The sequence below is a fragment of the Phaethon aethereus genome (assembly GCF_964289735.1).
Source record: "Phaethon aethereus genome assembly, chromosome: 1".
In the NCBI taxonomy this organism is placed as follows: Eukaryota; Metazoa; Chordata; class Aves; order Phaethontiformes; family Phaethontidae; genus Phaethon; species Phaethon aethereus.
In genome coordinates, this window is record NC_138575.1 from 115,105,843 (window position 1) to 115,250,021 (window position 144,179).

Sequence of the window (144,179 nt, forward strand, 5' to 3'; positions counted from 1 at the left end):
GTCAGAGGTGGGTATACTTTCTTTGGCCTTCCTTTTCTGGCTGACATACTTGTAGAAGCTCTCCTTATTCTTTGCATCCCTTGCCCAGTTCAGGTCAAACTGGGGTCTCCTCAGCCTTCCTGATCCCATCCCTACACAATCAGGCAACATCCATGTACTCATCCCAGGCTACCTGTCACTGCTTCCACCCCCTGTGCATTTCCTTCTTGCCCTTGAGTTTGACCACCAGGTCTCAACTCATCAATGCTGGTCTATTGCCTTCCTTTCCTGATTTCTTACACCTGGGGATCAGGTGTAAAAGCTCTTGCTCTTATCTGGGGAGGGGATGATTGTGCATCTCAAGAGAAGAATGTCTCAAAACAGTATTAAATACACTTACATGCATATGGACCAATGGAACCCATCAATCTACAGGACCTACCAGCTGGAACTATGTCCAGGTTGGAGGGACCAGGAGCAACTGCTGAGCTCTAGGTTTGGATACACACCCCACATGTTCATCATGCGTGTTAGACTTCAGTGTAGATCACTGAGAAGAGTCCAGTGTGTTCATGAGGACAAGGAAAACCACCTCTTTGTGCTCCTTCACCTTCCTTCAACTCCCCATTTTGCTTGGACAGTAAGGCTTGAGGGTGAGCTGCAGAGCACAGCTTTACCACCACATCAACATAGTCTTAATTTGCCTCTAGTTAAAAATATATTAACACATCAAACTCCTACTATCAAGGTTGATCAAAATAAAATAAGAAAGGTCACAGTGGTGGACAGACAGAACCAAATTCTTGCATACACTAAGAATATCCTAAATGGATTAACATGAAATAGATTTAATATAGCACTGTAATACACAGAATGAAAGAGAAAGCAAATCAGCCATTAATTAGGCATCTTTTATTATTCCTAAAGACAGCATCTAGCATCAGTCAATGCCTGAGGTAACAGCTCAATAGTATATAAAAATAAACTTCACATATGCTATGCTAAATTTCAGCCCCATTTGCTCAGTGCTTTAACTCAGAATACAGATGTTACAACAGCAAGCTTCACCATCTCCTTTCCAGCAACAGAAAGCTTGGCAGCAAATAAAATACTAGCATTCATTCCTGAGTGAAGAGTTACACCGAGGTTAAGGGATACGATCACAATGTTGCCAAAGCTTGATCTTGGGAGTATTCAAAGGCAAACTGTTATCTCTAGAAATATATCTGTCCTCCAAGATGGACTCAGATTGTCTAAATTAAACTCCTGCTTTTAATCTGCTTCTGGAAGATCCAGCCTCCAAGATTATTTTGAGCAATTTCTTATCTTGGATGTAATGTGTCATTTTCTTTAATGACTATCCTACTAGAGGATTGGATAGGGAAATGTCTTGGTGGTTGGAGGGGAAGAAAAATTAGGGAAACCTTCCACAGTGCCAGGTCAACATGCAAGCATATACTTTAAGTAGATGCTTCTCTCTATATAGATAATGGCTCAGAATATTTCCCAGCAAAGTCCCTCGAACCAGCATACTGGCTGCTTATCTTCCGCTTCCAAGACAAGATGTCAGGAGGTACAGCAGCCCTGGGAGGGGCAGGGGAGGCAGCCAAAGGAGAAAGCCTGCAGGACCCGAGTCACACTTCTGGCTGCTTCTCCAGCAAGCAGCAGGGGCGACTTGAAACAGGGCTCCAGTGGGCAAGAGCACCTCCGTAGGGGCTGCCACCCTCCTCCTCAGTCCACAAGACCATGACCCTGCACCTCTGCACTTCAGGCCACTGGCAGCACTATGACAGTAATAAGACAGATACTCTTGGCTGCTCGCACACTTTCCGGAACAGCCACTGATTCCCGACCAGTACAGGAAACTCAATAAGCATGAACTTCATGTCTCTGGAAGATTTATCTTCTGTTAATACAAGCAATATCCCAAACTCATGTATTCCAGCAGCCATTTAGAAGAACTGTCTGGACAAACAGCTTTTTGTCAAGAATGAGAGGAAAGATACGGTCTTAAAATGCACTGTAGCACAGTGTGGTACTTTTGAGGTGTTTTAGCAACGAGAGGTTTGGCTAGTTATAAGACAACTTATATTGAGAACATCTGTCATCTCTAATGAAATACTTGGTATTTCTCATAACTGATTTTATAACTAGATCTCATTCTTACATGAAATAAAATACAAACCACGGGTAAACATAAATGAAACCGGTGTTGATGAGTGGCAGTTGACGCAAGGATATCTCCTATTTACCTTCCAGGTGATGCCCCAAAATACACCAACAATTATTGTATTGCTCTTTTTTTTATTCATGGGTAAGCCTCCCAGCGGAATAGCAATGTTTCTTCCCCTGAGCAGGTGAATAAAATTATCATCCACATCTTTTCTACTTGAATTAACATGCTATTGCCTCTAGAATAAGGTTGAAAGGTTAAACCCAAGTAGTCATTGTTCCTCTTAACCCAATATACACACCAAACATATGACACCAAAGTGTCAGTCACCATGCAATAACTGGCTTCCTGAAACATGGCAGATTCGAAATCTTTACACCAGCTCCTGGCTGATCAGAAGAATGAGTGGAAAAGGCAAGGGTTCTCTCATTGCTGTTGTTAATAAACATCTTCGGAGACCTGTTCATGTCTCATTCCTGAAACCCGAACAACTCCATTTACTACAGAGAGATCAGGCATTCAAGAAATGTGAAGTGCCAGGAAATGAATCCAGAGTTTATTTTTAATAGATTCATTGTTACCTGCAGGCACAGACTAAGCAAACACTCCCTTCAGCAATAAAGTCAATAGCAGCCTTCCCAGCTGCTGTAATGACTGCCTTTTTTGACATCTCAGTTGATAGTTGTCTGCTCCATATTAGTTTGTTGAACCAACACCTACACAACAACAGAGAAAACTGAGACAGTTTTAATTTTAACCTCCACACTCTAAACAGATGAGCAGTTTCCTCACATATTCATGGTATAATTAAGAAGTTATATCAAACAAAATGCAATTATCAGACAGGGAGCTGAATTACCCAGCACTTCAGAGCTCCCCAAGGCAGAAGCTGGTGACAGCTGAGGACTCGTCCCTATTTAGGCACACAGCCCCCTGCTGCAGCCCATGGGGCTGGCTGCAATGGGGCACATCACTGAAGCTGCTGAGGGTGTCAGAGCTGCGCCATATGGTAGATACTTACAAAAAAACGAGCTGTGAGCGTATTAAGGATATTTGGGAGCAATACTAGGCAGTTGAAGAATCAAGGAAGGAAGGGGAGGAAGGCTTACAAAAGAAGGAAGGTGTATGCTGTGAAAGACGTTACTGGATTTGTTCCCTCCAATTCTGTCTACTCTCATTTATATCACTAGCATTGTTAACATCAGAAATGCAGAAGCATGAAAAAAGTTATAGAAAATAGTACTGACAACAAAAAAAACTTTAATTTTCCCTATTCCTTGAGCTTTTTCTTCCCCATGGGCACTGGGGAGGGAGCAGACTTCATGTCACCTCCTGGGTCCTACATGCTGAGGAGTGTGCTGGCAAGTGATCCACCTCCCAGCTGTAGGCATTTTCCTGTCCATTTGAATTACTGTGCTGCTGTGATGGGAATCATTTATTCCCCTCCTTCCCACCATTCTCCCTATAGGATTTTTACACCCTCGTACGCAAAGGTACATGCGTGCTCACATGCATATGTAAATAAATGCTCACACACAAAGCATGTCTCATTTCTGTGGCATTAAAGCAAAAGATTCTGTTGCACATTAGAAAACAAAACACGGCAAGCAATGATAGGTCTAAAGTTAAATTAATTACTTGCTATACTAGTGGGTAAATAATACTAAATTAATAAGCCTTAACAGATACCTCAGCCAAAGTGTATATAGCTGATGAACTCCAGAAACAAAAGTGTTATCAGCAGGATACTACTGGTGTCACCACCCCAGCAAAGGGTCAGACTTAAAAACTACTTCTTGTTTTCTTGAAACAGGAAACTCAAGAACTTCACAAGCCTGGAGTTCTCGTAGTTACAGTGGTGCCAGAGAACCACCACAATTTATAGATACATACACTCCCCCACCCCACTTCAGCTGATTTCATTGCTGTCTCAGCAGTAGAGCTCAGTGGATGTTACAGGTCACGCTAAGGACAATTCCTGGAGTTGCTGTAATTCCTTGTGGCTTAAAGCTTATTTTTATCACGTACTTAATGATAGCCTTTTCTCTGCATTGAAACAGCCAGAAGAGATTTACATTACTTTTCTTATCTTTCACTTGAAACTTCAACAACTGCAGATCTCTTATCAAGGCATATTCCCCAATAATATGCAGGGAGACACCGGAGGAATACTCCCCTTTGCTAACCGCAGCATTCTAGGTATAAATCAATAACAAAGCCACAAACACCCAGTATCATGTGGGGACCCTCAGCCTACCCTACCTGCTACTTCAGGTGTATGGATCCATCAGTCCCAAGTCACCTCCACCAAACCCACACTACCCTTCCAAGGAACCTGAAGAAGCTGAAATCATATGAGGACTAATATTTAAGCAACTGAATCCCACCCCAGGTGTTTAGACTACACATTTTATCTAGGATCCAGCTGCAGGCAATGAAGAGAACAAGGTGTCTGCAGCAGGTGATTTATCTAATTTAACAGCTATCTAACAGCTATCCTGTAATGGGTAGTTTTTTCTTCAGGAGCTCAGAGTCTCAGATAGCCTAAACAAGGCATATTGTAAAAGAGATGTGCCAATACTTACTATTGCTATGAAAGTCAGTAAATTTCATGTTTCTCTACCTTAAAGACAGGAGAGAAAAAAAAAAAAAGAAGAAAAAAGCCTAAGTCTAAGACCCTCAAAAAGCAGGGCATACTTCCTTTTTCAGATAATCTTCTTTTTTATAGGCAGTATTGTCCTTTTTCTAGCAAAGTATTTAAGTCAGAGAACAATGACAGCATAGGCTGTCAGATACCTGGTACACATAATCACTTCTATGGTCTGGTTTCCCTTCTCTTCAATATAATTTAGGCAACATGACAGATGTAGCTTTTATTTGTTTTCTTATTTACTTTAATGGCATCAGGGTGACTTGCTGCCTGCATGAAGGCCATTTCATTGGCCTTAAAAAAAAAAGGTGGCAAATTGACAGTGCCCTGAACAAAAGGTAGGAACCAATTATTCTGCTACCAAGTATGAAATTATGTTTTTGCTATCATGCATCCCTGGGTATGTAAACCTCAAATTTTGTGGAGAATTTCAAACAAAGAAACAAAAATCCCTGTTTGCTTGGTGCATATATATACCAGAGAAAGGACCTGCTATAGACCCAAAATCACAGAATCACAGAATCATTAAGGTTGGAAAAGACCTTTAAGATCATAAAGTCCAAGCGTTAACCCAACACCACCATGCCCACTAAACCATGTCCCAAAGAGCCACATCCACACGTTTTTTGAATACTAGTGATGGTGACTCCACCACCTCCCTGGGCAGCCTGTTCCAATGTTTGACCACTCTCTCCGTAAAGAAATTTTTCCTCATATCTAATCTAAACCTCCCCCGGCGCAACTTGAGGCCATTTCCTCTCCACAGTACTTTTTGAAAGCAAAGCCAATACACACAGGTTGGAGGTGTATTAGTAAATCAAACCTACCCATGACTGTCCCCCTGCGCTGGGGCCAGGAGCCATGGAGCACCCTGAGCCCCCTGAGCCCCGGCTCCCCTGTGTAGCCTGGCTGTGGGCAGGCTGTCGAAGGGCTCCCTGGTCCTGCTAACTCCCATGGTCATACCCAGGAACCGTTCACTGGGGCTGGTGTGAAGCTCTATGCCCTTCTGGCCACTGCCTTGATGGAAAGGCTGAGGCGGCGAAGAGGACCCAAACTGCCGGTGTTGAGCCCTGGTGCTGGCAGGGCTGCTCCCCACGAGAGCCAGGCATCCGCAACAGAAGTAAGGGAGCTGTTGCAGGAGCATCTAGAAATAGAGCAGTGAGATTTTCCTAAGGAAGATGAAGATCCAGTTGTGCAAACGGTAGAGAGCTGTATGCTGGGGAAACAGGAGGTTCTTCACACCCTGAGACTCAGCCAGGTGCTACCCAAAATCTGCATCAGTATTCAGACATTCAGTATTGGCTACAACTGAAGGGCAGCCAGCAAAAAAGATACTGGCTGTGCTCAGAGATGACAAATGAGATAAAGTAAATGAAGTTTTGAATGAAATCTGTGACTGGATTGAAGAAAGACCCACATGCTTCCCTTCAATATTTTCTAGAAATGCCAGTATCTCAAGAACACCTTGGATTGTTTTAAGCCTTTTCATGAGTCTTTCTATAGCTGCTTCTCCAGTTTAACGTTAACAATCCCAAGGATGTTCAACTTTTGCTATATGTGAACGCTACGATACTAACCAAAGCCCACAAAATATTTTCATATGTGTGAGCTGTACTGACTGATCTTTTTCACACTGAGACTGGGATTTGGGGGCAAATACTGACTATCAGACTAAAGAAGTGCTGTAAGTGTTTAGCAGAGATGATGTTTTATTTAACCAAGAAATGGCTAAGAAAAAGCCAATGTTATTTTACAATACTTCCTCCCAGAATTCACAGAAACTTTGTCGTCTTTACTTCCAAATCATCAATCAATTCTGCAGCGTCCCATGAAGAGGATGCCTTCTTCTGCTATAAATGTGAAATCTTATTGAGAAAAGAGGCCCAATTATTTATTTTAGAGAGATGATACAAAGCAAAGGATCGCCATAAGAGCTCCTGGTTCCTTGGGCTGCTTATTTAAAACAAGGCTTACAGTATAAAGCAAGAATATAAAAATACCTATGTTTGGAGTACAACTTCAGGGAGGACAGGGAACAGCAGGATCATTTCTAACAGTCTTCCCTCTTTATACGTGCCTTTGAAAACGTAGTAAAGATATCCTGTGTCCTCCGTCTTTCTTGAGCTGCTGAGGGAACCATTTTGGGTCATAGCTTCTTAGATTTTTGACATCCCTTATTAAGTAAATTGAGACACGGAGAGATATTTACAATGATACCACTCTTTTCTGTTCCAGATGATTTGTTTATCACATAATCATTTCTGCCTAAAAGAAAATAGATGTTGAAATTAAATCATTTTGTATATAGCATTGTGAATATAAATGGACACTTTGATCACTAGCTGACATAATGGATTGTCTCCCTGAGAATAATTTGGGTATTAGACTTATGTGTGCTTGCGCACCATCATGCCTATAATAAGTTAAGCTACTTAATATGATTAGCTTCAGAAATGGAATTTACTGAATCAGAGAAGATGGGAGAAAATGAGGAAATAAAGTTTTCCTTACTGTTGAGTACTACAAATACTGCGTGTCATTTTGGCTATGGGAAACTGAGTTTTGTCTGGTTTTAATTTATGGTACAGAACAGAAGTCACACAAACACTGTCTTCTCTTCAGATGACAGTTTAAGTGATAGGGTATAAAAAGCTCAAATTCAGATTTGGTTTATGAGAAAATAATTCACACAGTACGTTAGCTCTACCAGAGGTATCGTACAGAGATCGAGGACTGTCGGAGTCAAGGTTGCCGCATTGTTCCAACAAGGTGCGTGTCCTCTGGATCCACAGAGATAAATCTGAGACCTGGCTTTTGTCTCTGGTTTAGTATGAACTAGGATCTTGTTGTCTGCCTTTCTTTCTGTAGAGAGGTCAACAGCCATGGCTGTCCCTGTTTCCCCAAAGAAGCAACCTTCTTTTCATGAAAAGACAGACAAGTCATAGTGCAGGGGTGATCTTGATGCAATTTCGGAGAGTCCAGACATAAAATTTCTGTAATGGAAAGAAAAATGAAAGACTTCCAGGTTTGATAATCAGAAAAAACAGGAGGAACATTATTAACTACAGCCACTTCCACTGGCAGCAGTAGTATTAATTAACGCTGCCAAAACAAGAAATTGACCTTATGGTCATTGAAAGGTTGCAAAAGTAGCTTCAGTGTAAGCAATGTCCTAGTCAGCTGAGTTTTTAGTGGTTTAACTTTCACGCAGCATAAACATAAAAATAAGCCATGAAGTGATGTTCAGGTTAGTGGGGACCTAGAAGAGGAGGGAGAAGTTGGCTTCTTCCCTGGTGTCACCTGGAAGGTAGCCTTTGGCATGGGAAGGATGGGGCAGGTCTGTACTGGGAAGGCACTGAGCTGCGGGGACTCAGCTGAGCTGTGCCTGCTTGTGCAGGTCAGACGCTGGTTCCTGCAGTCGGGAACGAGGAAGCACATTTCTTTCTTTTGAAGGAAAGCAGTTCTGAGAAAAAGCATAAAACTAGCAGGATCACAAACTTGTTGAATCCTAGGAAAGAAAGTTTTATGCAAATATAAGTCAGGTTTTACTTAGAATCAAGCTTCAGGAGCTATTCACTCCCTGATTAAGCTGTGTGAAGAATTACACCAATTAAATGGGATATACTGTAAGAGAGAACTTTCACAGTGTTTTATCTGGGGGCTGCTTGTGGCAGGAGCGTTTCAAGCAGTTGCAAACTTTTTAAAAATTTGTGTTTATTTATTCATTCCTTCAGTCTCAACAGTCTTCAGCTGAAGGCAAATGCGAGGTCAGGGATACATGGATGCATAATAATCAAAAGCTGCTAGGAAAGCGCCGAGTTTATCCCTTCTTCCAGGAAAGGCAGAGAGCAACCCATTATTTTTACCAAGACAGATACAATTATTGCAGTTCTGTTTGTTCAATTTTATTGGAGATTCTTTTGAAAATCTTAATAGGAGGGAGAAGAAAAGATGGCCTTTCACCAAAAGCTAGGAGAACCTGAAAAATCTCTCACTTATCGCTGCGTAAAAGGAATACACTGTTGAAGAGATATCTGCAAGCTGGCCTCCCACTGCTTTGAGCCTAATTTGGTTCGAAAGAAACAGAAAAATAGTGGCCCTTGAAAACTCAAAATTGCACTGCAAAAATCTAGTTTAATGTTAACATGGACCTTCAGCTGCCACTGCCACAGTCAGATGTTTTAGAAGTGTTGATTTTCTTGTACTGATGATAAAATGTTATGAGAGTATTTGTCCAGTGAGTGCTTAGTGGCTTTTTTTTCAAAGTTAAGTACATTATCTCATCTGTTTCAGAACATTTTTCTTTCAGAGAAACGCTGTGACATTAGACTGCTGTGACTATGACTGCCTGCCAAGTCTCCTTTCTCTTCAATATTTAATTACAAGTCCAAAGAATGACACAAATGTAGGGAACTGTAGTCTGAAACGCTGTGCTTACTGCAACCCATTTTTCTCAACAAGGAGAACAACAAAGTCAGAGCAAGGTTTTTGGCTAAGCTGACCAATGAAAACATTTTTGCATGAATATTCATTCATATTTTCTAAGACTTCAGCTGGTTACAGCGGTTCTGCCTGCCTTCCACAAATTTCAGATTTCTTGTTGACAACATTGATCTTGGAAATGAGGTCCCATGGGACTCATGCCAACCTGCATAGCCAAGTGACCCATGTGGCATAGCTGCGGGTGTAACTCCACCTCTGCAGCGTTACCTCACTCTGATCTCTCCTCTCCACCAAGCTGCTGAGATCTGCTCCTGGAGCAGCCTCACACTTGCTACCTCTTTGGCCATGCTCTTGACAGGAGTTTGGAGCATATTCACTGTGCCGATCCAACGGATTTGCATGAGTTCAGACACATCCTGGTCTTCCCTACAATAATCCCTGTATGGTGTGGTATAGCTCAAAGAATTGTTTTGAAAACCAGGATCAACCCACTTCGATATATGGAGAAAGGACTTGAGAACAAACCATCCACATGAATCACTCACAGTTAGAAGCTCATCATCAGGTGACACACCAGTCTGGTCCCTTCCATGAAGGAAGACGAATCTTTAGCAACTGTCAGAGCCCTCATATTCTTCCCTGTTTCTGTTCTGTGGACCATCAAGGAATGAGTTCCTGCAGGTTCAAAGGGAGACTGAACCAGAATCTAGAGGCCTTTTTCCCCCCTTTCTGCCTGTTTCCTCAGACTCTTTGGGTGATTTAAGCCAACAGAGTCAAATGGCAAACCATCTTACAGAGCTAATACACAGTTACAGAGCAATCCCCAGCTCACTAGGGTGTATGTCCCACAAAATACAGCTTTATTATTACCTATCTATCTGCCCTGCCATCACTTATGCAGAATGCTTTGGTTCTGAAGGAAAATTAAGGACAATAAGAAAATTAATGACAAAGAGCTAAATAAAGGAGGAAAAAAATTGCCCCAGTAGGATTCTTAAGGTCAAGCAAAACAAGGATATCTCTGGTTACCCTCCAAGCAATGCTCACAAAAGGCCCACTAAGCTGTACCATCTCTTGTTAAACCACCTATGTTTGTCCTTTTTGTAGTCCTGAACAGTAATTTATTCCTGGATTGGCTGAAATATTAAGTCCCTGGTGTTGCCACTATGATGTTTTGGCAGAACATACTGCAAATGTGCAGTCATGTGTGTCAGAAGTGTTGAGAAGAGAAAGGCATTTTGAGAAGGTGCATGACCGTATCGATCTCATGTGAAGCAGGGGACAACTCACCATGACAGGGACTTACCTGGCCCAGGGATCTGTCCCATGAATCAGCCTTGCTGGTGATGGGTTTCCTTAGGCTACGATCACAACTCAGTTTTCCACTGGGGAGAGCCTCAGTTATTTCTTCCAACACTGATACTCAAGTCTTTCATTTTACTTTCCACATGGGCAGCCTAGGCAAGCCTTTTTAGACCCAGGCCCTCCTGGCCTTTGGAGGAGAAATGTCCATCCTAGAGGGAGTGCCTTGAGGCAAGAGAAGGCTTCTAGGGGCCTTCCAGGGAGCTTGCAGAGTGTCGTTCAGTTTTTGCTGGGGGATATTATTTTGTCTGCAAAACTCCTCCACCATCCATAAGCCGGGGCTGGGAAATTCACAATTATTTTTCTGTCAAAAGCAATTTTTTAAAGTTAGAATCATTCTGTCTTCATCTGTACCGACAGGCAGATTTCTACAGAGGCTTATCCACCGCTGTGCTTAAAGACACAGATCTTTCCCACTTTGCAAAGCCCTCGCTATGGTCTTTCATGAACACGCACGCACGCATACAAACCGCCACAGCCCCGTTTCCCTGCTTGTTACAGGCAGCGCAGATGATCTGAGTGGCCGTCTCTGAAAAGCTTTTGGCTAGCAGGCGGGGGCACACCACTCCATTAGCCTATTCAAGCTGGTTAATTGCCTCACCAGAGCCATACCTGAACCCCCCGACGCCTTCGCGGGGCTCTGCTCGACAGTGCCCCCGTGTTACAGAGAAACGCCGCTGCCGCAGGGACGGGGAACCGAAGCACGGCAAAGATTAGGTGTCGAAAAATCACAGCCGCGGCAGAGTTATGGGCAAAAGCAAAGTGCATCCCAGGTGAGCGTCCCATTCGTTCAACAATCCTATTAACAGTTACACATTTGGAAAGGAAAATGAGCGTAAAATAATGAGGGAAGGAGACGTTCATAGAAAGAAAGGAACTACAGGAAAGAAAGATTTATCATCAGCTGATTTTGCTGCGTAATCAGGCAATTGCTCTCCGTTTGGACTGCTGGAGAGTGTCCCCTGTCGCATAACTAAAATGGCATTTGGGGTAAGTTTTTGTATTTCATTTAGTGCTGCTGCGAGTGTGGCGTGTGCGGGAACGAGAAGGGCCGCTGGACGAGGGAGCAGTATCTGCTTTGAACCAGGACCCCAGGGGAAAGCAGAAAAGAGGAAAGCAGGACAGCAAGAAGGAAACCTGTGGCCAGTGGTTTGAGGACGCGTCCGGCAAATAGGTTAAACACTGATCACCGGCCGGCTGCTTCCCGACGCTGCAAGCGTATGCAGCGCTGGGCACTGCTTATTCAAACTGAGAGGCTTGGAGTTGGATTTTTGTTCTGGGGAAACGGCTCAGAGCTTCAGCCACGCAAGTTTCAGAATGTCGGGCCAAATTCAATCCGAACAGAAAAAAACACCAAACAGAAAAGAAAAGGAAAACCAGCCATTCTGCAAAGTGAGCTGGAGCCACTGTCCCTTGGATATCTCATAAACAGGATTACCAGCAGATACCTTCGGGAAGCTGTTTGAAACTCGAACAAAGGCTGTATTTAAATAATTATATAAGCTATAGTTTTCTAGACTACTGCTGCTCCCATTTTAATCAAGTTTTCTTTTGCAATAAAAACAAAAATGTAGACATTTAACTACCATCTCCCAAGACAATGCTACTATTATAAAAGAAAAGCAGATTTAGCGAGTTAATAATAAAGTATAGATGATGTTTTCTTGAGCAAAAAGAATCACTTCATAATATATTGCTCGCAATAAAGTATAAGCCTCAGATTTCGTGCAGCAATATTAATTACTAAGGAGAGAGAATGAAAGAAATCACATCAGATTAAGATCCTTCTGAATCACAGCGGAGAAGATAGAGCGCATCTTCTGAATAAACAGATTATGTTACAGGGAGTAAAATTAGCAGGCAATCTTCAGCGATGCCTGCCTCGAACGGTTCTCTATACGACTTCTTGTGGGCAGGCCCAGGGGAGAACAACTGATGGCAGAATGATTATTTCAGCTTCCCATGTTATTATTCTGCAGCCTTCCTCAGAGCAAGGGGATATTAACTATTCCACCTTTCCTCTGCGCTGCGGAGAAATTACGCTTCGCATCAGCATGTAATGCGCGTGTAACAAATAATTGCTTATCACAAAAGCGTTTTGATCTGAAAGTATGAGAAATGGCACGCAGAAGAGAAAGGACTTCGTGTGTTACCGCTGGAGGAATGATACATTTCAAATAATTGATGTAAAATACGATTGCCATCAAGAAAGCGGTGTAATAACCACAGGTTCTCATACATGAAAGACCAAGGTACGTGCCTGACATGCTGCAGCGAGAATGTTTCCACTGGTTTTGGCGGACCCAGCCATTCTCCTGTGCAGACCAGGACAGTGCCCTCGGCAGCGCAGCCCCCCCGGGCAGCACAAGCCCCGATACCAGGGCTGGGCTGCTCTCCCGCTCTTCGGCTGATGCCGCCTTTTAGGAGCCGTTCTTTAATTAACGAGTACACAGTCCATCCCTTGTGGAAACAAGGTTTGTGAATTCCCTGGGCTCTGGAAGAATTCGTTGCAGGCTGCCTCTGAAGAAAGCTCTCTTTCCTGCTGAGGTGACAAGAAAACTAATCATGTTTGTGGTGCCGGCGCCTGCGCGCACCTTCCCAAGCTCCTCCTGAAGTCACCAGCAACCCAGTAGTCGCTCAGCTTGGTGCCTCGGAACGCCTCAACCTTGACTTAATTACTATTCTCCAGCCTGCTGAGGAGAGCGAGGAAGAGATCGGAAATCCTCCACGTTGCTGAGACGTGCCCTCCGTCGGCTGGGGCACCCGAGGGACTGCTGGTGCTGGGGCGGCGGGCGGGCTGCTGCCAGAGGACGGGGTGCCGGCGTGGGGAGCGGGGGCACCGGCAGCAGCCCGAGCAGGCAGGCAGCCCCCCTTGTAAAGCCAGCTCGGCGGCAGGGAGCAGAAACGTTTGCCCCAGAGCTATCGTGTACCGGCTGGGGAGAGGAGTTATCACACTACCAACCCACCCTGGGTGCCAAAAAGCTCTTGCCCATGTGTGCTGAGTCAAGGAAACCTGTCAGTAGCAGTTTACGTGTAAGAATCTCTCCTATCCTAGAAACCCTGTGGGAAATCCATATTACAAAAAAAACAAAAACAAAAACAAAACAAAAGGATTCTGAAATACTAACCTTCTCCTTAAAATGCAGTGAGGTTACGTCACCTCATGCCTATGTGGCGTTCACGGAAATGTTTCTCCCTTTTGTTAGCTGAGAAGCTCTTTGCCTTGCCGAGCTCTGCAGAGATCTTGAAATGCACCATTTGGTGACGAGATTTGGTGACGAGAACGGGGTCGAGCATGAGAGAAGCTCGTCGTCCTCTAAACTTTGGAGGTGCTTCTTTAAAGGCATGGAGTTAACTGTCCCTCCTAGAAAGATGACTAAAATAAATGTACTAGGTGTTGATTCAGAGCTGGTGGGTAGACTACGCAGCACACTGTTCTCTGCCCTGCAAAAGGCACTCTTTCCCTGCCCTGGTGGTGGGCCAGGCTTGCCCGTGCCCATTTACGACAGCGTTTCTGTTACGAACTCCTGTTTACCCTAGGTGTTTCTCCAAAGTTTCATACAACAGAGAAACAGCAGCTGCCTGGAGAAAATGACAGAGCATCTTGCCCTTTGGGAAATACCACCTAATAAGAATTTACCCACTCTTTGAAAAATGGGTAAGAAAGAGAACTCTTTAAAAAAAAAAAAAAAATTCATGTTTAAACCCTTACTAAGGAAGAGGCTGACATACTGTGCTTGTAGTGGTGCCCTACCTCGTATTTGGGGGCGAGATCTCATCTGGCGTGCATCAACCCAAAGCCACTGGAGGCTGAGCTGCCCCTGGAAGAAGAGATAACCATGTGTATTTGAACTCCAAGCAAGGCGAGCACCTCTTTGGAGGAACGGAGGAGTTCTGCCTACTCCACTACTCGACTTTTCCCCCAGGACCCCCGTGCCTGACCAAACTTCTCTCACAGCACTCTCTGGAAATGGGGAGCTTCCAGAAAAAAAAAATCCACAATAAGTTGCTATTAGTGATAACAAAGGCAGTCCGTTATTTCTGAAATCCTGTGACAGTTTCTAGTTATTTCTTTGCTGTTTTCACTAGAAGAGTCAAACAACCTTTAAGGCAATGAGATGGCTTTTGTGCTAGGTTGGGGTTTTTTAGGTTTCTGTCTGCAAGGTCCCCAGAAGGGGAAAGGGCTCTGCCTTGGAGAGTAACTTAAGAGGGATGTACAGAGAGTTTCCTTGCCTTTTTGAGAAGCATTTACAACTATATGGTAGACGGTGCACGTGAAGCAGTGCAACTTTCCTTTGTTGTAAGTGTGGTATAAGGTTCTTAATTCCCATATAGTTACTCCCACCCAGGAAGAACAGTGCAATGTAGCCAAATGAAGCATCCTCATGCCAATAGAAACCCCAATCATATGTTGGAGAGTGGAGAAAAGGGGGGAAAAAAACTAAAGCAGTTATTAAAATAAAACAGCAACGGTTCAGCTCAAGAAGCATGAAGTCAGAAAGATCTTTGATGGCATGGAGAACTGAACGCTGGATGACGGGTAGCCCCCAAATCACAGACCGATGGTCCCTGCTCCCCAGGAAAGGAGAGCTCTTTGCCAGGGCGAATGTGTGTCGGCGATTGTCGCGGTTGCCACAGTTTGGCCTTGGGCACCCATGAGCAGACTGCCCTGTGACAGCAAATGAGCACAGGTCTCACTGTATAATATTTCTACCTGCAAGGTTTTTTTAGTATTTTCTTGTGTTTGGTTTGATGTGACACCACGAAGGACCGAATCTGTGGATGATCCAGTCATCTTGTGCTGGGATTTCACCTGTCAGTGCATTCACTGGCCTCTCTTTCAAAAAAGAGGAACAAAGGGCTCAAAGCTGCTCACCCTACTGAGTGGAGGAGTTGCACTCAGATCAGAAGAGTTGTGGCCAAGGGACTTACACGCTCATGCTTTCGCTCAACAGGCAGCTTTCAGAGGAAAGGGAGAGGGAACTGATGTGTGAAAATCAGCTACGGACATAAAAAGATAATTTGCCAAACTACCTGCTGACTCCAGTCTCATTAAACTCACATTTCCAGCAATGTTTCATGCAGAAGCTGGCACATCCCAGCTGGGTATGAGGTGCCAGCCGCCATGGGACGGAGCCAGTCCGAAGAGAGGGGCTGGCAGGGGCAGCCAGCCCGCCCCGCGGCTGTGCGACGGCGGTGCAGAGCAGCTCCGCTCTCTCCCCCTGCCCCAGCGTCCCCACCGCACAGGGTCCCCATCAAATGCATCCTCCCTATGTGAAAGATGGGCATTTGCTTATTTGTATTTTTTTTGGAAGCTGTGAGATAGCTAATTATCTCACTGAAAAATTGTGTGTGGGGAGTTGACTCCTGTTGTTTGCAGAGTGTGGTTGAGGAAAGGAAAGTTGCTGTCAATATTAAAACAAAAAACTCTGACTTTTATTTCCACTTGATTTTGCAATACGATAACTAGGACTGGTTATTAGCTTCGCCTGTGGTAAAACATCTTTTTTTTTCTTCCTTTTTTTCAGCAACCTTTATTAAACCTGGAGATTTCCTGTACAGAAATATGAATGCATGCACAATAAATCTGAATTTTCTGGAAAGCTCTGCAAAGACACAGTAAATATCTTTCAAAGATAAAATTAATTTACCACAAGGAGCAGGCAATCGGCAGCATCTGAGCTGAAGACCTCTCTGCCCCTTCCCTGACCCATCAGGCCTGCGGGGAGTGCGGGCAGCCGTGCGGCAGGCAGCAATGTTTCTTCCCAACAGCGGCAGCCTTCCTGCCTGTAACTCCTGTGTGGTGGCCCCAATGGGTCTGCTCTGTATTCCCAACAAAAGTCTGGAAAGTCCTCAAAATCTGCCAAGGAACCCTCTGGGTGGGTAAGGAAGACACAGAAGAACCCGTGAAAACTTGGAGACAAGGTCATCTTAGCCCAAGCGGGCTACAAACCCAGAGCAGGTGGGAAGCTTTCCTGTGTAACAGTGATTTCATTACTTTTGCCTCCAGGTCGTGAAAGTTTATTCAGCATTCAACAATAGTGGAAAACAAAGGGGGAAAAACCCCCTCTTCTTTTCCCCAAACCACAAGCCAGCTGCTCATTTCAGGGTAAACAAACCAAATTAAAGAAAAGCGTCCTATCCAACTCGTATTCACCCTTCATTTACCGTAAGACAACCTTCTTGTAAGCTGTCTGTTGCAAAGCAAATTATAACCTACAACATCAGGAATGAGGTTTAAAAAAGGGATGCCTCCCAGCCCACTTAGATCGTTCTAAATTCTTTCTGGTCTTGACGACACCCCTGCAGCATGCACAAGGGTAATGGTGCGTCCTTCCACCAAGGGGCTTAGGGCAGGCTTGGTGGCTTGCAGTCATCACGAGAACTGATGTCAGCGTCATGGTCTCAGAAAAAGGTTTAAGTCTCTGTATCACACACTCCAGCTCAGGAAAAATTAAATTTCAAGATCAGTGAGGAAAGCCAATGATGAGCCTTAGCCCAGGTCAGCAATACCACAGGGAATAGAAAATATACAAATCACCAGTGAAGCCAAATACACCGTGGGAGCTTCATCTTCCATGTAAATGGATCCTCAGATGAAAAGGAGGAGGCATCAAACGGCATTTGATGGCATTACTTCTCCTGCCGCACTCTGTTCTCACACCGCCTTTGCGGGATATCACATCTCACTCAACTCAACACACCCAACACAAATTTACCGGTAACGATACGAGTAACGGCAGCAGCAAAGATGTGGGGGTTACAGCAGCGGTCTGGGAGCGTGGTGCAGTCTCTCCCAGGGCCCCTGCATACCTCCCCATTGCGGGTCTGCATGTTGTGTCCTCTCTGCTGCCCTCCTCGGTGTGCTACAACGTGTGACAGTCGCTTGTATGTTGCCACGCGGATCTGACCCGAAGTCCTGCCGGCACCTTTCAATGAACGACGCTAGCAAGACAACTTTAACTGTCGACCTTGTGTTCGGTATTTCTGTGGGCAAAACTGAATATTTCGTCGTGCCCGATTACATTTCTAAGTTCAGGTCTTCACTCAGACCCTTACTAGATGATGAGTAATTGTCTTCCTGAATTACAGAGAGACTAGCAAATCGTACGTAAAGGAATCAACAACAACAAAGCGATTTTGTGATTGCATTGTCTCTAACAGAGACTCTGGAAAGGTATTATGTTCAGTATCAATTATTCATATTTCCAACAAGTAACTGACACATCCTCAAGTTACGACTTCCATCCACACTGGCTATAAAATATCGTTTTCACTATGATTGGAATGGCTGTTACTGGCTGTCAATTAAAATATACATCATGTACCAGGCAATAGAAGCTGACAGCACCAGGAAGAAATAACACTTGACAGCCACTTGGGAAATATGTAGGCAAGAGAAGACTGAAAAATGCTGAAGATTTTTGTCTACAGCTTCTTACTTTTAAACACTGACCTCCAAGATACAAAGAACAGAAAGATTTATCTGCACTTGAAAACTTCCCTTACCTCCTGTTGTTCTGTTTCTTTTTCATAACCAGGATAAATGAAATACTTCTGATTTACAGACTGCATTACACAAATTTTAAAGCAGCAGCATCAAAGTCACTCCCACTGCCCAGCATGAGAAATTCCTCTCAGCAGAAATCCTTGGCTGTCGTTTTCCAACCCTTGTACCCAAGGTGGACTGGAGCTAATTACCTGAAGTGAGGAAGTCTTCAGGTGAAGCCCAGGGAAGATTTATCATTTTGTTTGTTTAGCCCTTAGATCCACTGGAATTGGCCTTTCATAGTAATATATAATTTATACAGGAAGATGATTTTTTTTTCAGAAGCTGGAAGTTCAAACAAAATATTCTCAACCCTCAGGTAGGCACCCAGATATGAAGACAACTTACACAAAAAAAAACCCCTATACTGTCTCAAAATTAATGGTCTGGAGATTGCAGAGTTGGCCATGTAATTGCCTAACAGCTCCCAAGGCTGGATGCAGATGCTCAGAGCTGTGCCCGTTCCCTTGTCCGCCTGTCACTGGGCTCTGCAGAAGGGCAAGGATAAGCAGAGCTACTGCCAGAGGTCAGGGTGTCCCCTGCTTTCTTACTCATGGGGCATGGAAGAAGCAAATGGCAGAGACTTAATTGCCCTTTTTCAATTGCAAAGGTCGAAAATAGCAGCTCATCAAATTGATATAAAATGAGTGTTTCCGGATGTAGATCCCACTTCGCTTAATCCAACTTCATCATGCAAGTTTTGAGAGGGTCATGGTGAACAGGGCAGTTGGTGAACCAGATACTTTGCTCTGTCTAGACCAAAATGATTCTTCTGTCATAGACAGAACTGATCACTGTTGCCCTATCTCATTTATGAAAACTCTTATCAGATACCTTGACTATCATGATCAAAATAAGTCTATTGTCCATGGATGGAGAAGTGCTTTAAAACTTCAGTGAATCTTGAGCTCCAGCTAGTGGGATGCTTTGTTTTCCCTCACTTCCCACAAGCCAAGATCTAAGATCTGAATCAATCCCTTTTATTATCTCTACTGGTGCAGAGCAGAAGGCTCACTGTCCAAGCTTACCAGTGAGCCGATCAGGCTTGAAAAGGAAATTCTCTGCACTCATCAGCTAGAGGAAGGACCTATGTTGGGCTCCTGATCTTTTTTTAAATGAATATGACAGGGGTGGCAGGGACAGGAACATCAAGATGCTACTCTTCTGGCTTTAAAGACAAGCATCAATAAACCTACATGTTTATGTTGTGACTTCTCCCAGGCTTCTTGATTATCAGTCAACCTTACCTTTCTGCAGGACCTCACCCCTCAAGACACACAGCATCCCTCTCTGTACCACGTCGCTAGTCACAGCTTGTCCTCAATTTCACTCACTGAGGCTGACCAGAAATTATAATCAGCAATAAACACTAGCAGCCAGAAGGATTTTAATGATAGATTTTTCGATGAAACCAAGTAGTGGCTCTTGCCAAGCTGACTTACTGCCATGTCCCCCATTCATTTTGCCACCCTGCAGGTGCCGCACACCAGCCCCTGCAGAACCAGGGAGCAGCCACTTGTACAGTGGGGTGTAAGGACGCACGGCTGGGGAGCAGGAGCCCTCCCCAGTATGGGAGGATTATTAACCTGCCCTAGTTTGATTGTAATCACATAGTGAGAGCTGGTGGGAACTCTGTTTTACTCTACCAGTCTCTCAGATGTGTCAGGGACCATTTACACCTCGCTATAGTCTCTTGTAGATTATGAAGATGGATATACAGCGGTAGCACAGCGAGGGCTGTGGCAGACCTCTTAAACATAACTTCACAGTTTGTCGGCAAGGAGCCCAAATCTATCACCCAGCTGGGATGGTTCATCTCCAAGTTCACGGGCATACACACGCATCTGCTGATTTCCCAGTTCTGAATCAGGTGGCTGATCCCCCCGCCTCCACCTCAGAGGAAGCGCACCACCAAATGAGGAACAGTGCATACGTATATACATACATATGTATTTATTACCATTCCTAAATCCCAAGAATCTACCTGATGAGGTCTCAGCTGAGGCACAGTAGTGGAGACTGCGCTACCACAGCAATTCTTTGATGAATGCCCACAAGAACTCTGCCTTGTTTTTTAAACGCAGAAATGATGATGATGATAATTGACAAGGGCAGCCTCAGATGATTTCATAAATCCTTGTTATGTGAGGTAGCAGGTACAGAAGCAACCTTGTCTCTTAGCTGTCAACAAATGGCAGGTACCCTCGTACCCCTTTATGCCTTGGCAAGCATAAAACCACCCCAAGCCCGTTGCCAGAACAAAGCGGCTCACTGCTACGATACCCAGCCTCAAACAAGGGCCAGTCACAAGTATACAGATTTATTCCATTGTGGATGTTCTGCATAACCCGCCGTACAACCTCTATCACCTGTAGCTGTCGATTATTGTTCAAGTTTCAGGGTATAATGAAAGAGTTTGAGTCCCACTACATGGGTTCACTGGATTCCCAGCCACAGATCAACGTTTTGTTTCATCAAGCACAGCCTAGTCACCAACAAGTTACCGCCTGTATATGACCAAGGGACAGTAGATACCTAAAAATTAAGCCAGGAAGTGTATTATACTTCAACAAAAAGGATAAAAAAATTTCCCAATTGAGTGATCGTTCACAAAGGTCCAGACGCAAAGCAGGAGGCTATAGGTACGGAAATCGCAAAGCAGCCCCTGGGAACATTTGGGCTTTGCAGCTGCAAACGTGCCCAGAGCACACCCTCCCCTCCTGTTAAAGATGCTCTACAGCAAAGGCAAACAGAAACCGAGAAGAGGAGACGTGCTATCAACTCGATAGCTGGCAATGGACAGGGAAAAAGACATCCCCCACAGCCGGGCTACCCCAGAAAGCAGATGCGGGCATGACTTCTATTTCCATTTCCCTTTCCTCTTTCTGAATTCACTGACCACATTTGGATTTTTGGAAACAGAGAGAGTGGAGTTTCACTGCAATCAAAGCTTGGGCTGAGGGTGATCTCGGGACAGCTGCCTAACAGCTGGCCTTCCTCCCCTGCAGAGGAGGCGATGTTTAAAACCAGGGTGCGATACCTTGCAGAGCCCAGCCTGCCCAGGCAGCTCCCGGCGGCGGCGATGCGGGGCGCCGGGGAAGGGTCTGCTTGGAAAACGTTCTCCTGTGAGCAACGCTCTGCGGAAAAGCTCCTTGGCAAGCAGCGGTAAAATAAGGAGGCAGCCCTGAGGGATCTTGAAGGAGCATGTAAAATAAGGGCAACGAGATGAGCCGCTGGTAAATGTGCTAGAATATAAAAAAGACGGGGCAGTTTGGGTAAAGCGGTGAAAGGTGGTACCAGCCTCCAGATGAGTTCCTGCAGCGGAGGACTTCCCGTCAGTACAACACGGGATCTATTGAGAGAAATCTAGGGATTGCTTACCGGCCATGAAAAAATGGTTTTGCCCGCGTTCCTGAAAATGTATGTACCATCGATGTGTTGCGAAGGTTACGGGCGCGGGTGGCCAGCCTGCCGTTAACGCAAGAAAGAACTGCCTCGAAGCCTCCCCCAGCATGTTTCCTGCGAGTGAGCAGAGGGCTCAGGTGAAGACTCGGGCCTGGGGAAAACCAGCATTGCACAGTTCCCACTTCAGTCCCCCTCCCACAGGCTTCAGCTGTTTAAAATCAGCTGCCCTCGCTGGCAGGCGGCCAGCTCGCCTCCGTGAAGGAACCGGCTCCATATGCTATGCTGACAAAAAAACCCCAAAAAAACCCACCACTTTCTTCAGAAACACCGAAGTCCTTGCCTTTCCTTTTGTTTCTGTTGGCTTCAGTCCATTCTTAGTCATCGCTGTGAAGAAATGGCACCCAAAGGCTGCCCTTTCCTAGCCTCCACCAAGGATGCAGAATACTAATGGTGCGTAACAAAAATACTTAACATTTTCCACTTCCAGTGCTGTGTGAATACTGACCATCTAATCTTCACAGCAAACTGGACAAATGTTACTGCTCCAGCACCTCGAGTTACATGATCCCCGAGCCGGAGCTCCCCGGTTCCCTCTCCGGGCTGTTCTCCCGATCGCGTGGCAGCTCCTCAGCACGCTCCGTGCTCATCGCTTTCTCTCTTCCTGGAGCGACCGCCACCGGCAATAGCACCGGCGAGCCGTCCTCTGCAGGTCACGCCGAACCAAAAAGTCGTGAGCATTTTGTTCTTCCCCATCTCTTTCTCAGTTTTGTGAATTGAGGGACCATCACCCCTCCATTCTTTAGTCCTCTGCTCATGTCTTCCTGCGGCACACCAACATCGTGACGGGGCGGGAGGTGCGTTTTTACAATGGGTGCACGACAATCCAAGCTTGGACCGGGGCTCTGCTTTTTGGACCTCAGATGTTGCTGCAATATAAAAACCACCACTAGGCCAACCCTAACCCTAACTGGAAAGTAATAGTTGGCATCACTTTATAAAAGGTCTTGGTCGTTATTTTCTCAAGGTGTTTTGTCCAAGCACTGACGTTTTAGTGAAACTGAAGAAATATGTTGAATTTCCCTTAATTCTTTTGTGCAGTTTCTGCCTTAGGGTATTACATACTACTACTGCGTGCCGTTAAATACTTGTTGCGTTTTATTCCAAGGTGACTAAAATAATTATTTTTTCCAGTTACTAAAGCATTTGAAGAGCTTTCAGGATGAAAGTGAATACAGAAATGCCAAACATTTACTGTTCTAATAGAAAGCCATCAGTGCTTTATGGACTAGCCCATTACCTCCAAAAAAAAAATCATCGTGGTTTCACAAAGGGTCTTGAGAACATTTGCTTTAAAATGAAAGACTCTATTTCTGCTATACCAAGAACAGTGTTAATATCGATCCAGGTGCTCTATGGAGCAATCTAATCTTTTCATTGTAGCACTACTGAAAATCTGGTCTAGTACACGGGTAAAACTGCATCTTTCACAGTCACCAACATTAAAAAAGCAAATCGTTACATTTTTCATTAATTAAAAAAGGCTTATAATAGCATTAATGATCCTTTCATGGGAGTGTATCATTTAGGTAATGGCAGCCTAGCACATTAACTTCCCTTGGCTTTGCCTTGGCCTTTTAACTCCTCCAACTGATTATTACCTAATTTGTGAAGTCTCCCAAATGGGTCATTAGCTCTTAAATGCATTTCTCCTGCTGTTCGGTATATACCCTAGAAACCGTGAGAGAGTTAACTGGTTTGGAAGTAGCTCTTTCTGAGAAAAAAAAGTTAAAGAAACACCAGATTAAATTTGCGAAATGAATCATGGCTTGAAATACGCCCGCTACAACTAAGACATCCCACAGCATTTATGTTTTTTGCACACAAGAGGACTGGCATTGGAGCGTATGCAAGTACCTGTGCCCTTGTATGCACCTGCAACTCCTGCTGCTTCCCATCCGTAACAGCGCGTGTGCCAACGTGCTAAGCTCGGACAGCAAGGAGAAAGGCTCATGGGGACCAGGTCCTGTGCTCCCGACACGGTGACCTTCCCTCTCTGCCTCTCCAGCTCAAACTAGAAGTTGTGAGCCAAAGGCAGAGCAACCCGAGACCACAAGAAAATCAAGTAGCATCTGGTCCAAGTATATGAACTGCCCAGGGCAACGCTACATCCACCAACCAGATCAGTAATATCGTCCACTGCCAAGCGAGAAAAGCAAGATTGTTTGGCCTTTCCCAGCCATAGATTGCACTTTTGTATTTCTTTCTTACTTTACAATATGATGTAGGGCATGAGACTGAAACAAATTGGTGTGACTAAGTAAAAACTCTTTGTACTAACCCACTCATCTGCCAGCTATTCATGTGAAACAGAATAAATGACTACTGGCCGGCAGTATCCGCACTGCAGGAGCTTTGAATATGGAGGTGGTGAACAAACTACATGTTTCCACACAAAGAAAATAACACTTAAGGTATAACACCACTTCAAGTTTTTCAACTAAACTCAACTAATAAAACCTTAGTACTAGCAAATGCTCCCATTTGTTTATGGAGCAACTTCTTCGTTCTATTCCTTTACTTTTATAAATCTTTCTGACTCTCGCCTCCTCTTTGGCTGTCTTGGTTTGATTGCTTATTTTCAATGCAATCATCACCTCTTTCTGAAAATACGCTGCTCTGTACTAGTTTCTCCTGGTTTGCTGGAAGGGCAACACCTTGGTAAGGGCCCTTACCAAGGACAAGAGACGTGGTGTCCTTTGAGATTAAAATCGTTGCCTGGTATGGCCCAGTATATATGGATCTGCAGAATATTAATTAACATACTAAAATCAACATCCCCATTAGTGTTTCTGTATCAAACAACTAGCTCGCTATCACTATGAAATTCTCAAATTGCTATTTCCATAATTTTTATAAAGCCATTGTAGGTACTTCAGTCACCGTGACCTTTACGCAACATCATCAGAGGCAACACGCAGTCGCAAAGCTGAAAAACAGAGGACTCTGTGATCAAAGACTTTTAGTTATTTTCCAGAAATGCCTTTTTATTTAAGAAACTTGCTTTATAACTTGTTCTGACAAATGTCACGGCCGGAGAAATTCTTCCTCTGAGGGAAGATTTACAATCTATAGGATAGTTTTCTTTCTCTGTATTTTTCAGGAGACTGGATTCATCAAATACAACCTGCTCTCTGATTTGTGTGTCTGCATGTTCAGCACAAAGAAATGAAATACAGGAATGGGAAAAATGACAATACTCTTTATCTATAGGTAACTTTTTGACACAGAAATATCATCCTGTGTGATCAACTGGAAAGTGCTGAGGTACTAGTGTAGAATGATGCGGCAGAAACAGGATTTCCTGCAGAGAAAACTATGCTTAGTCTATTCTTCATGCTGGCCACCATGTTGGCAGGCACATCAATACCCCAGCAGACGAGTTTGAGTGGCAACTGCCAAAACAGCACACGCAGAAGGCTGCCCTTCATGGGAGGACTTCAGCTGAGGAACTTCCATCTCTTGAGAGGTCATGGTACCAGCTGAAACGTCACAGGGCATAGGCCAGAGCAGGAGGAATTGTAAAGATGACATGTTTAGGACAGAAATGAGAATACAGCTCTCCTTCCTTAGAGAAGACGCCAAGGAACCAGCAGCAACCAAAACCCGTGACACAGCTCGGTTTTCCCCTGACCAGGTTACAGATGCCTAGGTAGCTAATGGGCCTGTGACTCATGGCTCAGTTTGGCCAAGGGCCACAACACAGACCTTCTGAACTCACAGTGGCGAGGACTGAGGCCATTTGCGCTTTCAAGTGGGGTTTCAAGAGGCTAAGCTTAGTCAGCCTGGAACGGACAAATTCGATTACAAAATCTGACCAAGAACAGTCATGAAGATCTTGTTTACACGAAAGTCTCTGAATAACTTTTGTGGGCAAAGTTAAGAGGTTGCTTGAGTTCTTCCCTGAATCAGGACTGAATGCCAAAAATACCAGACTTGGGGGGTGACGAGAGGTTGTCAGCTGACTTCACCAGGATATGGTACCACCTTTAGCAAGCCGGTTTTTTATTCATTAACACACTGATACACCTGAAAAGGAGGGCTACGCTGGAAAACATGCAAATGTGCTCTGATCTCCAGGAATCAGTGGTCACCTGCCGTCTCTCCCTCGGAAACGGACCTGACCCTGTGGCTGTCCCGAACTCTAGGTGCTAGAGTTTTGTCACCTTCCGCTATTTTGGCTGCAGCATTCTCAAACTACCCAGCCACTCAACTCAAACCAAGAGCACTTTTAAATCCCCAAAGAGAAGCACTGTCTCTGTGGTTCGCACATAAAACCGAGAAAGGTGTCAGTCTTGCCAGTGAAGGATGATGCTTTACGTAACCGGAGACTCTACTCTGAAGTCGAATAGCTGCTGCTGAATTACAGTGAGCGTCGTAAGTATGTGGAACTTTTCCAATCATAAAGGTCTGCCCTTTACACAGCACACATTAAGTAATTTTGCACAATGTGCGTGACAAATGCAAAAAGTATTATTTGGTGACTTACAGTTTTAAAATGCCCAAGACAACATTCAAAAGTACTCCGATGCTCACAGTTTCTCTGCTCAGCTCTTTGGTTAGGCTGACTACCATTATTACTGGTAAAAAATATGATTTTTTGTTTTAAAAAAGGTCCTTACACAATCCAATTGAAAGAAAAAACTATGATGTTTTAATGCTTGGTTTGTATTTCTTCTCCCACTTGTAAGTTTTCCTGATTCAGTATTCTTTAAAAAAATCAAAGTATCATTTGCTGATAAAAAAGACATTGTAGCATATGTCCAACGTATACAGAATTTAAGTCCAGGTAAAAGTAAATCAGCTATAAATTAGTGTAATTCACACATAAAAATGGTCTTTATGTTTACATTTTAGGACACAAACTAGTCTCAAACTATTTGAAAGTAGGCACTTAAAACAACCTGCACTTGGCCAAAAATAATATCCATAATTTTTTGGTTATTGAATAACTCCAACAGCACTTCTCTTTGTAATACACTTATCAGACCAACATGCACAGCTGAGCATTGGGTATTATCAGCTTGAAGTAGAAACTGAAAATAGCTTCGCTCTTCCTTGTTCTTCCTTATTCCCCTCGTTTCAAGGAAAGGTGTAAACACATACTTGAAGACAACAGTTGGAGTTTTCCCCCAGAATAAGCCCCAGCAGCTGTGCTTTGTGCTTTCGAAACAGCTCGTCAAACCATTTGCACCACTAGCACTTTCTTACATGGGAGAACCTCCGCTCCCACGTGCTGTAACGGGCTGCAGCCGACGCTGAGCACTGATGCTAATAAGCACTACTCATCAGGCAGTAACTTACAGGAACCGTTTCTTCATTTAATCATGAAACGTGATGGTCCAGAGTGGACAGTATGGCTTCATCCTGAGCCATGGCAACCCTCCCAGGTTTTTTCAACACCTGGCCATATGTGTTGATGCAGACCCCATCCTATTTGTCCCTGAGTCGATAATATTTTTCCCAACGGTGCTGGCTGTTTCAACAGGCAGTTAATATCCAGTGAAGCCGTGTAATTATTTCCCTGAATTCCCAGGGTATGGAGGGGGTGGGGGATACTGTATTGAAGTCTGTGGGGTTGGAGTATAAGGTGGAGGTAGGTCAGCTGGGTACTCCATTTCGTATTCGTAACTGTATGGTGGTGGAGCCACTGAAATGGGAGAAAAAAGAAGACATAATTAAAAATCTTTTTTTGAGATGCAGGCCCCCAAGTATTTTCTAGTTGACATTCAGACTTCCATACAACAGATGTAAAATCTCCTGGCAGTGCGCTCACTTTTTTTTCAGACTGTCATTATACAGTCACTTTATGTCAATGCAAGTCTTGCTTATTGTCCTTTCCTTCACTGCTTAGCCGTGTGCCCCCTGACATGTTGTGCTGGTCACAGTGTTTGAGTGGCCACATGACAGATGATACCAGGGTGATGTGGCAGAACTAAACTTTTTCAGGGGAGGAAGGTTGGGTTTTTATTAGATCCATTCCCTTCCACCCTCTTCAGCAGCAACATGGATTTATGTTGTCTCAAAATGATGGGGCAGCCAGGGCTTTTGCTGATCTCCAAAGACCTCTCAAACACCTTTTGGATCCTCAGGAGATGTGTGCCATGCCATGCCATGCCAAACACAGCAGCATCACACATCCCAGGGCAAACGGTGGACATCTTCCCAGGTTGTTCCCAGGGCTCGGGCTGAGGAAGAACAAAGCTTTCGCCTTGGTGACCCCAACAGAGACACCTGAGGAGAGCCCAGTGTTTGTAAACTGGGTCAGGCATTTAGGCAACAACAAAAATATTCACAAACAGCTGAAAACATTTTCTCAACTACTTCTACCAACCTTAGAGAAGATGGATTAATTCAGTGATCATAAAGACAGTAAATGCTGCAGAATGATAACATGGTAGGAACTGAAGGCTCCATAGCAAGGCCCCATTAGAGTAGTCTCTACAAATTTTAAGGTCCAGAGTCCGCTCATGTCACCGTGTCACTGTTAAGGTCCAGAGTCTGCTCATGTCTCTGTTTACGTGACCACGGATGCTCATAGTAAAGCATCCCCCTCCCTAGATGTCTCAAGCAGACAGGCAGTGAAATAGCACTCGAACAGAGAGGAAACAGAAGCCTAGGACGTTTGTGATGGGGGAAGAGACTCAAATCTCAGTGTGCCATGAAAAGCACTCCCAGCTCCCTGAAAACCCAGCTGTTGCTGTGGCAGAGGCCAAAAGAAGGGCATCCCCTTGCTTGCTGCTCCTGTCCGGAACAGGTAATGGCAGGGGGGTGGGTTGATCGCAAACCCTGCAGCCAAAGCCAGGCCAGTCTTTACTCCAGAAATGTTGATGACAGCGAGGAACACAGAAATCATTTCAGAGCTTCCCCACTCTCCAAAAACTGCTGCTGCTGAGAGAAAGAACTGCTGGAACTAACGTTTGCACCAGGAACCGGGAGTGTGCGGAGTCCAGCTGCCTGGAGGTGGGGGACAGGGGTGGGTGACTGCAGGAGCAGACTTGGGGAGGAGAAGGCTGCAGCCCCGGAGTCTTCATTTTGCTCTTGTTTTTACAGCTTGCGGCGACTATTAGATTCTGAGGTAGCTCTTCAGCATTTCATGGCTGAGAGTATTGCAGTTTTCTTTCATTACTCCTCTCTCTATGCAAAACAATATTGCAATGATAAGGCTGATTATAGATGGTTTTAGTTTAACTGAAAAGTAAGAGCATGAGGGAGAAAAGGGACGCTGGGAGCAGTGAATGCGATAAAGTAACACATAATAAATATGGCATAGCTTGTGCCCATAAGTATACATAATGCATCTGGGGTTTGCTGCAACCTTTGCAACAGGAGGGAATATAAAGGCAGGGGATCTCTAAGAGTGGGATGAGGGGACCTCACCCATGAAACACCATTGCCTTTTATTACAGTGAACTCTCATGCTATCCCAAGGCAATCACTCCTGGATTTGTAATTAAGAATGTCACTGAAGCAGAGCCATAGCTGCATTGCATAAACACTGTTATGCTGTTTCCAGGGTCAGCTTTGATCTTCAGCAATGTGGCCACCTTCACGTGGTGGGGAGTCCAGACAAACGAGCCTTGCAGACCCCAGCTGGCTCGGTGCAGAACCACCTTTGGTGCTCCTGTACCCCAATCCTAGACTGGCGCGAGTTGACACGTGCGGTGCAGAGCGTGGCTCTGCACAGAACTAGCACGGGTACAGTTCCCACCCCCTATGGGCATAACTGCACTGCAGCAGACCCATGAGGGGTCCCTACTGTCCCTGGGGTGCCCCAGAGCCTGTGACAGCTTATTAGCTCAGTGCCAGATCCGACTTAGGCTCTGTGCCTCCCCTGGTGCTGCCCTGCACCTGAAAAAGCATTGCACCAGAACGTTAACCCACAGGGAAGCCTGCGCTGAGCACGTCCACCACTCGGCTCACCTTGCCCGAGGCCCAAGGGGCATCTCCGCACCGCGCTCCACACTCCTCTGGGCGCAGGCACGGTGCCGGGCGGGGGCAGGGAGCTAGCTCGGGCCCAGCCCCGCAGGCCAGCCAGCAGCCCCTGCCGGGAGGCAGAGCCGCGACTGCCCTGCAAAGGCGCCCGCCTGCCTTTGCGGGCGTCACCTGGGACCCCGCAGCGCCCAGCAGGGCCTGTGAGCTCTGGCCGAGTACCAGCCAGCGGGGCCGCGCTGGGCTCCACAGGGCAGCGCTCGAAGCCTTTGCGCTACGATCCCCAGACCTTCTCGTCCGGGTTTTCCCCTCTCTGTGGAATGCCGGGCCCCCCTTACACCCAACAATGAAAGGGACCTGACCGTATGTGAAAAAGAGCAAATACAAGAACCAGAACGCGTCGGAAGAAGAACCGATCCGCCGCCGGACAGCCTCTGGTGCAGGGAGAAGGTCTATCCTGCACAAGGCAGCTCTGCCCTGAGCGAGGTCTCAACGTGCTACCGCAGGCACCGCAAGGCGGACGGCTGTGTGGGTATGGCACCCGGCCAGGTCTCGTTAGCCCACGGAGTAGCTGGGTTAATGAGCCCCGGCGGAGCGCCGCGCTGACGAGCGCCGCACGCCCTGAGCCGTCTCGCGTTGCTCAGCGGGGAGTCGCGCCGCTCCCCTCCGGACCGAGAAGGGCCTCCCGCTGTATTCACACCCCCCGTATTACTGCGGAGCCGTTAACCGCCCAAAGATAGACTTCTACCGCGAACGCAGGCGCGAACGCAGGGGTGTCATTCCCCTTCCTTACCTGGGTACGTGCTGATGGTGTTGATGTGCGTAGTTCGGATGACCCCTACTCGAGTCCCACGGTTGTTCTTCATGCACATACAGATACAGATGGCAATCCCGGCAATCACTCCCATTATAAATACTATACCGAAAACAATTCCAGCTATGGCTGTGCCTCTGCAAGGGGAATGGAAACACACGGTCAGTCTCAGCCAAATAATGCTTACAAAACAAAATTATTTTCTCAGGGGTGGCCCCAATTTGAGAAAAAAAGTGCATATTGATTACTGAAAATGCTGCAACTGTTGATCCATCATGGCATCTGAATAGAAGAAATGAAAGATCTCCGAGACCAAAATGAGAAACTCTTTCAAAGTCACTTTTGCAATCGTGATAGATCACTCTGCTGATTTACCGTCTATTAAATCCTCCCATACCAGGGCCTTCTGAATTTAACAACTTTTAAATATTACCAAGAATAATTTCTTCCCTTTCCCCTCATAACACAAGATTTTTTTTCCCTAAAGGCATTAGTGTGATTTTCTTTTGAAAAGAAAGAGTAACTTATCCCCAGTAACACATTCCAGAAGCATCCCAAAGCGCCTGCATGCTGTGCTTCCACAGGAATGGTTTTGTCATTGTTTTATCCTATGTCAAAAAGTCCTTCCGCCATGCTTCTGAGCCCAGAGATTAAGGAGAGCCTCCTCTTCTCGAGGATGAGCAGCAAGAAGCAAAGCAAATGCCCACTCTTTCACACATCTGCTGCTGCAGCCAGCATAAGTATTTGAGGCTTAAATGATTTCTTTTAAAATGGTCCAGAGGAAAGAATCTAGCTCAGCCTCTGAAGTAATGAATCAGACTTTCCTGGAAATTATATAGAGAAAGGAAGCCTTATTGCACTGACACATGGGAGAAAAAACCTCACCAAGAGGCACTGAGGAGCTCCCAGTAATACTGAGGACAAAATCAGCATTTCTGATGAACCCTAGTTCACTCATGTTTGTTGTCAGGCACAGGCAGCGAAGCATATGTTAGATGAAAGATGGTTATTTATAGCTTGCCCTTTTATGAAAAAAAAAAACAACAAACCAACAATAAAAAAAACCAACCCAAAAAAACCCAACCCAGTGACTTGCCAGAAATATTCTTATTCTGTGTATCTCTTCATCTTCCAGCAAAGATTTCACATAGCAACCTTGCTGGCAACTTTTTAACTGGACATTTTAATCAATCCAAATTGATAGTTTGTCAACAAGAATAAGCTCCACTAGGAATTATTGCAATGCAGGGAATAAAACAGGCACTTCAATACTACGAAGACAAATATTAAAAGGAGTCTAAAACATAGTTTGTCTTCCCCATAAAAGTGTTGGAATAAGTAGCAGGCCTGATTTTCAAAAGGCTTATTGACTTCTAAAAAAATGCTTATTGACTTCTAAAGTCAGCAAGAGTCAGGATGGACACAATACTTGAAAAATCAGACCTTCTATTTAGGAACCTAAATATAAATTTAAGAGCTTGTTTTTAGGCCCTAACTATTCAGGAACTTGGCCAAGATTTGCAGCACAATTACTGAATTATATAGCTTAAGTAAACAGAGACAATTTGCTGTCTTACTAAAATACACTGGCAGGGAGCTAAATTGCTCTCTGCTGTTAGGTAGCAATGAATGAAGAGTGTGCAGAGAGAGGAAACCTGTTAATGTTTTGCAGGATATATAAAGGCCTAATTTATGAGACCTTAACTCATGGCAGCAAGCACCTGGCTGTAAAACCAGCAGCTCAAAACACTGATGTGATTAAGTGCTTTGGTATTAACCACCATGAGTCACTGAGAAACAACCACACGCCCCTGCATCCCCAATAGCGTGCATCTAACAAAAAGATGATAGTCTGATGCTCTTGGAAGATGTGACCAAGAGACCTCCAGTTGTCCCATCCTGCTCTCTCTGGGAGCATCATCTCTACCTTACGAGAAACTGCCGTATGAGAAAAGAGTTTGATTCAGGAGGCACTTTAACACAATATTCTCTTCATTCCAGAAAGTTTTCTCATGATACCACAGTTAAAAAAATTCAGGCATAATGCGTGGTACTCCTATTATAAACAACCACGAATCGCTAGTGCTTTTGCTACGTCCACTTGGTGGATGAACCGCTGTGCCCTTCGCTGGGAGGGCTGCATGGCAGAGCGGCGGGGAACTCCCTTACGCTGAAATAATCCCTCTGCCAGCTGGAAGAAGCAGAACCAGACACTGCTGCCCGCTGGCCTCGGGTCCTGCGCTGCGCTGCTGCCTTGTATGCGGTCCACCGCTGCCCAGCTCCTGCATCCCGGGTACGCTCTGCTTGGCTGATCTGCTCGAGCCCCAGAAACCACCGCAGCTCCCTGCGCTTCTCACCAGCCGCACCCTGTGGGAAACCCAGCCTCCACCCTACAGGCTGACAGAAGTGGGTGGCACACCTAGCAGCACCTGTGGCCTTCCCCGTGCTAAATTAAAAGTTTTGGCTGACAGAACTGAGATACAAGGACTCTCTTGCAGTCCTATAGCTTTTCCCAGCGACCCCGTGCTGGTGGTGGCTGACTGGCACGACCTTGCCCCTGCAAAGGATCAGCGGCAGGGCAAGACACAGCTGTAGAAAGCCCCTCTGTATCTCCCTGCATCTGAAATTCAAAAAGGGCTGAAATCCACTGGCAAAACTTCCGAGCTTGAAAAGGCCTCTCAGTCTAAACACAACTATACTGGAAAGCAAAACCCACTTCTGACAGGCTAGCAAACCCGAGCCAGTAAGCAAAATCAGGAATATCTGCTAAAGCGTTCTTTTGCTGGTCCTCACCGTAGCTGCTGCTGGTGTAGCCATGAACCAGAAGCAAAAACAGTCACCAAAGAAAATATCCACCAGCTTAGTTCTGCTGACAAAACTGGTAAGTGCAAGTCTTGCTCACAGTTCTGAAACCAGGACAAAAAGCAGTTTAAATAGCTAGACCCACCACTGCTCATGGATTCAGGTTTTCACACCGCCGTGGTAAACTTAGACCACCTATGGAGGGTTACACAAAGACAGCCTGAGATATGGAGCAAAAGATGTAGGTCACTTTTTTAAATCCGGTTACAGCCTGACTGAGTACCAGCAGGAAGGCGCTCGCTGGTCTTGGTGGGCTTCCGATCAGCCCCACTGCCACACGCGTGAAACTGCTCCAGGAATCGAGTGTTTGCGTTGAAAAGGATCCGCTCGAGAGGACTTCAGGAGATGTGCTCTCCCAAATACCTGTAACAGAATATATATATAACACTACACCACTCTCTGACGGTGAGTCAAGGCGTAAACCCATCCCGACTCAGAGACCTGCAGCCCCGGCCACACACAACAGCCCCCACTAAAAGCAGGAGCACCCTGCCTCTAACCATCAGGCTGCACCTTCCCAGCACCAAATCCTGGCAGGACGATGGTCGTGCAGTAGCTGTTCTGGGCACATGGCACAGAAATAAATGCTTGTCCTTTTTGTGCCAAGTCTGTGGTATAATTAGAACATATGAAGAAAAATAAGCACGTATTTTTTATAAAATGGCAAGGTTTCTCTTCATGCTATTAGGGAATTTCTGAAAACGAATACCCTATAAATAAATACCCCTTATTTCATATTAAAAAATGCTTGCTTTTTCTCTCACTGATATTTTAGACTTCCGTATAGAGACACAGAGGGATACAGAGATTTTTCATGCTATCACCACTGTAGAGCTGTTCAAGGGAAACTGCCTCACAGAAAAGGGACGCTGTAAAGCAAAAGAAGGCTTAGAAACCACACGGCAGAGTCACATAGAGACTAGGAAGTTTGAAATAAAGGGAAAACTTTGAAATGGAACAATTTGAAGGAAACCATTATGGAAAGTCCTTTACAGAAGCAAAGCCAATTAAGAGAAAAAGACTGCCACAGAAAAACAATGCACAGAAAAGTAAAGATGGAGAGGGGGCAAATAATTTTAAAGCAGTGGAAGTGTCAAGAGAAATTGTGGGGGTAAAAATCAGATATTCAAAGAAATGGCTTCCCACCGTATTTACAGCGTAACATTTCTGGCCCTGCAGAGAGAGCCCTGTGCAGGGGATCAGGCCTTTAGCGGGGTGGCCCCAATGCCTTGGCAATGCTGGGGCCAGGCAGGGCTCTTGCCGCTCCCACAACCGGCATGGCTGAGGTGCCTGGGGCCGGAGAACCCGTCCCTCGGGGGAACCGGTAACTCGGGTGTTTTACACAAGTGGCAGAGGCGTCACCAGTGGCTGCTCCAGCCTGTGATGGTTAGGGTTGAGACGACTGGAGAAAAGGAGGGAGACAGAAGAGCAGCCCCGATCCTTCAGGTCTTAATGAGTGGGAATGGAGTTCATCCAGTGCCCCTTCCCCCCTCGGAAGGCTACTGATTTGGGATCTAGGCAAGCAAAGTGGATGCCAAATTTGCTCAAGACGAGTACCGCCTCCATGGTCATCTCCACTTTGGGGACAGTGGATCTCCGAGGCCTAAAAAATCTTATGGCTCAAGAGGTTACTATTTCCTGAAGGAAGACCGATTGCTAAATAGGCATCAATTTTTAGATGCAGTCAAAATTTGGGAGCGAGGTGTACATGGCCTGCACTGCAATACGACAAAGACTTTGTAGTCCATTGGCCTCTGTTTTTCGTTCTTGGGTTCTGCCCTAACTTCACACATGGTACGGCCTGGAGCATAAAACTTTGGCAGGGAGCCTGGTTTATCAGTACAAAATTGCAAAGAAAAGAAAAAAAACTTTCAGTCAGCTTTTGCAGAAAGCCCACTGTAAGGTAAAGTGTTTTAAGCCCACAGGCACCGACACTGTCCCTCCCAGCGTCTGCCCCCTCTGTCGCTGCTTCCCACCCAGGGAACCCCAGCAAAGCGCATGTCCCAAAAACTCCCCGCATCACTGTGGCCGAGGGATGCTGCGCAACATGTCCCTCTTGCCTCCGAGGTGTCCCCAGCTTCGGGGCACGCACAGGTCTGGCTCCAGTCACGGGTCAGGGCAAACCAGGTGAGGCACAGGGGGACAGATGCCCGCCAGCCCGGCCTCGCTGCACCGGAGACCTCCAACCACGTCTTCGCATCGCAGCGCTGCCGCAGCCTCCCCCGAAAAACCCTCCTGCTGAGGCTTGGGTTGCCCTCCTCCCCACACGTTTGTACCCGCACCTGCACCTCCTCAGTGTGCCAGACAGCCCTGGCTGCTGGCGCCGTTCTCCTCCGAGGATGCCGTGGGGACAGTTCCCATTTGCACGTCCTCCCGCGTCCCCATCTGGCAGCACCGCTCGCCCCTGGCCTGCCTGGGAGGGAGCGGGTGCTGCCTGGCGCTCTGCCCGCTGTCCCCGCGCCCCCGACTCTTCAGCTTTGGGTTGTGCGTCCCTCACACCCCTGCCCTTTTTGCATTTGTTGTCCTTCACAAGCAGGTGGTTTCGCTTGATTCCTGTTTCCCTTCCCGTCCTGGGAACATCTTTAAAGGCTTTCTTAAACTGGAGAAGCCGCTAGGGTCAAGGAGCCAGAAACACGCCTCGGGAAGAGCATAGGAAAAGGGAGAAAACTTTCTCTCCTGGCCTCCTTCAATGCTTTGCAGTTCAGGCGGGTTGGTTTGTTTTTTAACCCCGGTGGATTTCTCCTCTGCAAACCTGCCCAGCCTCATCTGGAGCTCATGTAAATTGTAGCGTCCACAGCCTTATGTGGCAAAGAGCTCCCCAGGTTAATTACGCACCTGAAGGACTGTCTCCCCTGGTCTATTCTGAACTGAATGCCCGGAAGTTTCACCTGAGCCCCCGAGCTCTCGGCTCGTCAGCTGCCAGCTACACCTTGATTTTACAGACCTTTAGCATCATGCCCGGCAGACAACTCTTCCCCCTCCTGCAGGACCCCGTCCTACTCGGCTGCTCTGCGTGCAGGGACTGTGTCACACCTCCCCTCCTTGCACTTTTTCTCAGCCTTTTCTGTTGTTTCCCGAGAACTGCGGCAGAAGCACCTATGACACAGAGGCACAATAATGTTTGCTGTTTTCTTCTCTATTTTCTTCTTAAATAATCCACAGTATTAGATCTGTTTTCTTCTTGACTGTCAAACAGTCAGGAGCTAAGATTTTATGTCACTGTTTACCGTAATACCAAGCCTCATTTCTGGGAGGTAATGTCAGCCCAGAGCCCATCAACTCCTGTGGGAGTTTGGGTTGTTTTTCCCTGTATGCATCACATAGCGTTTATGGGCCCTGGGTCTCCTGGCCGGACTCCTGTCCACTACTGGAGGATGCAGGCTACTGCTAGCACAGGTGAACTTAAGCCACCAGTTCTTCCAAAGCCCAGCTCATTCTGTAATACTGGATCAACTTAGAAACTCTTATTGCAGAAGTGACAGAGCTCTGCACCAGAGATGCATTTATATTGGCATGAAGGTCTTTTCATCCTGTAATAACTCACGTTAGCAATTTCACAGATATCTGACCGAGTACAGCAAGAAGTTGTTAGAAGCGTGTGAATATCAGTATTCCCACTCTGCCTTCGCTGTATTTCATTACCATATTAGTGCAAGAAAGATGTGCCATTCTCGATCTTCACTTTGCTCAGCTGATCTCTTCCATCTCATCATCTTTCCTAATTTCCAGTACTTTTTTAGCTCTCCAATTAATTTATTGCCAGCTTTCTGTATCTATGATTTGCTGGCACTGCATCTCTAGCACAATATTAATAATAATGCATGCAATACATTTTGGAATATTGCTGCTAATATTAATAAACACCCTTTAATTTTTTCCCCTTTTGGGCATTCAAAAAGAAGCTGATGAGGAATTTTTTTAAACTCGTTCTCTGAGATAAAATAAAATTAAAAAAAAAATCAATGATCTTTGATCTTCTGATCCAGCCATTGACATTTTGAAAAATATACTCTTTGGGCTCTTCATCAGACTTGATGTTACTCGGAGGGAGGGAGTGTTGGGCTATTTATTTCGTTTGGTTGGCAAACCCCGGTTCACTTGGACCGACAGCAGAAGTGCAGCAGGGTCGCCGCGCCGTTTTCTCCTGCCTCCTCCAGAGCAGGCAGACCTGTTCTGGGGGGTTTGCCCCTCTACACAGTTGTTCCTTTACTTTCATAAGGACAAAATCACAAGTGACTCTCTAAGAGACTGGCTTTGCCGTCCAGGGCATTTTGGCTTTACGGCTGGGGTACCTTGAGAACCCCATGGCGAAAGCTGATGGAGGAGCGACTGAATCAGCCAGGGTACCCCATGGCTAAGCCAGCAGCCTTCTTACCACAGAGTTTTACAGCCCTGAACAGAGACACCAGGGTAGCGTGGACAGAAAAGCCATCCAACTTGGGAATCAGTTAAATAGTGAGCTAGCTGCTGATTCTGGTTTTAAATTAAAGAATTAGTTTACAGAGTAGCAACTCAAATGGACTAGGCTTGTCTTTCAGGCTTTACTTTGCAAGTTGTACTTAGACAAAATTCCTACTAGTACTTCCTTTAAATACACGTTTTACCGCAGGGAGGAAGGAGATGAGTGTCTGCTTCCGTAAACAAATCCCGCCTGCCTGATAAAACTGGGTACAGACTGTACTTGGATGGTATTTCCCTTCTTTTGCTCCTACTCGGTTTGCATTTAAGGTGTGTTGTTAATGTTTAATTCCTTACAACTAGTTTCCTTTGTGCCGTTCCCTCTCTGCCTTGTTGTATTTGCAAGTTTATTAACTCAAGCACCAAAATATCCTGAGTAGCAGCTGTAAAATGAAAAAGGTAGCGGGTAATCATCCCAATTCCTGACCCCTCCTCCCAGCTCCCCGTAGACAGGTCATCACTTTGAGACGGCTCCATATTGTTAAGATACATAATCTTGCAAAGGGTTAAAGGATAGTACCTTCTGTCTTGCAGTATTGCCAGCGCCTGAGCAGTAGGGTACCTTCTACAGCTTGGCCGCTGAGGCACCGAAGCGTTAACTGTGGCACACTTGCAAAACCAGAGAGAAAATCATATAAACTTCAAACCAAAAGGATACATAATTACAGCTTGTTCTGGTTTGGGCTATGGTCGGACACACTTTTCAGATAATTTGCCTTTTGAGAAATATGTAGACATTTTATGCTTACTTCCTTTATGCCAAACCATACGCTTTTCTCCCCAGCACTCTGCCAGAGGTGCTCCTTGGCCAGTAGTGCTGCAAAGTGCTTCAAATAAACGATCCTGGAAAGGCCAACGTAGCTGCTACAGTAAAGGGAGAGTAGAGAAAGCAGGCTCTTCCTCTAGCTGGTTCCCAAACTGCTTCCCCTGCCTGCGAACGAGGGGCCTGAGAGCCTCCTCCTGCCCTAGACAGAGGGGGTGGAGGGAGGGTGGCTTCCACCCTGCTCAAGACCCAGCGCAGGGCTGTCTCGGCAATAGTTTTATGGACAGAGGGAACGATGCCTGCAATATTATAGCTGGGAGGTGCATGCCACAATATAGCAAGCGCAATACTTAATACACAGTGGTGATATTAACTGATCACAGCTAAGCAAATACATTTTGATCAGTCCTAGCCTGTCCAGCGTTTTCATCAGACTCATATGTGCACACAGGCAGATGTTGGTTTTGAAACACTGAGTCTATCTGTCTGGCAGTTCAAAAATTTCAGATCATTGCCAGGATGTGAAAAAAAACCCAACAGTGCACATTTAAATTAAAACAAGAGATAAAAATGTTAGAAATACAGAAGTAATTGGGGGGAGGGGAAACTTTTTTTTTTGTGCTTTTTATGTATGTGAAGGAATTGTGATTAAGACGTTGCAAGGTTTCCAGTTACCATTTTTCACCCCCATGCTCTCCTGCTGTTTCTCTGTCCTTGTTTTGCAGCAGCTCCTCTCACCCCACCTTTCCCTCTCAGACATCCTGTGCTGCTCCCTGCAGTCACGACCTTCCCTCGCTCTGTAATGTGCTTCACATGCTTCCCTGGAAAGGAAACAGAAGCCATAATGCAATTTCCACTTTCCAAAACGTTCCTCATTGTGCTGACAAATCCAAGGCCCAACCTGATGTTGACTTAAATAGAAAATTACGGCACAAGTGTACCTAATGTAGCCTTTGCTTTGATTTTGGCATTTTTATTCTTTTTATGCCTGCAGTTTGCATTGCTGGGTGACCCTGCCATTTAAAACACTTTCTGAATCAACATCAATGGAGAGGCTGAAATTGCTGCCCAGCTTCCAGCCCTTTGCGCATCAAAGCATGAGAGGCCAGGATGATATGGTGGGCTTCCAAGAAGACCACAAAGTTAGTAAACCCCAGTAACAGCTCACTTTTGGCAGCCAGGTTACTGGGTATAAACACTTAGAAGAATTCCAGGGATATTATCTTTCTGGTAATTCTTAACGTACTCTTCCTGACAGTGATTTTATGTGTACCAGCTTCTGCAAACACTTGACTTTGCACGCTCCATGAGCTCAGCGCAGGAGAATCCTGCAGCTCCCCTCCTGGGAAGCTCTTGCTGTGGGAGCCTGACTTACTACTCCGAACTCCTGGACCACTTGCCTGTCAGATCCTGAAATCACTGAGTGATCGACAGTCAAACCTGCCTAGTTTTACCCAGGCATGCATCTAGAGTGTATTTTCACCCGGCCTGAAGCCAAGCCTGTAAAGTCCTGTTTGCCAGAAAGGTTGGTGGTTCGGCACCTTTCAGCATGCCCGCTGCCTGCCTTGAGCCTGTAGCAAACCCCAAAGCCAGCCAGGCGCGATGTGATTTTGTTGTGCCAGGGCACACCCCGCACAGGGCTGTGTGCTGGCCAGTGAAACAAGTAAGCAGGAACTAAGGGAAAGGGTCAAAAGACAGGCTCTTAACCTTTGCGCCGTGAGGCAGAGGAGCACCCAGGCAGGATGGGGGTGGCCCACAGATTAATTAATTTTAAAAGAGAAAGAATTGTAATGGTTGTAACTAAAAAGCGCAGTTCCTCACAATTTCTAAGGCAATTGGCTAAACAGAGAAGTAAACACTAGACATGGAAACCGAAGGAGAGCTCTGCCACACTCCAGGATGTCTTCTGTGTCCTCTCTTGTCCTCCCTTCCTGCTGTTGGCCTTGATGTCTGCCTTCATAGTTACACACCACTCTGCCCGTTCCACTCAACTTCTCATGCAAAGTTGTGCACAGTGAAGGCTGGTCCTTACTGTATTTAATGTCCTCCACACAAGACTGTCTCCTTCTCAACAGCCTTGTGTGTGCCATCTAGCCACTACCCCGAGCACTGCGGCACGAGCTGTAGTCGCTGGCAGAGCGATGAGCTAACCACCCTCTGCTGCCGCATTTCCTTTGGCTGAAACAAATAAACCCACGTAAGAGAATGAACAGGTTGTTGGCAGAAAATCCCTGTAACATGACAACCACAAAAAAATCAGTAGTAGCACTCTCCTCTGTGTTTCATTTGGGTGGCAGGGTGCAAGAAGATAGACATCAAGGGTGACTTTCCTCAGCTCTTGAGAACCGAGACCTGATTCCTGGCCAAGGCATCCTCCAGGCTCTCCCACAAGCGCTCGCACAGGCACAGCAGGGACCAGGGCCGGGTGGCTCAGAAGGGCTGCGCGGGAAAAGACTTCCCCTGCCCGCTCCCGGTAGCCCCACAAACTCACGCCAAACTCAGCTGACCTGGCTGAAACTTGATGACTGAGTGCATAGAGGTAAAAACACGTTATCTCCCTGCCAGTTAAACCTCTTCCATGATAGTATTGTCTTTGAGAAGAAATGCCAGTGAATGTAACTCTAAGACAATGTTGTTATGTGGTTTGCTAATGAGAAACCTGTTTGTACTATGTAAACGTGGCTCTTCTAGGCTGCAATCCTGGACTTTCTGGGTTACCCTCAGGGGCTCCCAAAGAAGGCCATGGTTCAAGCATTCCGTCTCAAAATACTCAAATGGAGGCAAAAGCCTTGGTATCTTGCATTCAGTCTATGCTTCTTATAAAATTGCATGTTGCTGACTCAAGATCTCCTTCCCAATTATGGAAAAGCTGAGGCCAACAGAAACATTTTTTTCCTTCTTGGTGGTCAGCTCTGAAGACAAAAGTAACCTAGATGCCAGTCTGGTAGCTTATGTAAATTGCTAAGTAAGGCATATTTTTAATATTGAAAGATTTCTGCCTAGATGCAATGTAGTCCCTAAATAAACAGTCGGTGAATCACTGCAAGGAAGTGCGCTATCAGCTCCCGACAGAGACAGCACAAGCCAAGTATGAGCTTTCAGAGGAATGAAGACCACAGTGCAGCGGGAGAAGCCACCAAGCAAATGCCACAGACCAGATATTACAAAACCAATTGCAGCTCTTTCTTGTGCGAACTGAACTGGAAAGGCATCACAGAGGCCCTCATCCCTGAAACACTCCCCCCTCATTCAGCCCATTTTCCAGGAGTCCATCATTCTCCCTCAAGGGGGATCACGGATCTCCCTCTGGCATCCTAGGATATATCCTCATCAGCTGTTCAAAAGTTGCATGGGACCTCAGATCATCCAGAGTAACTCCTTTTCAAGAACACACCATTTCTTCATAAATTGCCTCTCTCTGTAGTAAGTACTGTCTTGGGAGAGATCAGCAGACACATGAACGCAGACACACCAGGAGACCAAACCGCATTTATCTACAACATCACTGCAAAAGCATCCGAAGAAACTGGAGGCTGTGGCTCCCCACTGTACCTCCTGGAAAGACCAGCAATGCTCCTACTCCTTTTAATGGAAGCAGCCTCTGGGATGCTGCTGGTGGAAGCTGTGTTGACACCAGCACCATCAGCGAGGGAGCACTGGGACCCACTTGCTGAAGCGGTGTCAGGGTTGGTGCCGGTTACCATGACAAGGGAACAGCTGAGCTGGTGAAAAGCCGAGCCCCCTCCAGCTCCTGCAAAGCTGAACGCACGTGACATGCAATTCACGGTCCTTTCCTAAGGAATAATACTGTTTCATTTGTACTCTTCCATCGACATTGGTGACCAATAAATTACTGCCACAGCAGAAACTTACTCTTTTTTTTTCCCTTCTTGGAGATTGAGGGAGGAAAAAGGAGAGAATTTTGCCTTTTTATGCAACAAAGAGGACGACTGTAACCAAAAATCCTTTTTCACAACAACAACAAAGTGAAAATAACAGAATAAGACAAAGCAATAAAATATCTCAAAATGAACAGATGCCTGCAAACAACACTACTTTATGCACCTGAAAAAAAGGTTTTTGACTTTTTCAGAAATCTGTTTCTCAGAACATAATCTGAATCCCCAAAATGCATTTATGATTTATTAAATTTCAACTCAGGTTGGAAGATTTTACTGCTTTCAGAATTCTGTCTGATAGACAGACAAATGAAAAAAATGTAGGATTTTTTTGGACATTGAATAATCTGTAGTGGTTCCTGGAAGATCTGGGAGAAAAAGTCTGTATTAAGAGATTAAAAATGCAGTGTCATAAATTATTTGATTCCATTTTAAAAAGAAAATAATAAATTATGTGCATTGCCTGAGTAACAGTTCAATAGCTTTATAAAAAGGCAGTGCTAGCCAGCACTGTATATTTCGAGTCTAAATAAATCTATCTGGGCTTTGAATTATCCAGCATAGGGATTTTTCCCTCATATCTTCCAATGAAAATAATAAGACACTGAGAGTTTAATTTTAGAAATTCTAGAGCAGACTGAAAGAAAAAAATGTTTTTCATCTTCTCTTTCCATCTCCTTTTTCTAATGTACTTTAATATTCAACTCTTACCCCTGTGAAAGCAATAAAAAAGCCTCTTCTGCATGAGATTTATAGCATCAATTGTATTTTTCTTTCTCATTCGCTCTTCTCAGGTGCTGTGTCAGAGCTTATAAGGACCACAAAGACCCACTGAGTCTTAAGCCAGTGGACATTCTGGCTGTAAATCACCATTTGCAAAAATCTACAATGAACTTAAAAGTACTTACATAAGTCTTTTGCAGGTTTTGAGCCTTATTATGTAGCATAAGCAAATTATGGTTTTAGTGGTTTGGAATACCCTCGTTAAGCATGCATGAAGTACCATTTGCAAATGTAATAAGTTAAGTGCTTGGGTATATGAATCACTTTATGTTTCTGGAGAAAAGGACTCTGAGTCAGAAAAATTAAAAAAAAACCCCAAAATTAAGCTGTAGTTACCAAAACATGCCATGGCTCTTTCAGGTTCTATAAAATGATGAAAGTTGCTTTATCTGAAGGCAGCTATGCTGAGGACGCAGAAGTCACCGCGTGACAGAAACGTGTGCACACGCTACATTAAGTAACGTTGAGCTAGATTTGACCTCTTCTACCTCAGGAGCTGTTTGGGGGCTGGAGAAGAGCCAGTTACTGATGAATCAGCACTAACCTCCCTTGCAAGCGCATGAAGCCCCTGCTGATCTGCCGGCTCGGCCCGGAGGAAGGACAGGGAAACCGCACCGGGCAGCGAGGGAGAGCAGACCGAGGACCCAGTCCCTTTCTCCCCTTTCCCAGGAGATGGGACACTGCTTATCCCTGTAGAGCTGTGCAGAAGAGACACCCCTTTGCCCTGGTCCCTTCCTCATAGTTTTTTGGTGCCACTTTACCTTGCTTTTTACGCTACTTGAGATGTAGCAAATTAACTGCCTTGATTGCTTTCGGCACAAAGCCGAATGCCTTTTCCCCTCCCATGCAGGGAAGATGAGAAGTGCTCTCCCCGAGGGCCTCGCTTGCACACCTCAGGAATTAACTCAAACATATGCTTAGGTTTAAATATCACACTCCCAATGAAGTCAACAGACTCCATGTGCTTTGCTGAATAAAAGCCTAAGTCCACTATCTCTCAGGCAATTAAAATATTATCCTTCCATTTTCGTTTTGCCTAAGGTAACAGCTTTGATGCTCACTCGACTATTTGAAAAGAAACGCTCCGCTCCCTCCTCTCGGACACGCAAGGAAGCCTGGCAGAAGGCTCTCCCATGCTGTGATTATCACATTTGACAGTAGTTAAACACAACTGGGAACACCAAAGCGCAGCCAACCTTCAGGTGTCCTTTGCCATACTGCATGCTCTAGTAAGTTCATGCTCTGCAGCAGGGCTGAGCATTCGTCATGGCTCTGTGAAACGACAACGGCATCCAGAAGCCAGAAGGGCTCATATCCCTGCAAGTACCTCTGGCAGCAAAAATAGAGTAATAATGTAGCGGTGATCTGAGCTATTTTGACAGAACGATCTGTAAATGTAACATTTCGTGAAGTTTTCCTTTGAGGTTTTAAGTATTGTTATGTCATGACCTGTTACTAATCTAAACTTTACACCATTTTGCAACACTGAGAGGAAGGGACAGAATGCCATTATGTGGCTTGCAAAATACTCAACATCAAAAGCATCCACAACCATCAAACCACATTTTAATACAGTTTTCATTGAGATATATGCAGCACGTGGTCATTTTTTTTCTCCAGTGCCACAGTCCATTACAGTCATTTCAGACATATATGAAACTGTTGGAAAGAGCAGACAGGTCAGCCAACAGTGCAGTGAAGCAACACTGAAAAATGTTTCCCCAGGAAAACAGACGGAATTCTGTCCCTTGGTGCAAGCAAACCATGTACCCCATCGATTAAACAAGAGTTACATTCTTGAATCAAGAAATGCACTTCAGCCTACAGAGTTAATTAATATACTGAACAGGAAAGCTGTGATACATGCATGCACATATACTCTGACACACAGCAGTTGCTCAAAACAACTCCAGTCTGGAAACAACCATCACTTAAGAAGGGATCAAAAAGGCTATTTCACAGTTCTACATCAGAATGGCGTACACAGAGTCAATTTAGAAATATATCACTAGAATTAACACAATTGTAGAGGAAGCTTGCAAAAGAAAGAGTTTTCAATGATCAGAAGAGTAGGTCTCGGAGCAGCTATCCAGAAGATGCAGCAGGGGTTAGATACTTGAGAGATGTGAATACCGTGCTTGGCACATTTATGAAAGCAATCACGTGATGGGTTGCCTGTGATAGCGGGAGCCCGGTTGCAGTGACCCGGGAATGCAACGCAAGCAAAAGTTCTGAATTCAAAGCTAAGCTGCAGTAGGTTTAAAAAAAAATATGCAAAGACATCAAAAGGACTCGCGTCTCTCTGAGTCAGTGCTAAGTCACCAAAGCCCTGGGAAAGCTCTGAGCTCAGAGATTGAGGGATCTAATTAGCATCCTGTATTCCAAACTTCTCCAAATTTTCAGTTCTTTTCTTTCTGAAGCAGCTGCATGCATCAACTGTTCCCATACAAAACATAGCAACACTCTTGTATTAAGCAAACATTTAGTCCAGCACAGATTTTTATTTTATCCTGTCAGGACAAATGGAGGTGAAATAGTACCTTCGGACAGGTCTCATCATGGCATGGGAGTGGCATTCTTGGTCACCTGCCTGATGGTACCAGAAGCATGTCATGGACCAGCCGGTCTGAACTGCCAACTCAAATTAATTGCACTGTACAGCAAATTTTCTGAGGTACAAAGTAGAATTATGCTTCCCAACTCTGGGGAAGACAAGCAGTAAATTAAAGATGAACAGAGGGATGTGAAGCAAAAAGGCAGATGGCACAACAAGGCAAAAAGAGTAAAAAATGGGAATCTAAGAGAAACTACATTGAAGAACCAAAGAGACTAATAAAAGAAAGAATTAATTGGTCCTCTCTGTGCCACTGAGGATCTCTCCTCGTGCCTTTCAAACTTCAAAAGCTAACTTGCACTCAGACAGGCTGAGTTGAATGCGAAGGTCCTGACTCAACAAAACACTTCATCACATGGAGTTGAACATATGTTTAAACACTTTGTGGCACTGGGACTCCAACACTTAAGGGGAACGAGGAAAGCAGGAACAGAAAAGTAAGTGGCAGTATGTTGGACTTGGCAGAAGCAGCAGAGCGCACTGCGTCTAATACGTGACATGAGCTGAAATGGAAGGAGGCTGGCAACAGAGTTAAGAAGTAACAGGGTTTTAAGTACCAACAGCCTAGATGAGATAATGGCCAAGAAGGTCTAATCCTGAAGTTGTGAAGCTAATGAGGCACACTGATTTCCCTGAAACGGATCAGAGTTTTAGAACCAGTGGTGTTCTACCTTTCGATTGCACCTTGCTTTTCAAACAACGCCTTGCTACTTCTCACCCTGCAAATGAAAAATGAACATTTCAACCAGACTGAAGGTTTGGGACAGGCACGTTTTAGGAACGGGTCAGCAATGGCACACACAGACGGTGGGAGCGAGCAAGGGTGAAGGCGATGGGAGGGCCCAAATTCTGGTTGCCTGACAAGAGAGCATCCAGAAGTATAAGAAATGCACCAGCAACCAGCGTCTGTTACCACCTACTCCCATCACAGAATGAGATCCTGTCATGGGAAGCCACTACGTTTTGGCCGTACGATGAAGATATACCCAGGCACAAATTGCAAAAAGGACGATGGAGAATGACAACAGCAGTTGACTAAGGTGTCAGCTGCATTAATTGTGTGGCAATTATGTGTGGCTAGTGGCAAACTAGCCACTCTCATATTTGAGAAAATTTAATCGTTGCACAAAAGCAAAGCACTACCAGGAATGCTACAGAAAAGTTTTAAGACTTCAAAAAAAGGAGGAAAGCAAAATGTTACTGTGTGTAATGAAGAAACTAGAGAAAACAGGGAAAAATACAAAGGTGTTTTATCATACGGTTCTCATTTTCAGGCTTTTGCAATGGACAGCTTACACTCCGAGTGGCTTTTTTGCAGTTTCACTATTTCATCCTTCAGCTATGTATGTCTGCCTGAACAAAAAACGTGGCTTAACAATCAGGTAAATGCATTCTTATCTGCCTGTCTTTAATGCTACCCTCTTGTCTACAGCACTGAATAGAAGGTAAAGTCAATACAATCCCCATAAAGCAAGAGAATACAATGACCGATGCATATGACTTAATGGTGTAATTTAATGGATGTATTTCCTGCCATAAAAATGCACTTGTGCCTTTCTTATGACCTGCCAGCTTGTGAGTAATGAAGTATGTGATCTTCAAGTGACTTAATTATCGCAATGTTTCTGTAGTTTGGTTTTGCTTAGGAATTATTTAATAATCCTTTTTTCCACATTGTGTTTCTACCCTGTTTTATCATAGATAATTACAAAGAAAGAGATTTACAGCTTCTTTTTTTCTGATCAAAGAACTCCTGTGGATAAAGTAACATACATGCTTGCATGTTTTATAAGACCTTAATTTCAAACATCAGGATATTTGATTTTCAGCCTTAATGTCCTGCACTCTCCAAGGATGACAAAGTTTCTAACAGGACTGCATCAATGACAAACCACCATTATTTTTAAGAAGTAATTTTCATTTTTGGAAGTGAATATAAGAATGTAAAATAATAAGTAGTCTCTCCGTATTCCCAACATGTAAGATATTTATTTCGGAACTACTGTTCAGTGCATGTCTCATAGTACAGTCACCAGAGTAAGATGTAAATACTGCAGCTGCCAAAGAAGTAGCATGAAGTAAGTATCCAAGGAATCATTTCAGTCCCACTGTGCTTTTGCTGTCCTTTATCAGCAACTTATCTTGAAAGGTGTTTCATCTATTTCAAAATGCTTTTACAACCCTCTCATTTCTTTAATGGGTTTGGGGATTATGAACAGACTCTCCCACCACAAGGGAATCAGATAATGCTCAGATAAACCTCTGTTTAGAGACTGAAGGTTGTGCTAGACCCATTACCAGATTACGAATGGTCTGGAGACCCTGTTGTAAACACTAACTTTTGGGAAACAGAGCAACAGATAAATTAAATCCTTCCATTTCAAAACAGCAATTTGATAAAGTGCGTTTTTCCTATTTTTCCCCCCTCAAAAACAGGATTCAGGAGATTTAAGAGAAAAAGATTTTCACCACTAATGAGAGGCTTAGCTGAAAGCTCATGTAATTTAAACCACAGTGTTCCTTTCTTCCCGTTTAATTGTCAAAGGGAACACCATGTTTTAATTTTGCCTTTCCCTCATTTACTAATTGCACAGAAAGCTGTTTCGTTTGGCTTATTTAGTTCCTTACAGAATTAAACTCTACAAAAACAAAATGTAAATCATGCTCAATCATTGACAGTTTAGACTACCGGCAAGCAGTTAGGTCTGATTTGAAGCAAGAGAAAGTTTAAATGCATATTCGATGCAAGGGTCATGATCAAATACTCTGCTTTTCCTAGCCTAACAGCTGTGCTGGATTTTCAGAGATGCAGGCCAAGATACGGTTTCTGACTGCCTTTGACTGGAGTTTTGCACTGCGCTTCTGGTCCCACTACTCAACCTTCAGCCTCAGGTGACCAGGCCATCTCAGGGAGAGCAGGGAGTGAGGAGAGAGAAGATCTCTTTCCCAGCTTTTTAAAGAGCCTCACCTGTTTTTAATTAATCGACACCACGCCTGTGTGACAATATTCACAATACAGAAAATAGTTTCTCCTTTCCAGAGGACAAAAGAGTTGTTTCAGATCCCCAGCTGGTGTGAGAGGATGTAGGTCTCTGAAAGCTGACAAATATTAATGTGAATATTCACCAGCTAAGGACCTAGCTCAGAGGGTTTTAGAGTAATTTCTCCTGAGTAGCATTCAAATTACTTATTTCCATACTGTACTTCCTCTGTGTAAAACTATGGTCAATGACAAAATAAACAGTTTCTCAAACTCCTGCAGCACTGTACCAAGCAGGCATCCACCGTGCAGGCCCCTGAGGAGCGCACACTGGAGCAGGGGAGAAGTGTGACGAGAAAGGAGCCGCAGAGAAGAGCTGTTATGAACACACCACATCTCCCATTCTCCATCCTCCCTGTGCCACTCAGGATAGGGAGGTAGAGGAGCTGGGTATGAAGGAGTGAAGTTGAGCCTAGGATGAAGCCCAGGGCAGGGGGTGAGCTAAGGGGGAGATGTTTTAGTTTTTGTCTTTGTTTCTCACCATTCAAGTCTATATTTAATTGGCAAAAAATGAAGTTCATTTTCCCCTGGTCAAGTCTGTTTTACCCACGACAGTAACTGATAAGTGATTTCTCTGTCCTTTTTTCGAACACAAGCTTTTTCATCTTATTTTCTTCTACCTGTCCTGTTGAAGAGTGGGAGTGAGAGAGTGGCTGGGTAGGCATCTGGCAGCCATCCAAGGCCAAACCAGCACAATCAGATAAATGGTATAGAGCCCTAAATCTAATTTTCTTCAACGATTCCAGCTCTCGGAGAGAGATGTTCCAAGACATCCAAATACCCAGCACCTATGCCAGGAGGAGTCAGATTTTTAGGTGGTTAGAAGGGAGGATCTATCTTAGAAACCCCCAGAACTGGCCCTTAGCTGCCCACTCCACGTCCTCCCCAGAGATTCCCATTGATGCTGCAGGGACCATTCAGGTTTCTGCTAATTACTTGCTCAACTGCCAAAAATTACAGCCTGATGTATTAAGAAAACACAAAACTGGAGCGAGTTTACCTTAACTGCATGAAGCTTGACTGTCATTTTAGGGCAGGGGACATACTTTTTCATTCAATGTCTGGGTTGGGGTTTTTTTTGTTGTTGTTGTTGTTTTGGTAATGTTAATGTGACCTCCAAATCAGGACAGTAGAAAGTTCTGCCTCTTCCAAAATTTTCTGCTTTGTGAGAGCAAATACAAAGCAATTCACTATAGAGATATCAGAACTGGCACAGACTGGCAAAGAATACATTATATTTAAAAATGTAACACACAGGTGCTCAGAGGTTAAGCTCACCTATTCTGGTCTCAAGCTGACACGACATAAAATCAGAGGTAGAACAGCTTTTGTGAACTGAGCTGAGGGAGCAAACCATTCATTAAAATTTCATACTGAAAAACTGGAGATAAGTGACAATAGTTTAAATAGAAAGCAAAGATAGAATGATGGGCAAAAAAATTCCCTATTTAGCAGGCCAATATCTTTTAAAAGACTTGATAGTAGCTGGCTAACCATCATTTCCAGTAAAAAACCCAAAAATCTCCATGATTTAATGTGGAAAGAGAAAAATAAAGACAACCTCAATGCTACAAAAGAAAAGGAAACACATTCTCTGTCTTTAAGGCTAAACTCAGCAAACACTTGTGCATCATCTAAATTTATTAAGTTAGAGCACACCTCTCACAAATACCTGTGTCCACCCTATTAACCTTCCGCAGAGAAACCTTAGGTGTTTTTTTTAGGATGTGTGCAGCATCCTATTATGTGGAGCTGTAAAGAAATCAGTCAGAGCCAGAAGGGCAAAGCTGGGAAATGCAGCCAAGAAAATCATAGCCTAGAAGTTACGGTGGTGGCAGAAATTAGATTTGCTGCTGTCCTGGGGCTATTGGGGAGAAGTGGATGATATTTAGTCGTTTCCCACCCTACCAGTCTCCACTCCTGGGGACGGGATCTGAGTAAGTTTGACTGAAGCAATCAAATAAAATGGAGATGTCATGCTGGAAGGGATAGCATGGCTGGACAAACTAGAGGTCGCAGGCTGGATTTTGCCTCCAGTGTCTGTCTTTTCTTCACTATCTGAAAAGACAAATAGATTCTTTATACATTCACTCCTATGTAGCAGGTTTACTTTGCCAAGATAAACCCTAGAAATCTCATTTTTTAAGTTGTGGAAGTTGATGCTGGTGTCCTTAACTGGATTTTAAAAATCTTGTTTAGGACAGCAAATTAGCTTTATAAAAGCAGTCCTGTAAGGTAAGTAAACAACAATCTTGTTTTACGAAAGAAGAGGAGATACAAGAGGTTGAACTGCAGCAGTCCCTGAAAAAGAAGCCAGGATTTCCAATCCTCACACATTTCCAATCCTGCTGCTTCCCACAGGCATCCATCTGCCTGTTGCAAAATGAAGCTTTATAATTTCCCAGGGTTTTACTGCACTGATGTGGAGATACTGAAAAGCAATGCTAGAGGCTTCCGCAACAGTCAGAGCACAAAGATCTGTACAGAAATGCAGAGTTTGATGCAGGCTGTAGGATCCCTTCCTTTCCCTTAGCATACACACTCAAAGGGTCTAACACATAAAGAACGTGCTCCAGAAACTGGTGCTGAGCTGAAGAGCCCTCCAGTGATCCAGTCTGACTCCAAGCTTGAATTTCCTTCACTATTCACAAGGAGTCCTCACCCAAGGAGGCTGGCAGTCATAAATGTAGCGGTTTTTGGCTACCAGCAAATTTCCATGATCCATTAGTTTGCATCTGGGCTAAATATGAACTGAAGCTGGAGAAGTTACAGGTCAGGGCACCGATGTATAAGCAAGGCTGGCAATAAATGGTGAAGTACAGCCCCAAAACGTACTGCAGGTAGTTTCAATCTCATCCAGGCATCTCTACTCAAAAACAGACGTTGGGTTTATTGGGTGCTTCTCCTGCTTCAGGGGATGTGGCAAACAGGACACTAACTAAAACACTAATCCTTGATGTGCTCAGGAGAGTCCTACATTGAGGACTGCAGATAAGCTGAGTGTAGCCGTTTGAAACAGTAAACTTCAGGCATTTCCCCTCTTTTGTACAGTAACCATTAGACTTTTTCTCCCACTTTGACCGGAGGATGAATGGAATGAGTGAATCCAAGGCAAAGAGTTTTGTAGGTTTGCTTGTTGTGTATAAGGGGAGGAAAGGCCTCCAGCTTTCCTGAGGTCCAGGTAAATACACAATACCTCTTTTATGTGGTACTAAGTCATGGGGCAAGAAGCTGGGTGGAATGGAGTCACTCCCCAGGAGAAAGACACAGGTCTTCTCACCTATCTGTTAACAAAAAGGAAAAAAATCTGGTAGTGCATCCCATTCTTCATTGTGTTTTCCACTTCAGTGTGGCCATTTACATTCACGTGAAGCGATAGCAAAAAGTCTGCAGATTAGAAGGGTAGGAGTTTGCGCTCGCTTTGCTCCTGTAAAAATTTGCAAGATGAAAAGCAGTGGAGGAGGGGAAAAAATTGAACCAGGCATTGATGGTAGAAGTGGTAGGAAAAAAGAGATTGTAACGGTTCCACGAAATCCTCTTGGCAGATTGTAGAAGAGCCTTTTAAGCACAAGACTGAGACCTTGCTATGCTGGGATGCCATCATGCCCTATGGGCTATGCGTAGCCCTAAGCCCCTGTCAATCTCTGTGATGCTCCTTCTTTCACATAATTGGTGCTGTAGCAGAGGGTGAGTTATTTGACAAGCAACGTGCATTTCTCAGATCATCATTACATGCTCAGACCTTAAAAACCAGGAGTGAAATGGTGGCACAAATGTAGTCCAGGAAGACACTACTCGCTCCCCTAGGAATCTTAATGGCACTGCTGTGCACTTCTGAACCAGGCAGAAAAGTCAAGAAGGAATGTAACAAAATACAAGTGAGCTTTTGTAGAACAAGTATGATCAAAATCCCCGCCAATGTGTTTCCCCCCTTCCACTTTTCAGTTCTTTTAATCTTTGTGTCAACTTCCCCATGTTTCAAATAAACCACGAACTATTAATGCATTTTCTTTCATTTCAGGAACCAGGCAGGCTCTTGGCTCAGGACTTGGTGACTGGAAACAGTTATTCTCCCTCAGCATTGAGTCCGCACGAACATAAATGCTTTGGAAGCCATGATGGCATTGGCAATGTAATTCTTTCAATGGTATCTATGCAGTGTAAATTCAACCTTTTTTGAAATTCATTGCCTGCCGGGCAATGCATAATACATATCTTGGAGTTGGACACAAGATTACTGACATTATATTACTCTCCATTTCCTTTGTCGTGGAAGCTCTGCATTCCTGGCAAACAGAAAAAAAATAACTTATATCTCTCATAAAGAAAGACCTCTCAACTATGTTTTTATTTACCATTTCTGAGCACTGACTCAAAGTTTGGCATCAGTGTAAGAGTTACTCCTGTTCCTCCTTTTCATAAAGTTTTGAATTTGCCTGCATTGTTCATATGACATTAAGACAGAGGATGCTTTACAGCAAACACAATCACAGTACAACTAACAGCATGCGTTATAAAGAAGGTACGTATCTGTCATTCCTGGGGTAATTCTAGCTGTAACAAAATAAAAAAATGAAGCAGCTCTGAGGTAAGCTTGTAATTTTCCTCTGAAAGCCATAAGTCTACATTGTGCTAATATTCTTCATGCTTTTATAAGGCAACACAGCGTCACATCTGAGCTTTGCTTTGTCATCTTTTTGAACCTAAGCTTCTCATTAACCACCTTGAAAACAAGTCTTTCTTCCCAGGAAGAACTGTGTTGCATGCATGAGGTAAGGGCAGTGCATCATGGACACAACAGGGCTGCAGATATTCAGGAAAAACAACTTCAAACCATGCCAGGTTAACTGTCTCTGTGTCAATAGTATAATGCCTGCTCATGAGGTTTGCAGACTATGGAAGTTTGGGCCTTAATGTGTGCAGTTCTTACCTCTGGGCACAGATATCAAAGTGTTCACAATGGAAATCCTCCTGGTTATGGGAAGTCCCAGGACTCAGCATCAGGTCTGCACTAAGTTGGCCCATCCCTTCCCCTCATCTCTATGAGCATGACAGAAGAATGGCCAAAGATGGCTTTGACAGATCAGAGAATCATAGAATCATAGAACAGTTTGGGTTGGAAGGGACTTTTAAAGGCCATCTAGTCCAACCCCCCTGCAATGAGCAGGGACATCTTCAACTAGACCAGGTTGCTCAGAGCCCTGTCCAACCTGACCTTGAATGTTGCCAGGGATGGGGCATCTACCACCTCCCTGGGTCACCTGTCCCAGGGTTTCACCACTCTCACTGTAAAAAATTCATTCCTTATATCTAGGCTCCATCTACCCTCTTTTAAAATCATTCAAATAATTTCTAGGGGCTAGCAGTGCATCAAATGTAAAAGAAATTTAGCCTTTGAGATAATTAAAGACAGCCTGTAACCATGTTCTTCTAAGTTGTCCCACTGGTCACTTGGGAGTATGACTATTCACCTGATCAAAGTTATTTTTAAGGTGTTTCCAGGAAGGTGTTTTTGAGGAAGGCAGTATGACTTAAATTCTTGGGTTTGTACTAGATAATAGTACAGTGAGCATGATAAATACGCAGAATTAAATTGTGGAGCAGAAGTCAAGCTGGCAACAGCGGCTGACACGGACCTACCAAACATTCAAGCCTCTGACCCAGATGTTTCAGGTTCTCCCCCATTGGTAATCACATCCAACTCAATATTTCTTTCAAGGATTATATGGAACACAATGACAGTACAAGGAGTACAATGACAACATTTGTACTAGCAAATTATGCAAAACATCACGTGACAATTGCTTGGCAGTTTCAAAATAAGGAAATCGAGCTAAGAGGTCTTTTAGGGTAGCCTTCCATTAGCAACAATACTTCCAATAATGGAGGGAAGTATTTGGTTTTCCCATCTCACCATTGTGATTCGTTAAACAAAGTAATTGTCAAAATCCACTCTGCTTTCGCTTCAGAATCTCAAATGACAGGGCTCAAAGATTTCCTTGTTGCTTTAAGTTCTCCTTTCCTTCACTACACTTCCTTCCTCCTGGTTTATATCCCTGTGCATAGGTGTTTGCCCAGTTAAAGCCTAAGACAGAAAGTTGATATAGCTATTTCACAGGAGCTTCTTGGTGAGGGCAACCTTGGGCCTGTGTATCACAGCTGTGAAGGGCTGTGTCTGCACCAGAGCAGCAGCACGAAAGGCGAGTTTGCAGGCAGCAGCAGTGCTGCACGCCTTGGAAGCTCCTGTGCTCAGTTTTGTGAGGGTCCTGGGGTAGCGGTGTTAAACAGCACAGGAAGGCAGTCAGCGTCTGAAAGCATCTGTTCCCGTATGGGGATGGGCTGCAATAAAAGCCACTGCTGACTGAGGCGCCTGCCACCTCTGCAACGCCTCTGAAAACGCAGTTTCACGCGGGGAGCCTCTGGAGCTGTTTCAGAAAGTGACTCAGTTTTTCAAGGCTTGGGGAGGCTGCAGATGGGAGGGCTGGCAGGGTGCACTGGGTGTCACCGGAGATGCCTGGCTCTGTGGGCATCAGGGGCCCAGGAGAGCAGGCAGCGCCTCGTGTCCTGCTGCAATTGATGTCTACAACACCCTTCCCCTGTTTGCTGCCAGGCATCTGCACCCCTGCTGACTCCATGTGGAAGCAGGATGAGGGCTCAAGCCTTCAGAGTCCTGCAGGGAAGAGAGTGTTGGCTCAAAGAGGCGTTTTGACTTGGAATAGGCTGCCCAGGGAAGTGGTGGAGTCACCATCGCTGGAGGTGTTCAAAAAAGGTGTAGATGTGGCACTTGGGGACATGGTTTTGTGGGCATGGTGGTGTTGGGTTGACAGTTGGACTTGATGATCTTAGAGGTCCTTTCCAACCTTAATGATTCTGTGAAAGCGAGCGCTGCTACTGCCCAGCCAGTAGCCCCCAGTCATGTTACCCGAGCTGCAGCTCTGCCCTTGGCTGCGGGGAGCAAACTCTTCAAAGGAAAACAGTCAAGTGCAACAGGCGTGGGGAGAAGGCTGGCCATGCAACCCTGAGCAACAGCTTGCATCAGTGCAGAGTGAACACACAGTTGTAGCTATCTGGCACAGTTATGTTTTCTTCTCTGTCAGGACCTAAACAACCTGCCTTGGGGAGCAAGGATGCAGGAAAACAGTGGAGAAGATGGGAGACCCAGACAGTCTGCAGGAAGACACAAACATGATTGCCAGAAGAGGAGAAAAGAACTTCTCCTACATGCAGAAGTTATTTTCCATTCTATACAGAAGTGAATTTAGTCTTGTATCAGAAATAATTTTAAATACCCGCCTACCATTTTGGCAAAAGTGACTTTTCCTTCTGAGCAGCCTTTCAGGATTATTGTCACCCTGCTGGTTTCTGCATTTGGCCAAGCTGATCTCCTGCCAAAGCCTGGTGCCGAGTTCCCCGCGCCTCTGATCCTCACACGACCTCTACCACTCTTGCCTCTCACCTCAGGAGCAGGAGGGTGGCCTGGACAGTCAGCCTTGGGAGAAGCCGATCCCTAAATGCACCGGCCAAAGGGAGCCATGCCACTGCCAAGAAGGGCCAGCAATAAATTACACTCCATCGCCTCTCACATGTAACTGTTTAAAGTCTCCAGAGGAAGAAAAAACCTATCCTTCCTGCCATGTCCAGTAGGATGCTTTTTACTGCTGACCCAGGCTGAAATAAAACACCAGGACCTATGCCAGTGCATCCAGAAGTAGAAGCAGATGCAAACCACACTCTGTTCTTCCAGGGACAAAATGACACAAACTCCACAAATTCAAGACTAGAATTTTCCATTTAAAATTTATGCCAGGATTTGTAAACCTGATACAACCTCAGGATTTTTACCGTTCCGATTCATAAATCAGTGATTTCCATCCCAAGGGTAAAGAAAGGATTTATATTTGAAAGCATATTTAGGATTTATTGGCAGGATTTGTACTGTAAAGGCATGGAAGGATTTGTGAATCTAATTTCTCACTTACAAAAGCTTTTGAGGATTTTTGTGTGGTAAATCCAATTAACGTAATTTTAATGTCATGATTAAAAATCAGGCAACCCTGCCCCCCAAATTTTGAACCATGTCACATCCTCATCAGCAAGAGCCACTGGAATAGGAAAGGTGCCCTGCCATTGAGCAAGGTTGTCTGGAAAAGCCTCAGCTGCCTACCACGGAGACAGGGGAGACAAGGAGCATGGCTTCCAGCCAGATGGGTGCTGGAGAAGAAGAAACACTGATGGCACGGAGGTCTTAAACTTTTTTCTCAGTACCTTCTTTGCTTGCCCATCACCACCTCTCCTGAGCCACAGCGGGGAAACAGCCGGGGCTCTTAGCCCCAGAGAGGCTGACGGGAGACCACCTCCTCCTTCGGACCCAGCTGTGTCCCCTCGCCCAGCTCATCCAGGGCCGCGGATATAAGGGAAGGAGAGGATCTGGTTGGGTGATCAACCCACAGTTTGGGACAGCTGTCTGTGGAACATGGATGTCTGCAGGCTGATGAACCCGATACCTCATGAAATTTTGACTCTGATGGACTTCTCTTCTGTGTCTATCCCTGTCTGGGCCAGGGCACCCCCAAAACATGCAGAGTAGTAGCTCAGCTCACAGCGGTCGCAATCTCCAAGCCAGAGAGGCTCGTGCTTCAGTGAAGACACTACCATCAAGCTTACTGCGACCCAAGAGGCCAAGATCCAGACACCGCTAATCCTTGAAACCCCAGCCTTCCCAAGCTGGAGAAGGTATACTGCGTCAGCTCTTCAGGGTTTATTTTGCAGACCTAATTTAGGTCTACACAAATTTAGATCCTAAATAGATTTAGGTTTTGAAACGCTACTGGACTGAGGTGCCCAGGGGCTGGTGGGGGGGCTGCCGGGGGCCCCTGTGAGGAGAGGCCGGGGCTGCCCCGTGCCGGACACAGCCGGTTCCAGCCGGCTCCAACCGACCCACCGCAGGGCCCGGCTCAGCCCCGCAGCCACCATGGCGGCACCTGGGGGACAGCCGGGGTAAGGAAGGGCAAAACGCTGCCTGGCTGTGAGGGGTGAGGGGGAAAGTGTGAGAGACAGCCCTGCGAGCCCCGAGGGGAGAGGGGGAGGAGGTGCTCCAGGCGCCCCAGCAGGGATCCCCTGGAGAGACCGTGGTGGAGCCAGTATCCACACTGCAGCCATGGAGGAGCCCACGCTGGAGCAGAATACGCCCTGAAGGAAAAGTGTGGCTCATGGGAAGGACCCATGCGGGAGAAGGTTTGTCCTGAAGGACTGCAGCCTATGGAAAGCCCACGCTGGAGCAGGGGAAAAGTGTGTGGAGGAAGGAGCGGCAGACAGGAGCTGTTATGGACCAACTGCAACCCCCATTCCCCAAAATCCCCCTGTGCTTCCTGGAGGAGGGGGGAGGCAGAGGAGTTGGAGATGAAAAAGTAAAGTTGCGCCTGGGAAAAGGGGGGGTGGCAGGCGTAAGGTGGTTTAGTTTTTGCCCTTGTATGTCACCATCCAACTCTATTCTAACTGGTAATAAATGAAATCAAATTATTACCAGGTCAAGTCTGTTTTGCCCGTGATGGTAATTGGTAAGCGATCTCCCTGTCCTCATATCAACCCACGAGTTTTTTCATCTTATTTTCTTCTACCTGTCCACCTGTTGAAGACAGGGAGTGAGAGAGCTGTTGGGTGGGCATCTGGCAACCGGTCAAGGTCAACTCACCACAGAAACACAAGAGATGTTGGCACAATTCAGGCTGCTGAGGTAGCAGCACCTGTGCTATCCTTTTTCTATGGCTAAAGTTTCACATTTAGTAACTCTTCTTTGCCAGTCTGTCAGTATTTTTACTTGTTAATCTAAATATGAGTTTACATTTTAGAGAAAAACAACCACCACCCTGTTCCTGATGTTTGAAACAGCTAATGCAAGACAAAAAAATTCCAAGCACTTAATTATCCACAAGAAATGAGCTGATCACAGTTAACATTAAAAACAAGTGGTATCACATATGCACTTGGATTTTAACTACAGTCTGTTTTCTGCATTGAAGTTTGCCAATCAGTTTCTAAGTCTACCATGCCAGCAGCTAGAATGGCCTGTTTCTTTTCAAACAATGACAATGACTTTAAAGAAACCAAATTCCAACCTCAGGGCCAACTGTCTGCAGGGTAAGATCAGCGAACAAGTCCTTTAGCTATGCCAGGCCCTGCCAATCTGCATCTGGGAAAGATTTGCATAGAGATGCAGTTAGTGGAGCAAGGGACCAGATATCAGGAGAAATGGGGTTTGAGTGGTGATACAATTCCATCTCTTCCTCGTTTACAATGTTGAGACAACTCGCTTCATCTCATGGTACCTCACTGCAGACACTGGAGGGGGAAAGAAATTATTTTCTGCTACTTCCAAAAGGAGCTGTAAAGCAGCATCTGGTTCCTAGCAGCTTGGGGATTGCGGGCAGTATAAAATGTGGAAGCAATTCTGATTTAATTTCACCCTTAAATTCCGTCAAAGTGCATCCAGTAAACAGGGAATATTCTTTATTATGACTAATAGTACCACAGGGTTTCACCCAAGACTATGAACCTACTCAGCGAGAAAAAAAAAAAAGAAAAAAAAAGACTACGCACACACTCACAGATTTGGGAATGCTTGATTCCTTTAATGCATTTATAGGCCAAGCTGATGACAACTTGCCTGAGGCTGCCCGGGACATCAGTGCCAGAGCCACAAATTTACCTGTGACTTTCACTAATCCTAATCCAGCACTGCAACCTGAATGAATTCTCTCCTTGATACTTCCACAAAATAAACGAAGAGGGAGGAAATCCCGGTATTAGCTGAGGTAATTCTGATGAATCACAAAAACTGTACTATGGCTGGAACATGTTTCTCTCCCACACATCAGAAACAGGGATGATACAGATAATCCCCAACAAACGACTAGCTTGGTAAAACAATTAATTACTGATTTTATAAAGGTTTAAAAGGATCAAAAAACCCTGCTAACAGAAAAGCCCAATGTACAATTAAGTTTTATCTTTCGACGAAGGAACCTTATTTGTACTGAAATATTGGGTGATTTGTATTTTCTGTTTCAACAGATCATTTAAGATTTAACAGATTGCTGAATAAATTCTTTAAATATGCAAATCATCTGGGCATTTTGTAATATTTCTCCAAGGGCTTTTTCTCAGTAGTTCTCAACAGATCATGCAAATTACTAGTGGTTCAGAAAAAGAAGTGTATAATATTTTAATTGACAGTGTGTTTATTTCGGCTCCAGTTCTTTTACATATTCCCTCTCAGATAACTGGAAACATATGACCTCCAGGAATCCCCACATTCTGTGGGACTCATGACAAAATCAAGTATTAGGAGAGACAGCGCACAGGAAATTAAGTGTTTTATGTAGATAAAGTGAGCTGACTTGGGGAATACAAATAGTACTAAATTACACTACATAATGTGCCCTGTACACCTAATTTCCATGACAAATGACGAGCTGTAACGGGCATTCATGCATTCCTTGCACGGCATCCCCACAACTTCATTTCGCCTCTCCCCATGTCCTGCTTAGAGGCCGGCAGCTGCCGCTTCCCGGGGGTCCGGAGGCACCTCTGGGAAGGGAGCGCCGGGATCGGGCTCACCACCACCTCCTCGATGCTCGCGGTGGGGGCAGCTCACCCGCCGTGGTTTCCACCACCACACGCTGCTGCAGCCAAACCCCATTTCCATGAAGCACTCCTGACTCGACGCTCAGGGAATCTACCTTTCCTCCCCAAAGCCACAAAAAGGAAAGGAGGTTTTCTCCTTCTTTCCCATAAACTGTCTCCTGAGACTAACTCTTTAATTACCCTACTTAACCACCAGCAGCCCAAAATCTCAACCTCTGGGCCAGAAAAAGGAAAATAAAGGCAGCTTTTTTCCTAATGAGTCATGCACTGATTTCCCTTACCCGCTACCTGATGAAAAGGGTAATGCATCTGTAATTGCATTACAGAACAACATTAGACATAGCATTACTTTTTTCTCTGGTTTTCTTAAAGCTCAACCTCTGCACTAACCTAGAGAGCAAGCAACACAGACCACATTCAGCCCCTGCTAGCCAAGTGGTTTCCCTCATACGCTTCTGCTGAGAAGCAAACCCTGCCATGGTAGATTGGGGTACGCTGGCTTCAGCATACGTGCAGTTCCCCAGTGATCCACTTCAATCAGAATCCGAAAAGAGCGATTCCAGCCCTGCAGCGTGGTGTGAGCTCTGCTACCTCATGCATTACTTCAGCATGAAATATTTATAAACTGGAGAACAGGGGCAGGCTCCTTCTTTAAAAAGCGTAATGAATTTTTTTTAAATGTATGAGCGCAACTTGTAAGAATCTACAACTTGTTTGACAACCTGGGTTTAATAAGACCAGTCCCCACTCCTCATCCATACAAAAGGAGATGAGATTCCACCTTGTAAACGATTTCTCTTTAAAAATGGAACTTTGACTAAGTAGGTATTTTCATATCTTAGGGCTAATTTTCCTTTTCTTGACATTAGCTCTCAACAGCTGTGTATTTTTTTGTAGAAAAGAAAAAAATAACAGCATTTGTATCAGAATTATCTTCCCTCTGGCAGCAGTTTGTATTCTGAAATTAAAATGGTCGTCACAGTCTACAGTGACACACTGTCACAAAGCTGGTCCTTGGAAAGCCATAGGGGACTGATGGTGGCAAATCTGACAACTTAAGGGCCAAACCAGTATCCCCATAATACAAAGCAGTTGGTGGAAAAAGCCACTGACAGGTAGATTCCCTCACTTTACCAGATTACACACGTAAAATGTAATTCCTGTTTTAGTTGGAAACCAGAAGGTGGAACTTCAGAGAAGCTGCAGGTAAATTGGTCCCCCATGGGCACTGAGGTCCTCAGCAAGTGGTGCACCCTTACAGCTTGGAGGACTTGGGGCTGAAGACCACACACCTCTGCAAACTAACCTTCTGCTTTGACGTGTTACTCTGCTAACACACTCGGCAGAAGCAGTTACACAATTGACCTCTTCTGTGTAGCCCTGACGAAGCTTCACTCTTTTTTTACCTACAGATTTAGAACTATTTACCAGCAGAGAACTAATTGACTCTCAGGAGAATAAACCCAATTTTACTTCCTTTGAAACATCAGGAAAATAATTCCAGATGCATAGCAGCTCGCAAGCAGTTGTTACTACCTAGAAATTCTGAAGTCATTTGATTACGGAATAACTAATTACTTTTACTTTTCATGAAACATGGAGTGATTTCATATATATTTTTTGTATTTCCTACTTGGCAAAACCAAGGTTAACTGACTTGCCTTCCACTCAACCCTAAAGCATGTCCTATCTCTTGTCATCTGTTAGTGTATACCTTAATTTACATTTCCTTCAAGACTGCACTATAAATAGACTTCTGTGAAGGTAGTGCGTGTGCAGAGATCCTTATAAATGCCAGGACCACTGTGAATCCATCCCAGGGAGCCAAGAGACGTGCATGGAGCTGAGCAACCGAGCCTGCCACGCAGCCTCTGCCAGCTAAGGGGAGCACAGCTTTCAGAAGGAATGGGCAATTCCTAAGCAATTCCTAATTCCTTAATTCCTAAGCTTAAGTCCAGTGACAGAATGCTAAAAATTAGTTGTAACTTGGATTATTTGTGGAATTTTAAACCTGGTTTGAAAACTGCACTGTTTAAACATCAGGACAGATGCACCACAGCTAAGTTAGCAGATGCAAATCCTCTGAAGACAGGACATTTACAACCCCTTACTAAAGTGATAATAGGAGTGTACTAAAGTGAGTTGCTAAGAAGTAGAGTAATCTTTTCCTGTATTAAGGGTAGCTGGTCTGGCTTTAACCACTTATCTCAGTCCAAGGAACCTTCCAGGAAATCAACCATTTGCTTCAGTTGATAACTTTTTTCCCACCTGGGGTCATCACTCCCCTTTGGTCATTCATTCCTACAGAGCATCATCTGCTTGACCGACAGATACTGCAGTGAAAGGTACTATGCACGGGACAGAAGTCTGTACGTAATCTATTTCTATCTTGCTGGACATACCCTTACCACCACCAAAAAAAAGGCTCTATTTCACTCAGCGCAGCACAGGGTGTGCTAAACCTACACCATCTGGTGCAGATGCACACAGTAAGTACCTATTTTAAATTTAGAGAGCAGTTACAGCACGACCTGCAGACCACAGCAGTAGATATTCATGTCTGAGCAACATTATGTGCTTGCATTATCACCCTGCCTTTTAAATGGAGCCCTAAAGCTGGCAGCACATTAGCTATCTTTGCAGGCATTGCCTCTGTTACACACTGCCTTCTTGGTGGCAATATAACTAATTCACTGGAAACTTGCAATATTCACTGTCCTGCTTCCTGGCGTTTAAGCAAATAGATTCAAAACGTGTCAGCTTTACATCAAAGCACCTCTCCTGGAGCCAAACTCTGCAGTCTTGTGTTTAGTATATGACTTCACTTCAGGTGCTAAATGGAGATTACACTGATTTTTAAATGCGCTGCTTGAGAGCTTGAGGCATCCAGGGGAGCTGTAGTAAAATTTATATCCATGTGATCAGTTCAGAAATAGTGCTGAAAGATCAGCAGCGAAATCACTTGATAGCTTCAGTCCACTTTTTGAACTGAAAGGGATCCAGCTCCCAAGAACCATAACTGGCTATTAAGCCTCCATAACCGGTGCCAGTCATGATGCTGACTGGTCAAGGCAGCAGTAGCACTGAAAAGCAAATGCCATTTCTGCTCAGGCGGAGGAGGAGAGGACAGGATTACCGCTAGGAAGGCGACAGTCCTCCAATCTCCTCCACCACAGCCCATGAAACACAGCGTGAAAAGTTCTGCTGATTCCCTGGGAGCTGAACTGGGACCCAGGTTACAAACCAAGCAGATTTTAGAAGTCGTTCATTAAAAATGAAACAAATCAAGAAAAAGAAACCACCTAATCCGCCTGCATGGGTTACAGCAAATCCATGCACTCTCAGCACAATCACTTGTACTTACAAAATAAACAGTATTTTAACCCACACTTTGGCCCTTGTAAAACGATGCAAGAAATGTTACAACACATCTTAGCATAAAATTACTCTGGTTCCCACTAAACACAAAGGCTTTCAGAAACATGTACCAGTATTGGAAAGGTCACTTACGGTCAGACATCACCATGTATTTCGTAGTAGTTGCTTCTTTCTTATGCCCTATTCCTTGTGAGAACCAGCCCAGCAGGCTATCTGAAAGCACATCCCCTCCTGCCTTGTTGACCTCAATAGTGAAAAATGCCTTCTTCTCCCCCTTTTCCTCCTTGCTGCCCGGGTGAGGTGCAGTGGGAGACCTTGGGGATGGGTGGGCACACGAGAAGCAAGCTGCCTTTCCACTCCTGCAGCCAGAGCGCCGGCAACCTGGCAGAAAGAGATGATTCACAAAACGGCTTCATCTGGTTTCTCGTACCCTGAAAACAAGACAGGCTTCCAGAAAAAGAGGGATTAGATGGATGATGTTCCTCCACAACCCCTTTCAGCTCCTGTACTCTGCAGGTCGCTCTGCAAGACAGAAGAAACATCCCTGGGAACTGGTGCTCATATTTGGAGGATGACCACCTCTACCACCCTCTTCCTGCCTCTCCTCAAACATGAATGATTAGAGGGATAAAACATCTCTCCTGTGAGGACAGGCTGAGCGAGTTGGGGTTGTTGAGCCTGGAGAAAGCTCTGCGGAGACCTTATTGCAGCCTGCCAGTACTTAACAGGGGCTTGTAAGAAAGATGGGGAGAGACTTTTTAGCAGGGCCTGTTGCAACAGGACAAGGGGCAACAGTTTTAAACTAAAAGAGGGCAGATTTAGACTAGATACAAGGAAGAAGCTTTTCACAATGAGGGTGGTGAAACACTAGCACAGGTTGATGCCCCATCCCTGGAAACATTCAAGGTCAGGTTAGACGGGGCTCTGAGCAACCTGATCGAGTTGAAGATGTCCCTGCTCATTGCAGGGGGTTGGACTAGATGACCTTAAAGGATCCTTTCCAACCCAAACTATTCTATGATTCTATGATTTCCATCTATTTTATTTCAGAGATTAAAATGGTACACATGAACCACGCATCAGCCATTGCTGTGCATGTGGACCACAGGCATTTATTACCCATCCAGTTGTACAGTCTCAACAAATACCTATTGACTTCAAGATAAATCACTTTAGCATTTTTATGACCATTGGAAATCTGTTTTCAGACTGTAGAAATTAAGCCCAAGACAGACATTTAAAGGAAGATTTTAATTTTTTTTCAAAAAGGCAGTCTTGAAAATATCTTGCTAAAAATACAACTAAAAATATTCCTGTTTCATAGATTAAATGTAACACTGCTATGAAAAATATACAAAGTAGCTTAAAAGAATGAATATATTGTTACTAAAATCTATTTCAAACAGGATAGAGCTTATTTTCACTCTCTTCCTGACCTTTATTTGAGAAGATGCCCTGAAACTCTAGGTATTTTGTATTACATCTGATGGCACTAATTCAAAGGAGTTTTCAACCTATATTCAACTATCAGAGCTCACAGCGCAATCCGACTCCCACCCGCCAAAATCTTAGACAGCTTTCAAAAATAGGAATGCAGTCACATCTGATTAAGAGTTTGTTTACTACATTTCATGGTTTAGCAGAAATAATGTAAAGATGTTAGTGGAAAGTATGGAAGGATCAAGAATCTGAGCAATTGAGCAAGCAGAGAATGCAAGGGCTTTTTGAGGTGTGCATGTGTGGTTTTGGGGTTTTTTTTCAAAGGAACAGGAAAGAGCCATGGTGCCGGGACTAAAAAGTCAGGAAGTGCACTGAAGTAGTGTACACAAAGACGTGCAGTTTTCCAATAAGGGGGGTAAAATTTTGGTCACGGAAAGCAAGTGTTCCAAAAGCCAGGGGTGACTCCACAGGAGACCACCTGCAGAAAGTCTGAGTCTTTTGGGGCCTCCCAGAACCTTTGTTCTGGAAGTAAGTCTCTTGCTGGAGACATGAAAATGGGATCTGGGATCCCTAAACGTTTTTGAACATGGGGGCTGGAAAGCACTTTGTTATGTTTTTAATTAGGTTGCATAGATCGTTTCTCATTGTATTGTCACTAAATTCCTGAAACACCACAATAAAAATGACACTTCGTTAGTATGTTGAAATTTCCATTGTCTTTTCTTAATGTGCTAACTTCACAGGAGAACACATCTTGTTCGTGTTCGTATAAGTTATGCCACAGAAAACAAGAAAAAAGCATGTTGTTTGTTGTTTGTCCTGGCCAGGAGTGCCTCTGCAAGGAGAGGGCACACACAGTTCTCTGGCCCTCGTGCTTCTCATTTGAGATATCCAACTAATATTTTGCCTGGCACCAGCTCTGGTGAATTTTGGTTGTAATCGGGAACAGCTGGAATGAGGCCAGCAATGTATTGCATATGAGCTGGTAAAGATTTTTGGCCATCAGAGGCCCAAGCCACTTAAAGGTCTGAAATCTCCCATATCAAGACCAGAGAGGGACTTCTGCACTACAGTATGCTTTAAGTTTAAATCTGTACAGAGATGTACATGCCCTTACACACTGCAAACATCTCCACAGAAGACATATACAAATGCTACAAACCCACTGCTCCGTGAAAAGCACGTAATTGAAGGCTGCACCACAAAGTATACAAAAGAGGAAAAAACTAAGGTCACAGAAACCCTCTTAAATCTGTCATCTGAGAACTTCCACAGTGCATTCATTTAAAATGTATCTTTCTCACACACACATTTAGGACCAGGGATTTTGCATTTACATCCTACCTCCTGACTGGCGTTGGAAAATTTTCAGTGCTAGCACTAATCCCCAAAGAACCTCACTGCAAACAACCCTCATTACACAATTAGTCCTTGCTGCCTCCGCTTCTTGACATGTCAGCCACTTCTTAATCCTTTCAACTTCTTAATGAAGGTGTAGTTACACAATGGCCTCGTCCCGTGGAAAGTCACTGATCTGTCCCTTGAGAGCACTTCCCTGGCACGTGGCGGGGAGAAGAGGGCTGGGATGCTGCTGGCGGGGACAGACAGCTCTGGGACAAACACCTTCTGGGAGGACGGGGCTCCCAGCCCGGGAGAAGCAGCGGCCGGCGTTTCGGGTCGAGGAGTAACACCGCTGCAGCGCACCATCTCCTCTCGGCTCCCTGGGCGCAGGCAGCGACAGCTCCCACCCGGGGCTGCAGCCTGACCGGCCTCAGGACGGCTGAGCCGTGCCTCCACGCATCCCCACAGCAAGAGAGGCGCAAGCATCGTCCCCGCCGGGGAACTGCAGCGATGATGCTGTGCCCACGGGAGGAACAGAAAGGAGAGATTCTTCCTCTGAATCGTCACGGACCTGTGGGGGACCAGCTGCACTTTCAAGGCCAAACTGGTTTTAATTTGGCTCCTGGGCCTGTTTGGAGCCGCCACAGCAGAAGAACAAACACCTGGTGAGGGGAGCTCCTCCAAGCCATGCGCTCATAGCTGAGGCTTCTGTGTTGCTGCAGTCGTCCTGGGGGCCTTCCAAATTCACCGACAGGCCAGGCAGGTGGGACAGAGACAAGTAAAATCAGCTGGCTTTCCTGACGAAGCAGCAGCTAAAACCCACAAGAATAAAACAGGACAGGAAACACTTTGCCACAAAATGGGCCAGTTTGAAGTTCAGCCTCAACCAACTTCTTAAAAGTAGGTCAGAGCACAAAACCCAAAGCTGAAGATTTGAATTCACAGGGGCAGAAACCTCCAATCCCTGTTTTATGGCACGGGCACTTGGAACAGAAAGGTTTGTGTTGCTCTTGCAAAGCCCGTATGAGAATTTAGTTAACAAAACCAAGGAAAAAGGTACTTTCACACCTGAGCATGGCCAGTGGAGCACAAGGAATCCTTACAGTGGTGGAGCTGCTACAATGCCCTTCTGGACAGGCCAGAGTCGACCTGAAAGATTTTGTTTGACAGTTCTGGAGGAAAATCTCATAGCTCTTCTCATGCTGGACCATATTTTCAGCCAGTGCATGTCAGTATAAATCAAGTGACTTGAGGATTTTGCCCAGTTAATTGACAGTTTGTATCTCCTGAGACAAGTTAAAAAAAAAAAAAAGTGATAAAAATATAGCAACAGCTATAGCGGTGCTGCTGGTGGTTATGAAGGAGCTGTTAGTTCTGGCAGTTATTAAAACCATTCAACGCAAGTGACAGATAACAGTAATAAATCATCTGACTTGTTTCACATATCCACACATCCAGTGTTTTTTGTGGGCACAGGAAGTATTCAGCCTGGAAAAATAACGGCATCTCATTACAAAGCCCTATCAGCAACTGCAACATACATTAAATTACTGACACATAACGAAGCCAAAGTGCAAACCCTGACTTGAGTCAGATTTAAACAGCAGCTGCTAGCTGGTAACTTGCTTTCCAGTTACTAGTCTCACAGAGCAGTAATTGCTGTTACATTAGCTAAAAGAGGTACTGCATTTTCCCTCGACGCAAGGGCTGTATCCCGATGGTGTGGCCCTGGGACCCTACCAGGAAGGTGCAAGAGGGCAGCAAGAGCATGTCCTCACCGCCTGCGAGGCCCCCGCACCCTCCCCGTCGAGGTCCCAGCCTCTCCCGGGGACCCCTTCCGGCCACCCCCTACTCGCCAGGTGAAGGGTGAGCATCGAGTTGGACCAACGCCCAACTCTGCCCTTCCCGGAGCACGGCACCATGGGCAGGACAGGGAGGATGAAATGCGGGGGTCCACCAGGGACGGACAACGGGGCAGGCCCTGGCCCTGGCCAAGCAAGCTCGCTTGGGGGAAGAGCTCCAAACTACCGAGGTACAGTCTGCCTTTTTCCTTCAATCATGGAGCACAAATGCCATGAACATTCTCCTTTAAACCCCAGTATACGACAAGGCATAGCAAGAGAGTACCAGGCAGCAGTTTTCCGTCCTCCACACAGCCTTGCTCTCCCCCATGCAGCCCAGGCAGCTGGAAGCTCCTCAGAAGGAGTCCTGGTGATTTTCTAGATGAGCCAGCAAGCCTCTCCCCCAGGGAGCAACCTCCCCATGTTCTAAGCAACAAGAACTTCCAAGTAACACAACTTCTTCATAGAAGAGATGAGTCAACCTTTAATGAGAGTCTAACCTAGCTGTTGCAAGTTCCTGGGGTTATTTGGGATTGCAAGTGGCTCTGAGATGACAAAAAACCTCTGGAAGGAAAGTAAACCAGAAGTATAAACCAGAAGTACACAGAAACTGATGCTGTCTCAAAGGTACCTGACTGTACCTGTACCTGACAGATTTCAAGTGACAGGGAGATAAACTACAGGTGTTATTTTTTCTGAACTCGTAAAAATATCCAATGAGCTAGCGGACGCCCAGCACAGAGCCCAGGGAGAAGCTCTGGGCTGGCAATCACAACAGCCTCCCTAAAGCCTCCCACCACCCACCTGCCCCAGTGGGATGCCCCAGCAAGGGGTCCCAGCCCTTTGGAGGGGAATCGCAAGGCTCTTCAGGTGCCTACTGCGGCATCCTTCTGGGTAACTACTCACAGAGAGGCAGAAAAACACCTCCCTTGTAGGAGGTAAAAAAAGACTCTCCCTCCCTTAAACGAGGCTTCACAGCTCAAAAACCAAACCAGAATTGCTTTGTAACTTGCTGCACTGGCGCGACCTAAACCAGGGCTGACTGCCCAGCAGTGCACGGGCCAGGTCACATGCAGAGGTGACTGTCCCCGCTGGATGAACAGTACTGGCCACCGACTGCTCCGCAAACGCCGGCCTGGACGTCAGCTTGTAGGCAGCTGCTCTCAGCCTGCGACGGCAGAGGAATACGGGAGACAGACCCCCGCACCTACCAGCTTGCCAAGAGCTTTGAAATGTTTGTTCAGCCCCAGCCCAAACTAAGAACAAATTCCTACTTCTCTGGCTAATGTGAAAAGACCTTCCTAGGTCATCAAATTCACACCCTGCTAGCACAGGCAGCCACGCCATCGAGGCCATTTTGTCCTCCCCTACTGCAGAAGAAAGGATGAATAGGGAGGCGTGTGAGGAGCAAACAGGAATAATTTCCTCTCTTGATATGTAATTTTAATGCAAAATAAATTATGTTAGAGGACAGCGACAACGTAAGCTTACCAAATACAGATGTTAATACCATAGCTTCCCTCCTAATCTCAGCACGTTACCTTAACGCAGCATATTATTCGAACCATACAGCAGACATGCCACTATGTTTACAGCACCCCTGTCATATAGCAATTTTGAAAGCATTGTTGTCAAGCTGACATTTTATTACATTTCTGGAAATATGCTAATTCAGTCATTAAGTTTCGTTCAACAGCCGTGAAGGCTCAGGAACAAAGGTGCATTGTGCTGTACTTCAGACAATTTTAAATGTTGTTGAAAATGGAGAACGAGGGCCCTAACTTTTCATCCATTCCCCATCCCCTGGAAACTCTATTCTTTCACTCTCCACTGGAATTTAATACCAAATTATCCCTGCAAGGAGCCACTGGAGGGAAGCAATGTGAGGTAAGCAGATTGGCGATCCTGTCAGCCATTTTCATCGTTTCAGCTTATGTAAATAGGCCATCTATTTCCAAGCCAAACGCAGGGTTACTGCCGTGGACTGAACAAACAATATTAACTTTCAGCCATGTAAATACATTAGCTATCACCAGACACAGCCTCACCGAGGTCTTTGGGGACTAGGACCACACAGCACAGCAAGTGGTCAGCACACCGCAAGGCAGGAGAAGCTGTGGCCCCGAGCAGGGATGTCGGCAAACAGAAAGGCAGACAAAAATAACTCGTCTTAAAAGAATGCAACGTTTGCACATGACAAAATAGGTTTGGAGGAAGGTTACTAATTACTTAGATTTGGATAACACCACGGCTTCTCACTCACAGCTGAGAGCACTTTTGTGCTGGACATGGCACACAGACTCCTCACACACAAGGTCATTCTCCATCCCAGGGGGGTTTCATCTGAATACGCTCATCCATGGCATATTCAACGACTACATTCAGACATCAAACTTTGGCTCCAAGTAACCAAAATTCTGCCCATAACCCAAATAATTCATCTTTATTTGTGGTAGTTTATACTGCTTTTAGAACTGCAGAGCTCATCATCAGCAGGAGCACACTCTACGTGGATGGCAGACAGGCAATGCCCAGACACTGCTGCCTTGCCTGACAGGATCTTGTGAGCATAAGACTGAAACAACTGACAATCATAAGTATTTTGAAACCCTCGGAAGATAATATCCTACACAAGTGGAAAGCAAAAACGATTACAAAAAAGCTGTATTCTTTATAAAAAATATTGCACTAACAAAATCCTTGTTACTCTTCCAGGAAGATCTCAAAGATTCCAAGAGATGTATTTCAACAAGGTCTTGTACAAAACACTCTTGGAGTTGCTTTAGTCCCAACAATGAAAAGTGTTAAATTTATGCTGGCTGCTTCTTTTCTCTCCTCTTGGTTTACATTTCCAAAGCAGCAGATGAGGAGAGGCCCAAAAGCTCAGGGACTTTTGACAAACAAAAGAACTAAGTGCTGCTGTCATGTACGGTTTAAACACCATCATATTACAAGTTCTACTTATACACAAGTAATTCATTTTGAGTCTCTCCACTGCTTTGGTCTTCCATTTCTGACTTCTCCTCAGTCTGCTCTCAGGATATTTCTGCTTCTCTTTTTCTCCACAGGTCTGTTGCAGAGGCATCGTGATGCGGGAACAAGCGCTCCGCAGTGCCCCAGCCGAAGTCTCAGAGGCCGGCCGGCTGGCCTGGAGCGCTCCTCCGAGGGGAGACTCACAGGCTCCACGGAGCCTTGAACTTCGACCGCCGAGCGCTGCCGACAGGGACCACCGACGTGGTGCTTCAACAATACCGACATCAGACCAGGACCGTAACGCCAGCCGGTACTCCAGATGGTGTTAGTGTTGTAGGAAAATGGCAAAGTAGAATTTCAGAAGAAAATACATTATAAGTTAATATTTGTGTGTATACATACACACGTATATACACGTGTATATACACACATGCATCACGTAGGCAAGATAACAGGCAGCAGCTGCAATCCCCTGCCCTCTCCTGGACAAGCTTCCTGATGTTACCTTACCGGTGGCTGCAAACCGCTCCTGGGGGGCTCTGTCCTCCAAAACGCTGGTGAAACTGGAGCCACCCCCTCCGTGGTGGGACACGCCACTCTCCAAGGCTAACTGCTTCCCTCCTGTCCCAAATGATTATTTCTATTCTCCTGCTTTTTCTGGGGAGGAGGAGGGAGCAACCAGCGGAGAGGAGAGGAAAAGGAAAGAAGGGGCACTGCTTACGTCCAGGCCTTCTCTTACCCTGCTGTTGGAAGGAGAAAGTCCAATGCACGGGCACAACAGGAATAAGCAGTGCAGAGTACGAGAGACCAAAACCGCAGTTAATGTGATAGCATAAGCGCACACATTTGGGACCGCATTTTAAATGTTATTCCTAGTTTAGTAACACTGGTGCCCTATGGGCTGCTCAGCAGCTGGAAATACCTGCGGGGCAGCAGTACCCTAAGTATACCTTCATTAGATCACCTCGACCATGCACTGCATAAAGGACTGGAGTAGGGATAGTTTGCTTCAACAGCAGTGTAGCAAGTCCACAAGGCACCTAAAAATAAGGTTCACTGCGTCTTGGCTAAGGAAAAGATGTTTCAACAACAGCTGTAGATCCTTAGTGCCTCTTGTGACAAACTGTACCACGGGCCTCAATAAAGAGAGAGAAGCTGGAACATTCAGCGTTAAACCAAACCTCCCTTGTGAGCAAAAGGAATAACTCCATTTAATGATAGCAGTAAAAATCCCTTATCTGTGTGGATGAGCCAACAGAGGGAGACCAATGATGAAACATGCCTGCCCAATCTGCGGTATTAGTGCCTCTCCACCCCATAATAAATACTTAGATATGAAGTAAGTCCCAGGAGGAATCTTGTATTTTACAAAACAATTCATTACAGGAAAAAAAAAAAGGGTTTTTTAATAGTGGAAGTGATTCTGAAAGTAGACGTCAGAACTATTTTCTTTTTTAAACAGAGAAAAATAATTGAGAAAACTTCATTGAATTTCTAAAGATTATATTCACTGTGGAATTTCTACCTACTTGTTATAAATCTCAAAGGAACTTGTGGCTGCCCTGTGAATTAATAGTTCATTTCCTTTAATTTTTAATAACTCACTTTACATATGCCAAACTTTGTTTCTGTTCCTTAAAAAGGCACATAAAGATTAGAATGAGAGCTTATATTTCTAGCACAATATTGTTCAAATATTGTATTAGTGCTATAAGTTTTATTTGGACTGGCTGCAATTACACAGTGTGCAGCATCAAATGGCCCTCTTGCACAGCTTTTGACCCAGAAGTATCTTCACTAATAACCCTGCTCTGCGTTGGTGTGGTATTACTTAGCACAGCGCAACCAGAAAATGCAACAGATTAATCCTCTGAGAACCCCACGAGCTCAGTGAAATCTCAGAATTAGCCAATAAAACAGAAATTCTCCAGCTGGGGGTGGGGGAGGCAGGTATGCATTGGCATCCATGCAGGGAGTACATGAGTCAGCTGAGGTGGGATTTGCCCCTGTGTGTCTCCTGACCCTCCAGGAGCAACACACTCATTAAGCAGTGCTTGAACTGGGAACGAGAGAGCATGAAGCGACAGTGAACGTGGAAGGTACCATGGTGATTTAAAAAAAAAAAAAAGAAAGAAAGAAAAATTTTTTTTTTCCAACACTTGGATTCAACAAGGTACTTCAATTTACAACTTGTCCCATTAGAGCCAAGTGCACAAAATCCCCACTGAAGTAATTAGCTTATTGATTTCAACAGGATGAGGACTCTATCCATTGCATCTGCTTGCCACCTTGAAGTTACAAACACATTTAACTACTTTGCTGAACTGGTGCCTAGCAGACTACCTGAATTCTCTCGAAAGCTTTGGATGCAGAGATGACTGAACAAAGTTGCACACTCTTACCAAATTCAGAGGCAGACCTTTTCCCCACTTGAAAAAGGGAAAGGCATGTGAGGGCGTATAAAACAGACAGATGGTAAAATTCTTATGAAGAAAGGACAGTCCTCTTGTGATCAACATAATCCCCAAGCTCAGTCTTTATGTCAGTCTTACTAAGTGTTAAGAAAACATTTATCTTTTACATGACCGAACCTTATGGGAAAATCCTACAGGCTTCCAAAACAGACCCCTGCAAATGATAAACAGAAAATTATCTCTCCTTTTCACTGAAAAAATCCTTTCAAAATAAACAGTGCAGTATAAGCAAGCTAATTTCACTAAATTCCTTATGAATGTTTATTTTTCCCCCCCTTAGAGTTTTCTGTAAGCCACAGAGAGCATTTCAGTGATTTATACCTTAATGCTTCCATTTTCAGGCCAAATTCTAACAATATTCCAAATGATGAAAAACAGATGATCCACAGGGATGTCAACAACTCAAGTTTTAGCACAAAACCATGCTAGCCTTTTTTTCTTATGAACAATTAAACTTGCATGTTTACAAAGACCTCCAATTTTCACTTAAAAAATATTCTTGTTCTTATGGCTACCTACCAAAATTAAACATCCTAACTAACAAAAAAGATCAAACAAACAAAAGAACTCGATCCCATTAGTCCCAATCATTTCAAAACAGTTAGTCAGACACCCTAAAAAAAAAAAAAAAAAAAAAAAGAGGTTGGAGACTTGAAGCAGGAGCTATCTTTTGAGAGCCACTGTTTGGCAAGCAAAACAGTTTTTTCCCCATTTTGAGCTGCTTGTCACAACACTGGGTTAGAAATGAAAACACAAAGGGCTAAAGAAGAGGTTCCCTGTGTTTTAACTGTGGTGCTGACAAGGGTTTCCTCTACAGCCAGCAGATACTGCTCTGGCCGTAAATCTGATCGCACATTCTCTGCTAAAGGATATGAACTGGGACAATAGGCACAGAACAAAAAACAACTGGAAGTTCAAACACTTTGCAAAGGTCACATTTCGAATACCAGTTCTCTCTCCAACAATGAAAACATGGTCCTAGATCTTTCTCTAAGCTGTGGTTAATCACCCCCCCCCCCGCACAGAGAGTTGGGTACCTCTATTGCAGAGATTTTACCAGGCTGAAGCACAGACAGCAGGCTTCCACAGGTACTCCAGGTGTAGAAGACCAAGGATTAAAAGGCTGAACTGCTATTCACCTCTTAGACAGAATGAGAGGGAGATGGTTTTAGTCTAATCATCGGTCTCGCCCTTACCAGTGACGCATTTATAGCCAGCCCCCACGCGCTCAGCACAAGCATCATCAGGCTCTGCTCCGTGTGCTCTGATAAGAAGCCACAACCCAAGCCAAATGGAAAAAATAATTATTGAACCAGGCCTTTGGCACACCTCTGGCATCAAGGCACAAGTCACAGAGCCAGAGGCATGAAATGGCAACTGCCAGGTACATCGCAATTTTACATACTGTCCCAAAGTACTTCAATCATGGGCAAATTTTGAACACTATGTTGACGAAGAGGAGCACAATTTTATTTCAAGCAGAGTACCATACAACTGTCATGTGGACATAGAACCATCCCCAACCCATATGCTGCTTCACATATTTACTGTGGGATGCCCGAAAATATCTAATTTGAATTATTTGGAATCTACAGTGAATGCCAAGCCTCCTGACTTTTTTTTTGTTAATTCACTATGAACTCCAGAGGCTACATCTTTATACTCCTAACTCTTAAAATGTTAATTCTGTCCTTTGGTGCACTCCTCCTCCATACCCACCCTCCATCCCATATTCTCATATCAAGTGAATCAGCTTAAGGGACAGTCTTCCTTTCACAAATAAAAATGGCATTCTCTAAGGTCAGCTGCTTTTCTCAAAAGTACTGCTGGATATAAAGTAATCCATGTCAAATGTCATACTTAGATACACTACACACGGCTTTTTTGTCAGTTTTGCACGCTGAGGCATGCACACGATTTTTATGCTAAATGTATTCTCTGCCTCTTTTCCTCCCATTCTCTCTGCCTTCCTTCCTTCCTGGCCACATTGTGCAACCTCTAGACTTAAAACAAAACAAAAAACCCACCCAAAAAACTCACCCCCTCCAGCATACATTAATTCATGTAAATAACACCTGGCATTTCAGCGGTCACTGAACAGGCAGTTGCATCATTATCTCTAGTAAGATTTTTCCACCTACTCTCTTGCAGGTCACCATCCACAACCTGTAATGAGATCACAGTTGTCTAAAGTTTTTATTTACTTTTTCCTCCAGTTACCTTTGAAGTCCCTGGAATCACCTGTTTTATTTTGTTTTGTTTTTCTAAATAAAAATTGCCTCAGAGTAAGTAATTCTGAAGACATTTACCAAGAAACTTCATACACTTTGCAATGTAATGTAGCATCACTGCATCTTCACTACAAGAACACCCCTCACTACAAGAAGGACGTTGAGGTGCTGGAGCGTGTCCAGAGAAGGGCAACGAAGCTGGTGAGGGGTCTGGAGCACAAGTCTTATGAGGAGCAGCTGAGGGAACTGGGGTTGTTCAGTCTGGAGGAGGCTGCGGGGAGACCTTATCGCTCTCTACAACTACCTGAAAGGAGGCTGTGGTGAGGGGGGCGCTGGTCTCTTCTCCCAGGTAACTAGCTGTAGGATGAGAGGAAATGGCCTCAAGTTGCGCCAGGGGAGGTTTAGATTGGGTATTAGGAAAAATTTCTTTATGGAGAGAGTGGTCAAACATTGGAACAGGCTGCCCAGGGAGGTGGTGGAGTCACCATCACTGGAGGTGTTCAAAAAACGTGTAGATGTGGCACTTCAGGACATAGTTTAGTAGGCATGGTGGTGTTGGGTTGATAGTTGGACTTGATGATCTTAAAGGTCTTTTCCAACCTTAACGATTCTGTGATCTTTTCTTTCTTCTTTTGCTTAAGCCAATACCCCAGTTTACTCCCCTTAAAGAGTTACCCAGGAAAATACGGACCAGTCACCAGGGCTGTATATGATATCAATGAGTTTTCTTAAATACTGTGGGTCAAATCTGGGTTTAAGTCCCTTCACTTCCACTGAATATTCAACTGGCCCAGCAGTATTCATTTGAGAGAACAGCTGGACTATTTGTCTTCTTTGCTCCATTATTTACTTGGCATCTGGGATAACTTCACATCAACTCACAGCTGCTGGCTGTGAAGTGCTGTGAAAGAGCAAAGGCAGCATCCAGAACCACCTCCAAGAGCAGGTAACTACTGACATCTCTGCCCAGAGAGCTCCCTGCGGTTCAAAGGTTACCTGTGGGCCATGATAAACATAAGGTGCAACATGGTGGAGAAGACAAACTTGGAAATTAGCCCACAAAAAATCCACCAGGATAAGCATGAGGGCCAGACAATTTGGGGCCTCAGAAGCAAATACAAAGAGCACTGTCAGGAACACACACTCAAATTTGGGTTCTGCAGAAGAAACCCCTTTCATACCAACTCCCACCTCTGAGGAGCTCTGGGGTTTGAGGCTGGAGCTGAAGGCAATAACCAGATGTCTCCAACTCCTCCGAGTGACAGAAGGCAAAATGCCGCCGGGTGGTTAGTTAGGGAGATACTGTTGTTGTAGGCAAACCTGGAGCATCTGTCACGGAGAAAACATGCTGCAGTCCTTGCAGTCCCTAGCCTGGTAGCAAGCTGCAGAAGCAGATGCAGCACTGGGAAAGTGGTAAAAGGTCAGTCACAGATGATTCAGTAGCCTAGAAACAAGCCTCTGAGGAGAGCAGCTTGAGTTTCTTGACTCAAAGGGCTGGGATGATGCTGAAGGCTGGGAAGGGTCTCTCCAAGCTTTCTTCTGGTGAGGAGTGAAAAGGTGGGCAGGACGAACAGTCTGAGCACTCAAGTCCCCCTGTACCTTTTCCTTCATCCCACAGACACAGCTCCGTGATGTTGCCCAAGTCCAAACATAAATCTGTAATTTGCCCAAGAAATAAACATTTTTAGAAGGGCTAACTATTAGAAGGGCTATTAAGCACTAGATGCCGAGCAAATAAACAGGAGGAAACGCATATGTATCAGAGGAAATAATGACAGGCTGTAGCTATTGAAGACTAGTAGGAAGGGACATATAGCTGGAAGGTTAATGCTGTAACAGCTCGCTCTGAAGGGGTATCATGAAGCAGGGGGAGGAGGAGAAAGGATGTGTTACTTTACATTAGAGATGCTCATGGGGTTACACATGACTCAATCACAGACCGTGAAGGCTCACAGATTATACCTGCAGTCCAAGTAAAGATGGAGTTACTGAAACATCTCTTACAGACCCTGAAATCCTAATACTAGAGTGAGCCAATAACTCTGCATCTGTTCTTCATGTGTGGAAAGAAAAACAGGCTAATCACAGATGCACACAGCCTGGAGGATATTTGCTGAAAACCTCATCTGACTGAAGAAAAAAAATTCCCCCGTGTCCTAAAAAGATGACAATTTCTTAAAGTAGAAAATTCTAAAACTCTACATGGAATATCTCAATGTTGAATCTCATATTAATGAGTGAAGAGAGTTAATTAATCACCTAAAAGCTAGAAGCAACTTAAGTATCAATGCTCATGATCTAGTCACACTGACTGAATTTTAAAATCATTATATACATTATTGTCTGGTGTTTATAGTCTGTTTCCACAATTGCTGGCATATGGGCCTAGAAAGAGAAGAGTGAGAGATATGAAATAAAACGGATAACTGTTTAAAAATAATCTACTGCATATCAAAAGGCTTCTCCAAAACTGCAAGAGAGAGTTACGCTTGTGAAAAAAAACACACCCCAGAGAAGATAAAGAGCAGAAACTTCAGAAAGACATGCAGACGTATAACGAACGGAGAGAGCAGAGAAATTAGGGGCAAACAAATTAAGAAGCATGGGCAATCTCTACAGCAGAGGAGCCAATACAACACTGAGGACTACTAATGGTGTTTAAGACAGTAGAAAGGCACAACCACCCATGCAGATCAAGTCCATTGCTTGGTGCAGGCAGTAGGATGAAAAATAATAACACAAGAAGAGAGGGATATTTAAAGAACAGCATTACATGGAATTATCAGGACACATAGTTTGCTGGATTAAAAATGGTTCTTTAAAAGATTTCAACACACAGTTGCTAACAGAAAGACATGAGCAGACAGGTTGCTAGCGGCCGTTTCCAAATGCCAGAGATTGTGTCTTCTAATGCCATTTCATCGGTTTGCCATTTGGGGGTGAGGCAACATGAAACTTCCACAGGAAAAGCTTGCACATAAAAAAAAAGACCAATATAGTGCCAAATAATGTAAAGGGAAAGTTATTCTTACGGAGCATAGTTAAACTCACAATAACATCTTCTGCAACGCAACTAAATGCAAGGTAGTAACCCTAGCAAAGACCAGTTTGCAGGCTTAAAGCAAATGCTTTGAGGACTGTGGCTTAAGGACTTAGAGCTGAATTTGCTAAATTCGTTTGTCTTCTGTGATCATCACAGATAGCTTCTTCAAAATAGGTACTCAGATAAAGATACAGGAAAAAAAAAACCCTAGCAAGGCTTCTGTCAAAACCCTGCTCTCAGCCCTGCTAGCCACACTTCCAGAGGGAAGAGAAAATACTAGAGGGAGCTCAAAGGAAGGCCAAAGAATTGACCCCCTGGGCAGGGCAAAGCAAAACAAAGCAAATCTTAACGTGTGAGGCTGACAGAGTTCACCCAGCTCAGCGATAAGGTGGACAGCTGTCATGATGACTATTTAGGGCCACATTTCAAACTCACAGATAAGCTAAGAGCTGACGGTAGGAATTTCAACCTTTGTTTCCCAGCAAAATTTCCCAGCAATATTAGTAAATGAACTATAGGACAGTTTACAAGGACAGATGCTCAACTTACAAATGCCTGAAGTTTTCAAAATGAGATTATACATGTTTAAAGAAGACACGCCCAAAACAGCTTTTAGGGAAAAAAAAGAATCTATGGCTCAATCATGCGAAATGTCAGGTCAGAGGAGTATAATGACTCCTGACTGGTCTTCAAGTGTATGAATTAGAGTACTTAACCATAAAAAATCAGAGATCAAATGTCTCCTTCGAGACATGTTGTGGCAAACAGCACTTGTAAGAGCCTCTCCAGTATTCCAAATCATCCAAAAACACACAAGCCCTTCCAGTGTGTGAGAGCCACTCACACTCAGCTCTAATTCAATAGCTGTTTACATTTCTTAAATAAACATGCAAAAGACTAGATGTCAACCTGGCGCTGAAGGCATGGTTTGAACACTTCAGCAGCCACTCTGAAGAACCCCTTGGTCAATCCTATCCAAAGCAGAGCTCTGACAGTAGGCTAGACAAATGCCAGTGACGTTCACATGGAAGTGGGACATGAAATCCCCTTGCTTTGTTGCTCTATGGGAAGCCTCCTTCTTATGATGTGAATCCTATGCTATTGTGTCCATCATTCCTAACCACATGTGAGCTGGAATAAGGTATTAAAAAACAGTACCTCCTTCCATGCATGTAAACGGGAAAGCAATTTTGGAATGAGAAAAGAAAAAAAATATCAAAGCAGACATTCCCCAGGTGAGCGGGGAAAAAAAACTCAGTTGTCATTCTCCAACAGTAATCAATCTTAAGTACACGCTTTTTTATTTCCAGAGAAATGAAGGATTCTGGTGCTATATTGTCATTGTATTTACTTTAGCCCAGGAAGTGTCTGATCTGCTTTAAAAACTGTGGATCAATTCTGCATTAAAATACCATCACTCTGCCTACTCCTTCAAAGTGCTATAAAATATGCTGAAGGGAACACTGGCATGTTCCCCAGGTACCATGGCTAAAAGAAAACCTGCAACAGAGGAGCCTTTTTAGAAAAAGCAACCTTCTCACTCACTGCTCCCCAAGCACCGAGCAGTGCGTATGATGTACCTCTTCTTCCTCTTCTGGTGTTAGTCAAGAATACAAACCAAAAGCATGTCACGGACTGCATGCTAAAGGTTAAGGAAATTACTGGTGGGGTTGACGAAAAAAAAGGTAAGGTGCCCTACCTTGAAGAACAACATTTCATGTTTTGTTTACATTTGTCCTCACACATGGATGTAATACTTGTGGGCTGTCACTTAAATAAAGCCCAGTGCCTACAGTCAGGTCCACCAGCACACAGGCTTCTCTTCCTCACCGATGCAGAGATAACAGCTGCACTGGAGCCTATGTTTTTAATAAACAGATTACTCCTCTGTTTTTCTCTAGATAGGAAATACTCATACCCACTCCATTTCACCTGCTATGTTTTTTTTAAGCACTGTGAAACATGTTATTCGTACTGCAGTGTTAAAAGTGTCAGATTACCCCCACCTAGAATCTATTCAATAAAATCCACCAAAAGCCAAAGGACCATTTGACAAAAACATTCAAGTCAATAAAAAGGAAAAAAAAAAAAAAGTACTCAAAGCAAAAAGAATCTCAACTCCAAGTAATTTGAATAGTGGTTTGACGCAGGTATTGTAACAAAGCATTTCAACACAAACCACAGGATTTCTATTCACAGTCCTTTTCACCTGAAGAGCTTGAAACAAAGTTCTCACCACCTCTAACGCTCACATCCACAAATTATATAACTGTACACAAGCTAAGGACACAACCCTCAATTTTAGCAAGCTTTCTGGTATGCATCAAAAATACATGAAACATGAGACTTTAGAGGGATACCAATGTTCGTTACCAGCAAGCAAAAAGCCAAACCAAAACCAAAAGACCCCAAACCCTGCCACTGTTTATTGCCAAAACAGTGTCCTGCAATCCAACTTTATGTTAAGCCCATGAACACAGCACATCAACTTTTTTCTAAAGTGCAAATATACTTACGAAAGGACATTCCCAATGTAGGCATAATAAGAACAGCAGTAAGGAGTAGTCCCATCACAGCAGTAAGCTTTGCAGTCATTATCACACTGAGCCAGACAATCTTCTGCTGAATAAAAATAACATTCATGCGGTCAAACGGCAGCAACAACAAAATGCTGTACAGCACGGCTTTAAAGAAAATGCAGTCTAACAGTTTTATACAATCACAGGACTTCACTCGAGGCGCAACGTGACCTTGTAATCCAAATGGCAGCCCATTCCCACTCATTCTGCATTTCAGCAGGAAGTTCAGAGTTAGGTGCTTTGTGTATGGGTATTTTGTAGCTGGCCGTATCAGCTCCTTCTCATACTTCATCATTTAAAATAAAAAAAAAAGAGCATTTCGAAATGTCGAGACACCACAGATCACCTTTCTCCATTCCAGCAAGCAGTCCAGAGGGAAACCTGAGGCCAGGCCGCCTGTCTTGCTGAGCTGCCGGGGAGAAGGAACTGGTGATCTCCCCAGTCCCTGCCCAGTCCCAGCCCAGGGTGTATATTAGAGCTGCCTGGGCTCCCTCGTCCCCTGCCAGCTGGCAGCGGCTCCCCCGGCTGCACTCCCGCTCCGCGGCCAGCGTGGCACAGCGGTGCCCAGCACAGAGGGAGCCAGTGGTGCCCTCTCTGCCCCACTGCCAAAGACTGGCCTGCCCATCTGGGGCCACAAAAGTTTCCAGCAGTGATGCTCTGCCGGATTGAGGAACAACGCTAATTGTGAAACAACAGTATGACAGCGCTTTATAATTAAGAAGCATGGAAGAACACATAGCCTTTCATTGTCAGGAGAAGCTATTTTAAAGATACCAAACTCTTGTGCTGTCACAACTCAGCTGTTTTCAAACCCCTAAGTCAGGTCCCCCCAAGTAAATAACACCGTGCTATCTCTGGGTACTGCCACTGCACTGTAAAAACATCGTCGGGGATCCCACGCTTCCCAAATCTCATCCCGGGCTCTCCTGTCCCACTGCCAGGACCTCAGCTGCAGCCTGGATGAATCCAAACAGACTCCCTGCCCCGCACACTGTCACCCTTGGTGACCTCTGTGGACGCACATGCACACACAGAGCCGCATCAGAGACCTGACAACGAAGATGACAAACCATGCTTCTGCATGCCCAATACACTGTGGCTCCCCTTTCCCAGGCAGCACATCACGCTAAAGGGTTCCCACTCTCCCGTTCCTGTTACTGCCTTTCATCCGTGCTGGCCCAATTTTCAGCGTGATGGGATTCGGGCAACCCTACCTCATCTCAGCTTCTGCCATGCTCCCATGCCTGCCCCACCTCTGGCTGCAAGCTCCTGCCGCGCACCCAGGCTCCTTCACATGCTGGCTGTGCAGCGAATGGCTCATGCTGCTGATCCACCCCAAAACCTTCATCTTGCTCATGATTTTAGCAGGTCAGCTCTCTGAACCAGCTCATGCTTGCTCTCTGCTTGAAAGCAAGCAGCAACAGAGGGTGACGGCCGGAGAGGGCTGTGCGAGAAAGCGCACGGGTCAGCTCACACCGCTGTGCCCTAAACCTGTGCCAGTACCCCTGTATTAAAGAAACGCACATGCACAAAAAAGTGAACAACTGACCCATCAGTCTTGAAGACCAGTCCGCCCAGCAAGGGAACCGGGGTAGCTGGAGGGACAGCAACCCTCAGGCAGAGAGAGGAGGCCCGTGACTGGCGTGGGCCCTGCCATGCAGCAGCAGCAACGGGGGTGCCCCCATGCCAAGGGCTTTTGCGCTGTTACCCCTGCAGGACTCCCCATGCCAGCAGCTTCAGGCTTTCGCTCCGTTATCCATTTTTGGCACCAGCGCTTGCGTCGCCGGCTGCGCCCCGAAGGCGCCCGCCAAGCACAGCCACCCGACGAGAAGGGAGCCCGGCGGCCCCCGTGGCTCCTCTCCCGCACCAAGTCCGGCGGCATCGGGGGGTGCCCCCACGCTGCCCGGGGCGCCTCACGGCCCCTCTCCCGACGGGCGCGGGTGTCACCCCCCTGCAGCTCCAGAAGGGCTCACACACAGCACGCCCTGCCCCAAAGACGTCTGCCGAGACACCCCGGAGCGCTCCTTCCAGCTCCGCCCGCCAATTCAGACCACAAGGAAGAGCCCCGCCGCCTTGCCCTAAGCCGCCGGGCCCCGCTCCCCGCGGCGGCTGCCCCGGCCCCGCCGCCCCCCAGCCCCGCTCGCACCCGCTGCCTGCGGCTTCGCGGCTCCCACCCCACCACCCGCCCGGCCCCGCTGACCTGCCAGGAGGAGGAGGAGGAGGAGGAAAGGGGGGAGCAGTACCCCCCAGGCGAGGCGCCCCTCGGCCCGGCCGCGCCACCCTCCTGCCTCCATGCCGGCGGCGGGCGCGGAGCCGCTGACCGCCCCGTCGCGGCGCGGAGGCGGGCCGGGGGCGGCGGAGGGCCGGGGTGGGGGAGGGTGGCGGTGGCGGGCGGCGCCGTCGGGGCCGGGCCGGGCCGGGCCCGCTGCCCCCCGCCGCGCCGGGGCCGCCCCCGGGCTGAGCCCGGCGGCGCGGTGGGTGGTGGCAGCGGGGCCGCCCCGTCGCGGCACGGCCCCTCGCGCTTCCCCGCCCCCCGCCGCCTTTGTCCGCCCCGGGCCCGGGGCGGGGGAAGCCCCGAAGGGGTGTGAAAGGCTGCGCCCGCCGTCCTGCCGCCGCCTCGGTCAGAGGCTGCGTTCGAGGTGTTTTTCGTGGTCGTTTGCAAAGCGGGGTTAAACCCCGCTCGGTGCTCAAAGGTTTTCCCAGGGGCCCGCCAGAACCGTTCTCTGCCTGAAGTGTCCTTCAAGAGCCATTTTTTATAGCCGCTTTCATGCCGCCATAACGAACCCTGGGCGAGAGGTCCCACAGGACAAAATAGTTACCCCGTGGTCTCCCAAAACAAAAGGGTTAGGCCCGGCTTGGCGTGAAGAGCTGAGAGTAGAGGAATGCCCGCCGAAAGGTTGAAGTATGCACACAAAAATGAGAAACATCCACAGGTGTTTCTGCTCATAAAGGGCTTCCTGCTGCTGGCAGCTGAGAGGGGAAGGCTGACACAGAAACATATAATGAAGGTTTTTTGTGCTTTTTTTTTTTTTAAAAGGATTTAGCTATTCTACACCGATGACAACAGCAAAACCCCAAACCACCAAGCCAAATCACTTGAAAGCCAGTTGTTTGTTTATCAAGGCAGAGCTGAATGCTTTGTCAAATGTATGCCAGAACCTGACTGTCAACAAAGAGAAACAACTTTTCATGTTTTTAACTACCCTGCAGTGTGTATACCTTAGTTTATGCAACAACCTGAATTAAATGTATAAAAGGAAATTTCAGTTACGTGTTAGCTGCTGAGAGTGGAACTCCGACCAGCTGGGTAACTTAATTTCAAAGGAATTGCATCTGCTCCCTGCATGTTCGTCTGGTCACAGGCCACAGTTTGTCCCTGAACAAATAATATGGTTTTGCTAATAAATAGCATTGGTTGTAAAGGAAAGTAATTTATCAGATAAAGGAGGCTCGGATCTGGTAGGTAACTCCCAGAAACTCTGACATCTCCAGGTTTTTAATTTCAATTAATCATCTTCAATCACCATGCCAGACTGTCTTAGAAAAGCCTTTCATTGGTATTTATTTTCTGTTCTTCCATTTTTGTTGTTGATTCCTTCCCTTGCAGTCCCCTCCCCTTCATAGCTCTCTCAGCAAGTCGCATTTCAGTATTTCCCAAAAACATTGGGTAAAATTTCCCGGTAGTTGTAAGCCAGCGTAGCACGTTTGCCTTCAGTACTGATTTGCACGTGACAAGCTTATGGACCTTCTGTAGCTGTTACTTCTTTCTGTCAGCAGGGGCCACGTCCTTTGAACCTCTCCAACACCCCCCAGCCCCAATTATTACTTCCCAAGTACTGTCCTTCGGACAAACGATTGAAAGGTCCTTCTGACAAAACAGAACATCTCTGTCCTCTTTCCACTGCTCCCAGCATCATGGAGGGCATGTGTAGAAGGCTGAGAAGAGGGAGAACAATGTCAGGGCGGTATCGTCTGGTTGTGCTGGGGTGAGGTGAGGGCCTTCTGGGACCAACAGCTGTTTCTTGTTCTTAGAGATTTTAAAGGAAGACTACTTCATAGGAACAACAAAAGATTAGAGCTGAGGTCCTAGCCACAGCGATCCTCCTTAGAAAACTCCGTATCAGCACTACATGATGGCAAAATCATATCTTATCATCAGAAATGTTTTTTGAGAGATGGTTTTGAAAAGCATATAGGATTGATAAAATTATGTTAAGTCTACAAGCCCTGAAGTGCTAATCTTCAGGCACAGTTCAAGGAGAACATCCTGCTCCCAGTGCACTAGTGTTTTGAAACTCACTATAATCAGGCATCTCTGTCTCCAGAAGCTTAATTAGCAGTTTAGAAACAGTAATTATCACAGGTAGAGCACTAGAGAAAACTTAATAGAGAAAAAGGCACATGCTTAGGACAAGCATTTAAACTTCTTTACCTCTAGACTACCTCTAGAGAAATCACTTCAAAACAATTAACAGGATATCTTCTGTACATACTAAAGATGTCTCTTCTTGAACTTGAGCTGCTAACTGGCTGAAGGTGAGGCATGATAATTCTTCTACATATTTTCCAGCATGTAACCAGCTGACCAAATTCAGAGCACCTCCAAAAGGGCCTGGATATACTTTGTGGCAGCAGGGGAGCAGTTGAGTTGGGCAAACCCCTGGTTCTGGAAAGAGGGGAGACTGGGAAGATGTTTTGTCATCTCTGCCACTTGTTATCCTGTAATGGCATTGAGGGGTAGTCTTCTGAGCGTTAGCCACACCTGGGCACCACCACCTCCTCCTGGCTCTGCAAGACTCGGGTGCGTGATTCTCAGTCGGGAGCGGTGCTTGTGTCCGCTCTGGTTCTTGGGGGATGTGTAAGTATCACCCTGGTTTTCCTGTAGGTTCCTTGTGCCAGTGGCCAGCAGTAGGGATTACAACAGATACGCTGCGCTGCAGATGGCAAGTGTTATTTCCTTGTACATTTTATCTAGCATCTTCTGTTTTCCTACACCATGAAAGAACAACCAGGATTAGCTGACAGAAGGCATACTCCAACCTCTGCTGAAGGTAATGAAAGGCTTCCCAATGACTCCACTCTTAGCTGGGCCGGGCTTTTAATTTCTGGTTCCCTCCTGTCTCCCTTTACTTACTTCACCACTAGTCAAAAAGACTTAAATTTTTCTTCCTCCTTTAAACGGAAATCTTTTCGCAGTTCTAATCAGTTTCATTGCCACTTTGGGATGCTCTTTCTGATAAATCTTTTTCTGAGGGTGGCCTGAATACTAAATGCAATATTTAAAATGCATTTTCAATATCCAACGCTGTCCTCCTTTGACAGAGTGCCATGCCTTTTCCTGATGGCTCCATTAGCATGCATTAGGTCTATTGTAGTATTGGCATATAGTTACACGTACACTATTAATGACTATAACACTAAAAATACATGCTTGCTTTCTTTTTCAAAAATGTTGTCTATGATTACATTGCTACTCATCTCCACACAGGCCAGTCTATTACCGCCTTCAGGGTTTCTGATTTCTGCCAGTATCCTTGACACTGGAGAATTTATCACAGAGCTCCTAGAAGGCTACGAGACGGTCTTGTTCTCTGCACGGACTGCCGGTCTCTCTCACGTGAGGAATGTACTCAACACTCCTGCCTGTCGCTGCATAAAGCTCGCAAAAAGCAGAATGCCAGAATGCCATTGTTCTGAGGCAGCAAACAACATCTCTTATGGCCCCTTCAGTTATATCTACCATGTTAAGGTGGATGTAATCTCTGCAGTATAGCTGTTGTATTCTACAGAATTATTCTAATTCTACAGGTAGAAATACATTATTTTTGTAACCTTACATAAAAGCTACTGAAATCTTTACCTACATTTTGTCTCTGGAAAAGATCAAAGCAGCAGAGGAGAAGATAGGTGGATGTTTAAAATTATATGCAAGGCAGACATTTCCCTGTTCATGCCATCTTCATGCATTTGCCTACGGAAGGGAAACAGTGGAACACCTTTGACATTATTTCTCTTAAGGGCAAGGAGTGTCTCAAATGTCTATCCTTTCTGGTAGAGCACCGGACAGTGATTTATAAACCTATGCTGGCAATAATGCGGCTTCTGAAAGGCTGAATTTCATTCAGACTTGATAAACACTATTTACAAATACAGACACTTGTGTGCTTTATTGGTTTCCTTAACAAAACATTTATTTAATAACTAATCAGTAGTGCTTGGTGAAGCTTAGCAAACAGTAACAACACCTGGAGAAAATTCACTACCCACAGAAGTCTTGGGTTTAGGCATTAGCATTGACGTCTTTTTTCTTCCAAAACCCCTCCCTCCCAAACAAGTGATTTTTTTTCATAAGTTAGTATGAGAATTCAGAATCTGAGTAATGAAATAGTCTTTCTTAAATGTCTATATTGCTTTTGAGGATGTATGATTTGGCTGGATCAAAATCAGAAATATAAGAACTTAATCCAGACTAGACTTTTATTTCCTTTTGAAAGTAAGCATTAGCCATTAAACGCTCATGGTATAAAACCCATGGTTGAAGTTAGTTAACTATCAAAGTAAAAGGTACTTGGAAAGCTAGCTTACCAGCTGACTAATAACCCTCTTTTTTTTTTCCTTTTAAATTTCAGGGGTTTTATTTTGAAAATTTTATCCTGCACATGGTTTTAGGGGACAATGGTAAGTTTTTGTGAACAGTATCTGTTTTTAGAATGACAGTCAGTAAGAAAGGTATGTAAGGGGATGAGCAGCAAGCTGGAGATTACCAAGCTAAAATGTGGTATCAATGTCCTGGTCACTGTTATTTTTCACATTCCTTTTACAGAGTGTTTTCAATGATCAGCCAAATCTTTAATTACGTTGGAAAGCACTGAAATAGTATGGAGAGCTCTGTACCAAATTATCTCAGTGCCAGGAAAAGTGATGTACCCCAGAAGGCAATAAATCCCCATGATTTGTCAGGGGCTATTAGCAGCAGCCAAGATTTGGCATTATTCTAATACTTAGTTTTGTGTCTGAGGAAAAATCCAGCAGCCCAGGATTCAGGGAACCATGAGTATGGCTTAAAGCTCGCTCTCATGTTGAGTCAGGGATGCCACACTTAAGAATTTGGCTTGGAATTTTTAAATTATATAAAATACTTGAAGAAAATATTTAGAAAATACTAAATATTATCTTCTCTTTATTAAAGTTGATTGTTTACAAGTATATATTACGGTGCTATAAACTTCATAGGAAGTGCTGGCCTCTGTCACATTAAATGCAAGCAAAGCAAGACCTCTGAAGACATGGCAGAGGCTAACATTGAAGAACTATTTACGAGAAGGAGATAAATACCTCCACTTAAGAAACAGTAAACTCAGTGAACTTCAATTTTCTGCTCCGGACAGAATGCTTTTTTAGTTTTAAACAGAATCATACAGAACACAGTCGCGATGCCTCCACCATTCAATGCTGAGTGGGATTTTCAAAGCTTATGTTGGGGAGAGGTAGGTGAAGGTTTCATTGGATCAGCAGTTGCTGGTGAATATGCATCAGAGTCCAAACAACAGCTCTGTCTGGTATGATGCATTTTCTCATACAGAGTCTGCTCTATCTTGTGCTTTCCCAACACATCATGTATTATCTAAGTTTGTCTTTGTTATTTAGTGCCTATGATAAGAGCAGAATGAAGGAGTGGTAGGAAGGTCTCTGGGTTTGGGTTTTTTTCCCCCCTCATATAATGAACCTCCTGAAATTATTTTTCCTAAGAAATGTACAAAAGTGCAAACGTACAAATGTCACCTTTTCCTGCAGCAGCCACCACACAGGGTGAGTAGCCTCAAGTTCCCATATCAGTGTCCATTGTAATTACTGATGCTTGTCTGGTATTTGTGATCTTTAGAGAACTTTGTGAAAAATATTGCTAAATTTACTTGTCATCTTTGCTAAACAGATCTATATAGGAAAATGTTTTATAGAAACAAACACCAATCTATAAAATATTCATTTCAGTCTGCTGGTAAACTGGGCTACAAATTAGTACCCTTATTTGCTTGAATAAAGATGAAGCAGCAGGTAGGAGAAACCAGCTCCTAAGAGCTCCTATTTGCCACCGTAAGACTGGTGGCAAATGAAGAGGAGCACAATGGGTAGAAATTGTAGCTTGTTGAATTTAGGAGTGAGGAAATAGTTATTCTATATTTAGGAGGGAGGAAATAGTTATTCTGCTGATCTTTCAGTCCCTGACCTACAGTTATAAAGGTTGAAACAGGTAGTCTTCTGTAGTGCTGTGCTCTTACATGTTTGCTCGGGCAAAGATAGCTATTTGCTATTTTAAAAAGGTCGTCTTTTGTATAACATCCTTTTAAGCCTCATGATTACAACAAAATATATATGGCTCCTAATGTTTGTCAACACTGCATGACTTGGCAGGAACCATTGCACTGGAGAAAGCTTAACTTTTCCTCTTGAAACCTAAGGGAGTATAGACACAGTCAGTCTGAAGGGGTGGCAGTCCGACGTGCTGCTCATGGAAATGGTGGTGGAATGTTGCTAGCCCAGCAGAAACCCAATGCTAATGGGCCCTGGTCATTCCCTCAGTATCCTATTTCCAAGGATGGAAATAGGAAAGTGGTATTTGAAAACATTATTTTATTAAACTCTCACACAAGAAAAAACCCAGTCCTTGTTGGCTGGACTCAGTGCCTTGCCTTTCAAAATTCGTTTGGGATGTCTATGCCTCAAATTTTTATATAAATTGATGTGAGGGACAGCAGTGGTAGATGAGTTGGTGAGATGGGGAAGAGAAAAAAACCCAACTACCATAACCACAATACTACAACTATGAAAGGGCTCAAAGCTACATGTCTGAAGATGGCCACTTTTATTAGCTTCGGTATTAGAATTGCTCTAGTCAAAATGCAGTTGCTCTTCCTTGAGCAACTTCAGGATGTGGAAGCAAATCTTTGGCTATTTCTCTGTCTTAGATAAGGATGCTTTCAGAAGTGGCAGCATGCTTTCATTGAAAAACAAAACAAAACGTTCTAAACTTTTCAGTTAAAGAAGATGACAAATGTTTTGGAGTGAGGTAGAACTCATTCAAGTTGGAGGCAGAGAGAAGGGTCAAGATAGCACCATCTATATTCAGCAATGTTCCTAATCATCATGGCCAGTGGCACTGGAATTACTATTCAGACTGTATGCTCATTAGCACCTTGGCAGCTTGCTAGTTCACTAGAACTGGCAATAGAAACAAGTGATTTGTATTAATAAACTGCGGAGAAAACACACATCCTCACAGTTGCTAGATGTTTTTCAGCTTCCCAAAAGAGCTCAGCTGAACAACCTGTGTCTCCTGTTTTCAATGCTTTATGCAAGCATCTTTGTATCGATCCCCATGAACTAGAGGATGTTAGAATAAAAATATTGTCACTATTCTTACACTGGTGTTCTGCTCACTGGTCTGTAAGGAAATAAGGTGGAGAGACTACATCTCTTTTCTAATCCACTATGAGAAGTCAGTGACAGAATCAAGATTTGAATCCAAATGATCCCGAGCTTCTCCATCAAGTGCAGTCATGAATGATCTCCCAAATATAACACTAGAACTATTACATAGACTGATTTCATCAACAGGTTTTGGTGAGAAAGACAAAACTGGCCACGCCTTGCCATCACACTCTGGACACACGCGTAAATGATAAAAGCTGCTTCAAGAACTGTGGCTCTGCTCTGGTTCAAAATGCAGATTGTGTAACCCCATATAAAAGCTATAAACATGTTGTTCTTTTTCCTAGTCGTACGCTAAATGCACACATATGTGCATATATATATAATATATATATGAATATATAAAAATATGTTTACATGCATATATACACAAATACAAGCAGGCAATGAGCCTGAGTTCTGATAAATAAGCACACAAAAATACCCAGCCATTTGGAAGTTTAGTGAAGCTAGAAGAAGGGAACTGAAGTGCAGTGCAGAACTGGTACAGATCACCCGTGTTATGACTGGAGTGGTTGGCTGTTGCAGAAAGAGGACGAGGCACACAGACTAATGGTATCCTCTTAACGTCGTTCTGTTAGCTAGAGGGTAGGTAACACCAAGCCTGACCCCTCACTTCCAAGCCTCACAAGATGTTACAGCTGGATTTCAGAAGAGTAGTGGTAAGTCTCCTCCTCCGCAGGCAGCGGGACACTGTTGGGAAACACCAGGGCTGTTTGTTCTGGTTCTTGGCAGTCTGGCCTTCGGGTACAAGAGCAGCACAAGTGCTTCTGGCTGAGGCTAAGAGGCAACGTCCGCAGGAGGCACCGGATTCAGAGGAGGTAACTGCAGTTGTCAAAGACTCTCCCCATGCTCTTCGGTGGTGGCACTGTGTTCTGGCCCCTATGTGAGGCAGGCACAGGCTTTCTCTTCAAACCCTGAGATCTGACGTAGTTGACAATCTTCAAGTGCTGGGGCTAGAGAGAGAGAAAAAGAACAGGGATCCAGAAATAAGTGCTAAGGACTAATAAACCGAAGATTAAACCTCACTCTTCTGAGACATGCCCCACAGACATCTCACAATGACTTCTTGCCGTAAGAAGGACTTACTGGAATCGAGGAGCTGTTAACACAAATGAAAAACACCATTAATAACAACATATCTAACAAGCGACAAATGCACCTTCTTTATTCTGCCCAGACACTTGGGTCTTTGGACTTCCTGCTCTCTCCTACAGAGATCAAGGCTCAGAGGCTTTTGTTTAAGGAAAAATTTTTGAAGAGAAAAACATTTTCTAGAGATATCATGGCCAGCTACCATAACAGTTCAGGTGATCCATTTTCAAGCAATGTCCCACTTTCCATGGTATGCCTTAACTTTGGGCGTGGAAGGTTTTCAATCTCTTAACTTTTTTTTAAGGTTTTTCTTTTGAATTGGGAGGCATCTTGCATGCAATGTCACCCTTGCCAGCAGCACAACAGCTGTTAATTGTATTCTGCAGAGTCCGTCATGTGGTGACACAAGATGTGGAACTGAAAAGCAAAGGGCTGGAACAGCACAGGCATATAGTCATAAGGGGGGGCCATTATAATCAAGCCATATACATTCTGTTTTGGAATTGAAAAAATTACCTTTTCAGAGTGATGAAAGACTTAGCAAAATGGGTTGTAGACGTTAAGCCAAGAGTTTACTAACTTAATCAGAAGAGAAGGCATCTCCATGTACATTTCGATTTAATTGCTTCTATCCAGAATTATCCTGTTATAATGGATCACACAATGGATTACCCAATATACAATTAGTAACTGTTTTTTATGGAGGGTAGGGAGAAAGCAAGCTCTTGCCTTCTGTGTTAATCCATGTGCACTGGATGCAGTAGGGGCAACATTTTATCAAGTACTTCAGCCCTCACCCGTAGGGACATTCTTTCTGAAGATCCTATTTAAACACCAGAATGGGTCAGTTTGGGAAAACTGTTGCAACACAGGTCTTTGTCCTCACCATGTCATGAAAGCAACACTCTGGGCACACTTATTTAGGGTCCCAGGAAGGTGGGAGATGGAGGACGAAGGGACATAGGGAAACTCTATATCCATGTGTTGATGCTGAGTGACTAAAAATCTGTTCTGTTGAAAAATTGTGTCTCTACAGCTCTTAGGCACCTAGCTTGTCCATGTGCCAGACGTGATAGCTGTAGGATTTTACTAAGAGCACACCAATGCGGTCATGTAGTTCACTTACGGGAGAGCTGCCTAGATGTTCCTACCAGCTCAGGGCAATTCCCATGAAAAACAATGGCATTTATGTCAATACGGAGAGCTGTAACTGAGCTCAGTCCTGCAAATACCTTCTACTACATCTGCCTCCAAAAGAAGCCACTTCACTAAGCTCCCATTCTTGCTCCTCGTACCCCCGTTCCTGGTTCTGGCTTGGGAATTGGTGTGATCACCTGATGTATCATAGAATCATAGAATTGTTTAGGTTGGAAAAGACCTTTAAGATCATCCAAGTCCAGCTGTTAACCTAGCACTGCCAAGTCCACCACTAAACCATGTGAAGAGGACTGGGAAACTGCTCTGAGTTAACCATTGCTTCGTTTTGGGGTTTTGGTCTGGTTTTTTTTTATTTTCTGTTCTGGTGATTTTCTGAGAGCAAAATGGGACCTGATGTCTGTGCAAGGCTCAACATATATAATGATCATATCCTTATCCATTTACTTTGTTCTATCTGGAGTCCCTGTCTGTTTGAGATATCAACCTTCTACATTGTATTCATTATTTCTCTTCCTGTCAGACATTCCTGTGATAAAGCACGAGTTTAATATTCCACTCACCTGTTTATGGTGATCAGAGGAAATTATTTTAACTGGTTGGTGACCAACAAGGGTCGCTTCAGGGAAATCAGCTGGAAAGCTGAAGCTATGGAAGGCCATTTTTAATCAATTCCTCTCCTGAAAATCTTCTCCAAAGGTCTCTTAGTTCTGGTTGTACACTCAGCTAGTAATGCAACATCGATTAAAAAAAAAGTAGCAATGAATACAAGTAATCTTGAAGATGTTTCACAGTCTATGCATAAGTTTACATGTAATTTGTTACAATAAAGTGATTGCCACTGAAAATTAGGATTTGCAGACAGTTATCACACAATGATTGATATTTTCTCTATTCAGAACAGAAAATATTTCTACCTATTAAAAAAAGTTGATGAATTAATTATAACCACAGTATTACACCAGCTGGCCACATGCAGTTTTACTAAAACATTAAAAAAGAAAGTTGGCACATGTAACACATAAACGTTCGTAACCATAACTCTTAAAATAAATACTGTTTTGGATTCCTATAGGCAGTACTGTTGGTCAACAATATCTGTGTCCACATGACAAGCAGTCAAGGAGTGACCTCTTCAGGAAACAGTGATATTCTAGCTCCTGTTTGACAGAGATATCTTTGCAGGGCATGATGGCATCTGGAACAATTAAAAAAAAAAAAAAAAAAAAGGAAAATACCCATAAAAAAGCAGTGTTCCTGAGGATTAGGTAAATCCTGCTTTAGCATTCAGATTAAAAAACCCCACTAAATTCATGAAAGATATGTGAAGCATGCCATTTATGTTTGGAATTCATGACTAGAGCCTCTGCTGTTGTAAACTGCCATAGAGCCACTGAAATCTGAGCAGTTACACAAGTCTATAGCAAATAAGGATCTGGTTCATGATGTTCATGCACAAATCTTGTAGAAGGTGCAAACTGCAGGGAAACATAAATGCAAACTCATAAACTGTGAAGGTATTGAACCACAGGATCAAATCTTAATTACTTTTTGGAAGCCACGATGAGAAACTGAAAGAATAACAAGAACAGAGGGCTGAAAGCAAAAAATGAGAGTTATTCTCAGAAGTGGCAAAGATTTCCTTTGTGAGATCCCTAATCTTTGTATTCCTTGTTTATCAAACCATAAATTAAATTGGGCAATAACAGCTACCCACAGAGTACTTAGTTCACTATTGTTTTGTAAGATACATTGAAAACCATCACGAGAATCTGCAGTAGAAGTAAGTTATATCTTATGGCTCAAATTCTACAGGTTTAACGAATTAATAAGTAATAAATTTAAATGTATAAGACTTTTAGCATTGCCAGCATGACAGTAAAAGAAAGAAGGATTTTTTGATAACACACAGATTGCTGAGGAACTTGTGCTATAGTAAGAAACATCTTAACCAAAATTCAGAGAAGAAAAATCTTGGTCACCTGCCAACAGAGAATGTAAAAACAAGGCTTTTTCAATTTTTCTTATTGTTTGTTCCATGATTATACCAGGATAAAAGAAGTCTTTACTAATATGCTGTGCAAGTGAATGCATAGTTCACAGTAGCATCCACGTCTGAAGGCTGGAACGTAGCTGAATATATCCAAGGCCATTTGTTATTTGGAGGAAGAAAGAGAATCAGCATCATCCACATTTTACAGAACAGAGGGGTAACTTTACAGATTTTAATAGGCTTGAATTTTAAAGGTCTATTTCCTACAAGAGCTACTTTTTTATTGCCATTCTCCCTGTTGAGTAAAGAAAAAAGATGCATTACTTTGAGCCCAGGGATTCCTGCTCAGTCTCTTCTTCAAATTCTACAACAAAGACCACCACCAGCATCCTCCTAGTTTCAAAAATGATTCTTGCCTAAATTCTGTGTTGCGGAAAAACCTTTAAAAAATCCCTGTAAAAACACAGTTGGTTATGCTGAGAGATGGCAATGTTAAAAATCTGCAATGATATTTCACTTGTTTGTCAAAAATATCTGCTTTTGTTACTCCTGGCAGTAAATGACTTGTCTAATTGTTGTGAGCCATTTACAGGTATCTAGGATACGATAAAATTGGGCATTCATGAATTTGGGCATTGTCCTGGTTTCAGCCAGGATAGAGCTGGTTTTCTTCACAGAAGCTAGTGTGAGACTGTGTTTTGGATTTGGGATGAGGAACTGTTGATAATGTGCTGATGTTTTGGGTTGTTGCTGAGCCGTCAAGGACAGTCCAGCTTCTTGTGCTGGCCTGCCAGCGAGCAGGCTGGGGGTGCACGGGGAGCTGGGAGGGGACACAGCCGGGACAGCTGACCCAGACCGGCCAAAGGGACATTCCCTACCATCTGACGTCATGCCCAGTACATAAACTGGAGTTGGCCGGGGGGCGGAAATCGCTGCTCGGGGACGGGCTGTCGATCACGGGGTGGTGAGCAATTTCTGTATTGGGCCTCACTTGTTCTTGTACATTCCTTTGTTGGTATTATCATTATTGTTTCCTTCTTTCTTTCTGTCCTGTTAAACCGTGTTTATCTCAACCCACGAGGTTTTTTCCTAATTCTCTCCCCCGTCCCACTGTGGGAGGGAGAGTGAGCGAGTGGCTGCGTGGTGCTTAGTTGCCGGCTGGGGCTAAACCACGACAGGCATACTCTTCTTCTGTACAAAAATAAAAGGATGAAAAAGACTTATTTTTTATATTACTGGGGAATGGTCTCATTGCTTCCACTAGTATGAGTGGGACTACCTGTTTGGTAAAGCTAAGCTTGTGCTTAAAAGCATTGCTGGATCCACAACTACAAGGTGTAACTTTTAGCAGATCGTTTACTTTTGCAGATCACTGCTTATGGACCAATGCGTTTACAACGGTGGTCCTGCATATTTGATAGAAAATGACACTATTTAAATGGCGTTTTAAGGCATTTTAAATTGCATACGTAACACATACAAGTGTAATAAAAGCATTTCAGAAGTCTCTAGAAATGATTTAAAAGAGATCACTCTTCAGTGCTGATGTTTTCAAAATTGATATAAACCGAGCACCTGCTTAAGCAGGGTGCTCAAACCCACCCTTAATGTTGGTTCACTTCAAGGGAAGAAAAAATGCATGTAAGTATTGCTAAATAAGGATGAGCTGAACTCACAAAAGCTTCCATGAAATGGTCCTGAAAACAAATGAAAAAGCTCGGTGGAAAAGCTGGGATGTTCCTTTTCTTATAGTGTAAGGCTTTCACATCCAGCTACTGTTAGCTGCATTGTGTGTCTACCCTGTCATTACTCAGGGCAGGAATACCATATATTTTTGTATCATTCTCATGTTAACACAAATTATTTTTGTGGCTGTTTTTATAACTCTCTGTGCTGGTTTTGGCTGGGATAGAGTTAATTTTCTTCACAGTAGCTGGTATGGAAGAGGGGGATGTTCAGAGTGATGGCGTTTGTCTTCCCAAGTCACCATTACGCGTGATGGAGCCCTGGAGCTTCCCTGGAGATGGCTGAACACCTGCCTGCCCATGGGGAGTGGTGAGCGAATTCCCTGTTTTGCTTTGCTTGTGTGTGCGGCTTTTGCTTTACCTGTTAAACTGCCTTTGTCTCAACCCACGAGTTTTCTCACTTTTACCCTTCCCATTCTCTCCCCCACCCCGCCGTGGGGGAGTGAGCGAGCGGCTGCGTGGGGCTCAGTTGCTGGCTGGGGTGAAACTACAACACTCTCAAAATGCTGATATATGCTTCATGGTAGGAATTTGGGAAGCTTGGAGAAGCCCCAAGAGAGGCAGCAACAGGCAGAAGGTACGCGAGCACCCTAGATGCAATTTTTTAGTGTGACTAAGACTTTCATGACATGTTGGATAACATATATTTCTTCATGCACACACCACTAACAACTCAAAATATATGTTCAATTCAGCTGAATAAATGAAACACTATTACACACAAAGATGAACAAGAGTAATGTCTGTAGAAAATTTAATGGACTTGAATGAGTCTCTTAAAAGGTAAATAAAAATTTGAATAAAAGGTATAATTGCCTATTTACCAGATAGACTAGAGTAACTTCTGCATTGTCATTCTGGTCTGCTGACTACATAATATGCTTTAAAAAAGCTTAATTACATACTTAGCTGATAGGCTAATAGCTCCGGTGGGAGTAATTTTGCTCTATTAAGTATGAATAAATATGTATTTACCCAAGATGGAGCCTTCCTAATCTCCTGAATGAAAGGTAAGAATTTTTGATTTCTACCCAAACATGAAAGAGTAATAATTAAAAGAAACTCCAAAACAGAAAAAGGGCAAAATAAGGTATTTTAACCTAATAGAATAACTACATAAAAATAAATACATGAAAAAAATTTCACGGACAATATAGTATTAAAGTCAAATTTTTCCAGTTTCTCCCCAGATAGTGTTCCAGCTATAAATATCCACAGGTGAGAAAGAAACTCCCCTTACATCTTTAAAATGCCAAGAGCCTTATAGTAATTTCCCTCCTTGCAGGACAAATTGTACTACAGAGAATACATGGGCCTGCCAGCTGGGAGGTTTTTGTGTTGTTTGGGGTTTGGTAGATATCAAGAGAGACCTTGAGGAGACAGTCCTTCCAGATCCTCTGAGCAGCTGCATAAGCAGCTCCACACCAACCAGCACATGCAAACAAGTGCACCCAATTCTCCTGGAATACGCTAGAGAGATGCCCAGCATCCCTCTGCATCCCACGACAACCAGGTACTGTGAGTAATTCAACACCTTGCTCCAAGCAGGGCTAACTTCAAAGTCAGGTCAGGTCGGTCAGTCTTTGTACAGTCACGTTTCGAGTATTTCCAAGGATGGAGGATCTGAAAATTCACTGGGCAACCTGAGCCAATGTGTAAACACCATCATTGTGATCTTTTTACCCTATGGTTGGAATTTCCCTTGTTGTGACCTGTGAACATTGCCTCCTGTCCTTTTGCTGTGCACCTGCAACCATTCTGAGTCTGTCTCTTCTTACAAACCCCAGAAGACAGCTGAAGAAGGCAATCGGTCCCCTGGCCACCCAGAAGCCATCTCTTCTCCAGTCTGGACAAAGCAAGTTCCCTCAGCCTCTCCTTGCACATCATGTGCACCAGCCCCTTAGTGTCCTGCTGGTCTGTCCCCGGACTTGCTCCAGTGTGTTGGTGTTTCTCTTGCCAGTTCTCCAGCTGGGGGTCTTAAAAGCGCTGCATATAGGGGAAGCACCGCTCCTCTTGACCTGCTGGTTACACTCTGTCCAGCTGGGCCCAGTATGAGGTGGGCCTGCATTGCTGCAAGGGTGCACTGCTCCTCATGTTTGACCTGACATCCACCAGCACCCCCAGCTTCTTCTCTGCAAAGCTGCCTCCTGACCAGTCACTTCTCAGCCCGTGCTGCTTCACAGGATTGTTCAGTCCCAGGTGAAAGACTGCATTTGTCTTTGTTGAACTTCAGGAGGAATTTTCCAGCCTGTTTCTCCAAGCATGTTGAGGTCTCTCTGCATGCAGGTCTGCCCGCTGCCTTGTCAGCTGCTTACCCTCAGTTTGCTGTTATCCACAAAAGTTGAATTCTGTCACATTGCCAAGGTCACAGGTGGAGATGTCAAACAGTTGGGCTCAGTACTCAGCCCTGAGGAGCGCTGACAGTAATCAGCTGCTAGCTAGATTTTGAACCACTAAGTACTATTATTTGAGCCCAATGTTCTTGTCAGCTTTTCACCCATTTTGCCATCCACCCACCCAGTCCATGCTCTGCAAATTGGCTATAAGGATGAGAAATAATAAATGTTTTTTGCACTTTATCACTCTGAGTCCATACCATGACTTCATACAGATGCTAAATGGAAAGAGAGAGAAAGAAACGATCATTGCAGCAATCCATAACTGCAGAATGCAGCTAGCCATCCTCCTTGCATTCAGTACATTTCTCTATTTAAGTGCACAGCTTTGGACATATGTCATTTTTCTGATGAAAGAATACAGTACTGCATGACCAAGAGTATAAGTTCCTGCACAGAAGCTCGGAATGATGAAAATGACCCTCCGTCATCGTCAGGAAGGCATACATTAAGATTTTTTAATCCCTCTTCTGGTCCAAAACTAGATTATACCAAGTCTAACATGCATTTAGACAATACAAGGGGTATACTTGCAGCTGTCTTTTGACTATTTTTTCCCAAGAGTCTGCTATGGAGTGGCACGTACAACCTGACAGTAGCTGGTTAGAGGCAATGGATCAGCTTTTCCACCCACAACTGACCTGTTGAGAATTTGAGCTTGAAAGGGAAGACCTCTTCCCTTGTTTTGCTCAAGAATTGCATCAATGGTCAGAAAGGGAACAAGCTAGATTTGTAGCTCAAGAATCAAGACTCTTTAGGGAAAGCTGATATCTCTTAAGGGCAAGCATGTATAAAACTGAGATAGAGATGGCCTGTCTGTGTAGTAAGCACAGATCCATGCTACAGAAGAAAACTTCCTGAATGCGTGTATTATCCCAGTTCTAATGTGGTGGACTAATAGTTTAACACAAGAATGCCTGGTCCAGGCCAGGGTGGATGTCTGCTTTATTCAGTACTATGTCTCTGATGGTGACTAAGAAGGGATGCACAGGATGGAAGAGACAAAACCACACTGCAATGCTTCTTCAATCTGACACTCAGACCTGTTTTGTTTGATAATCCTTGAAGGAACTTTTTGTAAGAATGTGTCTGAATTTATTTTTGAACCCCTGAGAAAGCTTATGGCACTCACAGCCTCCAGTGGTTAAGGGATTCTATACCTATTCATTGTATAAGAAAGTGACTCCTTTTGTTTGCTTTAAGCCTGTTGCTTTTATGATTCATTTGATGCCCCTTTGTCCTTATACTGGGAAGCAATGAATAATCATCCTTTATTTACCTCTGCATTACCATGACTTTATAGATATCATAAAGGTCATTTATCTTCCAGGCTGAAGGGTTCTAGTCCACTTAATCTTTCCTTGCATGGAAGACCCACACCTTAACCATCCATGTTATCTTTTGCTGCACTTTTTCTAATAGTACTGTATTCTCTTGAGATGGGGGGGATGAAGGTTATGCATCCTACTGAAGATGCAGCTACCATCTAGGTCCATCCAGCAGCCTAGTGATGTTTGTTCTTTTGTTCCCTGTTCTATTTGCTTTTTTGACCACTGCCAAGCTTTGAGCTGACGTTTTCACACAACTATTTATTATAATTCCAAGATCTCTTTTCTGAATGGTAATTGCTAGTTCAGAGCCCATCATTCTGTATGCAAAGTGAGGGTTGTTTTTTCTCTTGTGAATCACCTCACAAACAGTGAAATTCATACGTTGTTTTATTCACCCATCATTCTTCTAAGAACCTTCTGCAGCCTGTCAGAGTTGACTTTTTTCTTTTCTTTTCTTTTGACCATTGCCCTGAAAAATTTAGTATCATCTGCAAATTGACACTACACTGTCTACTCATTTTTAGATCATTTAGGGATATGTTAGACAGCATAGGTCCTAGCACCAATTTCTGCAACCTCTTCCCTTCTGCAAAAATGTCATCTGTTCCTACCTTTTGTTTCCTTCCTTTTAGTAAAATACTAATCTGTGAGAGGACTTTTAGTCTCTTGAAGAGCTTTCTGCTTGGGGAGGAGGAAGAAATGTTGCTGAAAGCCTTCTAGAGATGAAGTAGACCATGAGCCTGTGATGCTTGTCTGTGTGCTCAGTCCACTCAATCCACTTCAGAGGACTCATGTGTATTTGTGAGGCATGACTTGTCTACAGATAATCTTCCCCAATGTCATATTTGTCTGTGCATTTATGAATCTGGTTCTTTAGTGCAGCTTCTGTCAGTTTGCCCTACACTGATATCAGGCCTACAGGTCTTCATTTACCAGTGTAAAAAGAAGAAACAACAAAAACGATGCTGCTAAAAGCTGCTGGGGAAAGGAAGAAGCTATGCTTTGTTTTCTGCTCTGACTCACCTCTGGTAAGTTCACTGTTCTACTAGATAATACTCCCTGCTATAGTGTATGATAGGGTCCTACAATAGCTATCCTCCCCTTACAATGGCAATCTGAAATGCAGTTAATGAGAAGAATGAGGAAGCTCCTCAGGCAAGGACATAGCTGACCTTGGAGTCCTCATGCAGATCCTAAACAGCACTGTCATGAATAAAAGTTTTGCACATGCAAAGATTGATTAAAAAAATCCCACTAGTAAAGACCTCAGATTTGTTCTGGTTATTTATGGACACAGCTATGTATTGATGTTTACTGAAGCACACCTTAATATGTCTTTTCCCCTGTCCTTCAGTATTTTAAAAAGGTAAATAGTAGTTTCATAGGATACTTGAAGCTTTATGTGTGCCATATGACAATAAAGTTGCCATGGAGACTTCTCATCCTTGAATACTGGTGTAATTAAAGTAGAGGAATTCAGCTCCTTTTATCTGCATGAGAGTTACAAGACAGTTTCTTCTTTTTTGTCGAATTTTTTTCCCAGTGAGTATGCATGCTTTGCATAACAGAGCAAGGCATATAAATCTGCAGTCTCCTGACCTCTGAAACAATGCAGAAAGTATAGAAATACAATATTTGCTGCTGCAAGGAAAGACCAAAATTACAGCCCGTGTGAAATATGCATCGGTAACAACACAACAGCAGCTACTTGCAGTAGGATGCATAAAAAGCAGGAGGAAAGCTGGAAACATGGTGAATCACAAAATGGCAGCTCCCCTCTGACACTTCTCTTCCTTGTAGTATCAGGAATAATCTATAACATATGATATGGAAATAGTCTCTAATTAATTCACTGATAGCTTAGTAGTCAGCCGATATACAAAAATCTGTCCTGGAAAATTTCCTTTACCTGACACTGCAGAAGTAAATGTGGTAGTGTTTGGAGATTATCACCAAACGCAACGTGTTGCATTGACAATGTAATGTTTTGAAAAAAAATAAAGCTGTACATTTAAGAGCTATTGGATGAAGAAGGGGATGTTGGCTTTAAGTCAGAGCAAAGATTATCTTGCAATTCTGTATAAGTCTTTATTTACATTTGGGACTTTCCAAGACTGGACCAAAGTTAGGCTGCTTTATATATTAAGGCCGCTTAGTTTTTTCCTTCCATCCTGTCCATCATTAGGGATTCAGATCCTGCCTGGACTGGATGATTTTTTCCACTTGCAGAACCAATGAAACCATGATCACACAAGAGACAAGAAAATGAGCTATTACAACAAAATAAGTTTTAAACACAATTGTTTAAAAGTGATTTTTGTTTTGCTTTTGTTAACACCTATTTAATTTCAGCACCTCATGTTCTGTATAAATCAGTAAGGTTCTGTTAAAATTTCTACACTCTTAGCATTTTGCTTAAGAGTTTGAAAAAAAAACCCATTAGACTGTCTCACAACAAAAAAACCAACTGACGTTATTTCTGGTTTCATATATTCCAGGGTACGCTGTCAGTAGAAAGTAATATATGTTCTCAATTCATGTTAATTAACTCAGCTCAAATACTGAAAGATAACCTCCTATGTTGAATTTACTTATTGGTCTTTTTTCTTCATGGAGACATAACCTAAGGTACAAATCAGGCAGAATTTAAGGACAACTGTAAAAAACAAAGAAAACATTACCTTTCAAGCTCTTTGATATTCCATCTGATATTCAGTAGAGCTTCCAGCAGTCACAAGATTTCTTTTTTCACCTGTATACTTCCATCCTCTCTGCTATTTTTGAAGTGGAAATACAGGAGAAATAGCTACTGATAAAAGCCATGCAACTCGGTTCTTGTAACTTTATTTTTGTGAGACTAATTGAGGTAAATAAACCTCAACTTTGCCGTCAATGCATGGTCCAGTCTTACATCTGCAACAAAGTTGTCAGGTAGACTTACAAGCAAACAGACTTCAAGAGCAGCAATTATGTCTAGCAGAGAGGTAAGAGAGGGCAGACCAAGCCGCAGCACTGCAGTGGGCAGAGCACAACCAACAGGCTATTGGTAAAAATGTACTTTCAGAGGACATAGTAGTTCTGCTCCCAGCAACAGTTGGCCCTTAACCAGAAGCCTTTTGAGCAGGGCCTGGACTGGAAAACAGAGGATGTGATCTCAATTTCTGGCTCCCTCACGAGCTTCTTGGGGCCCGTGTATTCAAAGGGTTTTCAAGGATGTGACACCCAGTGAACAGCGGTGCCCAAAGACCTTGAGGACGCTGGGCTGGAGTTCCCTGTCCATCAGCGAGTCTGTTCTCATCCTCCTCCTTTCAACTTCTTGTTCATCCTGTCTGTTAAGACTGAAAGAGTAATCCTTTATTCTGTACCTTATAGAGCACCTTATTTAACTGAAAACCTGTTCTCATGTTATGGGTAAATTAGCAGATGAGATGTGCCCACAGATGGTGTGGCTGGCACACTGCTCCCTGTCTTCATAGTCGTTCCTGTGAGACGATGGCCCCAGAGGGGTCCCTCATGCCATATGAGTGGGACCCTGTATTGGCTGCATCAATGAGAAGGGAAGAGCACAGAAAGGCTGGAAACAAACCTTTCTAGGAGATGGGAGCTGTCACACCTCTCCACACAGGGCTGTATTAGGTGTGTTGGACCCTAATATTATAGCTACATTCTCCGTGGAAACATATGGTGGTAAGCAAGAGAAAGACAGAGAGGGAGAGGAGGAGTGTCTCTGCATTCATACTGTGTGTCTGTGACTGGAATGTTGTTGAGGTAACCACCATTTGACACCAGACATACAGCTTGTGTCTGCTCTTGATGCTCTTCTGGTGTAGCCATTAAGAAACTTAAAAAATCAGGTTCAAATTTCTGGAACCTGTCTACAGCTTGTCATAAACCAGCTCTCATAGAAAACGTTCATACCCTGTATTTTCACTTCAACTTTTGGGTTAATTTCTAAGGGTCCTTCTGTCTTTATTTGCAGAATTCTCCTGAAAGTGATTACAAAACGATCTGGTAGACAACCAAAGCCAGCCACAGAGTGCCTGGCACCTCAAGTGAGACGAGTTACAATGACCCATATGGAATAAGAGATAGGACAGACTTTCTTATCTGAGGGTATTTTACTGACAAGAGTTTTAAGGTTTTATTTTCACTTACAGACAAATGTTGTCAATAGAAGCAGATCTTCTTGTCATATGTTTAGACAGAATGGTTATTAACAGCATTTGTTGTCCAAACATTGCAGGCGGTGAGCGCAATTTCGGGCACAGGGATTACGTTGTGTCATTCTGTGTTATTTTTGGCTCAGAGAAGTTGAACGGAAAGGAGAAGCAAGAGTTTGTGCCTACCATTGCTGTGTGGAAGGCATATAACTGTGCCAGTGCCCAAGTAGCCTGCTGGCAATCGCACTGCAAAATGCCCAGGTAACGCTACCGCACTTTATAAGGAAGCCCATGTCAGCAGCCAAACTTTATTTAGTGACCGAGAAACCAGAGCTGCCGTACAGGGTGCTGTGAGAAGTCAGTATCAGATGGGACTGCAGAAAGACCATGCCTTGCCTGAAGCACCGTTTTTTTCCTTACGTGGTTTATGTTACGCCTGTGACGCCTAATTCCACTGTGCTATCGGTCTGGTCCTGAGCGAGGTTCTCCTGCAGAGTTCCTCTATGTCAGCACACCATATATTTTAGAAAGAAAGTTGGGAATGTTGCTAGCCATTGCAGATGCCCAGCGGCGGAAAATATCCACCTTTGCGTGCTGTCAGCGGTTGTTGGTTCTGCCCCTGGGGACGCTGGCATCCCAGCCAGGCTGGGCTCGCCCTGGTGGGGCCTGCGGGATGGGGTCTGGCTGAAGAAGGAGGGCACCGCACCACCCTGATGGCCCTGCATCCCTGCTTCTTCCCCATGTAGGAATTGACTGAGGGTATTTAAGTTACCCATTGCTTTTTCTTTTTTAAATCTAAAAAAACCCCAAGGTATTTGGCTCTCTGACTGTAAAGCCCGGCTTTTTTTTCTTCTAATGAGAAAGAACCACCTCAGATTTGCAGACATCATCAATACCAAAACTGAGCATCAAAGCAAAACCCAAAAATCAGGTGTACCTCCCACTCCTCTCTACCCACAACGACACAGTCAAAGATTGCATTGGCTACATCAGATGTGGGGCTGCGCTGTGCCGTCTCGAGAGAAGGTGGTTTGCTCGCTTGCCTCCCGCTTACCCGGGCGACTCCGCATCAGGGACTTCGTCCTTTCCGCTGTTGGCTGCTGTCCTAGCACTCGTGTTCGCTGCAAACCTTGTTAGCAATGGTTTTATAGAGCCTTACAGGTCACACTTCAAATGTTCAATAGCACAAAAGCAAGAGCCAGCAGCCCTGCGGCTCGTCCTTTTTTCCAATTATATTTTGAGATAGCATCACTTAAGCCAGTTTAGATCCATTTAGTGAATGCCAAGTTGATTTTGAACCATTCTAATTTCTTGACCAAAATACAGAACAGTGTCCACTCAGGCAAACTGCACAAACCTAAATGCATTACCCCTATATGTTCCATTTACTAACAATATTTATAATGTCTTCCAAAGTTTTTTTTAAGAAATAGGTGTGTGTAGGCCGGTGTGCTGTGTCACAACATCAGAGGCATAATAGATATACCACAATTTTCTGGTGTGGGTTAGACAGTGTTCCTGCTGAAGTATTTGTATTTCTATTTTGTCCAGTATCACTTTGTGGTATATACCTATAATAAGCTCCCAAGCACTGTATAGTTATCTAAAAGATCTGGGATATTTTGGGTTTGCTTTTCAAAAAGTTTAATCCTGATTCTGCTACTTTCAGTCACACTCAGACTTTATTCTGCAAGCATTCACTTGAATTCATGGGGAATTCGCAGATTAAGAGCATACTCAATGCAAGAAAAAGTATCAGGATACAGTTCTAAATAGTAGAATTATATGAATGGACATGGCATTTGAACTATTGTTTTGAAAGTATATGACAGTAATAACCCCTTACCTGCCCAACAAGGAGTAGAAGTGACTAGTATAACATCACAGGTATTGCTGGTTTTTTTCTTGATGGGTCAATTCACAGGAAACCATCAAGCTTCCCTCTAAGCTTTTCCGTTCCTGTCGCCACCCCAAAATTTAAATAGCTGAGGAACACTTCTGAAATTATCTGCTGAAGTTTATACAACACCATGTTCTTTAAAAACCAGTAAGAGTGCAAACTTCCTAATGCTGCTTGATTTCTTTTACAGAATCAAAATATTTTCAAAAGACAGGAGAAGAGCACTCACCGTGGCAGAAAGAACTATTATGAGAAAAAATATAATGATAAAATCAGTTTCTAATAGCTAACAATGCTGACAGGCAGACACAAATGCAATATGGATCTTATGTTTTCCCAAAGCTATGCTCTGCATTTTATGGTTTTAAAATGAGGACCTTCCACAAGAAAAATGAGTTTCCGCCTGATGTTTGCTCTTCTCACCATGAATTGCCCCATTAACTGCTGCTTTCTTTGGCAATCAGATCTCTTTATTTTCTAGGAAGTAAGTTGTCATTTTAGTAGAACCAAATGGACTGTTCACAGAGTAAACGATTTAGAAGTATGTTGACAAAGGTGTCTGCCCCAGCAGGGTCCTGTTCTTCAGCTCCCTGCTCTGGTAAATACTCACACTGAAATAAACAGGATTGCTTTCACTGCAAGGGTTTTCAGAAATGTGTGTAATTGATCCCATTGCTTGGATCCCGTTGTGCAGTCTCCGATGCTGAGGATGAAGGAGAGTGCTGGATCTGACAAGTAGCAGAGTCAAGTCCCTGTGGCACGGGAAGATCTTACTCCAGTATTCAGGGAAGACTTTTTTGAGCAGCCACTGGGTAGTTCAAACACTGACCATGCAAAGCAACAACAGAATAATGTTGCTAATTGAGTTTCAGTATATTTTATTTGATGGCTTAAAAGCAGTGAAAACACACAGTGCTACATACACTTTTGGCTGTTCCAAGTCATCCACAGAGCGCAGAAGGATTAGAGCTGAATTTCTAATGTTCCTAGAGGAGTCTTTTAAGCTCTCTTCTCCCCTTATTTCTATTAATCACAAAGATTGTACAATGCTTATTTCAAAATTACTTTTAACAGCCACTTCAATTCTGACAGCACGCTGTTATCCTTTTCTAATGCATTATCTTTTTGTATTTTATGGGTCACAGACTAGGATATATGAAAACTTTCCCTCACGCTGACAGCACAGAACAGCCAGACACAAATCCCTGTATCTATCTAAATTAGGCTATCAGACCACGAAGCTTCTGTTTTGTTTTCTTACAGCTACTCAGCACTCTGGCATAATTCAGAAGCCACCCCGGTGTAACTCAGAAGCCACCCCCATAATTTTCTTCACTTGATTCTCCCATAATTGTGAAAAAGGGGGTTGGGAAGAAGAAAATGGAGTTCTCACTGTAACAACATGCTGTTCTCTTGCCTCTGGGTGCTTGAAACACTAGCCTTGGATGCAGATTTCTGATCTGTTTTTCCCCAGCTCTGGTGGCTTTGGGGACCTCACTGAATATTCCTGTGCCTTGGTTTCGCAGCTGTGCAAGTAAGATACAAATATTGCCTCTCTCCTGTTGACAGTGCTAAGCAGAGAGTGCCCCAGTTGTAGTACTAACAAGCAAACTAAGAAAACCCATCAAAGATATCTTACTTGTAACACCTGGCTCCAAATAGGTCTGAAAGCCTTTCAGCACCTTTCTTTAATAATAAGATGGACAGGCAGCATATTCATAAAAGACCATAAGTCAGTACCAGCAGAGATGATGAATAGGACATTAGTGTGTTTCTAGAGAGGAAGAGAGCTGATGGATGTTTTTTCCCCATTTTTGCCAAAACTTGAGAATCGAGTTTTCAGTTTAAGTTAATTGCCAGTCAGAGGAGCTATGACCATTTCCTCCAGCTGAGAGGTCTGCCCACAATGGCTTTAGCACGGTCCCTGAGCTGTGCGACACGCTGCTGAAGAAGTGCAATTTTAGGACTAATATTAAGTTCTTTTATCACAAAGCTGTTGTCGTATCAAATACAGTATCAGCATGTGTCAAAAGGAGAATCGTGAGAATAACAACACTGAAAAAGCCCTGTAATTCTATTTTTAGTGGGAGTAAAATCTCTTTGAAATGATTCCAAAGGACATGAAATGCAGAAAACTGAGTCATGCTGCAATGATTAGAAAGAGATTGCTCCTTCTGATGAAATTTTAGAAGCAACTGGGATTGCCCTGATCATGTCTGTTCATTTAATATAGGTTGGTTACAACAGTCTTTTGGACTAGTTTACCTAATGATTCAAAATCTTGCCTGTGACAGCTAGAAGCCATTAGCCATCCCATGCACAATTCTGCCATTGAGAACCACTCCAACTCAAATCTGGAGAGGTACTGGATGAGCCATGTTGGTGGTCACTAAGTTTATCTCTGGGCCCTGAGGGCACTATTGGGCCTGACTGTCCCTGCCCAGCCCCACTGATGCTCCACCACCTGCCCAGGGCCCCAGACCCCATCTCAGCCCCCCGGGGCCGTCAGACCCTGCCCCAGCAACGTTGTAGCAGGGCCGGCCTCCCGCTCCCCACAGCCCTGCCCTGCTCGGCCATGGGTGCCCCAGGCTCGGCCTCAGCCCAGCTCAGCCCTCCACCATCCCAAGAGAGGAGCCTGGTGCTGGGGCTGCCCCATGCCCCCCGGCTGCCCTGCTCCTGACTGGGGCGGTGGGATGGGCCCTGCCGTCCCAGGGGAGCCCCCCCCATTCCCAGTACCCTGGTCCCCAGGGAGCCAACGACCCAGGCAGAGCCCTGACGATGTAGGCCCAAGGTCATCTTTTTGAACGAAAGTTCTATATTAAAAGCAATTTTTGGTCAGAGTCTCAGATTTCAAAGTTAAAGAACATTTGCAAAAAATTTTCATCGCCGCTGAACTTGTTGAAACTATAAATGTGGAAAGAGAAGTAGTCTCTCTAAGTCTTACTTCAAACTGCCTAGGGAAGTTCCAGTAGGCCGTTTTTCAGTCTCTTAATAAGCGTACGTGTTCTGGATAGGTCATGCAAACACTGCATATGTCAGCATTGCATCTAACGTCTCGGCTCTACGGCACATGTAAACAGAAGCTTGTGCCTCATCACTGACACGCGTGTGCTCACGCGTGCCTGTGGTGACAGCAGAACGGGGCCTGGAGTCGCTGCTGCAGAGCAATGTGAGAGGGGTCCCGTTTCCCCCAACAAAACCAACCCTAAAAAGCATTCCTCCTTTGACAGGAGGCAGAGACACATAAAGAAAGGAGAATCTCCTGCAGAACAGTTGTGATTATATAGACGGCGACCTCTTCTTAGAATATTAATCTTCGTAAGAGCTATACCCTGCTTGTAATAACTTCTCCCTTCCCCACAGATTTATAGTTCCTTGGAGAGAAGGGAAAGGTTTTCACAGGGCACATTTCAATAGCTCAGCAATTTCTAACTTTATGTATTAGTCTTTCCATGAATCAAATAAGTGTGTAGCAGCTTAAAGGGAAGACTTTGTGTGGGTAGAGTACTGTCTGGAAGCCGATGCTGCAATGGGTTTGTTAATGAAGTGACAAGCATTCATGTAAGAAAAGACCTAACAGCAAACTTGCGGTCAATGATGTGTAACTTCATCTGGATGAAAAACACAGTGGAGCGTAGATGTCTGAGTGAGAAAAGCAACCACAAATGTTATAATCAAGAATATCATTAAGCAAAGCCTAAACATGTAAACGGAAAGAGAACATTTTCTACGCTGCACTACATTCCTCCACACAGGTCGGTCCTATAACATGGGGAAATTCACTTGTGGGGACATTGCATCATTTTAGTGTGTAATCACACTCACGCTTTGTTTACTCGTTGTGTGCTTGGCATGAAAGATGCTCTTTTGGGGAGAGAAAGGCCTAACAGAGCTTCCACACTACAAACATATATGCTGCCCTATTATTTTGAGAGCACGGCACGGTGCCCTTTTCCCCGTGGTGGATTCATTCTGTTAGACGGGAAACACCCACATATTGCCAGCCTTCATCACCCTCTGCATCTTTCGGGGTGGTTCCAGGGAGGAAAGAGGACAAGATAGCAACTTTTCCACTCCACGTTAATAAGTTTATTATTCTCTTCCTAACATACTGTGTTTCAGGGAACAAGGAATCAATTCCTCACTGATTAAAGAAAAAATTATGAAGCTGTTAACTATATTATAAATTATGAATTAACTTATTATAAATATAACTGTATTTATAATAAGGAATCAGACTCTATTATGCCTACAAAAGGCTGTTATGAAGAACATCAACAAAGATGGCCAAGGATGGAAAAAGATCTGTAGGAAAACAGAGAAAAAACACAAGCATGCAGGGCTATTCAGGTATGAAAGGGAAGCTGATGTTAAATTGTCAATGGGAAGAAGTTGCTGTGTTTGAACAGGGAGGTGCAGGCATGAGCTGGCTTTGAGGCAGTTGGGATAAGCATAGTGTCTGCCTCATGAGCAAAAGAGAAAAACAAAAGGAACCTCACAACAATCTCATCAGAAACTTTGTGGACAAATGTGTTCATTTATTCTGTATATAACTACGGTCTTTACTCAGACAGAATTTTCATCTAGCAAGCTAGTGCATGGCACCAGCAGCCACTGATGTATTGCAAATGACGAACTTGCAGAACATGTTTTATCCTAAGAGCCACCATGATATTGAACTGCAGTATTGAATTACGATTTTTTGAATCCTTTTAAGAGCTTTTAACTTTTTTCAGCCTTAAATTAGGTTGACTAACTTTTATTGTGGGTATTACAAGCAGGCACCAGAAGTCACTGTGTTAGATTGCCTTCTATATAGCTCTTGTCACTGGGAGGCTTTGCATTGACAATCACAGGTGGTGAGGTAGTGGCACACAATAATTCTGAAAGAGTTTTTCACAGGAAACATAGATGAGGAGAAAAGATTGAAATGCACATGAGAGAGCTGCCTGATGGGCTGTGCTGGTGGAAACCTAACAGTAGTGTAGTATTTTGGACATAAATAACTCCTCCCTAGGAGGCCAGAGGGGCATGTTTGCCTTTGAATCTGAGCGCATGGACAGTAGTGTATGGACCACCGGTAGAAAGCAGTGTAGCTATTCTTCCTCCTTTTTCTCATTAATCACTCAGGGATGAAATGGCAACTACACAATGGTAAATACATCCCTACAGATTCAAAAGAATTACTATGTACCTCCACCGTAACGACAGATTGTCAGACCATAAACAAACAGGTGGGAATTTCATAGCATCTCAGTAATGAAGCAGGAATAGGCCAGTGGGCCTCAACAACATCTGAAAGTTTTTCAGCACCTTCTAGGCAGGGATCTCGATAGTACTCTAACCTTACATTACCTTTTTGAGTTATGCTTTAGTATCTCAAGTAAGTATGCAGAAAAATGGAAGCACCGAGTGTTACATGACTGAGATAATAAGCAAAATCAGTAACAGATCTAGAAACAGAACCCAGAGTTTGTAACTTTCAACCCTGTTTTCTCAACAGTCTCTAAAATGGAATTGCTTGCTCAGCAAAATTTGGAGCAAAAAGCAGTCTAAGTGAACATCACCCCACATTAGGTCCTGATAGGTGTTTTGTACAAAAATCACCTGTTCTGGCTTTCTGTCCATAACTGGAGTAACGTCAGTCTGCGTGGGCAGCCTGCCAAATGAGGTAGGCAGAGTAATCAGTGCCTCAAAAACATCCTTCACAGCACTGGGGCTAAAGAAAGTTCAACAGGAGAAAAGGGAAGCTTATTTTCTTTCCTGCCCTGTTATTTTTGCATGTGTTGGGTTGAAAGTTCAGAATCTGTTTCAAATTTTTTCCATACATAGAATGGCATATTTCACAGAATTAGAACCATGCAAGCCTCAGTCCTGCCAAAACATCCATGCATGTGGTGTCATGGGGAAATGTGCCGATGTCCACTGACTCATTATGAATATAGTGCTTGTTGCTGCTGCAGGTTAAGAGATTCTGAATACTTTTGATTAATGCTCCTTGATTGGTTCAAAACAAGAAAAGAATCACTATACATTTGGATGATCAAATTCCCTATGGAATATAAATCAAAACATAATAACTTTATTAATTGTCATAAGAGGGGAGATGAAGAGTCCAAAAGATTACTTGCATACTTATTATCCCAAATCCCTTGACATCTAGCAAATTGCAAAAGATTCCAGGCTTTTGCCAAAATGCAAGTCGATGAAAATGTGAAGCCTTACAGTTTACTGGATATAAAAGTTCATAATCCATTTTTAATAGTTTGAGATTAATTTCAGTTATATATTTCCTATTAATGTGCTGAAGTATAGAGCTATAATCCTGAGAGAAAATAATGGTATTTTGAATTAATTATATTTAATCATCTTGTCTGGACTCTCTGCTCTTGGTTTCAGTTCTGAAACTCCAGAAAGTACATGTAAAACATATAGATCAATTATTTTTAACACTCTTTTTCCCTGTAATTCTTTTAAAATAAACCTAGAAAAAAATACAGTTTCTTACCTCACAAGTTCCAAAATTCAGTTGAGAATCAAAAAAACCATCAAACACCCAAAACTCTATTCCAAAGAGTTGTGTAACAAAGCATCCTATTAACTGCTTTATTAACACATCCTATATCTTAAATGATAAAATAAATGATAAAAGAAAGTGTTAAGTTCATACACTTTAAATGTAATGACATTCAAAATTCAAAACAATCCATTCAGACACGGTCTGCAATAACAGAGCAGGGAAAAGAGGAGCCAGTCTGGCCTACAAAATAATGTAAAGCAGAATTGAGGAATATAGAAAAACGTAATAAGTTTATTAAAACAAAAAACAAATAAAACATAACCTACGCATACCCAGTCAGTGACACACACAGAGAGGAAAAGAACTAACTACTACTAACTCCTATTTCTTTGCTTCCTAGGCAAGAATTCAAGCCACCTGCTTGAATGCAGGTGAGATTCTCGGGACGGACAACAGCCCTCTACTTCTCAACATATTCCTCAGAGCTCCTCAAGAGAACAGGAGAAAAATCATTAGAGCTATGAGGAACTTCCTCTGTGTTGTACTCCCAGAGCACGGCCAATATTATATTCCTTCAGAGGTTACCCCCCCGGAGGCAGTGGAGGATCGCGTACATCTCCAATACTCCAGACAGTCCCTCTACCTTACTTAGTATCACTACTGCAGCAAGAGCATAATTTATAGTGGCTTTATAGCCACATATAGAGGAGGCACAGCAGAGAATATACCCAAAGCACTGATCTTAGCGTCTCATCTTAAAAAAAAAAAAAATCTCGTTATGGTAATGCTGGATCTTTCTGATCCAAACACTAGGATCCCTGTGAAACCGTTTATAACACTTAAAACTCTAGGAAAGATTATTAGTGATAATTGACCTTGCTGTAGTGAAAACTGTGTGCCCTTGATTCTAGCTTGCAATGCTTAAGTGCTCAGCTCAGTCAACTGTATCACAGTAATTTTGATTTCATCATGTTTTACTATTTGAAGATACTGTCTGCTGCTAAACATCAGCAAGACATTCAGCCTGTTGCACATGAGCAGTCAATGGCTGATGGCCTGTAATTCTCAAATTATAATAAATCTAAAGGAAAGAACTGTTCTGCTAAATCTTAACTGAATCACTGCTCACTACAATACAAGGCATGAATGTGGGGCTGAATTTTTTGAAGGGTCCAACAAAAACCTTGATAGATCCACTATACTTACAGTTTAATCTCTTTTTAAATCTGAATAAAGAAAACTAGAAGGTGAGACTAGGCCTCATAGTCTTTGGGAGTGTTCAAATACTCAAAAAATATTTAATATTACAACAATTTTAATCTAACCTGTCCAAAAAGCTTGGAATAAGATGATATTCCCTGCACTACATTTGAGACCACTTGATCTTTGGTCATGGTGAGACTGAGCTTCTCTTAGCTGGAAATAAACATGACTCATATACCCTCCTGCAGAGATTAAGTATTCTGGATTCAATTAATGTTCTTTCATAATGCCTTGAACTAGATCAAAACCCAAAATACAAAAGTTACTCTTTTGAGAAATATGATATTATAGTTCACCCAGAATATGTATCAACCTACTGGGTCTTTTTCATCTTAGCATCCTGATTGCACCTGAACCCTGGAGTTCTACAGACGGGCACTTTTTCCACAGTGACAATTGTGTGGGAAGGGTGGTGACTATCTTCTTGGACCTAATCCTAAACTTCTTTTCTTGCTTTCTCACTTGCTTGAGGAAAGGTAATTTGCTTTGGCCTTGTACCAGGAGAAAGCTGTAATCATCTCCTGTTGGTTCAGCCACACTAGCTTCTTTAGTGGAAGAGTGAAAAACAGGCCTCTACATCCTCTCCACGCTTTCCCCTGCCAAACCATCAGGACTGATACAGATCTTGGCTTGGGTTTATCATCGCACAAGATAGTTTCAGGCTTCTTCTGCTACAGAAAGATAGTTTCAGGCTTCTTCTGCTACAGAAAGGCTGTCTCCCCCCACTCTCCTCTTAAATCTGCTTTGGGTTTTATTGCGGTTAGTTATGAGACTGAGATTCAAAGTGTTATAAGCTTAGATGAAAAGCCAGAATGTATTGTAGTGCCCGTTCCAACTCCAATTTGTTAATAGAAAGCTTCCTCTGCCAGGATTTATCTTACCTCACTTCAGATACTTACACATTAGATGTCTAACTGTACCCACTGCCTAAATTCCTACTGTGGTCAGTTGATAGAGGCAAGCAGCGCTCAAGGATGATTTACTCCATGTGACTGAGATGCTGGCTGTGGAGACATAACATACTGCCAGAGGATGCCTGTCTCCCTGTTTCTCCCTTGACTAACTGAGATTCAGTGCCTAACTCCTAGGCAGCTGAACAGATGGATCCCATCCCAGGGAACACCAAGTGACCAGATGAGCTTCCTAAATATTAATACTTTTTATCTGCAGAAAGTCTCTTTAGATGAAGTTTGTAATTAAGCAAAGAGCTTTAATTGAGTAGTTCAGGTATTGGAGGTAAGTAGATTTTAAAGTATAAGGTAATATATTGCATCACAGTATGGGCACATTTAAACCTCCTGGACTCAAACATGCTGTGCTGTCTACCTGTCTCCTACACCTGATCATTCAGAATCACTCACTTATTTCTAAAGACATTAAGAACAAACATGCTGCCTGTCTAATACCAAACATTTACTATAGAATACTGCATGTGACAGTTCTAGTATTTTTGGATCTACAAGTTGAAATGTGGTGAGAAGGATTCATACACTGTGGGTTGTCCCCTCAAAGTCTTACCCAAATTTGGCCAAATTATGTGCATTTGGAAACTTCAGTTCATATTGCTCATCAGAGCATCTGGTGGCTGTTAATCGCTGTTCCCTCCATCTGCTGTGGGTTATGCCCTAATGTAGTCCTTCAAGAGCTGCACAAAACTCACTGGAGGCTATGTGAGCATTTGCCCTGTGCTGCCAGCAATCCTCATCCTGGTCCCAGCAACACTCACCTAATGACCTACAAAGAGCTGGGCTAGAACTGAGGGAAGGGAAAGACCAGCACAGAAGGAACGTGGGACTAAAACTGAGGAAAAGCTGGGGAAGAGAGGAGGGAGGAAGAGCTTACGATGAGGCCAGAAGCGAAGGGTGCGATATTCACTACAGCAGACTCAATGTCTGGATGTGGCACTGGGATTCATTTGGGTCAGCGTTTGCCATTTCTCAGGAGGTCAATAACCAGGGAATGAAGGCTAGCACTTCCCTTAGTGTCAGCCATGGGACTGGAGGAGGTAGCTCATGCCTGGAGAATCCATGTGGCTCAATCTGGCTTTTAATTACTACCCTTTAAAAGACTGACAGAGAAAAGGCCTGCGAAAGAATCCTGCTCCCTGCACAATTCCCCTGCACCCATTTCTGTTTGAAATGACAGATTGTACCACACATGACAGGTCATGATTCAGTCTTGCAATATACATTGTACCTGGAAAGTAGAGAGCACTTGGGAAGTCAGGCTAGAGGCAATAGACTAGCATTCAAAATCACTGGAGTTTTCTAGCTTTTTCCAACATAATTATTCAAGCATCATAAACATAACCTCCACAAGAATGTAAGAGTTCAAAAATAAAATAAATATAGCACAATTTTTATTCACCTTCTGGTGTTCTGTTTCCACTATCCAGGCATCAAATATCGCTCTCAGAAAAGCTCTTGTTTATAAAATTAAGAAAAAAAAAAAGCTGTACAATTTACGTGATCACGTAATCACCCCTTGGTGATTGGACTAGCTGATGCTGAGCATGGACGTGGGAAGGAATTGCAGCACAGCACAGGCCTTCTCATTGCTTCTCACAGCTGCATTTATTCCTGTCACATGAATTATGATGGAACTTGTGTGCACTACATTCTGCTTGAAAACCAGGGAGCAAATATAGCAAAGCATAGAAAGTATGTACTTTCAGTGCGCACTCTCTTCTAACTGCTTCCAAGAACAATAAAAAATACTTTATTAATCTCCTTTCTCTTCTTGCTCCTATCTTCTTCATTATTCTTCACTGAAAGAAGAGGAAGGGGAAGGAAGGTAAAAAGGTGAAATTGTTTTGTGCCTCATCTTAGAAATTAACTAATACCCCCAGCCCCCTTCTCCTAACTCCAGCTTCCAGGTGAGTCTTCTCTCCAGATGCTGCTTCCAATACAGGATTTTCTGAAGCAACATGTTTCTCTGTGGCACTTTCCAGATTCTTCTTGTTAAAATTTACTGTAAGAAAACAAAATACAGATTTTGATATCCCCTGCTTGCCTTGAGCCCTGCAGTAAAGAATAAAAAAAGCCATAAAATGAAAGAAATCTAAGGCTTCCCGCCACCCCTCACCTGCTTTTTAACCGAACACATTGTCTACTACCATGCCTGAGCTTTTTTTCTCCCTCCTCTGTTGTTTGTGACTGCGAATCCAAATCTGCCAAGCTGAACAGTGTGTATTTTATGGAGTGAAAGAAACAAACTGTCCAACAAAAAAGCCACTCTCCTGCTGAAACTGTTGACACATTGTTTGTTGTTCACAGTTGAGGACTCTGTACATTGCTCATACTTACAAGGTCAGTGAGTGACTCAAGAACATTGGAAATATAGTTTAAAATGTTGGCCTGGGTGTAAAAAGGCCTTGTCACCCTCCTGTATATGATCTGATAATAATTAGTGCTTATAATATTCCACTAAATGTTAATGGCGCAAGTCCATCAAAGTTAAAACTATACTTTATATTACAAACCCATGCTAATAAGATACACTCAAAGAGGCCCTTGATAACATTATGCACTGCTACCCTTAAGACATGAAGAGAAGGGCATACATTAGTCATTTAATGTGTCTTTTAGGTGCCAAATGAACCTTTAGCTGAAGCAAAATGTTTAAAGCCCTGATCCATCACTGGGACTACTTGGATGAGTAAAGACTATAGAAGCCAGCCGTCACAGAAGAAGAGTGCCAGAGCCCTGCTAGTTTGTCCCTGCAAAATGTGCCTCTGTGTGCATTCAAAGGGAAGTGATCTGCAACTAATGCCTTGGGAGGAGAGCTCACGGGTCTGCCCACCCTAGGATCAAACCTGGGCTTGTTTGTAATGTAACCATCTAGGACTGACTAGTTAAAAAATAAAAATACTAAGCTGTCCACCTAATTCATTTTGCTTCCCCATGCTCAGACTATTTGTGTTATATTTTTAACACCCCCACATAACTTCTGAGAATGACTTTTTTCAGTGTAGTCATATACTATTAACTCTTATATATATCAAAGAGGTTTAGGAGTTGAAAAGAAGTAGGTGGCATTAAAAAGACAAGGAAGAGCTGCTCTGCCGTACCCAGAGTGAGGTGCTGCGTGTCCAAGAGGGACAGCCGACATCTTGGTCTGGACCCCATAGAACCATAGAACAGTTTGGGTTGGAAGGGGCCCTTATGGGTCATCCAGTCAATTGTTGGTCAACAGCCCACCCATCACATTCATATCCCTCCAATTTAGAGAGAAGGACGTTGTGGAGGAGGACCATGTCAAAGGCCTTACAGAAGTCCAGATAGACGACATCGTAGCTCTTCCCTTGTCCACTGATGTGGTCACTCCATCATAAGAAGGCCACTAGGTTGGTCAGGCAGGACTTGCCTTTGGTGAAACCATGCTGGCTGTCTCAGATCACCTCCCTGCCCTCCATGTGCCAGTCTCTGAGGACAGTAGCTGACACACTGAACAGCTGAAGGCATCACTTGCAGGCATCAGTTCAGTTGAAATTACTGGGGTCTTCAGGTTACATTTTAAGACTCTGTGACTGAGCCTGGGAAGGCTTTGTAATAGCCATGCCAGAAAGAGTGCCCTTCATGGTCTTTTCTACATTATGAGTGCATAAAGTTGTGCCAGGCCTACAAGCTTTACCTATAAACTGTTAAATCAACTAGCTGAATAAGGGCAGACAAGAACAAAGTATTCTGACATTTCTTTGCTGCAATGCGCCCTACGGGAATCATTCTACTGCTTCCATTGCAGACACTTCTTCAGTTTAACTTTTTCCTACACCTCAAAGTCACGTGCCACCTAATGAACCTAAAACCCATCATAATCTATCTTTTTCAAAAAATTGCTTCACTGTACACACACCCACACAGTCCCTACTGAGGCGCTGTCGTAACTGGGCAAGCAGCAGGACTCTGGGGACAGTACAGTGCTGTTGCTTGTATGTTTACGCTTCATGACTAAAATAACATAACATAACATAACATAACATAACATAACATAACATAACATAACATAGCAAAACATACATTTTAAAATGTTTGCTTCCTTTGAAAGGCGACTTTGGCATGATTTCGAGGCTATTTATTCCCATAGGCAATATTGTCCTTTAAAACGCAGCTACTAGCAGCTCGTATAAGCTATAAAGATATTACAGATGCACCAGCGACGTGTGAAGGAGTGATAATTAAGACACAATGTGGCACCTTAACTGAGCCAAGCAGCAAATAAAGATGTCTGCTTTAACTTGAACTGGATTGTATTTAGTAACTTCAGACATCACGGCCTTTTGCTCCCTGGGATGCCCAGCTCCATGGTTAGTATGGCAGAGCTAGATGAAGTTCACTGAGAAATATGACAAAGAGCTACCATAAGGGGTTTGAACAGCAGTTAAACTAACCCTTTCCTTGCTGTACATTGAACCATATGCTAGTGTGCAGGATTTAATTTACAGTATCTCAAAATGAAGAATAGGCTGGATGGGGCTTTGAGCAATCTGGTCTAGAGGGAGGTGTCCCTGCCCATGGGACAGTGTTTATTTTTCATCCTAGGACCACAGACAGCTTTACAAAGAAGGTCAGAATCATAATATTGTTAAAGTCAACTATATTCATAACATTTGCTTTCTCTGTTCAGCTGTAGCATTCCTGCAGAATCAGAATTAGAAGTGAGGAACCTTTCTCTTGCTGTTTCAGTCATGCCAGGCCAGGTGAGACTCTGGGAGTGGAGTACAGCTGGCAGGAGACACAGGGCCAGCTATATTTAGCAGCTGGAGTTTTTTCTCTTCCTTCAGGCTGCGACTGCATCCCTTGTGCGTGGGACTCTTGAGTAGCACTGGAAAGCATGGCTCAGGTGTGATCATATCAGGATGCCAGAAATGCTTGCAATTTGGTAGTTCAGAGTGGGTCATATACTTGTTATACATTTCCATGATATCCTCTTTTCTTAATCAGTTTGCATGCATGGCCTATGCCTAACCAAAAAACCCTCTGACACTTTTTCATTGCTGAAGGAAGCAATAAAATGGTAAACAATCAAATACAGCATTAATCTGTTGTATTTTTGCAGCTGAACAGCCAGATAATATACTTTTCACAGAGTTATGACACCAGAAACCTGCAGCATCTTTAGGCATCATATTGGTATGAAAGAACACGTATCTTTCATCTAGTGTAGACAAGGCTATGAATCATGCATATGTTATAAAATTTCAGGTTCTAGTATTTCAGATTTAACAGCTTGGTAATCATACTGTTAAATGCATTTACTTATGGTAAGTTCAAAATTACTTGCAACTTTCAATCTGTGAGGCTAATTACACGAAGGGCAAATGAACATATTTATTTCTAAGAGCACAGATTAAACCCTAAGTAATAAAAGCCAAATGTGGAGGATCTTACTGAGACAATCAACGACAATTTTGCTGGAGACGATACAATATGGGAGACAATGGGGAAGGTTACAAAAATGTGATAAAGGAAAGAGCGCTGATAGTGTTTTAGAAATACTGATGTCTGTGAAATAGTAAGAGCTATTGATGATATACTGTAAAAATAACATGGAGCAATTTAACTAATTAACATCTGTGGCCAGCTCCTTCTGTCTTCATTTTTGTGCAGAGTCAATGGAAAGCAACGTTGGTCACAAGGATACCTTAGTTTGGAGGCAATGGTTAATTTTTCTAAGAGCAGCATGCTTATTTGCTTGAATCTGTTCATTATTCAGCTTTCCCTCAGACAGTTTATAAGCAGTCTCTTGTGACTCTCTTATAACCAAAATTCAATCAATTGTGCTGGATCTCACTACTGAAACCACTTGGGTGAACATTTGTGGCCACAGAGACTTGAATGCAGGATCAAGGCACACACTGCTTGATCCAGACTGGATATGTATCCTCAGGGACTCTTTGCTCTTTACGTGTTTGATAAGTGTAATTCTTTGACTTTTTAATGTTATTTATGAATTCAAGCATCATTTTCTTGGATATCTTCTTAAACTGCATATAATTGTAATGTTGCAGTGACTGCTCCCAGTTGTAAAACCATTTACTAGAATATTCATGGCTGCAAACATCTGAATGCAGGTAAAGCCATTTCATCTTTAAAAGGCATTTTCCCAGGTCTTCCATCCAGTAATCTGTCAATGAATAAGCACCGAAATGTTTGGTGTCCCACAGATGGGAAAACTAAAGTGATAAATCAGTAAGTGGCTTGGCGCTGATTATCTACACAAGAGTTTTGCATCCCTCATTTGATTTTGAACTTCTCAGCTTATGAGAGTGGTGAGGAAATGCATCCTGCCCCTTCTTCTCCTTACATCCCTCTGCTGGGCAATGCTCCAGGCCTGCACCACACTCAGATGGATGCACTGCTGTTATGAAGGAAGGGCCTCAGCTATTAGGGAAAAGCCAATTCCTACAGATGTGGGGATGCGAGGGAAGGAAGTAAGACGGGCGATATCTCCAAACATGCCACCCCATTAAAAACATCTAAAAGCTGTATTAACCAATTCATGAGCTATGAACTCCATTCTCACTTCCATTTTCAATATCTTGTTTCCTTTCTCTCACTTCAAAAATAACCAAATTAGACTGTTAAAACAGAAAATCTTCAAAATTATCTCTTTCCTCTGTTTGATTAATGCAAGTTCCTGCCTTTTGCTAGGAATCCTCGTTTTCTTTTGAAGGAACAGAGCAGAATACTTTATATGAAGACTTTTATTCATCCATATAAATAGATTATAGAAAACATCATATGATTTTTATATCACTGATATTATTGCTGTGTGTTTCACAGTTGAATTGTCAAGAAGCAGCAACTTGTAGGTTTAGTAGTGTAAGGTGCTGTATACATTTCCAGACATATAAAAGCATAATAATAATAATAACAATGATAAATTGTAATGGTGGATGTAGAAACATCACGTGGGCAGGATTGGATAAAGCACACTGTTCTAACTAGGGAAAAGTTACTATCTCTAGACATTCAGATTAGTCATACCTAACTTCATCTCTTCTCTCACAGGCTCACTATGTTTACTGAAATTAATCTGCATATCAGTCAGTGCTAGGATGCCTTTTGCTTTCAAAGCTATTCTCAAACCCCTTGCCCCCAAATTAAAGAACTAAATGTATCCTATGGTGTCTCTGACTGAGGGAAGTTCTAAAGTTGACTAAATTTCTTCTTTTTAGTCATCTTTCTTTGTCAGCTTTGTAGGTGAGTTCTGGTTTGGCACAAACTTTACCACAGACATTGTAACACAACAGTATTGATACCTGTTCCAAAATAAGATGTAATTTACAAATACAATTTTCTTTCTTTTACATCATTGGCCTCTGTGGCTTTACTGATGAATCTGATAAAATCATTAAGGGCCACATCTACTTTTTAAGAATCGCGTCATGCATCTCTCACAATGTTTTAGTTTAATCCTACTATTCATCCTAGAAGGTCCCAGACCATTGCCATCAGCTAATCTCTCTCTGTCACTGGAAAGTAGCCCTCTCTACAAAGTAAACTGTGCCAATCACTGCACTGTATGGCATTAGGAGACGTGGGAGAAAAGTCAGCATTTTCTACCCAAACAGTAAGGCTGATGACCCCCTCTTCTTATTAACTCTGTTACAGGAATTTTATCTATCTATCTATCTATCTATCTATCTATCTATCTATCTATCTATCTATCTAAAATATTAAAATATCTTAAAAGATCCTACTTAATAGCTTGGAACTGAATGTCTCCAACCTTAGAGGAAGGCAGGCATGAGCTGCTCCTGCAGCAGTTTGAAAGCATGGCTTCAAGGAGATCTTCCCCTGGGCAAGGTGGCAGGAGAGCCACTTTCTGTCCATACCTATTTTTGCTGATTAACACATTTGTATTTTTGCCATGTCATCTTCTCCTCTATCACTACCCTCTTCATTTTGTTCACTTGCTATGTCTCAGCTTTATGGTGCTCAAATTTCTTTGGTTCTGTGTGACATTTTGTGCAAATTACTTTAAAGCTAGTTTGATTATTTGGAAAAAAGCAAATCTGAAACAGTCAGTGTCTCCATGCACACGCAGCTGAGGAGGGAGAGCAAGAAGCCCTACAGAAGCTAACAGCCCTGGCCAAGGGAGGCATTTGTGTGGGTGGGCAGATGCCTTAGTGTAAGGGTGTCTGATCTCCTGCGGCAAGAAAGTCATTCAGGTAGAAGGGGCTGGTTATAAGAAAAGGGAACCAAAAGGTAGTGTGAATTAAGCACACTTTCATCTGTTTCTGCTGTGATCCCTGCCTGAGGAGTCCTAGCCATTCCCAGCCAAAGGTGAGGCTGCCTCATGGCAAGCTCAGCCACAAGCTTTGGCATGTGCCCCAGTTGGGCAGAGCCCAACCAGCAGAAAGTGGTCCCAAAATACGCCTGCTGTGTCAGAGACCTGACCAGAGCATCTCCAGGAAATTGTCCATGTCCACCAGGTCAATGGCATTACAAATGCCAGAAAGTATCATTGTGGGTACATGTGTGGGTCCTGCTGCTTTGCCACATAGTGGTCCAGAACCAGCCACAACGGAAATCCTGTTCTTTCAGCTGGGGCATCAGGCACAACTAGAAGGAAATTTAATAATTTGATTTTCATTTGCTTTCTTAACTACTGGCTCAGTGAGGACCTTCTACTGCTTTATGTGTCTGAGATCCCATAGGCTGAGTGCAGAGAGATACAGATAAGGCACTTCTCACACTTCCCCTGTGTGAAGTTCCATTTTAGAGGAGCATTTTTCCCCTCTGACTGACTTTTAGACTGTAGAGTTGGAGAATGAAGAAATTATTCTTTTGGCTATGCCTGTCTTCCATACATATTTACCAATGCTTGAATACATATTTTAAAAAACACTGTGGCAAAATCTGTTTTTAACTGGTTTTCCTTTGATAGTTGTGAACATCGTCAGGTTAGCTCTTTGACCAGGGATGATGCCATGAACTTTATTACTAGCAAGTGTCTATACCATGCTACATAAGCACAGCACCTCACACAGCCCTCTGTGCAATCGTGCTAACCATATCTTGAAAATTTACACCCATATCAGACAGAAGAAAAAAACAACGGGGAAGGCAGCCTAGAAAAGTGTATGAGAGAAGATGCAGGAGATGATTTGCTGTTGTGATTATTTCATGTAAAACAAAGAGTACTTGAAAAGGCTACTCTTGTGTTCATTGGAGAGTTCCAGCAGCATATTAGAAATGTTAAAAATTTCTTATAGCTGATATGGGTCTGAACTCGTCTCACATATCCTTAACAGTCTATCACTTTTACTCTTAAAGAAGTGAATGAAGTCAGGAAGAGAAATAGAGAACAGATAGTTCTACACAGTGGAATTTTTTCAGTGCAAGGACTAACTTGTTAGTGCTCTTCACCTGTATTCGTGTTGTGCCTGGCACGGTGGGTTCTACTACCAATTAGAGCCCATGGGTGGCTGCAGTAAGAGAAAGGCAGAACAACAGAAAATGATAATAGCACAGGGGGTAAGGAAGGGCAGTAGGACAAAGAAAAAAAAGTGGAAGAAATTACTTCTGAGGAAGATGTTAGAGGAGCAGCAGGAGGGTGCTTAGCACTGCTTTTCCCGTGTGCCATTTTTGGGGCAGCGAATAACACAGGAATGCCTATTTATCAGTTTCTCTTTCTTGCTAAGTAGACTAAATCTCTAAAGAGCTAAATTATTTCTTTAGCAAGGATTTGAACAGACTTGACATTAAGCAACTGATCTCTATTTCTCATTATGACCATGTGCAAAATTTTGTCAAGCCTATGGCTTGGCCTTACATAGGCTAGACAGATAGCTGTGTGAGTATCTGCTGGTGCTATAATTTCTGCCACAGTGATTCAGAAAGAAAAAGGAAAAAAGAAGAAACACTATAATGCTGCAGCCTCAGAGCTGAGTCTTTTTTTCCCTGCTTATACTCATTACCCTTCTGTTGTATTCACATAAGTCGTAAAAGAACACGGTGTCTGATACTCACTTATGCCACTGTCGTGCAGACAACTAAGCCTTAAAACACGTTCATTTGTTGAGCATGGCATGACACCACAAATAATAATTATGGTACTAATTTCAGAAAAGATCACACAGCAAGCACTAGCCTACAGCAACAAAGCATTTCATTTCCTAATATCTTTTTTTTTCGGTACAAGCTATATGTAATGACCTAAATTAAAAGCTCTTGATGAAAGAAAAAGTAAAACAAGAATCCTAGACAATTCAAACAGAACACGTGAGCTATTTAAACGCTGGAAAAACAAAATCCAAAGCAAACGGCACCATATTGAGCAATGTGAAATGATGTTGTTTTACCTTGGCACTCAACTGATCCTTCTGTTTGCTTGTTCTGGGTTTGCAAATTGCCTTAGCTGTATGTGGTTTCACATTAGGGTCATCAATCCCTCTTTATAAATTCTTTTTTTATCATTTATGGTATTTGATGTGATTATTTTATTTCTTTTTTTTCTCTGTTTATTGGACTGGGAGTGGGAGGAACAGAAGAGAAGTTAGGGTCTATAGCATCTCTTCATAATTTTTTACATGAGAAAAAGATATTTCATATTGCCCAGTCAGACAGAACATGAAAATTTCTGAGTATGAGGTACAGATATAAAGCACAAAAACCCCACCAACCCATATATTTCTTATCAGTGATTTGTAGATTTTATCAGCAACTCCTGCAAGCCAATTGGCATTCACTTAAAAGTTTGTCTTCTTAGGAAACTGAATTGGAAGCTTCAAATCAGCTTTCAGTTCTGCTTTTAAGTATTTGTTACCTGTAAATTTAAAATCAATCCTTCTTTTTCTCAAGCTCTGGTGAGTCTGCATAGCGAGGCTGTAAAGTAAAACATGATGGTTTTTCCTTGGAACCGAGCCACTGGAGAAGTGCTAGTGGCAGAACTTGAAAAGCAAATTTACTTTTTCAACATGGCCTTGCTTTTAGGATGGAACAACACCTAAGAAGTGGAAGAGCTGATTTTCACTGAAGTGTTATTGGACCAGCATGAAATATTCTACTTGAAGGAAAGAAGAGTTTTGTCTGAGACTAAGCCTCATCTATGACCTAACAATGATTTATTAAGCTCTTACTAGAGATTTCTTGACCTATCTGTATCCAATGATTACTGACTTTCTGAAGTTGTTTAAGGAGCATTTCAGGTTCAAGTAAAATTTATCAGCAGATAGCATAAGTTCACACAATTCTTTTTCACAAGTTTGATAATCCTATCATATGCGATTGGCAAAGCCCTTTTTTGAGACAGAGAAAGGGAGAAACAGAATTATAGTGACAACCTGACCCAACTGAGGAAAAAAAGAGTAATCAGATAAAAAAGTAATTTTCTCTGACTGCCTTAGTATTTTTTTCTGTGCTGTGGTGGTCTTGTATAGTTTTGCTTTGTCCCAGTTTTGGGACTATCTTAAAAATAATGTGAGCGAAAATAAGAAATAAAGTAAGTCCTTGTTGCATACGGAAACTTCCTTTCCCTTTCCAACTCCTATTAAATAAGTGTCTAGAAATGCTGTCTTTCTCTTTCTATAGCTTTTTGTGAACTTTACATTTTGAGAACTTTACATTTTCAGTCATGTAAATTAGTAATAGGCTCTCACAAGCACTCATTAACTGACATGGCTTGCTGTCTTAGCAGGTCTGCTGCTGCTGGGAGCTCTGATCTGGGATGCTGTTGAGGCTTGCCCATCGCTATGATGTGGCAGTCAACCACCGGGACACCAGCGATACTGCTGATAGAGATCTGGAGCGTATCAAGAGCTACTACGCAGCTCTGGGGGCTGATAAATGGGTTCATAGGTCCATTCAGGCTTTTTTATGATTTCCAGTGTGTCTCCACACTAGACCTTTGAAGGAAATGGGTAAAAAGATGCGGACATCAGTGGCTTGAAACTCTACATCACCTCACCCATTTGAATTTCACTTTCTTCATTCAATGTAAGTAAGTGAATCACTCTGAGAGGAGGGTACTGGAACTGTAAGAACATAAGAATGTCACACAAGTTGCATTCTTCTGTCTCTTCTGAACAGATTTGAGTTTTTGATTATAGTGGGTTGTTAAAGAATGTATGTCAAACCCCTCCAAAAGGAGTTCAGAAAAACATAGGAATGAAAAGTTAGCATCTGGAGCAAGCTCGTAATATCAATTACTCCATACCACAGTAGGCAGAACTAAGGGTCCCAACTTTTTACAGTTTTGTAAATAAAAACTTTTTAATCTAATCTTTGTGAACATTTTGGGGAGGCAAATGCTCCTGCAGAATGAAATATCAAGTTTTTTGTGCTAGCTACGCACAGGTCCATTTTTATTTTTTCCCTTCTACCTCACTTTCTCTTCACTTCCATAGCAAAATAAGAAAAAGAAGAGAGGCATGGCAGGAAAAGCAAGAAAAAATGGTAGAGAAACAACCTTCTCCTTCCCTCTAAATTTCAAAAAGTGACTGGTTGCTATCTGAAATGCAGGCTGTATGTAAAACCCTATTTAGAGAAATTGCCAAAGCCATGGCATATAAGAACTTTGATGACAAACTAAAACATGAGTACTCCTTTGTCATGCATCATTTCACAGGTGGAGTTCAGTGAAAATCTAATACTTCATATTCCTGCTTTGCATTCACATGCATGCTCTATTCCTTTCCTTTTCACCCTCATTATGCAACTATCCATAAAAAAGCAACAGCAAATTTCCTCAAACTGAAAAGAAGGGGGTGGTTGGATAATACCAGTTCTCCATATTTGAAACCACATTGACGGCTCCTTGCAGAAACGCTATGGAAGATGGTTAATCCATCATTGCTTCATAATGCCAGAGAGAGTTCCCTGCAGGAAAAGTATCTCCTGGAAAAAGTGTGCAATGCCATGAATGGCGATGTTAGATTTAGACATCAGGGAGTGATATACAGAGGCACTTCTGAAAAATCAAATAATGCTTCTGATACTGTCCTACTACAAGACTAGAGGCTGGCTTTTGCCACTAGCATAGTGCATATACTACTAGAAATGTATGCTGCAAGGCTTTTCTTATTGTTATAGACAATTGATTTTTTAGATAAATTGATTTTTTACATAAAAATTAAAGACAGACCAGTGAATTCTGACATGGCTGCGACACCGTTGACTTTCTCCAAAAGCTCAATTTACGCCCAGTTATGAAAAGTCTTTGATAATCTGCACATAGTTCTGCACTTTATTATATAGCAGTGCTAGCACAATCATTTTTAAAAAATCCATATTGTAATGCTTGTAAAAAGGGATAGGGTTTGAACATAGTTTGACAGACTATTTATTATAGAGAAATCCACATACAGCTAAAAAATGAGATCATAACATCTAATACTGTTCATTCAAGTGTTTAGATTGTTTTGTATTCTGGAGCTGTATTCATAAGTATTTTTCTTTCCGGTCTTCTGCCTGTACTTTTCTTTAATGACTGGTAAAAAAGTCATAGGAAGGAGCCTTCAAATAATAGAGTCAATCTTCCTTTAGCAGAAGTAATAACTTGCACATCTGAAACATTTTCAATACCTTAACCTAAGCCAATACTGGTAAGACCTCTCGAGAAAATACTGAAGGAGCCACAGTGAAATAGTAGTCTGGACAACCAGATATTAATCATTATTGTCTCTTCTCTCCGTTCAAGTGATATTTTGAGGAGGTTTCTGAGCATTCAATGCAATTACTTTCTGGACTGGTTATCAATCAATGGACATTGCAATCCCCTCTTTCTATAGCCTCCTGAGCTACCTCTCTTTCCAGTCTCCTCAGTTACATCTCTCACTGAAAGAAAAAAAATAATTCTATGTTTAATTCATCTTGTGCTGTCTGTGTAAGACCAACATGCACTGTAAAAAAACCAAAACAAAATCCCTTCCCATACTAGAGCCTTGCCTTGCCAACTATCTCACTTTCTTTTTGTCTTCTGAACAGGCAAATGAAGCCCAACAGCCACCTCTAAGAAATGCCTTACTTCAGTCTTTCTAATTCCAGGTATTCCAGGTTATGAATTTGTACATTCCTATGGCCACATGCCCTTATTGCCTTCAAAAGGAAAATGTGATTATTTTAGGTATATTACTAACTTTCTGTCTTTCTCTTTCCCTTTACACATTGAAATGTGTTCTTACTTTCCAGTTTCATTCCAGACTCATGAGTCTTGGAAATTTTAATTTTTATAAATGAGATTCTCCTATCCACGTGATCCAGGAGGTGTGATATCAAAGTGAAAAGTGAAGCCATAAAACTCAGTAAAATTGGTGGTCAATCACAGTACTGTCAATCAAACAGCAGATATACTTACAACAAAACTAAGTGATTTCCCAAATGAACTGAGGTGAACCAAAAAAGTGTGCTATAAATCTCTGGTGCTTTTAGGAATAATGTGTCTGATCTGATTGCACCGCTAAGTGTTGCAGAACCCTTTGCCAAAATGAACAGAGACAAATGAAAGGCGGCTGTGCAGGACTACTTAAGCGCACCCCTAGGGAAGGTAAAACAAGTTGCATCCCGTACATCTAATACTCGATGTTTATAACCACAGAGAAGGCCTTGGTCTTGCCCTGTGACAGTCCTGATTTACCTGAGAGAAAGAAGGTCAGAGCGATTTGTTAAAAATTGGCTCTGCAGAGAAGAGGCGGCTGCAGGTGTAGTCCAGAAGGCTGCAGAGGTTTTGTCAGGGGAGACAGTGGCAGGCTTGGAGACAGAGGTGGGTGTCATGGTTTAACCTCAGCCAGAAACTAAGCCCCATGCAGCCGCTCGCTCACTCCCCCACGGTGGGATTGGGGAGAGAATGGAAAGGGTAAAAGTGAGAAAACTCGTGGGTTGAGACAAAGACAGTTTAACAGGTAAAGCAAAAACCGCGCACACAAGCAAAGCAAAACAGGGAATTCATTCACCACTCCCCACGGGCAGGCAGGTGTTCAGCCGTCTCCAGGAGAGCAGGGCTCCATCACGTGTAATGGTGACCTGGAAAGACAAATGCCATCACTCTGAACATGTCCCCCCCCTTCCTCCTTCTTCCACCCAGCTGTACATGCCGAGCATGACGCCGTATGGTATGGGACATCCCTGGGGCCAGCTGGGGTCAGCTGTCCCGGCTGTGCCCCCTCCCAGCCTCCCTGCACCCCCAGCCTGCTCGCTGCTGGGGTGGGGCGAGGGGCAGGAAAGGCCTCGACGCTGTGTGAGCGCTGCTCAGCAGGAACGAACACAGCCCTGGGTTACCAGCACTGTTCCCAGCACAGCTCCAAACCACGGCCCCGTACCGGCTTCTGTGAAGAAAATTAACTCCATCCCAGCCAAAACCAGTACAATGGGACACGGCAAACCTGCTGTTGCTGTGGATTCAACTTATGAAAAAGAAATTATTAATCTTGGTCTTTCTCTTTGTGCTGATTTTATTGTACTTTGTTTCAAAGAAGCTATCTATGTCACCTGGCCACTTGGGCGGCAGGAAGACCTGCAGCTGAGGCTGGACCAGCTGAACTCATCATGGCTGGAAGCTGCAGGTGGGGAGGAAGGAAGGTGCAGCCCAGGCCTAGATCAGACAGTAAGGGGGGAGGCATTCAAGGCCCACAGCCAGCGAAGATAAAGGGATGCACTCTTGTCACTGGACAGGTGTGTTTGATGACACTCAAAGAGCAACATGCAGTAACCACTGCACTTTCCCTGTTACCAAATATTCAAAGCTTTTGCAAATTACAATGTTTAACTTCCCTTCAGATATGAAGTTGCCAAACTCATTTTGTTGATGCTCAGGTAAAACAGAGAAAAGGGCCAGAAAAGTTGTTCTTCAATGTGGATTTAACAAAATGTTTCTTTACTCTTCAGGTAGCCTAAATGGAGTCTCCTCCACAAGGCACTCTGTGGCCAGCAGAGCCTAGCAAGTACAGGTGCAGAGACTCTGTGAAATTCAGCATAGACCAAGTGACCTGAAAAGAAATTAAATTTTGAAGTGACAATATTCACTAAGGATATAAAAATCAACATCAAGGTAGTTAAGGAGCAGCAGAGGAATTTCATAGCATGGTGATTTAAAAATTGTCATGTGACATTCAATATAAATAAAATGAAGTACATGTAAAGTGAAGTAACTCCAACAGCACATACACAATGATAGGTCCTCAAGAAAGAAATAGTCATTTCATGGAGACCCTATAGCGATAGTACAGATGGTTCCCTAAATATATCTCATTGCTACACATTGACCAAAACATGAGCACAATGGAAACAGAAGATTTTAAGAAGGAATAGAGAACAAAATCAGAGGTCACTGCTGTGCTACTGTTCACATTGTTGGAGAAAGGAAGCCCAGGTTAGAGGGGGGATGACTGGAGGGTGATGTGATAAAAGTCTAAAAATTCACAGATGATACAGACAAAGTGACTATGGAATTAAAAAAAAAAAAAGTCACAAGAAGACCTAGGGAGCATGGGTGAAATTACAATGTAATTACCAAAGAACTTCTCAAAATAATCAGGGAGTTTGATATGCAAACCAACATAGATACCCTTCTGGTCTGCAGCCTTCCCATACTTGAAGCTTACCAACCAACTGCAGAAAAACAGCTGTGCAAGACAGGAAGCCACATCTCTCCCTGTAGGGATAGATGTGTGCCTGGCCTTAAAGTCAGCGTCTTCACCAGAGGTTTGGCAGGCAACCCAGAGTAATGGGTGTGGGTTCAGAATGACCATCTCAAGTTCACCAGGCAATTTGCTCTGGTTCATGGGTGCTCAGCCTCATGCACCTACCCTTTGGCATTCCTGGGAAGAGAGAAGGTGTAGAGAAAGAAAAGGACCCTGAAACAACCTGCTGGAGATCTAGGAAATTAATAAGAGTTGGGATATCTTTCTTCTAGCTAGAAAGGCTAGCTCCATGCTGTCTGCCTTCTCAGGCGATGTAGCAGCAGACTGCACAAAAGTTCCTCGGGGCTTTTTTTGGAGGTAGTTTCACCTTCCCAAGCAGGAGGGAGGGAGTAACTTAGCACAAGATTCCCAGTGTTTGCCAGGGCAAATTTTCAGATACCTTTAGTGTCAATGAATACCAGCATCAGATTCCTTTGTTAAGAAACAAGGACTGCCACTGTGCTTGTATAATCCATCTGATTTGTAAAAATCATTCTCTATATGCTGAAAAACATGTGGTTTTCCAACACACAACAGAACACAAAGTCTCTAACTTAAGATCCAAGCTGGGACTTTTCAAATGCAGTTTTGCTACAGTTTACTCACCTTAAGAATTGTATTAAGTTCCCTATTAACAACATCTACATTTAAGATGTCAGTTTTACCTATATGTAGAAGTCATTTATCTTCTCTTAAGGAGAAATAATTGGACAAAATCAGCAATACAGAACAAGAATTAAAAAGGGTCTAATAATCATGATGCCTAAACACAAACAAAAATCCTAAATCAGAAGTCAGGATAAAACTTGTCCATGGGGCAAATAAACATAGAATCACAAAAACATAGAGTAATTTGGCTTGTAAGGGATCTCTGGAGTACATGTGGAGCAATACTCTGCTCAGGGCTACCTTCTCACCTAGCACTGGCTGCCAGGGCTGTGCTCTAGTGCCCTGATCATCTCACTTAACATCACCAATCACTCAGGAGAACTGTACCTATACTAAGATTAATAGTTTGGGGGGTTTAATTCTAATTTTGGATAGGGTAGATGACAGTCAATATAAATAAAGTGAAGCACATGGAAAATTAAATAACTCCAATAATACATACACAATGACGGGTGTGTAAATACCTCAGTACAGTGGTAGGTACTTAAACCAAGTGGATCTAACTTGATTCTGCTCATCCTCTCTCTGAACAGAAACATTCGAACACTATCAGCTGTAAATGGGCCAAGTAGCACATGGGTCTTTTCTGATGAAGCTTTTCAAAAACACTAAAGCCTGGACAAATTCCTGTCTCTCTGAAATGTCCAATAGCTTCCCACTGGAGTACGATGCCGGGTAACACTGAGCGTTCAGCGATATTTCAGTAGAGGGAAGAATATCTTCACATTTTATAAAGGATCAATTTTGTAACTGTAAGAATATTTTTGAATGAATAATGTAATAAAAGTCTTTGCTATATACTAACAATTATTGCACAAACTGCCACATGTGTTTACTTTCAGGCTATTGTTTACTATTAAATATGTGTATAAGGTGACTACAGAGCAATAGCTCTACAGAATAGCTGCATCTTCAGAAACGATCAACAGAATGTTAAATGCTACCATTTTATGCAGTGAATATCCAAATCCAAACATGTGTTAGTACTTACCGATATTATCAATCTAATGATTTCCAAATGAAATGACAATAACTTCAGAAAAGGACATTTTAAAAGAGAGAAACTATAGCAGTAGAAACACTGAAAACAGAGCTCTGCCAGCTTGAATGCAAATCTCTCTGTCTCACCATGCAGGAGAGGGAGACAGGATAAAGCTGTGTCACGCAGGCTGCCCGTGCAGAAATGCTAACATGGCCGAGGCAGACAGGCATACCTTGCCACTGCTCACGTAGGTGATAGTCTCCGTAGCTAACCCAACCCAGAAGGAAAGGCAAACATTTACAAACATCAGAGCCTTCAAGTTATTTCCTGGTTGGCTTGACCAACTGAAATGTGGGGCAGCCCCCCTCCCATCTCATAATCGCTGATTAGGCGAGGAAGGCAAGGGTAGAATCTGCCCACAGCATCCATGCCTCCGTCCTCAGCCATGCCCACACCGGCCACAGCCTGGGCACAGGCTGCCCACGCAGGCACTGCCGTACCCACACTCAGCGCCCAGCAAAGCTCCTCTCCCTGCTCTGCTCGTCTCTGATTTACCCATCGTGCTGTTCCCCCTGACCACTGACACACACCCCGTAATTAAAAGAACCTCTCAGATCCATCATATCATCTGAAGGCACTCAGCGGTCAATATTTACCAGCTGAGGTTGCACCAGACTCATGGTATTTATTTGGCATTCACTGTAATAAGAGGTGATATTTAATGCTCTATTGATCGCTGCAGCAACAGGTCTCCTTCCGAGGAGAGGGACGGTTATCCCGTTTCACCACATTCAGCCAAGTCTGAACATTGTGGCCTTAACGCTCAGATACATGGATCCACTGGTGTGTGTAATACACTGAATATAGCAGATCAGCCTTGCTGCAGTGAAGCTGGAAAATGTATATATTCCTCAGGAAGGAAAGCTGATGAAATTAAAGAGACTTGATTCTGTTTATCTCCACTGATATGGCATGAAATTTACCATAACTGCCTACTAATATGGGTTCATTGTTATTGCCTCAAACTAATTTAGGGCCCCATCCCTAGTCCCGGTATCAGCGGGAGTGTTTGCACTGGTCTCAGCGAGCACTAAATCCACAGTTCCTGCTGTGCTTTCCTCTGCCAGAAAAAAGCAGTTGCAGATATCAGATGTTCTGGAAGGGAGGCTGCGGGGCTCGGCACAGCATCTCTTGTGATCAGCCGAATATGAGAGAGCAGTTCAACTTATAAAAATAACATTCCTGTAACACAAAGATCATTTTGTGTGTGCGTAAGCTTCAAGACAGCAAAGTCAACCTTCATCTGAAACCGTGAGAAAGGGAGATTTTCAGAGATGAACAAGGGAGTTTTGCAGGATTTTCCATGAGAAACAGCTAACTGTCTCTGAAAATGTACTCCCAGAAGTATATGCTACTTTTCCCATTTTCTTTCCCCTCCCTAGGCTTTCCCTTTTGATCAAATTAACCAGCCATTTTACTAACGAACAACTGTGGAAAATATCCTTACATTAATTTTCAATATTAGTCGAATCAAATTAATTAGTTTTAACTTTCTCTCCTTCACAACCCTCTCAAATTCTCTTTCAGAAATATTTTTGTCTCATTATGTTTAAAATGATCTGTTCTCATCCATCAGAATTTTATACTGCAAGTCTTACACATCCACTTGTTTAGAAGTCAGCCATATAAGCAACCCTCTGAAATATCAAATGGGACTAGATGTGACCTGACAGTTTCAAACTGCCAACTTCTTCCTTGAGTAAAAGGATTTTGGTTAAGCCATGCATTTATTTCTCCTCTCAATTTGGAACAAAGCTGCCTCTTGGCACTTGCCAAGTTATAAAAACATTCGGAAGGACTTCTCTCAGCTCTGCTGATGTAAACAACTGGAGTGCCAAGAAGAAGAAAGCAATTATTACAAGAAAACTTAAAACACCTTATTGAACTGTAGAGCCATTTCCCAAAAAGAAGAGGCAGACACATTACTAGAGTCAACTCAGTATAGACTGGACTAAGCATTTGGGAGTACACAACAAGCACCAAACTTTTTTTGATTGGGTGGCGAGGAAGGAAATAGCTTCATACTCCCAAGTCTTCACTATCTGCCTGTCAGTATAGTCCCATGTAAGTTATTACGCAATTTATTTCTGTAAGCACGTCTCGTGTGTAATAAGCTTGGAGATGGATGCTATAATTACCAGATATTTAGAAAATTATGAATATACTTAAATTCATTACACAGTTTTCTTGTAACTGACAATCCATACTAGTGTTGCTCTTGGCAGTGAAGAGTGGTGGACAGGGGAAAGGTGCCTCCCAGTAGACCACTAACACTTTCGGGTGTTTCATTGCCATCTTCCCTATTGCTAACTATTTTCTGAAGATTTCTGTAGCACTGTAGAAAGGCTACATTAGTCTTCTGAATATTACCACGGCTGGGTATACACCAGGGACACCCAGCTCTATTGACAAAGTTTTTATTTCAGCAAGGAGTTCTCAGTTTCCCTTGTGTCAATGTTGATAGCACCTTCATGGCGATGGTCCTGACAGCCCTTATGTAGATTGATGAATAGGAGTTTGATGGATTAGTTGTTTAGTCCAATATTAAATTATTCTTGAATGTCTTTGTATGGAAGAAATCACTACTTCAGCAAGTGAGTAGGTTTCATCTATCACTCAGTCACTTTTCCTACAACTCCAAAGAAGATCATCTGCAGGCAAGAATAGATGCTGGGGAAGAAAGGTGAGGGTTGGCTGGTGGGCAGCCTTATCAGCTGGTTAGCGAGGGTGGGAAGGTGAAAATAAAGCATTCTGTGGTTATTTTACCAAATACTGTTTCAAACTGAAAAGTAATATTTAATTTTCAGTTTGTCAAAGCAAATGATAAATTCTTCCTTTCCACCTTTGGATTCAGAAATATTTGAAGTCTCCATGAAATACTTTTTGGGAGATGGGGACAAGAGAAATTTGCTACACAGCAATATTTTTTTATTCCGTTCTGTTTGCTCCTGACAATAACAGATAGTTCAAAAGCCAGCTCATATATTAGGTAGGGACAGACTGATGATGAGGTGACCCAAGAACAAAAAAGCATTACTGCTGTTCTGCAGGCTTTTTAGAATAAAGGAGTGGTCTCAATACACATAATTACTTGTTTACTTCAGTTAAAAAAAAAAAAATGCAGTGGCACCTAAGATGGTCATGAACTATGTCTGGAAGCTAACTACCATGTCACAGGATTTCTATTACCTGTTGGAAGGTATGGGAAGGGTAATGTTGAACTGCTAGCAAGTGTAGAGAACTGTTATCAAACGTTTGGTTACTTCTTTAGCCTATATGCAATGAAGAATGCTCACACAAAATAAGGACTTAGCACAAATGATAACCTAGTGTAAAAGACCAGGAAAAGTATATTTTCAAAAATGGCCATAAAAAAGAAAAAATAGATCATAGAATCACAAAATAGTTTGAGTTGGAAAGGACCTTTGAAGATCATCCAGTCCAAACCCCCTGCCACGGGCAGATACATCTTTCACTAGATCAGAAAATACAGACAAAATATTGGAATAGGGACAGAACACAAGGTTTTAGGATTTAATTTCCTCATGGGAAAATCCTAAAGGAACTATCTGTTTCTATACACTATTCCTGAAATGTGAGCTTGGGAAAGTGTGTATAAACTGGCAGAAAAGCATAACCTTTAACATAACCATAACAACCGTAGAACATGACCCCATGCACTATTCTGAAATCGAGAGGCACCAAAAAAAAAAAAACCAACCCCATAATTTACTCTCAAACAGAAAAGGGGAAAAGTTGTCTCTCAGCTTTGAAGGTTTTTTACCCTAAACACTTTTCTAAGCATACACATTACAGATAGTAGTCCCAGCACTTGAAATAGGAGCCCCTTCAAAGTTCACAGGTACCTTTGGATCTCCCAGAAGGCTACTGCTAAATGTTTCTCTGTCATTCTTTTAAACCCCTCTCTTTTCCCCAACAGTAGTAGCACCTTTAGTATTTAGAAAATAAAAATATTGAAAAGAACATGGAATAAGTAAGTTTTTACTATGCATGACCCTACAGAGCAAGTAAACTGAATCCCCAAAACTCCATGCCTGTTGATCAGCTCTTATACTTAATTAGCCAATTCACTCAGTTCAGCTAAGGAGGCTGATATGACCAGCCTCTCTACGATGAAATGGGCCATCTAATTATGCACTTTTATAGCTCATTATACCTCATTTTGAACTTGAAGCACTCATTAATTCAGGGGAATTCGGTGGCTGTGTTAAACGGGAGGCCATGTTATTTAATCACGGAAGTCCTCATTGATATTAAAAATGCGTACCTCCGAATCTGTCTTAAATCAATACACCTTGACATTTAGGATTATTATTCTATTTTTAATGTTTTCCTTGAACCAGCTCTTTGAAGCTGCAGCCTGGTGGGTCCCTGTTGATGCAAGTGCGGTGTGCCCGTGCCTGGCTGCTGCAGAGACAGGCAGCCCCTGTCCCAACGGGGAGACGTTTGTCACTTGGTGGCTCTGGAGAAGGAAGGCCAAAGGGAAGGAGGGTGCCGGCGAGCCAACCAGGCACCTTCCCATGACTGCGCCGCTCCCAGACGCATCCGTGTTAGCTTAGTGCTTGCACGATGGGCCGGGCAGGCGTCCCCGAGAAGCTGGCAGGCTGGCCAGCTGCTGCCTGGCCCTGCCACGTGCCAGGTCGCTGACCCCCAGGGACCATATCCCCAGGGGGGTTAAAAATGAGCTTCCCACCCCTTTGGCCCTTCCTCACGTGTGCTGTCGAGGGAAAAGGTCAGCCATCTGGGGAGGGGGTTGTGAGCGGCAGCCATCAACCCCGGGGCCAAGAGTAGGCTGAGGCCTTGAAGGGAGTAATGGAGGGGGAGGAGGATTGTGCTGTACGGCTCTCCGCCATGCTCCTCTGCACCACTGCAGGCTGAAACCAGGACTCTGCAGCAATCAAGGGCAATTCCCTCCAGACCCAGGGACTTTGGGCCCAGAGCTGACCGGGGGCGGCTGTGAGCTTCCTCCTCTGCCCACCTGCTGGGGCAGGGGCCGGGCTGCCTCTGCCGAGAGGCCCAAGACCCGCTTCTCTGCCAGCAAAAGGCCTCCTACAGCTCCTGCGGGGGACAGAGAGCCCAGCAAAGGGCAGAGGCCCACCACAGCTGCCTGGCTGGGGAGCGGGGCCATACTGGGCCATATTGGGCAGGCAGCCGCCGCCCCAGTCTCCCACAGGACAGTGTGGACCTCCAGCCGGGGCGCCAGAATCGCTCCAGCCAAGCCGGGTGGTGCGTTCACATCAGGCAACCACCAGTAAAGCCGATTTAACTCACTTCTGTTTAGCTGTGTCGTAATATGAAAGTGGGGTTTGTTATCATGGGCAAAGACGTAGCGATACCAGATACTAACCCACAGATTTTTAATGTTGTGGGAAAAGATTTTCGTGAAAAATATGGGAATGGACTGCCTCCCCGTCGAGTAAGTCCGGCGTTTCAATGCCGCGGAAAGCCCGCATGAATTAATATCAATTTAACCCTTCGCAAATGTGCGCTTCCGTTTACCGCATGCGTGTAACGTTTACCACGGCGTTCTACGTCAGCTGAACGAGAAACCACTGGTGGCCCTTTATTCCACGGGCTCTTGAAATGCAGGCGGCGTGCGGCACGTTACCGACGGCTGCCGCCCCACACGCGACGGCTTGCACGAAGCTAAGAACGCCGCCGACCGGCCGGGCCCCCGCCGGCAGCGCGGCGGCGGCGGCGGCAGCCAGCAGCGCGCGCTGCCTGCCTGCCCCCCAGCGGCCGCCGGCCGCCGCGCGCCCGCCGAGGGGTTGGCCGCGCGTGGCGGAGCGGGCAGGGCCGCAGCCGCGCTCCGCCGGCCGGGAAGGGGCCCCTCCGCCACCGCCGCAGGGGTGCGTGGCCCTGCGTGCCCCGCGGGAACCGGTGGCCCCCCTCTCCTCGCCTCCCCCTCCCCCCCCGGGCCGTCAGGGACCCTAGGCCTTCCCCTTCAGAGCTTCTGACGTAGTTTTCCACGTCAGTAACGATTCTACGTTGATTTAAGCGGAGTACTTGTGGAGCCGGGGGCGTCCGTGCCGGAGCTCGTGATGGAATATCCTCCTCCGACAGCGGCTTCATTCTGGCCCACGAAAACGCTGCCGGTGCGCTCTTCCGTCGCTGGCCAATGGGCCCGGGCGAGCAATCAAGCCCAAGACGGTTACTTGGAAGCGTCTTCTGCACACATAAACGTTGCACTTCCGTCTTGATTTCTTTTGATTCCTTAAATTTCTACCGGATATAATTAAGAGAAGTGAGCAGGTTCGCTTTGCTGTCATATCTAGCTGATCCTGCAGGTTAAAAGAAGGCTGAAACAGCGAACGCGTCGCCGCTGGCGCTGTGTGCGCGCACGTGCGTCTTTCTGCGACGGGGGCGTTTTCCGCCCCCCCTCCCCCAGCTAAATGCGCTGCAGCCATTTGCGGCCGCCCTTGACTGGGCTCCAGCTGGGCCCATTTCAGCCAGCGCTGTGCGTTGCATGTAGATGCCTCAGGCTAGCATTTATTATTGCCCGCGTCTGTCCAGAGCAACCCCCTGGGCTTTCCTTTGCTGCTCTTCGCCGCGCAGAGGGTGCGCCTAGCGTGTTTTATCGGTTACCCGTTCAAAATAACAAAAGGCAATCGCGACCGGATATGTCGTTACTTTACATTAAAACAGATGAGTCGGAATACACAACTAACCAGCAATTTGAGGGGCCTACAGGAAAATTAACCAGAAAAATCGGGATGCTTGCCATGCATTTTTGTGTTGATTTAAAAGCCATACTGCTACCATTAACTTCCCCTGCGACTGCCTCAAGCAGGGACTGAAGAGCAACCCGCTCAGCTAGTAGGTGCCAATGAGCAGAAGTGAACAGAACATCTGTCTGTCTTGCCATACGCCTCATGTTCATGGCCAGGGGTTTTGTGCTCTTTGTGCAGTCAGTCAAGCGAATAATGAATCAGATTTCAGTGCAGAGGAACCTTTTGCTTTATTTACAGTTTTAGAGATCACGCAGGAGCTTTTATTTTGATAAAATAAACACCGGATGCTGATGTTTACCAAATATCCTGTATTCAGATTGTTTTGCTAAAAATAGAAAAAAAGAAAGAGCGTCCATCGCTGGTAGTGATTAGTCTGGCAAACCCCTGGTGCGGCTGTAGCGGATGACGCGGCCTCAGAAAGGCCAGACCATCCTTTCAGAACCTGCAAACCTCTCCACAGCAGCACCCTTAGGATTAACTGCACCTGAGGCTGCCGCGCGACTGAATTAGGTGCTAAACATAAACAGCTAATGATGGCCACGCTGCACTTTGATTAGTTAAGGAAGGTTTTGCCATCCTGGCGCTGCTGAGGGGAAACCAACCAACATTTTCAAATTTGTTCAACTTGCTTTTGAGTAATGAACTGAAGTTCTGCTGAAGTTCATTGTAAGTGATAAACCTACATTTGGTCTGAAAAATTAATTAAAAAAAAAAAATCACCTGAATCTCTGTGCTGTAATCTAATTTTTGAGCAGTTTCTTTATACTTTTCCTGAGAAATATTTTGAAGACAGAAAGAAAGTAAAGGCATCCACTCCCCTGTCTCACACCTGAACGAAGAGAGACCTGTGACTTTAGGGACTTGCAAGCTGCTTATCTCCGATTCACAGATGTTTCATTAGTCTGACGTGGGTGAACAACTCGCACCCCGGTTTCCATTCGTTACTGAACAAATTACATTATGCCAGCTGGGCTTTTCTGTACTAGAGGTGTTGCTGCCTCCCTCACTGCTCACTACCCACTAATGTGGCCCACAAATGTCACTGAGCAAAAGCAGTGAGAGGTCAGGGACTGCCACAACACCGTGGTACAGTCTTTGTTTTCCCCCCGCCCCCTGGCCTTCTCTCTCAAAAAGAGAACAGGGTTGACTTTGGTTTTCTTTGATGTATAAGTTATCTATATCTACAAAATTACGAACTCTGAGCATCTGCTCAAACAGTTGGTTTCTATCTTTTCCCAGTAAAAATTGCCCAACAACTAAAACGCCACAAAACATTCAAAGCTGTCCCAATGTCCTATTCTGCTCCTTCAGAGCTCTTGATATTCACATCCAAAATAACATAGACGATGTTGTTATTTGCTGCAGGTAAATAGCTGTAAAGAGAGTCCAATAAGACACTGCTCAGATTTCTACAGATGCATTTTTACCTTTCGGATGAAATATGTTTCTCAAGGCTCTTACTGTAAAAGTTAGAATCCTTTTAGGATGCACTCAAAACAACCAAAAAACCCTGCCAAAACCCCACAACCCAAACCTCAGACAACCTAATTAAGGACCTGTACCTGACATTCCTTTATGAGTTTCTGCTACTGTTGAGCCCGCTTTTCTCAGGCAACAGCAGAAGAAAACCCTGGATATGATCTCAGCAAGCTGGCTGTTACTGCACCAGAAAGGAAAAAGAGACAGCGAGCAAAAATGAGTGCATGTGTGGCTATTTCTCAACAGATCCAAGGAGTCAGCACTTCAGATTTTTTTACTTCCTCATTTTTTCTTGTCTTCCAGTCCTGTTTTCTTTCACAAACAGGCTTGCAGTGGTCCTTCTTTTGAAAACTCTGCAGTTAGCTTCATCCAGCTTACAGAAAGTGAGGCATTAGTCTGTCACAACTAAAACAAAAAAATGACAATGCGGGACATTCCTTTGAAATCCATGAAAGGTACGTCTCTGCGTGCTGTGCTGCTTCCATCACGTCCCTAGCCTACTGCCTACTACATGACGTGGTTTGGCAGAAGCAAGTCAACCTCTGGCTTTTCTCAGCTAACACAGAATACATCATCGTTCTCCATAGATTCCTCAGCTTTTCATAATGAACAAGCTTCCCCTCTGAAAGCTTACTGCTGTTGCATGCGTAATGTCTTCCACCTCACAGAGAATGGAGGTGGAAAGTGTTGCGTCTGTCAAGGGATGAAGACTCTGATGAGAATTCCCTACAGAAGGAAGAAAAAAAAAAGCGTATGAGAAATTGGTAGCACAGATCTGTGCCCCCTGTTGTGTTCCTGCCCGAAGAATTTGCTGCCCAAAGTAGAATGTTTTCACAGTGGTGAGTGGATGGTCCTGCCCTGACTTGTTGACGATGCAAAGAGCAACTCTCACATTAGCTTTCTGAAGCGTGCAGAAAACCATAAAATGCATATACATCCTAGAGGAATGATTTTTCAAGAGCCATTTGCTTACCGAGGCTAACAGATTATGGTAATGAACTATCATCTATTTATTCCTTAAGTCTTAGAAAAAAATCCCCTTTTCTAAAATGCTGAAGCGAATCATGTGATAAACATTTTCAAGTCACATTACCGAAATAAAGGCATGCATAATATTACTTATACACAGATACAGAACCATGATGATCTATGATGGTAGGAAAGGCTTGTTGTGAGAGGCCATATCTTTTATGAGAATGATAGAGAGCTGAAAAAAACCCACACAGGCTCTTCTTCAGGTTTGAAAGGTAAAAACCTTTGCAGTCCTGACTAGAGTTGGCAGACTTCTGCCAGCGAATACTTTCTTTGTCGAGAAATGTAGTTTTAGGGCAGACAAAACCCTTTGCCAAATCTGAAGTATTCACCATGATTTACAGCCAAGAAGAGAAAGCGCTGGAATGTCAAAAGGATTTATCTTCTTTCTTCTGAAATGGGAACAGTGACTGAGCTCATAGACAAAAGCCCTGACACAGGCACACAGACACATGCACACGGTTCACGTTCCATTCACAAAACAGCAGGCAATCCTCCACAACCTAAAGCAGGGCAGCTGGGAAGTTTGGGCTCAAATGTCTTCACATTTGGTACATCTGAGATTTCCATATTCTAGAGAGCATCCTCACATCCACACTGTCTCAATCTCACCGCCCTGAGGCACAGCTTTCTTGCTCACACTGGTAGCCTGTGTTGCATTTTCACCTCACTTGATAGGTGAAGGGGACTGAGCCAAGGTCAGGTTTTGTGTGGCCATATCCGAGAGTGAGGGGAGATAAAAGGAAGAGGGAAAAACCCCAAATTCCTTGCATTTCCACACCACAGCTTTTAAAAAGGTGATTTGGCTT

At 43.9% G+C, this 144,179-nt stretch overlaps 1 protein-coding gene across 1 annotated transcript; it reads right to left on the reverse strand.

Annotated features, from left to right (window-relative positions):
* Positions 1-27,134: 27,134 nt before the first annotated feature.
* Positions 27,135-84,020, reverse strand: CYYR1 (cysteine and tyrosine rich 1; the record flags this gene model as incomplete). Its single annotated transcript, XM_082008033.1, has 4 exons — positions 27,135-27,268; positions 30,344-30,501; positions 81,664-81,769; positions 83,927-84,020. 4 exons carry the CDS (start codon positions 84,018-84,020, stop codon positions 27,135-27,137), a joined length of 492 nt encoding a protein of 163 aa, XP_081864159.1.
* Between the last annotated feature and the right edge of the window lie 60,159 nt (positions 84,021-144,179).